General features: G+C 47.9%; 1 protein-coding gene across 7 annotated transcripts; it reads right to left on the reverse strand.

Annotated features, from left to right (window-relative positions):
* Positions 1-46,884: 46,884 nt before the first annotated feature.
* LOC115097457 (cold-inducible RNA-binding protein-like) lies at positions 46,885-118,728 on the reverse strand. Of its 7 annotated transcripts, none has more exons than XM_029613298.1 (8): positions 118,599-118,728; positions 117,868-117,973; positions 97,797-97,903; positions 78,940-79,060; positions 62,869-62,950; positions 62,703-62,764; positions 54,628-54,709; positions 46,885-47,043 (listed from the first exon to the last, which is right to left on the reverse strand). In XM_029613298.1, the coding sequence occupies exons 2-7, from the start codon at positions 117,971-117,973 to the stop codon at positions 54,705-54,707; spliced, it is 483 nt and encodes a 160-aa protein (XP_029469158.1). In that variant the 5' UTR covers positions 118,599-118,728; the 3' UTR covers positions 46,885-47,043; positions 54,628-54,704. The 7 variants fall into 7 exon arrangements, with proteins under 7 accessions (XP_029469158.1, XP_029469157.1, XP_029469156.1 ...); XM_029613297.1 differs by having other exon boundaries at positions 62,703-62,767; positions 118,599-118,727; XM_029613296.1 differs by lacking the exons at positions 46,885-47,043; positions 54,628-54,709 and adding an exon at positions 61,699-62,365 and having other exon boundaries at positions 78,946-79,060; positions 118,599-118,727.
* Between the last annotated feature and the right edge of the window lie 4,666 nt (positions 118,729-123,394).

Genomic DNA, 123,394 nt, shown 5'->3' on the forward strand with positions numbered 1-123,394 from the left:
CCTTTGGACTTTTTTATTAACACTTTTTTTAAATAACCAATTTTAAAGCAGGATCCATGCTATAGAGGTGGGTGAGATGAAGAAATGTTATTTTGGCTCCCCCCCCCCCATTCTTCTGTCTGGAGACACCACTGATTTTCTGTGACCTTAAGCATTAGTACAAGAAGGATTAAGGGGGGATGCTGGAGAGGTACACAAATGCATTGGCCCCCGGGCACCGGAGACCCTTGGTGCGCCACTGGGTGCGAGCCATATGGGGCCGCAAGCGGCAAAGAGGAGTGGAGATTTGGCAGGCCGCAAGCAGTGCCCAACCTGCTCGCGGCCCGGAAAACCCCAGTCAGCGGGCGTGATCGAGAATGAGGTAGGAGTCGGGGCCGAGACAGGGGGGGGGGGGGGGGGGGGCGCAAGGGAGAAGGCTCGCCTAGGGCGCCAAATCCCCTTGCACCGGCCCTGCTTCCATGTACACTACTTCTAACCTTGCTGCTCTGCCATCTGAGTCTGCTACATCACCCCGAGAGAGGCCCAAGCCTGCTGTTTCACCCCATGAGGGGTCCAAGCCTGTTGTTTTACCCCGAGAGGGGTCCGAGCCTGCTACAACGCCCGGAGAGGTGTCCGAGCCTGCTTCATCGCCCCGAGAGGGGTCCGAGCCTGCTACAATGCCCCGAGAGGGGCCCGAGCCTGCTTCATCGCCCCGAGAGGGGTCCGAGCCTGCTACAATGCCCCGAGTGGGGTCCGAGCCTGCTACAACGCCCCGAGAGGGGCCCGAGCCTGCTACAATGCCCCGAGAGGGGTTCGAGCCTGCTTCATCGCCCCGAGAGGGGTCCGAGCCTGCTACAATGCCCCGAGTGGGGTCCGAGCCTGCTTCATCGCCCCGAGAGGGGTCCGAGCCTGCTTCATCACCCCGAGAGGGGTCCGAGCCTGCTACAACGCTCCGAGAGGTGTTCGAGCCTGCTACAACGTCCCAGGAGGGGTCCGAGCCTGACGCCTTACCCCAGGAGGGGTTCTGGACTGCTTTACTGCCTCAGGAACGAGTTGAACCTGCCGCATCGCCCTCGGAGGGGTCTGATTTTGTTTTTGAGTACCCCCTGCTAAGATGGGACCCAGGAGGAAGGGGAGGCCTTGAGGAGGGGGTACTGTTACAACCTTGGCTGCAGTGCAACCGCCTCACCACCAGGGGTCCCTCTAGTGCTGGCTCTCCTGACAGGCCCAGTCCATCTCCCCTGTCCACTCTATGTTCTGGGTGTGCCCTTATAACCCTGCCTGACAGTTGCCTCGCTGCTTCGGCATCGAGCTCACCTGGGCTCCCTGCTCTAGCCTTCGGGCCTTTCCTTGCCTTGCCCTGCGCGGCCTTCGGGCCTTTCCTTGCCTTGCCCTGCGCGGCCTTTGGGCCTTCTTCCTTGCTTTTCATACCTGGCCTAAGGGCCTTCTGTGTGTGTGTGGCCTACGGGCCTTCTGACCTGCCTTGCTCTGCTTACGGTGTGTGGCCTACGGGCCTTCTGACCTGCCTTGCTCTGCTTACGGTGTGTGGCCTACGGGCCTTCTGACCTGCCTTGTCCTGCTTACTGTGCCCTGACCCAGTCTGAACCTAGACACTGCTATCTGCCGCCTGCCCTGACCCAGCCTGGACCCAGACCCTGCTACTTGCCGCCTGCCCTGACCCAGCCTGAACCTAGACACTGCTATCTGCCGCCTGCCCTGACCCAGCCTGGACCCAGACACTGCTCTTGCCGCCTGCCCTGACCCAGCCTGGACCCAGACTCTGTTCTAGCCATTCTTGCCTCTCTCAACCTGGAGCCACCCTTCTGGGTGGCGTTCACGACTCCTGACAGGAGCCCAGTCGTAACACCCTGTTTTGTCTAAGTAATTGCATAGTGGCAGCATATAGACTTTGAAGAGGGTGGGGGATAGAGATGATCCTTAAGGGACTCCCTGTGAGAGGGGTATTCTTTCTGATGTTGTATTTCCTAGGGTTACTTTAAAGGTTCTGTTGGTGAGGAACGATTGAAATCATTGGAGAATGGTGCCGGTGATGCCTATTTCTTTTAGTCTGTGAATTAGAATCTTATAGCTGATGGTGTCAAATGCAGCGGAGATGTCTAATAGGATTAGGAGGAAGGATGCTCCTTTGTCGAACCCTCGTAGTATAGTGTTTGTGAGGGTGAGTAGTAGCGATTCTGTGCTGTGAAATTTTTTGAAGCCGTGTTGAGCGGGAGCAAGTATGTTGTGGGTTTCCAGGAATTCTGAGAGTTGGTGGTTAACAGTCTTCTCGATGATCTTCGCCAAGAACGGTAAGTTCGAGATGGGCCGATAGTTGGATGGGATGGTTGGGTCGAGTTGCGTTTTTTTTAGGATGGGTTTGACTATAGCACATTTAAGGGAATCTGGGAGTATTCCTTGCTCAAGGGAAAGATTGGTGAGGTGCGCAATGGGTCTAGCTAGGCAGTTTGGAATTAGCTTGAGGGTTTTTGTTGGGATGGGGTCTAGCGGGTTTGCTGCTGGGTTAATCTTTCGCACAATGTTTTCCACGTCGATAGGGGCTACGGTCTCAAACTGTGACCATGTTGTTGCTATAGGGGATGTTTGTATATTGGGTTCTGGATTGATTGGAGGGTCTTTTGGATTAAGTTTGGCTGTTTTTTCTATGAGGTGTTGGGTGAAGCTGTGGCTGGAAATTGTTGCTGAAGCTTCTTTTTGTGCCGGGTTGGGTTGATGGGTCGTGTTAGCTGAGTTACATACTCAAACAGGACTCTCGGGTTGTATTGGTAGTTATGAATTCTTTGGGAGTAGAAGTTTTGTTTGGCTTCGTTGATGTCAGCTGTATATATGCGTAGGAGAGTTTTATATCTGTCACGTAGTTGGTTTGTGGGGTTGCTTCGCCAGGCTTTTTCTGCTTGTCTTAGTCGGTGTTTCATGTTTTTTAGATCCTGGTTGTTCCAGGGTAATTTGTGTTTTGTTGTGGTTCCGATTTCCTTTTCGATGGTTGGGCAGATCTTTTTCGCTGTCTCCATGTTGATTGTGGGCCATGAGTTGACTTCATTGATGGTATTTGAGGTATCGAGTTGTTTTAGGGCGTCTGGTAAGGTATTTTCTAGGGTTTCACTGGAGCAAGGTTTGGTGAAGATTATCCGTTTTTTGTCTATTGGGGTGTGGATGTGGGTGTAGGCCACTTGGAGTTTGGTTTTTATTGTCATGTGATCGGACCAGGGAACAGGAGAGATGGTAGGAGGGGAGTTGAGTGTTATTTTGTTGTTGATGAAAATCAGGTCCAGAATGTGGCCTGATTTTTGCGTGGGGGAGTTTATTATTTGAGTGAAGCCCATGGCGGATAGCGAGTTGAGGAGGAGCTCACCTGAAGGGGAGAGGGGAGACTTGTCAAAGTGGAGGTTAAAGTCTCCTAGGATGATGGTGGGGTGGTTAGTGTTGATGTTAGATGTGATGGTTTCAATGAGTGGGCAAGGATCTTTGTTGAGAATGCTTGGGGGGGCATAGATCAGCAGGATTTGGAGGGTTTTGGACTTGAAGAAACTGATTTTGATGGGTGGTAGGGAGTTGATGGGCAGCGTGCTGAATTTAAGTTTTTTGGCTGCTAGGAACAATAGGCTGCCTCCTTTTTTTTTGCATCTTGGTATGGAGAAGATGTTGTAATTGTTTGTTGGAAGTTGATTGATGAGAGGAGAGCCTGTGTCTTTGAGCCATGATTCTGTGATACATAGTAGGTCCGGTTTTAGGTCAAACAGGAGGTCGTTAAGAATGGGAATTTTCCTTGTAATGGATTGTGCATTTAGTAATATGAGGGTGAGGATTGATAGGGCGGCCATGTGAGGGACATGGAAGTTGGGAATATGGCGTAGTCTTCTATGTATGTTTTCTGTTGATGTGTTGTAGGGGTGGTGTTTGAGGACAGGGTAGAGTCCTTGAGTGGAGTGTGGGTATCTTGTATCCATTTTTGTGGGGGAGGGGGGAAGAGGGTGGGGAGTGGTGTCTTTTAGTGGCGTTATGAGGGGGGACTCGCATAGGGGGAAGCCCCTTTGTTGCGCTCCTTAGGCGCTAGAGGCACTATGCTTTTCTTTTGTGAGACCTTTGAATGACCAATCCAGTACCGGTTTGTCGCCTGGGGTATGCCAATGGGCGGGGTCAGGGGAGGAGCCAATGGTATTTTCCTGGGAGTATGGGGTGGCTTGTAGCATAAGTTAGTGTGCTGTAGAGAGTGGTAGGGGTCCACGTAGAAGCAGAAGGCAGTCCTGGTGCCGGTCTGTGCGAGAGATTGATCGATTAGGTCCTGGGGTGGATGTTCCGGCCTGGGTCTGTTGAGTGGGTAGGTCTGAGCGGTGGGCCTGCGGTGGGAGAAGGGCAGGCATGTGGCCTGTGTTTTGAGTCTCTCTGTCCCAGACGGCGACGCGTTAGTGGACTACCTTGGTCGGTCCGGGGTGGTCTTCCCCTTGGCCTTGCAGGGCCTGGAGGGGAGTTTGGAGGGACCCTTGAGGTTCTGAGGTTTGCAGTAAAACGGAGGGTGGTCAATTCGTGGGGACAACTTAGGCTGGCTGGTTTCTCTTGCGGGGCCAATAGCTGATAGGGATTGAGGTTCTGTCCAGTCTGGGTTGGGGCAGGGGGGCACACTAAGGGGCAGGCCCTTTAGGTCGCACTCCTTCGGGTGCGTGACCCCACTGACAGGAGCCCGGATTTAAAGGCCTCCCCTTTTTTTTTTTTTGTTTCCTTGTTCTGCCCTCCCTCCCAGGCGCTGATGTCAGCGCAGCTACCTTATTGGAGGAATCAGGGAGGGAGGATTGGGGAGAGGTTCTCGCGTGGTCTCTGGCGGTGGTGGGGGAGGGGGTCCGGCGGCAGCCTGGTCTCCAGTGGCAGCAGTGGAGGACGGTGGGCTCTTGCCTCGACAGGGCCGCGCCCTGTCGAGGCAAGAGCCCACCATCTTCTATACTATCTGATTTTATTTGTTCTATCTTCCTATTGCTCAAATAAACTTACTTTCTTACCTGGAACTGTGGTGTAATGAAAGGAAAATAGGTTGTTACCTGATAATTTTAATTCCTGTAGTACCACGGATCAGTCCAGACTCCTAGGTTTTGCCTCCCCTCCAGCAGATGGAGACATAAATTTTGATGGACTCTGCCATAAATAAATGCCACCATCAGTATTACTCAGTCACAAAGCAGAATGGTACATAACTAAACTAACTATATACAGTAACCTAACCCGGATCACTAACTCCGAAGTGGGAACAGAACCCCAAAGATCTGCAGCTCCAGTCAAAGAAAAACTGAAACGAGCGGACTCTCCATGACTTGCAAATGCCAAATGGGCAGGACTCTGGACTGATCCGTGGTACTACAGGAACGAAAATTATCAGGTAAGAACCAATTTTCCTTTCCCTGTACGTACCCGGATCAGTCGACTTCTGGGATGTACCAGAGCTACCTTACCTGGTATGTGATCCGGAGAAGCCCGCTCTCAGAACACCATCTCCAAATCCCCCTGCACCGGGGTCCTGGACATCCAACCGGTAGTGTCTGGCAAATGTATGTAACGATTTCCAGGTAGCTGCTCTGCAAATCTCCTGTGGAGAAATTTGCTGACATTCCGCCCATGATGCTGCTTGAGCACGAGTAGAATGGGCCCGCAGCGCATCAGGTAAATATTTGCCCGTCAACAGGTATGCGGAATGGATAGCCTCCTTTAACCATCGGACGATAGTGGTCTTTGAAGCTACGTTACCTCTCTTAGGGCCACTCCAGAGAACAAAGATGATCTGAGACTCGAAAACCATTGGTAACTTCCAGATAACGCAGCAACGACCTTCGAACATCCTATCTCTTTAAGTCTCTGTAGAAAGGATCTGCCCGATCCAGGTCTGAAAAAGACAAGGAGATCGCACCGGTGGACGCAAATGCTTTGTGCCACGAAGAAAATCGAGAAACATCCAGATGCATAGCTAATGGAACTCCCTGAATGCTGCCGTGTAAACAACCTAGCGCTGCAACCTGTACCCGCAAGAACTACACAATAATCTCTTAGCCAAGCCAGTTCTCACTCCCCGGGATCGAGATGATGTCGACTTAGAAAATTCAAATGAAAAAGAGGAGACCACCTTCGGAAGGAAGGAAGGGACCATCCGCAAGGATACACCAGAATCCGAAATCCTCAGAAAGGGTTCCTGACATGGCAACGCCTGAAGCTCAGACACCCGCCGAGCAGATGAAATGGCCACCAAAAACACCTTCAGTGTGAGATCCTTCAATGTTGCCCTTTTTAAAAAGTTCAAACGGCACAGTACACAAGGCCGAAAGTACCAAATTCATATTCCAAGACGGACAAGGAGATCTCACTGGTGGATGCAAATGCTTTGCGCCACAAAGAAAATCAAGAAACATCCGGATGCGTAGCTAATGGAACTCCCTGAATGCTGCTGTGTAAACAACCTAGCACTGCAACCTGTACCCGCAAGAACTACATGATAATCCCTTAGCCAAGCCAGCTTGAAGGAAACACAAAATGTCCGGCACGGACGCCCCTGTAGGCAGAAAGCAAATGTTGCTTACCTGTAACAGGTGTTCTCACAGGACAGCAGGATGTTAGTCCTCACATATGGGTGACATCATCAGGATGGAGCCCAATCATGGAAAACGTCTGTCAAAGTTTCCAGAACTTTGACTGGCCCCTACTGGGCATGCCCAGCGTGGCACTAACCCTGCAGCCAGCAGGGGTCCCCCTTCAGTCTTATTTGATAGCTACAGGCAGTGCCTAAAAAATAAAACAACAAAACGTTACGAACCCAACACCGCGGGGCGGTGGGCAGGTTTCGTGAGGACTAACATCCTACTGTCCTGTGAGAACACCTGTTACAGGTAAGCAACATTTGCTTTCTCACAGGACAAGCAGGATGGTAGTCCTCACATATGGGTGAGTACCGAGCTGAGGATGTCCGAACATGCACCAAATGTACCCAACGGCGTGCAACAGGCACAACAACTGGGGTGGAATTTGGTAGAGGGCATCCTGAACCCCACCGGGCAGGCGGAAGGGTGTTGGTACGTCACGTTGGAAATAGGTTACACATGACAGATTGGCCGAAGATGGAATCCTGTCTTCTGGCTTTGTCCAAGCAATAGTGGGCTGCAAAAGTGTGGCGAGAGCTCCAGGTGGCAGCCCTGCAAATGTCAGGAAGCGGCACCGATCGTAGGTGTGCTACTGACGTCGCCATGGCCCTCACAGAGTGTGCTTTAACACGGTCTTGGAAAGGAATGCCTGCTTGCTGATAGCAAAAAGATATGCAGTCCGCCAACCAGGAGGAGAGAGTCTGCTTGCCCACAGGTTGCCCTACTTTGTTGGGATGGAAAGAGATGAATAACTGAGTGCTCTTCCTGTGGGCAACTGTATGGTCTAGGTAGAAGGCTAGAGCCTGTTTACAGTCAAGGGTATGCAGAGCCTGTTCCCCTGGGTTGGAGTGGGGCCTGGGAAAGAAGATAGGTAGTATGATGGATTGATTAATGTGAAACTCCGAAACTACCTTAGGCAAAAACTTAGGGTGAGTGCAGAGTACCGCCCGGACCTGCAGGAGTTTAGTGTAAGGCGGATAGGTAACTAGGGCCTGTAACTCACTAACCCTGCGAGCTGAAGTGATAGCCAAAAGGAAAATCACTTTCCATGTGAGATATTTTAGGTCACAGGAGTGAAGAGGTTCGAAGGGTGGTTTCATTAGCCGCCTGAGAACCAGATTAAGGTCCCAAGAAGGGGCCGGAGGACGTAAAGGTGGCTTGATATGGAGCAAGCCTTTAAGAAAATGTGTTACGAGGGGTTGTACCGATATAGGGACATCCCCAACACCTTTATGGAAGGCGGCTACCGCACTGACATGCATTCTGATGGAAGAGGTCTTTAGACCTGATTCCGATAAATGCCAGAGATAGTCCAAAAACCTTGGGATTGGACAGGAAAAGGGATTGCGAAGAACACCATGATGTGTACCTTTTCCATTTATAGGAATAAGATTTTCTTGTGGAAGGCTTTCGTGAAGCAATCAGGACACGAGAAACCGAATCTGAAAGGTTAAGTGGTTGAAGAATTAACCTTTCAACATCCATGCCGTCAGGGACAAGGCCTGAAGATTGGGATGACGTAGACATCCATCGTTCTGAGTGATCAGAAGCGGGTGCGTTCCCAAGGGAATGTGCCTGCGGATGGAGAGATCCTGGAGTATGGGAAACCACACTTGGCGTGGCCCGTGAGGTGCTATCAGGATCATGGTTCCCTTCTCCTGCCGGAGCTTCACGAGAGTCTTCGAGAGAAGAGGAAGTGGATGGAATGTATAAAGCAGACCGGCTGCCCACGAGAGGGAGAATGCATCTCTGGGCTGAGAGCGCTCGCTCCGAATGAGGGAGCAGTAAGTGTCCACCTTGTGGTTCTGAGGGGACGCAAAGAGGTCTATTTGGGGATGACCCCATTGCTGGAAGAGAGAGGTCGCTACAGAGGGATTGAGAGACCACTCGTGCAGTTAGAAGACACGACTCAGTTTGTCTGCCAAGACATTGTGCACTCCTGGCAAATAAGTGGCCCTGAGGTACATCGAGTGGGAGAGCGCTTCCGCCCAAATCTGGGCAGCTTCCTGACACAGAAGGAAGGAGCCTATGCCTCCCTGCTTGTTAATGTACCACATGGCCACCTGGTTGTCTGTCTGAATCAGGATGACATGATTTGATAGGCAATCCTGAAAAGCTCTGAGAGCATATCGCATCGCTCGAAGCTCCAGGAAATTTATCTGGTGTTTGGCTTCCTCTGGAGAACAAAATCTTTGTGACTGCAGATCGTTTACATGAGCTCCCCAGCCGAGGGTGGAAGCATCGGTGGTGAGAATGAATTGAGGATCTGGCAGGTGAAAAGGCAGTCCCTGGAGGAGATTGTTCTGATCTTTCCACCAGGCGAGAGACAGACGGAGTGCGGCGGTGATGTGGACAATGGTTGACAGAGGCTGAGTCGCTTGAATCCATTGTGACCTCAGAGTCCAATGCATGACTCTCATGGCCAGGCGGGCCATTGGTGTGAGATGGACTGAGGACGCCATGTGTCCGAGAAGGACAAGGTATTGTCGAGCTGTTGCTGTATACTGAGACTGCAACTGGTGAGCGAGGGACACGAGGGTTTGCACTCGTTGTTAAGGTAGAAAGGCTTTTGCCTGTAAGGTGTCCAAGTCTGCCCCAATGAACGATAAGGTTTGAGATGGGACTAAATAGGATTTCTCGTAATTGACGAGAAATCCGAGTGTGTAGGGTCAAATCCAGGGACTATTGAGCGGCTTGCTGGGTTGGGGCCCTGATTAACCAGTCGTCTAGATAGGGGTAGACGTGAACACCTTCTTTCCTGAGAGAGGCTGCGACAACCACGAGACATTTGGTAAAGACTCGTGGTGCCGATGCTAGGCCGAATGGAAGCACTCGGTATTGATAGTGCTTTGGGCCTACTAAAAACCTGAGGTACTTGCGATGAGCTGGAGCTATCGCAATGTGGGTGTGTGGGAAATATGCGCTTGCCAGCAAGCCATTTCATCAGGGTTAAACACTAACTTCCCTTCTCCCTGACATTTGCCTGAATAAAAGCATCACTTGTGCTTAAGCCTCTCTGCCTAGGAGAGGATACCTGACTTCATGTATTTCTCTGGCCTATAATTAATCCTGTTAGCCTGAAAGAAGGGCTGGGTTTTCCCTAGTCAGAGGCAGGACAAAGTCAGGAGGTGTAGATTTCAGCAGCCAATGATATGATCCGTGCACACCCCCTGAGCCAAAGCCAATGGTGTAATGACTCTTCTGTTGCTATGGGAAAGTAGCCAATCATGTAATGACACATCATCTGCCTTTGTATGAATGTACAATAAAAGGAAGAGGCTCGGGAGGACAAACCCTCTTTGCCCTCTTTGCCTTCCCTCCTCCTGCCTGCGATGAAAGCTCTTCATTACTGCTATATCTGGTGACCCGCGACAGTGATGATAAACTCCATGCTTATTTCGGCTGGTCATAGCCTAGATACGTATCGTTCAACAGATTTGCAATCGTAAGTATATTAAAGTACTTTTTAGTATATTTAAGTATTTCTCAGCAAGTTTGTTCCCCACACTCGTAAGAATGGGTAATGATTTGACTGTACAGCAGCGGCTACATGCCAGAAAGCTGCAGCAAATCATCAATAATCATTATTTCATCACCAGAAGAAAAATAGCGCAAGTCAGCCTGGGGGACTTAGAAAAATTAATAAGTGAAATAGCTTGCCGTTGCCCTTGGTATTCCATGGAGTCTGGAACTCTAAATACCCAGAATTGGATTTCAATCGGCAATTATCTTCATACAGCTCCCAGAGCTCCCATAAAGCTAAGATTAATCTGGCAAAAATGTACAGAAGCCATCGAATGCAAAGAAAAAAAAGGTTTAAAAACAGCAGTTTCAAACCATGTGCTTTTAGAAGCAGGCAGACATACCCTTCCCCCATCTTCTCAGTCTTCCTCAGAGACAGCAAATTCTTTGTATCCTCAGCTCCTCATACCTACACCCAAAGCACAAGCAATTCACACCTTCCCCATTTCTTCAGAAAAGCAACCCTTGAGAACAATAGAGCCACCACCTGGCCTGGGTGGGGCGATTAGCATTGAATTTCAGCAGAAACTGCAGAAAGAAAACCTTACAGAAACAGAATTATTAGAAGGACTTCAAGCCTTCCCCATCCCAGAAAAGAACCATGAACAAAGGGGGACAGAAAATGAAATAGAACATCTGGGGACACACACTCACATGGCTCCTGTGGCTTCCTCTGCATCCACCTCAGAGAAAATGCCCCAGGAAATAGAAAACACTGAGGTCAGAAAAATTAGCCTTCCTCCATCTTGCCTGCAAGCCCTTCCCCCACCAACCACCATGGGATTTCACCTAGAACATGGAAATCTCACAAGAGTGGAATTATTGAAAGGGATTCAAGCCCTTCCCATTACAGAAAGAAACAAAGAACTAGGTGTGGCAGCAATAGAGTTGAGTGCCATGTGCAGTGACTATGCCCCCAGGTCTTCAAAGAAATCAGCGTGTAAGAGCTTGGGCCTGTGTTACAAGCAAAGAAAATATCATTATGAAAAAAAGGATTTAATTAGACTCCTGCGTTACAAGCAAAGAAAATATCACTATGAAAAAATTGATTTAATTATACACTTCAATGACCTCTTGCAGACCAGATTAGGCAAAGTAACTGTGCAGACAGTACAAATTTGGAAAAAATGGTTTCTATTAGTATTTTAATTCAGTTACAAAAAATCTGCATACTTTGAGAATATTTTCCCCCACAAAGTGTATGCAGAGCTTATGTTACAAACTGTACTGAAATTTGAATAATATTCTGTGTAAATTACATGTGAAAGTTTCCCTTTTGCAAAGTTTATTTGGCTCGCATTTAAAAATGACTCCATTTCTCTGAGATTTAAGTTTATAAGCAATTGCTTGAATTGCCAGCGCTCAGATTCTTATTGCAATTTTCTCTACAGGAGAAAAATAGTATCTGTCTGCAAAGAATCAGCAAATCCTGGGCCAGCCATTGTCTGTGGTCAATTGTTAAACAATGCTATCTTTAAGTTTCTATTGACTGAAGGATTAACTCCTTGGGTGCAGTTCTTTTCTTTTGAGAAACACTGCTCCTCCCCCCCCTTTTCTGTAACTCTTGCTAGCCACTCATGGGGGAGGGAGGGAGAACTTTTGAAAAGAGAAAAACTGGACTTAGTCCTGCAATTTCTCTCTCTACTTTCTATACCTTTTTAATCTTTTAATACTTTCAAACTTTAGCGTGCAGCAGACAGAGCTGAGCAAACAGCGTGTTTAATTTCCTATTCTAATAATTATAAGAAGAAATTCTATTCTGATACTCCACATTGAATTTAAGCTCAGAGTATTATTGATTGCAACCTGGAACAATAGTTGCAATCTATAAAGTAATGATGGGGTCTCCACTAGGAGGCGCTATGTTATTCTACAGGTTATATTATATTATTGTTTTAATAATTCTGTTGTATAATAGTTTTTATTTTTCAGGCCTACAGACCTTCTGTATTAAGGACACTTCAGTTTTATTTTCTTTTTCACAAATTTATACAGAATTCTGAACCTTATAATTTTTACTGACAGAGGTTGCTACATCTAAAGCAATCCCTCCCAAGCCTTTTCTTGCAAATCCAAATTGATTTTATTAAATTGAATCATAGAATTGATTTCTTCAAGGTTAAAAAAGTAAGAATTTCACTTTTATCCTTACCTTAGTAATTTTTTGCTGTATGCCAGTTTTTAATATTTTCCAGATTTACAGCCTTCCTGCCATGAAGAGATGTGAAGATGGACACTTTGCAGTTTATTTTAACATTTTCAAACATTTTTCTAACGCCTTTTGACTTTTGATTTTTGATCCTTGATCTAATTTTGTTTTTGATAACTTTTTGATAAGATTTTTAGCTCATATTATGTGTTATCTGTTGTCTGTCTTGATGCAAGAAATATTTGCAGGATGGATGAATATGTGTCAGTTTTGTGTAAATTAATATTTGCAAGATGAATGAATATATGTCAGTCTTGTGTAACATATGTTTAATGTAATGTCTAATATACTTGTCATTTGATTCTGCTTACTGCAAATGACTTTTCCTTTAAATGATTAATTTACATTTATTGCTATTTTACTGAATGAAAATTGATCACTGCATAAAAAATTCTTGATAATGGGCCTACCCTATGTTCTGAAAACTAAAAATGGCTCTGCTTACTGCAGCCATTCCTTTGCATGAATTTTGTTAATTGAATATTAAATACTTATTTGGCATCCCCTACAACACCACAGGGCAAGCCATTGTGGAGAGAGCAAATCATACCCTTAAGAGCTCTGGACCAAACAAAAAGAAAAAAAGGGGGATTGCCCCTGGATTTTCCCCTAAACAGGATTGGCTGAACAAAGTATTGTTTTAAATCACTTAAAATAAATTTAAGACCACAGCCATGAGTAATCATTATGGGACTAGGGTTAGTCACCCACAGCCATCAGTTTTGTATAGAATATTTAATGTCTGGTACGATCCCGTTCCCTTAAAATGGGGAACGAGGATATGTTTCTCTGCTTGCTTCCACAGGTGTATCAAGCCGTGGAAAGATGGAAAGGTGTCCAGGTCTACAGGACCCGATCCTAAACTTCTCCCTGAGCCTCCACAGCCCTCAGAAGGATAGAGTCCGGACTCCTTGCAAAAAGCAGCACCACATGACCTGGGGACAGATCAAGGCCCTATCCAACCAATCTGCACAACTCTTAGAACAGCAAGGCCTTGAGAAAACTCCAGAGAACTTATTAGCCGCTTTTTCTTGCCTGAATGCCAACTCATTAACAATTGTGTTCTGCATCCTCCTCCTTTGCCTTATTTCTCCAGCTATGGCGATTTCAGAACAAGGACTCTGACAGAACAACATGTACATCCTCTGCACAGAACTTTTCACACCTGTTGAATCGAACAGACTGTTGGATCTGCACACACATATGCCAACCCAAGCCTGCGGAGAACGACTGATGCATGCTGTACCATTTAACCTTACAGTATGGACTAATTATCCTTTACAGAGAGGTTTTCATTAACTCTCCAGTTAATAATACCATACTACACATTGGTAGCGGTATTCAAGAGACTGCCGCTCTTTGTTGGGACTATGATACAGGGGATGGAAAGGGAATTCAGGTGGGAAATATCCATATTGTAACTGAACTTTTGTATTAATCACTGAACACTTGCATAGTTATACCACATATATGTATGCAATTGGCAGATTTCAGGATGTGCAGTGGGAGACTCAAGCAAGTACAGAAAGTATAGAGGGGATGAAGGATTTACCTTTTGTAGTTATATAGCCCAAATGATAACCAATGACATGTCCACTAATCTGTTAGGAAACATATGGATGTTATGTGGGCGTAGAGCATATATGTACATTTCCCCAAGATGGAGAGACAGATGCACTTTAGGCTACATCCTCCCCTCATACTATGCAGTCAAAAATTTACCCAAAGCAAGGCTCCGTAACAAAAGGGAGGCGATAAATAATCCCATAGAAAAGTATACAGAAACTCAGATAGCTAGAAGCCTGTTTCCCCCAATGGGAACAGCTATGAATTACAGGGACTTACACATCCTAGCTAACTGGACGACTGCCATATTTAATCAGACAGTCCATGCATTAAAACTACTCACAACAAAAGTCTCTCAGATTACAGAAGTAGCATTACAGAACAGCTATACCTTAGACACTATTTTAGCTTTAACCTTAGACAACATTTTAGCCTTAAAGGGTGGTGTTTGTGCATTAATTGGATCTCATTGCTGTGTGTACATATCAGTTTATAAAGCAAACCTCACACATACCACAGAGCAGATAGAAACCATGGTTGCTGATGCACCATTTTCAGACAGAATACCAACTTCTCCATGGGACTGGCTATGGTCCTGACTCCCTGATATTTCTGGTCTCAAAAGGGGTGATTTCTATTATAATTACTGTAATTATCTTAATTGTTTGCCTGTGATGCTGTATTCAGTGCATACCCAACCCTCATATCCATATTGAAACCTTGCTCTCAGCCCGGATACAAAGATGTCTTGTAAGATGCCTAATAGGGAATCCGGAGCCCTGCAGAGTTGGCACACCACCTGCACCAGCTCTGGGTGATATGGAGATTCAGAAGCTCATCGACAGCTGGCACACCACGTCGAATTATAGCTTTCTTCTCTCCATAATCCCTCTTCCCCTATTTCCAGCCCATACCAAGACATAACAGATTTCAGTTAGGGTCTAAAGCTTTACTGTGCTGCCCTAAACAAAAACAAAAAGGGTGAGATGTGGGAAATATGCGCTTGCCAGCAAGCCATTTCATCAGGGTTAAACACTAACTTCCCTTCTCCCTGACATTTGCCTGAATAAAAGCATCACTTGTGCTTAAGCCTCTCTGCCTAGGAGAGGATACCTGACTTCATGTATTTCTCTGGCCTATAATTAATCCTGTTAGCCTGAAAGAAGGGCTGGGTTTTCCCTAGTCAGAGGCAGGACAAAGTCAGGAGGTGTAGATTTCAGCAGCCAATGATATGATCCGTGCACACCCCCTGAGCCAAAGCCAATGGTGTAATGACTCTTCTGTTGCTATGGGAAAGTAGCCAATCATGTAATGACACATCATCTGCCTTTGTATGAATGTACAATAAAAGGAAGAGGCTCGGGAGGACAAACCCTCTTTGCCCTCTTTGCCTTCCCTCCTCCTGCCTGCGATGAAAGCTCTTCATTACTGCTACAGGGTGTATGCGCCCTGGAGGTCCAGACAGCAGAGCCAGTCTCCTCTTTGTAGAAGAGGTAGAAGCGAGCCCAAGGTTACCATCTTTAACTTTTCCCGCTGGAGGTACTTGTTGAGGGCACGTAGGTCCAGAATTGGACGAAGCCCCCCGCATTTTTTGGGGATCAAAAAGTATCGGGAATAGAATCCTAGGCCTTGTTGCGAAAGTGGGACAGTTTCTAATGCTCTTAACTGGAGAAGAAGGGAAACCTCCTGCTCCAGAAGGACAGAGTGGTCGGTTACTCTCCACACTTGTAGAGGTGGAGATTCCGGTGGAAGAGCAAGAAAGTTCAGGTGGTAACCCTGAGCAATGATTGCTAGCACCCATTGGTCGGTTGTGATTGATTGTGCTACTTTCATGGCATGTGGCAATCGACCTCCCACTGGTATGCCTGGCAGAGGAATCAGGCTGCTGCTCTTGAAGGGAAAGTAAAAAAAACCTGAGGCAGGCCCCGGCTGGGGAGCTGCTTGTGGCTTTTGCTTCCAGGGCTGGCGAGGCTGAGATTTTTGATAAGGCCTCGTAACTCGGGACCTTGTTGGTGGAGGATAGTACTTCCTTGGGCAGAAGAATGACTTCTTAGAGTCCTTCTTGAAGGGCTGTCTAGAAGGGAAGTCAGAAGGTATCGATGAGAGCTGTTTGAGGGTCTCATGATGGTCCTTTAATTCAGCCACTATTTGCTGAATCTGTTCACCGAACAGATTATCTCCTATACAGAGCAGGTCAGAGAGCCTGTCTTGTACTTCTGGGTGAAGGTCAGAAGACTTGAGCCAGGCCCAGCCTCTGTGAGATCTAAGGAAGCCAAATACTCTCCTTTGTGGACCGCAGCGATGACTGAGCGCAGGGTTTCCATCCGAAATCGCGGAATGCGCAATGCCTTGTTGACCCGCTTGAGATCCAGAATAGGGCGGAGTGTGCCCTCCTTTTTGGGAACGATGAAATAGATGGAATAACGGCCTGTGCGTTGTTCGGCGGGCGGTACTAGCACTATGGCTCCCATCGCCTGCAACCGCTGCAGGGTTTGAGCAATCCGCTGTTGTTTTACCAGAGAACCGCTGGGAGAGATAAGGAACAAATCGCGCAGGGCCGTGCAAAATCTAAGTCGAGGACCCATTGGTCGGTGGTAATTGCGGCCCATTCCTCCCAAAAGTAAGAGAGTCGACCTCCGGGACGGAGGAATGGACCTGCGTCCCTTCATTGAGCCGCCTTAGAGGTGGCGAAGGTATGAGACGCCCCTGCGCGGGCTGGCCTTCTACCACGAAAGGAAGGAGTCCATGCTTGGGAACGCGTAGACGGCTGTCTTGAAGCGTAAGAGGAACCCCTCCCCGATCGAAAATGGCGCAGCCCGCGAAATCGCCCGCGAAAGTTACCCGAAGTACGAAAAAATCTCGGCTTGTCCTCTGGCAACTTGAACACCTTATTCTCCCCCAAAGATCGAATAAGGTCTTCTAACTCGGTGCCAAATAATAGTTTGCCCCGAAAAGGAAAGGAACCGAGTTGGGCCTTGGAGGAAGAGTCTGCTGCCCAGTGACGCAGCCAGAGTAACCGCCGTGCGGACACTGCTGAAGACATAGACCGTGCCGAAGTGCGGAGGAGATCATAGAAGGCATCCGCGGCGTAGGCCACCGCGGATTCTATGCGGTTTGCTTGCTCAGCTTTCCCCGGAGGCAGATCCTGAGATGTCAACATCTGTTGTACCCAGCGAAGGGTAGCCCTTTGTACCATACAACTGCAAACGGCCGCCCGTACTCCCAATGCTGAAACCTCAAAGATTCGCTTAAGCAACATCTCCAACTTCCGATCTTGAAGATCCTTAAGGGCCGTACCCCCAGTTACGGGGATGGTGGTATGTATTGCCATGGCAGTGACCGCCGAATCCACCTTTGGCACCCTAAGGAGCTCCAAAGAATCAGCAGGGAGTGGGTAAAGCTTATCCATAGCGCGGCTGACTCAGAGTAGCCTCCGGATTATCCCATTCCTTGGATACAAGCTGAAACAGTTTATTGTGAAAAGGAAAAGCATGTGAGGGTGTGCAAGCCCGTCTAACTCAAAATCCCCTGGCTGGGAATTCGTTTCAATCTGGGGTACCGGAATTCTTAGTTCTTGAAGAACATGAATGATCAAGGGATCTAATTCTTCTTTATGAAATAACCGAAGAATGAGAGGATCGTCCCCTTCAACTGGGTCAGCTGGGTCCGTACCCCCCACCTCCGTACCAGAATCCAGAACGGGTGGGTCCGGTGAAATAGGGTCCGGAGCTATATGCCGTAAAGGTTTAGGAGGAGGAGGAGGGTCTGGATTTGGATCCCCTCCCAAGTTAGTAGAAATTTTGCCACATTTATCTGGGGCAGGAGCACCCTGCTCCCATTCAGCTTCGGCCTCCATATAGGCCTTATGGAGCAAAAGAACAAATTGTGAGGTAAATGGATGAGGTCTTTTTAAAGAACCTCCCTTGGCTCCCATAGGTGGCAAATCTAGAAGCCCCGATAAACCGCGGGGTCTGTGAGGGCTAAGGTCCGGTGGGGACAGCGGTGGGAGGTCCTCTCCCTCCTCCGACGAAACGGCATCGCAATCAGGCACTTCTAAAATGGCCGCCGAATTTTCCCTCATACCGGCAGCGAGGACTGCCGCGTTTTGCCCGACGCTGCCCGAGCCCCAAGTCGCGGTGAGGGAGAGCTCCCGGCCATGGCTGGCCCCCGCGAGGAGCCCTCACCCCCGGGAAGGCACCGGGAGCAAAGGCCCTCGCGGGAGAGCCGGCAGCCCGGCTCCCCACATGCAGTACAAACTGACCCTCTGGGCATTTTTTTTTTTTTTTTTTTAAGAAGAAAAAACGGCGCGAAAAGGGGCCGGGTGACAAGCCACCCCTTCCGGAGACCACAGTGAGTAAGGCAGGCAGAGTAAAAATAAATTACCTCGTTTTTTTTTAAACGTGTATAGCGCTGCTACCGGCAGCTATGAAAAACCTCACAATTCAATTATACAATGGAGCCTGCAGAGGGTGTAGCATACCCATCTGACTAACTTCTCCGAGGAATTAAACTTCTCAGGAGGCGGAGAGGGAGAGTGACCGGCCCACCGATTAATTCTCCCCTCCTCTCACTGGGCAGGGCAGAGAGAAACTCCGGGAAAAGGCTGTAGGGCAGTGCCCTGCCTTGCCTGCTACTGCTCCTATTAACAGTGTTAAACTAGGCCTGTAATTAAATTGATCCAGTCACAGGATTCCTCAGAAAATAACAGTGTTAAACTAGGCCTGTAATTAAATTGATCGTCACAGGATTCCTCAGAAAATCGTAAGTCAAACCTGATAGGGAAAACCCCCTCCCAATTTACAGGAGATCAGGACCGCAGGTTATGCTCTCTCATCTGCTGGAGTCAGAGATATACTGAAGGATCGCAGGGGGCGCACCAGGGTATATGAGTGGTGCCTTTTCAGTTTCTCTCTGACTCCATCTGCTGGACGGGAGGCATAACCCAGCAGTCTGGACTGATCCTGGTACGTACAGGGAAATGGCAGTTGCAGACACTCTAGTGGAGGTGTCGAAGATATTGTAAGCTGTTCTTATCTCATGCTTTCCTGCCTCAAACCCCTTGTTGACAAGAGTTTGAAGATGTTCTTGAAATTGGTCAGGCAGGGTTTCAGAGAAGTCCTGTATTTGCTTAAAAATGACCCTGTTGTATTGGGTCATGTACAGCGGGTAAGAAGCAAGCCTGGAGATGAGTATGGCCCCTTGGAACACTCAACGACCAATATTGTCGAGGAACTTGTGATCCTTGACAGGAGGGGTAGAGGAGTGTGGTTTCGTCCTTTTTGCTTTCTTTTGAGCCGATTCCACCACAACTGAGTGGTGGTCGAGCTGAGATTTTTGAAAGCCAGGGGCTGACTGTACCAGATAAGTAGTGTCAGCCTTTCTGTGTACTGGGGCAATGGATCCAGGGTTTTCCCAGTTCTTTTTGAGGAGGTCAAGAAGAACTTGATGAATGGGAATAGAAGTGATCACTTTAGGGGCATCCAGGAATTGAAGAAGCTCCAATCTTTGGTGCCTATCATCTTGCTCCATCTGAAGCTGGAAAGGGACCAATTCTGACATTTCCTTCATAAAATTAATGAAAGAGAGGTCCTCTGGAGGAGAACGCTTTCTACTTTCAGTAGGAGAAGGAGGTGAAGGCAAATCATCGGTGTCTGTGGAAGTATCATCACCCCAGGTGTCATAAGGATCAGCAGGCTGACCTGTAGGACGAGAAGAGGGTTGGATACCCGAAGGGCCCGGCTGAGGCTCCGAGAAAATCGAAGGAATCACCAGGGGCACCGTGGATGCCCTGGGGGGCATCGGTTCCGGCATCGAAGGCGCCGATGTGCTTATCGCTCCCGGTGAATGAATCGGTGGCGAGGGACGGCATGGCATCGATGGCTGAGGCAATACCCCGAAGGAGGAATGCGAAACGGTGTTTCTCCTCCCGATGAAGCTGTCATCGGGGAGTGCTCCAGGGCCATCGGAGACCCGGGAATTACCGGTGGAAGGGCAGTCATGAGCGCCTCCATCCGGGATAGCAGTGGTGCCAGCGCTGCTGGAATCGGGTCGGTGACCGGTTCCACTCTCGGTGCCGGAGGGACCTAGAGTCGTTGCATCGCCTTGTCGATGGCCTCCTGGACCAGCCGGTCCAGTTCTTCCCGGAGACCTGGGGCAATAAGCTCCGGCTCTGTGCTGGAAGAGGGAGGCTGAGGCACAGTTGGAGGGACCACCTTTACAGGCGGAATCGCGACTCCCAAACCCCGATCGGGTGAGGGTGGCCTCGATGTCTCGGTCGCAGGAGCGGTCGGTGCCGTTCCTGGACGGGGCTTCTTCGATGGTGGCCCGGACGGTGGCGAGGTCGATGATTTTGCTCCCTCGACGGTCCGAGACTTACGATGCGGATGTTTCTCCCTTCAATCCCCTCGATTGGGGAGAAACGGGAGTCGATGGCCATGAAGACGTCTATGGCGGGTGGTCACCGGACAATGTCGATGGTGCGACTTTGACGGTGCCGGTTCCGATGATGTCGATGCGATGGACGGCGTCAGGGTGTGAGCACGGAAAAGGAGTCCCATCTTCTCCATTCTGGCCTTGCAACCTTTTGGTGTCATGAGGGCACATTTGGTGCAAGTCAGGACATCATGCTCACGGCCTAAACACATTACACAGACTCCATGAGGGTCTGTGATAGACATGGTGCGAGTACAGTCCGGGCACCGAAGAAAACCCGACGCCATGGCCATAGAAAAAATGGAGCCGCGGTACGGTCGACGGCCAGTAGGCCGTGAGGGCCAAACTCGACGGTAATCGACGAAAAACGGTGAAAAACTTACCGGAGTACTGCGGCCTGAGAAAAGTTAGAGGAGGGACCCCTGTGGGGCAAAATAAATTTAAATAAGTCCGTGAGGAAAATTCCTGTCAGGAATCTCTTCAGAGCTCCTAAACCGCGAGGCTACTGCTGCGCGGAAAAAAGAAGACTGAAGGGGGACCCCTGCTGGCTGCAGGGTTAGTGCCATGCTGGGCATGCCCAGTAGGGGCCAGTCAAAGTTCTGGAAACTTTGACAGAAGTTTTCCGTGATTGGGCTCCATCCTGATGATGTCACCCATATGTGAGGACTACCATCCTGCTTGTCCTGTGAGAATCTCCCTGTCCACGCACCAAGTCTCGAACACCTTCCATACGCGTATATACGAGAGAGACGTAGAAGCCTTACGAGAGCGCAAGAGTATAGATACCACCGTGTCAGAAAAGCCCTTGCTCTTTAGACGCCGCCTCTCAAAAGCCATGCCGCTAGACAAAAGCGATTGACCTGGTCGAAACAGACAGGTCCTTGATGAAGTAGGTCCGGGAGATTTGGGAACCGCAAAGGACCCTGCACCGCGAGATTGACCAGATCCGCAAACCATGGACAACGCGGCCACTCGGGAGCCACCAGGATCACTTCGGACTAGTGTAGCTCTATCTTTCGAAGTACCTTCTCGATTAGAGGCCAAAGTGGGAAGACATACAGCAACACCTCTGTCGGCCAGGGAAGTACTAGAGCATCTACTCCCTCTGCACCTGTGTCCCTGCGGCAAGCAAACAAGCGTGGAGCTTTGGTATTCCGGAATGTCGCCATCAGTTCCATGCAGGGCGTTCCCCACGTGTCACAGATGAGTTGAAAGGCTCCCTCGGCCAGTTCCCACTCCCCGGGATCGAGAAGATGTAGACTTAGAAAATCCGCGTGAACTTTGTCGACCCCCGCTATGTGGGATGCCGCAATACTGACCACATACGGTTCTGTCCAGCTGATCAGCAGACGAGCCTCTAACGCCACAGGCTGACTTTTGGTCCCGCCCTGGCGTTTGATGTAGGTCGCATTGTCGGATAGAACTCTGACCGACTTTCCCCTAATGAGCGGGAGAAAGGCCTGCAATGCCAGATGCACCGCCCTGGTCTCCAGGTGATAGATGGACCATTGTGACTCCTCTTGGGACCATTGCCCTTGCACTGATTGACGTAGACAAACCGCTCCCCAACCAAAGAGGCTGGCATCCATAGTCACCACAATCCATTCTGGGACAACCAAGGGGACGCCACGGTTCAAGTTGTCCGAAAGAAGCCACCAATCCAAACTGGCCCTGGCTGCATCCGGCAACGGTAATGACAGATAAAATTGTTTGGAAACCGGATTCCAGCGAGAGAGCAAGGCCGATTGCAACAGCCGCACGTGAGCGAAGGCCCATGGAGCCAGCTCCAGGGTCAAAGTCATGGACCCCAGAACTGGCAAATAATCCCAAACTGTCGGGGGATATCTGGACAAGAAGGTTCTTACCTGTCCTTGTAATATTTAAGAACATAAGAAAATGCCATACTGGGTCAGACCAAGGGTCCATCAAGCCCAGCATCCTGTTTCCAACAGTGGCCAATCCAGGCCATAAGAACCTGGCAAGTACCCAAAAACTAAGTCTATTCCATGTTACCATTGCTAATGGCAGTGGCTATTCTCTAAGTGAACTTAATAGCAGGTAATGGACTTCTCCTCCAAGAACTTATCCAATCCTTTTTTAAACACAGCTATATTAACTGCACTAACAACATCCTCTGGCAAAAAATTCCAGAGTTTAATTGTGCGTTGAGTAAAAAAGAACTTTCTCCAGGTCACATCTACCCGTTCTAGACCTCTCATGATTTTAAACACCTCTATCATATCCCCCCTCAGTCGTCTCTTCTCCAAGCTGAAAAGTCCTAACCTCTTTAGTCTTTCCTCATAGGGGAGTTGTTCCATTCCCCTTATCATTTTGATAGCCCTTCTCTGTACCTTCTCCATCGCAATTATATCTTTTTGAGATGCGGCGACCAGAATTGTACACAGTATTCAAGGTGCGGTCTCACCATGGAGCGATACAGAGGCATGATGACATTTTCCGTTTTATTCACCATTCCCTTTCTAATAATTCCCAACATTCTGTTTGCTTTTTTGACTGCCGCAGCACACTGTACCGACGATTTCAATGTGTTATCCACTATGATACCTAGATCTCTTTCTTGGGTTGTAGCACCTAATATGGAACCCAACATTGTGTAATTATAGCATGGGTTATTTTTCCCTATATGCATCACCTTGCACTTATCCACATTAAATTTCATCTGCCATTTGGATGCCCAATTTTCCAGTCTCACAAGGTCTTCCTGCAATTTATCACAATCTGCTTGTGATTTAACTAGTCTGAACAATTTTGTGTCATCTGCAAATTTGATTATCGCACTCGTCGTATTTCTTTCCAGATCATTTATAAATATATTGAAAAGTAAGGGTCCCAATACAGATCCCTGAGGCACTCCACTGTCCACTCCCTTCCACTGAGAAAATTGCCCATTTAATCCTACTCTCTGTTTCCTGTCTTTTAGCCAGTTTGCAATCCACGAAAGGACATCGCCACCTATCCCATGACTTTTTACTTTTCCTAGAAGCCTCTCATGAGGAACTTTGTCAAACGCCTTCTGAAAATCCAAGTATACTATATCTACCGGTTCACCTTTATCCACATGTTTATTAACTCCTTCAAAAAAAGTGAAGCAGATTTGTGAGGCAAGACTTGCCCTGGGTAAAGCCATGCTGACTTTGTTCCATTAAACCATGTCTTTCTATATGTTCTGTGATTTTGATGTTTAGAACGGTCCGCCGTGATGAAGCTTCTGCCCCTCTGGGTGTCAAACAAAGCTCCCAAAACCTCCAGGGATTGGGAGGGAATGAGATGACTCTTGGAGCGGTTGACCACCCAACCGAGTGCACCCAGCAGTTGAAGTACGCTGTCTTTTGCCACCTGGCAAAGCGCCTCAGATTTACATGAATCAGCCAATCATCCAAAGAGTAGAATCCAGGGAATTGTATGATGCAGTCCGAAGAACTCCCACCCACCCACACCCACACACACACACACACACACATCAGCTTACTCGAATGGTGTGTGTGTTTATATTTTATTTTACTTTACCTCTAGTAGATTGCAACAACAGAGGACCAGACTTAAGTGTTAATTTATCTTATAGCTGATATACTTAAAGTAGACATGACTTATCACAACCACTAAATAATATTTAATATGAAACTAAGTTACAGTATTTGATGGCACCTGTTTAGTTAATTTCAAACTTAAATGTGTTGAGTTATATTATGTGCCTTATTGTGAACCGATGTGACGGCAACTAGCTTAACGACGGTATAGAAAAGATTTCAAATAAATAAATAAATGCACCAAATATCCTTCCCTGCGTAGCTGGGCAGCCACTATCACCATGATCTTGGTAAACATTCTGGGCGTGATGGCAAGACCGAAAGGCAGAGCCTGAAACTGGTAATGCTGCCCTAGCACGGAAAAACGCAGAAACTTCTGGTGATCGGCTCTGATCCTGACGTGTAAATACGCCTCCGTCAGATCCAGGGATGCTAGAAACTCCCCCTGCCGCATTGAAGCAATCGCCGACCATAATGTCTCTATGTGGCAGCGTGGAATCCGAAGACATCTGTTGACCCGCTTGAGATCGAGAATGGGCCTGAAGGTTCCCTCCTTTTTTGGAACCACAAAGTAAATGGAGTAGCAACCTCTGCGATGTTCTGCCGGAGGAACAGGGACAATGGCTCCGAGCTCGAGAAGACGCTGAAAAGTCTCCCTTACCACCCGGCGCTTGGTTGCATAGCCGCAGGGAGAGACCAGAAACTCAGAGCGGGCCGTCATGCAAAATCTAACGCGTAGCCCTGTCTTATCACAGATAGGACCCTCTGGTCTGTCGTGAGTTTGGCCCACTCCTCGTAAAAGAGAGACAGCCTGCCCCCTATCACCGGCACGGACGAGTGGACCAGCTGCCCATCTTTGTGAAGGCTTTCCAGATGGCGCGGACTGGGTATTACCGGGTCTACCGAATCATCGGCCACGAACGGATTGAGGCCATGATTGTTGCCTGTTGGAGTTTTGACGGAAGGAGGAGGTGGGCTGTCGAGATGTCAGAGATCTTCGACCCCACCCCCGAAACTGAGATCTGGCCCCAAAAGACCCTCTAGACATCGGCCTGTCCTCAGGCAGGCGATGTACCTTATTCTCCCCGAGTGATTGTATCAAATCCTCCAACTCCTTGCCAAAGAGTAATTTGCCCTTGAAAGGCAGAGAACCCAACTGCCGCCCAGTTGCGCAAGAACAGACGACGTGCCGAAACGGCGGAAACCATGGTTCTGGCTGAAGTGCGGAGTAAATCATGGAAAGCATCAGCACTATAAGCAATGACAGACTCCAGGCACCCCACCTGGAGAGCTTCCTCCTCCGCCAATGCTTCGTTGGCCAGCAGCTGCTGAACCCAGTGAAGGCCTGCTCACAAAGCAAAATTGCTACACATAGCCGGCGAACCCCAAGCGCGGAGACTTTGAAAATTTTCTTGAGCTGAATTTCCAGCTTGCGATCCTGCAAGTCTTTGAGGGCATAAATAAATGCACCAAATATCCTTCCCTTGAGGGCAGTTGCGTCGGTAACCGGGATGGTGGTCTTTTTCATAAAAGCCGAAACTGCTGAATCCACCTTGGGGAGCCTAAGAAGCTCCAAAGCCTCCTCTGGTAAAGGATACAGCTTGTCCATAGCTTTGGCCACCTTCAGCCCCAAGTCCGGGGTATCCCACTCCCGGAAGAGTAAATCGGTGGCTGGAAAGTGGAAAGAGGAAGGCGGACCCCGTAAGCCCAACACGACCGGGACCATAGGCCCCAGCCGAGATTCCTCCTGGGGAGTCTCAATACCCAGTTCCCGAAGAATGGTAGGGATGAGAGGACCCAATTCGGCCCTGCGAAAAAGTCTGAACACCTTGGGATCATTGCCATCCGCACCATGAGATCACCGCAGACCTCCTTGCGCTGGATCTGTTTCCCCCTCCACCCCCCCTCGGGGGCTGGGAAGGCAACTGCGGATCCTCCTGTTCATCAGAGTCTGAAGAAAAATCCTAAACAGCCTGAGGTGCTCCATACCTCAAAGGCTTTTGCACCTGTGGGCAACCCGCCTCCTCAAGAAGCTTAGACTTTTTCCTGGGCCTGGTCTCAGGGTCTGACAAGCCAGAGCTATGTAACCCACTTTTTACCTGATTTTCTGGCTTTGAAGGCTCTATGCATCAACAGCACAAAGTCTGAATTAAACGACGAATCTGAGGAATAATTATCAGTATCTCCTGCCGGGATATCCCTGAAGCCATATGGACCAGACCCCCTAGAGTCGCCCCCCCCCCCCCCATCAGGGGTTGTCTTTTGCAGGGATAACTGTGGCAGGAGATTTCCTCCCCCCCCCCCCCCCCGCTGCCGCACCAACTGCTGCGAGCGAATCCAAAATGGCGTCCGTTCCAGTGCTCAGCGGGAACGGGCCGAGAGTCAGGGGTGGTAGCATCCCAAAAGCTCCGGAGACAGTCTGGACCCACATCAGTACCCCTCAGACGGGTCGTGGAGGCTCCCTCTCCTCCTGAGAGGCAAGAGGAACAAATGCTCTCCCTTGACAGCCTCGCACACTCGGCTCTCCTCAGTATCTCAAACTTTCCCCCAGTACAACCCGACAAAAAAGCGGCGAAAAGGGAGCGAGGGAAGCCCAACGCGAATGGAGGGAAAGGAGAGCCCCAACAGAGAAACAAACAAGTTAAAATTAAAACTTTTTTTTCACTTACCGTCAAGCCTCCGGGTCGAATCATACTGGGGGGAATGAACCGGGCTCCCTGGTATCACCCCCAGTACTTTAGTACGCTGGAAATAGGGTTCTCAACCCCACACATCATCAGCCTCTGCAACCAGGGGGGATGGTCTCCTCAGGGCCTAGCAATCAACAGTTTAAATCTAGTGCGGCCATTTTTGAAAACAATTTCAGTCTGAACCCGACCATAGTAGAAGGAGTTTTTCTCTACAAATCGTAAGTGACTTTAAATTTGCTTTCATGCAATATTTGCTTTCTAAACAAAAGGTAAATAATTTTTATTCATTTGTTGCTTAACTCTAGAGTCCGCCCTGAAGCAGCGTTTTTTGCGAAACGCCGGCCGCGTTGGCGGCAGTTGTTAGACCCTTCGGGTCCCAGTTACGGCAGAACAGAGTGAATGAACAATCTGTAACGTCTGTGATCACTTATCTTGAATTTGGTGAGTTTGATGTTCTGCCGTTTATTAACATTGTCGGGATACAAGACTCCATGAGAGACGGAGTGAATCATACCGCCCGTCCCGTAATTAATTGCAAGACTGAAATTTCATTGCTCTAGTTGCATTATATATTCGGCTGCAGAGAATTTTGCACCAAATTTTGTGGCACAAAGCCATTGGACTAGTTTTAAATAGTTCCATCAGTCAACATTGTGGTTTATTTACACAGAATCATTGAGTGGTTAACCCACTGTTACTAAGTTGTTTGAACATCAACATTGTTACCTTTTTGAGATTTATTTATTTATTTATTTATTTTTAATTTTTTTTTTTTTTTTTTTTTTATATACCGAAGTTCTAGTAGGGACTACAAATCACTCCGGTTTACATAAAACGAAGAACTGCTCAACAGATAGCGGAGCTTTACATGGAACCGTATAACATATGGAACAGTATAACTGGTTGACAATTTAACATAGTGCTAAATAAAGTGATAATATTTTAACTGGTAATAAATAAAGAAATATAATATTTTATATAAGAAGTATAACTATTTAACGTAGCAATAAATATAATATAGGCAATGCCTAATATATATATGAAATAAAGTGAATTTTTTTTTTTTTTTAAAGTGAATTTTTGAGCTCACAGATAATTGTCCAGTTGCAGATTCTTAAAAGTAGTACTTTATACAGAGATAATTGAATCCATCAGCATAACACAGCCAATTGTTCAGCTGAGTGAAAGTTTTGTCACTTTATTTCATCAATGTTATCAAGTTGCTGAATAGCAACACTATGTTACCTCTTTGAGATGTGCCTGTCTATTTAAATAGCTTCCCAGATAAGAGGTAACACAGCACATAAGATTTCAATAATGAATGACAAATACTAATTTCACCAACATTTAGGAAACAGAGTTTAACAAGTTTCTTTAAAACTAAAGTGAACCAAGTCAAACTTTAAAGTAAATTTAGAATATCCAATTCATGTAAAATCACAATGTTGCTTCACTAGTGCTAACAGACACTAATTTTACAGAAAAATTTAATAATAAAATAAAATGTAAGTGTGCACTACAGTAAGAAGTTATAATAAAAGGAATTTTTAAATAAAATACATAAAATTAAAATTAGAGATTATAAGACCGATGATTGGACCAATTGGCCATCAGAAGTTTCTGTTAATTCAGATCTCTTGCCAACACAGAGGTCTTATCTCTATAGTTACATTTATGTTTAAATTACACTATACAGTACACAGTAGTCATTATCAGAGAATATAATACCATTATCTTGCAGCACATATTACATAGCCAGTTATTGTTTTGCCTTGATTGTATACTAGCTATATCCCTTTATATTGTTGTTTATTTCATAGTGCAGGGATGTCCCATTCTTGGTGCAGCGCTTTCAGCTATACCCATGAGCATGTAACTAACTTACTCAACACTCCGTCATTATTTTCCAACTCCACATTGAATACCACTTCCAGTACTTGGTCAGAATTATTGGCACTTTCCAAACGCTTTACTAGAAGTGAATTACACGGCATCACTCTAATAGAGTATTGTAAGCAAGAACGAATACCTAGAGGTCTTAGGATCCAAAAAGAACCCAAGCTTTTCGTTGAAGATCAAGATTTTTTAGAAAAATGGAACTCAATATTGAACAAATGTTCATTAGATTTGATGGTCCTGATAATAGAATCTTCACACTCTTTATGCAATCAGTTAAGAACACAACTAGATGAGAAATTGGTAACTTTAAAAGCAGAAACTGAAACAGAGAGTTTCGAACGCAGTTTTGCAGACTTGCAAAAATCTGTAGATAACTTCAAAAAAGAAGTACAAGAATATAAACTTTCCAAGCTGGTTAGAGATGAAAACGATTACAAACAAGGCAGCATCTATAATTGGATGCAACCTAAAGATAGAAAACGCAAAGTTGCCTTCAATACTTCATCAGGAAGTTCTTCAGACGAAGAAGATCAAGACAAACAAACTACAGATAGTGATTTTTTAGAACAAGTTACTCATCCAACAAGAAGAGGAAGAACAGGATGGAAAAACAACAGGAATCAACCAGGACATCCTATTACCACGCGGTCGAGAGGAACGACGAGAGGCAAGAAAAAGCAGTAATCAATTTATCTAAATTTTCATTCACTAAAGAGGAAGAACAAATTTTGGAATTAGGACTATCATTTGTCCCCACAGAAAAGCATAACCCCTTTTTATTCAGAATTGACTTGCAACGCTTCATTCGAAAAATAACATTAAAAAATTTCTTTCACCACAACGAAACAACAAATAGTGATGCCAGTGTCATTAAAAATCCATCATCCTGGTTACCACCCGGACCTGTACATCCTTTAATTGACACATTTCATAAACTGGTTTTGAGAGATGTACAATCATTGGAGCATGACAACAACAAATTTTGTAACAACTTAAATCAAAAAGCACGCTCTGCTCTCCATTTGATGGCTAAAAATCAAGATTACATCATTAAACAGGCTGACAAGGGTGGCTCAGTGGTTATATTAAATAGAGAGGATTACATTGATGAAATCAAAAGACAAATACAGGATGAAACTACATACATCAAATTGACAGCCAATCCAACAATCCAGTTACAGAGACAGATCAAAAAATTAATTGATTCAGGCAAGCAAACAGGTTTCTTGACAGATAAAGAGTATAATTTTTTGAATGTAAAACATCCAAGAACACCCACAATATATGTACTGCCAAAAGTACATAAAACATTAATCAATCCGCCAGGAAGGCCAATAATTTCATCTAACGAATCATTACTAGAACCACTTTCACAATTTATTGATTGCTTTTTGAGAGATTTTGTATCCAACAGTGTATCTTACATCAGAGACACACCACATTTTTTGAATTTGATTCAAAATTTGACTGTTAACATCACAGATTTATGGTTTGTCACCTTAGACATTAAATCATTATATACTTCAATTCCGCAAGAAGAGGCTCTAAGAGTAATCAAAATATATCTTGATAAACGTTTCAAACCCCACCGGGTACCCAGTGATTTTTTATTACAATTGGCTTCCATAGCTCTCAAAAAGAATTTTTTCATATTTCAGGGCAAATATTATCAGCAAATCTCCGGAACGGCCATGGGCGCAACAATGGCCCCCACCATTGCCAATCTTTTCATGACAGAATTTGAACAAGAGTGGATTCACCATTCACCGTTTGTTTCTAAGATTTTTTTTTATAAACGTTACATAGACGACATTTTCATTTTGTGGAGTGGTACTGAACAAGAACTACATTCATTTGAGAAATGGATTAATACTTGTGACGAAAATATACAATTTGTATTAAATTACAATTTTGTCGAAATCTCTTTTTTGGATGTTCTATTGAAAAAAATGGAAGATGGTGGAATCATTACTAGTGTATTTAAAAAACCTACTGATCGTAACACTATGTTGCACTTTGATAGTGCACATCCCATGCCATTGAAGAATAGCCTTCCTTTTTTGCAATTTTTGAGATACAAACAGAACTGTTCGAACATTGCATTATACAGACAACAATCAGAAAAGCTCAAATTGGATTTGAAGAATAGAGGCTATCCCAACAAATGCATTAAAACAGGATTCAAACGTGCACTGTATTATGATCGGGATGCGTTACTCACACCACAATCAAGATCTCAAGATGAGAACATGATCACGTGCGTAACCCAATACTCACCTTGGTCACGCAAAATCATACAAGCTATGCGTCATCATTGGTTTTTGATTAAAATGATACCTGGCATGCAAAATATGGAATTCCGAGCAGCTTATTCAAGATCACAAAATTTGAGGGAAATCTTAAGTCCGTCCACGTTGAAAGACATTGAACATCCTCAAACAATAGATGGTACAATACCATTGGGTCACTTCAAATGTGGACACTGTAAAATCTGTGACCAAACATTAGAAATGAAGGAGTACATATGTACACGTACACAATACAGATACAAAATGTACAATTTCACCACATGTCAGACAGATAGCAAATGTTGCTTACCTGATGTAACAGGTGTTCTCACAGGACAGCAGGATGTTAGTCCTCACAAATGGGTGACATCGAGGATGGAGCCCACCACGGAAAACTTCTGTCAAAGTTTAAACAGAACTTTGACTGGCCCCTACTGGGCATGCCCAGCAAGGCACTGACCCTGCAGCCAGCAGGGGTCTCCCTTCAGTCTGATTTTCAAAGCTACAGGCAGTGCCTAGAAAGTAAGAATAAAACGAACCCAACACCGCGGGGAGGCGGGCGGGTTTCGTGAGGACTAACATCCTGCTGTCCTGTGAGAACACCTGTTACATCAGGTAAGCAACATTTGCTTTCTCACAGGACAAGCAGGATGGTTGTCCTCACAAATGGGTGAGTACCGAGCTGAGGATGTCCCGACTTGCACCAAATGTACCCAACGGTGTGCAGCAGGCACAATAAGTGAGGAGAAATTTGGGAAAGGGCATCCGCACCCAACCGGGTAGGTGGAAGGGTGTTGGTACATCAGGTTGGAAAAAGGTTACGCAAGACAGACTGGCCGAAGATGGAGTCCTGTCTTCCAGCCTTGTCCAAACAATAATGGGCTGCAAAGGTATGGAGAGAACTCCAGGTTGCAGCTTTGCAGATGTCAGGAAGCGGCACCGATCGAAGGTGTGCCACTGACGTCGCCATGGCCCTCACAGAGTGTGCTTTAACACGGTCTTGAAAAGGAATGCCAGCTTGCTCATAGCAAAAAGAAATGCAGTCCGCCAACCAGGAAGAAAGAGCCTGCTTACCCACAGGTTGTCCCAACTTATTAGGATGGAAAGAGACGAATAATTGAGTGCTCTTCCTATGGGAAACTGTACGGTCTAGGTAAAAAGCTAGAGCTCGTTTACAGTCTAGGGTATGCAGGGTCTGCTCTCCAGAGTTGGAGTGGGGCCTGGGAAAAAAGATAGGTAGTATGATGGATTGATTGATATGAAACTCAGAAACTACCTTAGGTAAAAATTTAGGGTGAGTGCGGAGTACCGCGCGGTCCTGCAGGAGCTTAGTGTAAGGTGGATAGGTAACTAGGGCCTGTAATTCACTAACCCTGCGAGCTGAAGTAATAGCCAAAAGGAATAACACTTTCCAAGTGAGATATTTAAAGTCACAGGAGTGCAGAGGTTCGAAAGGAGGTTTCATAAGACGACCAAGAACCAGGTTAAGGTCCCAGGATGGGGCCGGAGGACGCAAGGGCGGCTTTAGATGGAGCAAGCCCTTAAGAAAGCGTGATACTAGGGGTTGTATTGAAATAGGATTACCCCCAATACCGTTATGGAAGGCGGCTACCGCACTGACATGCATTCTGATAGAAGAGGTTTTAAGACCTGATTCAGAGAGATGCCATAAATAGTCCAAGAATTTGGAGATTGGACAGGAAAGGGGATCAAGGGACTGAGAAGTGCACCATGATGTGTACCTTTTCCATTTGTATGAGTAAGACTTTCTTGTGGAAGGCTTTCGTGAAGCTATCAGGACCCGAGAAACGGAATCTGAAAGGTTGAAAGGCTGAAGGACTAACCTTTCAACATCCATGCCGTCAGGGACAAGACTTGGAGGTTGGGATGGAGGAGGCATCCGTCGTTTTGAGTGAGCAGATGCGGGTCCTTTCCCAGAGGAATGTGCCTGCGGATGGAGAGATCCTGGAGTATTGGAAACCATACTTGGCGTGGCCAGTAAGGTGCTATCAGGATCATGGTTCCTCCGTCCTGGCGTAGCTTCACGAGAGTCTTTGACACAAGAGGGAGTGGAGGGAATGCATAGAGCAGACCGGTTGTCCACTTGAGGGAGAATGCATCCCTCGGCCGAGAGTGCTGGCTCCGAATGAGAGAGCAGTAATCGTCCACTTTGTGGTTCTGAGGGGACACAAAGAGGTCTATGCGGGGAGAACCCCACTTGTGAAACAGAGAGGTCGCTACCAGAGGATCGAGTGACCACTCGTGTGGTTGGAAGACACGGCTCAGCTGGTCTGCCAATACATTGTCTACTCCCGGCAGGTAAGTGGCCCTGAGGTACATGGAGTGGGAGAGGGCTTCCGCCCAGATCTGCGCAGCTTCCTGACACAGAAGGAAGGAGCCTGTGCCTCCCTGCTTGTTTATGTACCACATGGCCACTTGGTTGTCCGTCTGGATTAAGATTATCTGATGAAAGAGATGATGTTTGAAAGTGCGGAGCGCATAGCGGATTGCTCGAAGTTCCAGGAAATTGATCTGGTGTTCAGCTTCCTCTTTGGACCATAACCCTTGGGTTTGAAAGTCGTCCACATGGGCTCCCCAACCGATGTGAGAAGCGTCGGTGGTTAGGATTACTTGCGGATCCGGTGGAAGAAAGGGTAAGCCCTGAAGGAGGTTGACCTGAGTCGTCCACCAGGTTAAGGATAGGCGCAGCGCTTGTGTGACTGTGACTATGGAGGACAGAGGCTGAAAAGCTTGAATCCATTGGTGTCGTAGAGTCCATTGTGTTACTCTCATGGCTAGTCGGGTCATGGAAGTGACTTGAACCGAGGATGCCATGTGCCCTAGGAGAATGAGGAACTGGCGAGCCGTGGCAGTGTTCTGAGACTGGAGCTGGCGAGCCAGGGACATTAGGGTGTGGACCCTCTGAAGAGGAAGGTAAGCCTTTGCCTGTAAGGTGTCCAAGTCTGCCCCAATGAAGGATAAGGTTTGAGACGGGACTAAGCAAGATTTCTCGTAATTGACAAGAAACCCTAAGGAAAGGAGTGTTTGAATTGTCAATTTTAGGGAGGATTGAGCTATCTGTTGGGTGGAGGCCCTGATTAGCCAATCGTCCAGGTAGGGGTAGACGTGGACACCTTCCTTCCTTAGGAATGCTGCTACCACTACGAGACATTTGGTAAAGACTCGTGGGGCAGAAGCCAGACCGAAAGGTAGGACACGGTATTGATAATGGTCGTGGCCTACTAGAAACCGCAGATATTTGCGATGGGATTGTGTGATCGCAATGTGGGTATAAGCGTCCTTGAGGTCGAGAGAGCACAGCCAATCCCCTCTTTGTAGCAGAGGGAGCAGCGTGCCTAGGGTTACCATTTTGAACTTCTCTTTTTGAAGGTATTTGTTGAGGGCTCGAAGGTCCAAAATGGGACGTAGTCCCCCTGATTTCTTTGGTATTAGGAAGTATCTGGAATAGAATCCCGTGCCTCGTTGAGAGGGAGGAACGGGTTCTATAGCATTTGATTGCAGAAGAAGGGATACTTCCTGTTGTAATTGAGCCAAATGGGTGGATAGACTCCACGCTTGAAGAGGCGGGGAGTCTGCCGGAAGAGTTATGAAGTTGAGGTGGTAACCCTGTGCGATAATTGTTAGCACCCACTGATCTGAGGTGATCTGCAACCAAGGTTGTAGAAAATGGTACAGTCGACCTCCTACAGGGATGTCCGGAAGAGGGGTTTGGCATGTGTTCCCTACAGGGGAGTCAAAGGCCAGCCGCAGGCCCAGGAGGAGGGGCTACAGTAGGCCTTTGTTTCCTAGGCTGACGCGGCTGAGGCCTAGTAGAGGATCGAGCTGGACGAGGCCTGGCCGATGGAGGGTAATAACGGCGTGGTCGAAAGAATGACTTCTTAGAGTCTTTCTTTTGCGGTTGCTTGGAGGTCAGCTCAGGTGGGACAGATGAGAGTTGTTTCAACGTCTCATGGTGGTCTTTTAACTCCGCCACAATCTGCTGAATTTGCTCTCCAAACAAATTATCGCCTAAGCAGGGTAAATCAGCAAGACGATCCTGAACCTCTGGGCGAAGGTTGGATGATTTTAACCAAGCCCAACGTCTGGCTGAGATGGCTGTGGCTGAAACTTTTGTGGAAGCATCGAATATGTCGTAGGCAGTCCTAATCTCGTGCTTCCCTGCCTCAAATCCCTTGTGAAGAAGGGCTTGAAGCTGCGGTTGGTATTGGTCTGGCAACGTGTCAGCATAGTCTTGCATCTGCTTAAGGATGGCTCTGTTGTACTGAGTCATGTAAAGTTGATATGAAGCTATGCGTGAAATCAACATAGCTCCATGATAGACTTTCCGTCCAACACTATCTAGGAACTTGTTGTCCCTGGTAGGTGGGGTAGAAGAGTGTGGCTTAAGACGCTTGGCCTTCTTCTGCGCGGACTCAACCACAACAGAGCGATGATCCAGTTGAGGTTTTTGGAAACCTGGTGCTGACTGGACAAGGTAGGTGGAGTCAGCTTTTTTGTTAACTGGGGACACTGATGAAGGAGATTCCCAGTTTTTCTTGAGCAGATCCAAAAACACCTGGTGTATAGGGATGGAAGCGATGATTTTTGGAGCATCCAGAAATTGAAGGAGTTCCATCATCTGGTGTCTGTCATCAGCTTCAGATTGTAGTTGAAAAGGTACAACTTCTGACATCTCTTTCACAAAATTAATGAAAGATAGATCCTCAGGAGGAGATCTTTTTCTACTCTCTGTAGGAGATGGTGGCGAAGGCAAATCTGTGTCAGAAGATGTATCATCATCATCACCCCAGGTATCGTAGGGATCAAGTGGGGCTTGTAGCCCTGATGGACCTGGCTGAGGCTCTGAAGGCATCGATGGAAACCGAGGTGGAATCGGTGCCGTAGGTGGAACCAGAAATGGCATCAATGGCTTCGGTGCTGCCGATGGAATCGGTGCCTGGCGTGGAATGGATGGAACCGAAGGATATATCGGTGGAGATATACCAGAAGGCACCGATGGAACCACCCCGGAAGGGGGAATCCGGAACGGTGTTTCTCCTGCCGATGAAAATCCAGTCGGAGACGGTGGTGTTGTCGATGGTACTGGAATCACCGATGGAAGGGCCGTCATGAGCGCCTCCATGCGGCTCAGTAGCGGTGCTAGCGCTTGTATCAACGGCTCGGTGGTCGGTTCCCTCCTCGGTGGCGAAGCCGGTGCCGGTGTCGGTGTCGGGGGCGGCACTGGAACCAGTGCCGGAGACGGTGCCGATGGAGGTTGCAATTTCTTCATCGCTTTCTCGATGGCCTCCTGGACCAGCCGGTCCAGTTCTGCCCGGAGACCAGGGGTAACCATACCCGGCTCGACGGGAGAGGGAGGCTGAGGCAGGGCCGGAGGGACCACCGTAACCGGTGGGATCACGGCCCCCGCACCCCGGGAGGGTGAGGGTTTCCTCGATGCCGGCGAACGAGACGTGGAGGGTGTCCAGTCTGTTCGCGGCTTCTTTGTCGGTGGCTCGGCTTGAGCAGAGGTCGATGGCTGTGGATCCTCGACAGGCCGAGACTTGTGCCGTCGATGGCGGTGCTTTTCCTTCCGATCCCCTCGCCCATCCGGGGAAGGGACGGGAGTCGACGGCCGAGAAGCGATCGATGGCGGACGGTCACCGGAGGGTTGACGATGATGGTACAACTTCGACGGTGCCGGTTCCGATGACGTCGATGCTATCGATGGCGTTGGGGTGGGTGCATGGAAGAGGAGCCCCATCTTCTCCATCCTGGCTTTGCGACCCTTGGGTGTCATTAAGGCACATTTGGTGCAAGTCAGGACATCATGCTCACTACCCAAACACATTACACAAACCCTGTGGGGGTCTGTGATGGACATAGTCCGGGTACAATCCGGACAACGGCGGAACCCCGTTGCCATGGCCTGAAGCCAAAATTTTGGCTGGGGATCGGTAAGTGCCAACAGGCCTCAAGGGCCAAAATCGACAGTAGTCGATGGAAAAAGGCAAAAAACTTACCGGGTTCCGTAAGATGACTAAAAATTTGTCGAAGGGAGACCCCTGAGGGGCAAATTTTCTTAGGAAATTAACTTCCAAATTCCTGTCAGGAACGTGGTTAGAGAGCTCCTTTCACCGCGTGGCAACTGCTGCGCAGAAAAAAGAAGACTGAAGGGAGACCCCTGCTGGCTGCAGGGTCAGTGCCTTGCTGGGCATGCCCAGTAGGGGCCAGTCAAAGTTCTGTTTAAACTTTGACAGAAGTTTTCCGTGGTGGGCTCCATCCTCGATGTCACCCATTTGTGAGGACAACCATCCTGCTTGTCCTGTGAGAACATGTGATATATATTATAAGATGTCCATGTAACAATTTACGTGGGACAGACAATGAGATCATTTAAATTAAGGATAGGTGAACACAAAAGCTGTCTGAAGAATAAAAAACCATCTGCTCCATTAGTGATGCATTGCATGCAGGAAAACCATGATATCAAAGAGCTGAGATGGTTTGTATTAGAACATATCAAACGTGACATAAGGGGAGGTGACAGAGAGAGATTATTGTATAAAAAAGAGCAAGAATGGATCTTCAAATTAAAATCTGAAGAACCTGATGGTTTGAATTCCAAAATAGAATGGAATAGTCTCATTCATTGAATCATCTTCATTCGTCAAGTTATCACCAAGCATTTTATTCCATTCACATTAAAGAAGTAGGTGCATGACGGTCTGTACTGAGTTTAACATCAAAGATCTTTATTGACAAGTAGTAAGTGTTACATTGCAACAATACGTATGGCATTGATAGCATAGCACAACGTCAGCACATTGGCAGCTTGCATTTGAGAACACCTATTGGTGACTTTTTAAGCCAATCAACAGTTTAAATCTAGCGCGGCCATTTTTGAAAACAATTTCAGTCTGAACCCGACCATAGTAGAAGGAGTTTTTCTCTACAAATCGTAAGTGACTTTAAATTTGCTTTCATGCAATATTTGCTTTCTAAACAAAAGGTAAATAATTTTTATTCATTTGTTGCTTAACTCTAGAGTCCGCCCTGAAGCAGCGTTTTTTGCGAAACGCCGGCCGCGTTGGCGGCAGTTGTTAGACCCTTCGGGTCCCAGTTACGGCAGAACAGAGTGAATGAACAATCTGTAACGTCTGTGATCATCAAACTCACCAAATTCAAGATAAGTGTTCTGCCGTTTATAAACATTGTCGGGATTCAAGACTCCATGAGAGACGGAGTGAATCATACCGCCCGTCCCGTAATTAATTGCAAGACTGAAATTTCATTGCTCAAGTTGCATTATATATTCGGCTGCAGAGAATTTTGCACCAAATTTTGTGGCACAAAGCCATTAGACTAGTTTTAAATAGTTCCATCAGTCAACATTGTGGTTTATTTACACAGAATCATTGAGTGGTTAACCCACTGTTACTAAGTTGTTTGAACATCAACATTGTTACCTTTTTGAGATAATTGAATCCATCAGCATAACACAGCCAATTGTTCGGCTGAGTGAAAGTTTTGTCACTTTATTTCATCAATGTTATCAAGTTGCTGAATAGCAACACTATGTTACCTCTTTGAGACGTGCCTGTCTATTTAAATAGCTTCCCAGATAAGAGGTAACACAGCACATAAGATTTCAATAATGAATGACAAATACTAATTTCACCAACATTTAGGAAACAGAGTTTAACAAGTTTCTTAAAAACTAAAGTGAACCAAGTCAAACTTTAAAGTAAATTTAGAATATCCAATTCATGTAAAATCACAATGTTGCTTCACTAGTGCTAACAGACACTAATTTTACAGAAAAAATTAATAATAAAATAAAATGTAAGTGTGCACTACAGTAAGAAGTTATAATAAAAGGAATTTTTAAATAAAATACATAAAATTAAAATTAGAGATTATAAGACCGATGATTGGACCAATTGGCCATCAGAAGTTTCTGTTAATTCAGATCTCTTGCCAACACTGAGGTCTTATCTCTATAGTTACATTTATGTTTAAATTACACTATACAGTACACAGTAGTCATTCTCAGAGAATATAATACCACTATCTTGCAGCACATATTACATAGCCAGTTATTGTTTTATCCTGGTATTTATGGCAGAGTCCATCAAAATTTCTCTGTCTCCATCTGCTAGAGGGGAGGCAAAACCCAGGAGTCTGGACTGATCCGGGTACGTACAGGGAATCAAAGTTTGTGCTTGGCTCTGTGTGTTGGGAATTAGCTCCTGGGTTCAAGCCCCCATGTATAATTCTAGTAATTGCATGTGTTTATATAAGATTAGCTCCCCAGGTCAGAGCCCCTGAGCAAGTTACCAGTATGCATGGTCTGAACCCATAACAGAGGGTTAGTATAGAATAGATTTTAGGGATAAGATTGAATTGGAAGGCTGGATGGAAAAGGGTTTTGGATAGAGGATATTTATTGATAATTGGGTTTATTATACATAGAAATGACAGCAGAAGATGACCAAACGACCCATCCAGTCTGCCCAGCAAGCTTTTGCACTTGTTTTTTTCTCGTATTTATGTTTCTCTTGGCCCTTACTAACCTTTTGGTTCTATTTCCCTTCCACCCCAACCATTAACGTAGAGAGCAGTGTTGGAACTTCATCTAAGTGAAATATCTAGCTTAATTAGTTAGTGGTAGTAACCACCGCAATAAGCAAGCTACTCCCATGCTTATTTGTTTACCCAGCCTGTGCAAGTCAGTCATTGTTGGTTGTCTGAATATAAATCCACTTTTCTTCATTCCCCCTTGCTTTGAAGCAGTGAACTGCATATGTATTTCAAGTGAAGTATCAGGCTTAATTGATTCAGGGTAGTAACCGCCGCAATAAGCAAGCTACTCCCACGCTTATTTGTTTACCCAGACTATGTAATTCAGTTCCTGTTGTCTGTACATAGATCCACTTTTCTTCATTCCCCCCTGTTGACGCAGAGAGCTACGGTAGATATGCATTGAAAGTGAAGTATCAGGTTTATTTGGTTTGGGGTTGTAACTGCCGTAACAAGCAAGCTACTCTCCATTTTTTTTGTGAATACAAATCTTTTTCCACATTTCCTCTTGCCATTAAAGCTTAGAGCAATGTTGGAGTCACATTAACAATGTGTATGTTTATTGAAGAAGAGTATTATCTCCAGGTAGTAGCCGTCGTTCCCACGAGCCACCCACTCTTCATTCACATCCTCTAGAGTTTATGGATCCACAGTGTTTACCCCACATCCCTTTGAAGTCCTTCACAGTATGGTCTTCACCAGCTATAAGGTTTGTCCAATTATAGGATTTTTTTTTTCTATAAAGGGATTAAATAGCAGTTAAAGGCAGTTAAGTGTACTCTCCATAGCTTTCCTCCAGGAAACTTGGCTAAAGAAAAGGTTATGAACAGCTTATGGTTTCAGCTGAATTTCCATTCAGATATTTTGTTCTGGTTTTAAAGGGAAATATGTAGGTGTTCGAATAAAAAATTCTTGGAAATCAGTATGCCAATTCCAAGTTACATGGATACAGTGGATAGATAGGAAAATTTATTTCTGACCTGATAATTTTCATTCCTGTATACCACAGCTCAGTCCAGACTCCTGGGTTTTGACCCCCCTTTAGCAGATGGAGACAGAAGTTTAGCAAAAAACTCCACCTTATCTAGGATGGTGTCCCAACATCCAAGCGGTAATGTCTGGTGAAAGGGTGAAGCGACTTTGAGGTAGCCGCTCTACAAATCTCTGGGGACACCTGACTCTCCGCCCAGGAAGCAGCTTGACGTCAAATAGAGTGAGCCTTAAGTCCCCCAGGTAACAGTCGACCACTCAACAAATATATATATGGTCTCCTTTACCCAACGAGCTAGCATGGTCTTAAGAGCCCTATTACCCCGACAAGGTCCACTCCAGAGTACAAAGATGGTCTGACACCTTAAACTCATTGGTAAATTCCAGGTAGCACAGCAAAATTCGAACATCCAACTTCCTCAAATCCTTATAATTGGGGTCCGACTTTTCTCAATTAGAGAAAGCCAGAAGCTCCACTGACTGATTCAAATGGAAAGAAGATACCACCTTGGGAAGAAAAGGATGGAACTGTCCGCAGAGAAACGCCCACATCAGAAATCCTCAAAAAGGGTGCCCTATACAACAACACTTGAACCTCCAACAGTCTGTGCGCCGAAGCAATTGCCACCAAAAATACCACGTTCAACGTAAGATCTTTCAAGGTCACGCTATGCAAAGGTTCAAAGGGCGCCATCCACAAGGCCTTAAGAACCAAATTCAAATCCCAAGATGGACACGGTACTCGCACCGGAGGTCTCCAATGCTTCACTCCCCGCAAAAATTGAGACACATCAGGATGATCCGCTAGGCTCACCCCTTGTATGTTACCACGTAAAGAACTGATCGCCGCTACCTGCACCCGCAAGGAACTCCAGGACAAGCCCTTCGACAAACCATCCTGAAGAAAGCTAAATGTCAGAGACTCCCGCCCGCATAGATATAACACCCCTGCTGAGACATCATGCATCAGAAACCTTCCAGACCATGACATAAGGAAGTGGAGACGTTATGGGACTGTAACAGAGTAGTTACCACAGCATCCGAATACCCCTGGGATTTCAAACACTTCTCAGAAGCCATGCCGCTAGACAAAAGCGTTCGACCGCGGCCACTCGGGAGCTACTAGAATCACCTCCGCTGGATGCAATTCTATTCTGCGAAGAGTTCAACCGATGAGCTGCCAAGAAGGAAACACAAAGCAGGACATCTACCGGCCAGGGGAGAACCAGGGCATCCACGCCCTCCGCGCACAGTTCCCTGCGGTGGGCAAAGAAGCATGGCGCCTTGGTGTTTCTGAACATCACCATCAGATCTATACAGGGTGTTCCCCAATGGGCATAAATGCGATGAAAGGATTCATCTGTGCGCTCCCATTCCCCAGGATCTAGACAATGACAACTGAGGAAGTCCGCGTGAACGTTTGACCCTGGCAATGTGGGAGGCTGCTATGCTGAACAAGTTCCTTTCTGCCCAAGCGATCAGCAAACGAGCTTCCAATGCTACCGGTTGACTCCTTGTTCCTCCCTGACGGTTGATATAAGCCACCATGGTCATATTGTCGGATAGAACCCGCACCAACTTGCCTCGGAGAATCGGGAGAAACGCTTGCAGAGTCAACCTCACTGTTCTGGTCTCCAGGCGATTGATGGACCACCAAGCTTCCTCGGAGGAGCACCTGCCCTGCAACAACTTCCACTGACACACCACCCTCCAGCCATAAAGGCTGGCATCTGTCGTGACCACCGTCCAATCTGGAATCACCAAAGGCACCCCCCCCCGCCTTAAGTTGGCTGGGTTGAGCCACCAGCCTAGGCTGGAACAAGTGCATTCCGTCAGAGGCAAAAGAATATGAAACTGTTCCGAGACAGGGTTCCAGCGGGAGAGTAATGCTGATTGCAGAGGCTGCATATGAGCGAAAATCCAAGGAACCAATTCCAGAGTCGATGTCATGGAACCCAGCACCTGTAAATAATCCCAAACTATTGGAGAAGACTTGGCTAGCAAATCCCGAATCTGACCTTGAAGCTTGGTTACACACTCTTCCGTTAGGGATACCGGACCCTGACGAGTGTCAAACAAAGCCCCCAAAAACGCCAAGGACTGGGAGGGAGTCAGTCGACTCTTGGTGAGGTTTACCACCCAACCAAGGTTCTGTAGCAACTGCAGCACCCGATAGACTGCTTCCTGACAACGCAATTCCAACTTTGCTCGGATCAGCCAATCGTCCAAGTATGGATGTACCAGATATCCCTCCTTGCGGAGCTGTGCTGCCGCCGCCACCACCATATTCTTGGTGAATGTTCTAGGTGCCGTGGCTAGTCAGAGTGGTAGCACCTGGAACTAATAGTGGTGTCCCAAAACGGAAAACCGTAGAAAACTATGATCTTCTCGGATGCAGATAGGCTTCGGTGAGATCCAGAGATGCCAGAAACTCCCCCCGTCTCACCGATGCAATGACTGATCTTAGTGTTTCCATACGGAATTGAGGAATCCGCAAGCATCTGTTGACACGTTTGAGGTCTAGAATGGGGCAAAAGTTTCCTTTTTTTGGCACCACGAAATAAATGGAGTACCGGTCCTTTCGAAACTCCTCTGCCGGCATGATGGCGCCGAGGTCGAGTAGTCGCTGGCCACAGGGAGAGACCAGGAATCGCTGGTGGGGCATACGTGCAAAATCTAACACGTAACAGTGTCTTATCACAGAAAGGATCCACTGATCCAACATTATTTTGGCCCACTCGTAGAATAGAGCCAGTCTGCCGCCCACCACTGGAACCGAGGAACGAGCCGGCTGACCATCATTGCGAGGTCTTTCCACCCGGCGCGTTCTGGACAGAGGCAGGCCTACCGAAACGCCGGAGTGTAGGACTGCTGCCTACTTGTGTTGTGACGAAAGGTAGAAACTGATCCTTGAGAAGTCCCGGTCCTCTGATCTCTGCGAAAATGAGACCTTATTCTCACCTAAGGACTGGACTAAATCCTCCAGTTCCTTGCCAAACAGCAGTTTACTTTTGAACGCAGGGAGCCTAGTTGAGCCTTCAAAGACATGTCCGCAGTCCAGTTACATCGCCACAAAAGACGTCGCGCAGACACTGCCGATACCATGGTCCTGGCTGATGTGCGAAGCAAGTCGTAAAAGGCATCCGCACTGTATTTATTTATTTAAAATCTTTTCTATACCGTCGCTAAGTTATATACCATCGCAACAGTTTACATGTAGGCACATATTTAATGTAGGTAAAAGTGTACTATAGTACATTCTAACAGGTGCCGTCAAAGGTTCAGTTACAATATGTCATTAGACAAAATAATTTTTAGAGAAGTGGGTCATGACAGAGTGTACTGAAAGTACTTTTACGGGTAAATTTATCATACATAGTGTTATCAATATGCTAGTTGTGATGTGGGGTTCATAGACTACTCTACTGTATTGTCCTAATTACTGTGTGTCGGTGCTTATCTGCTTATTCCTGAGTAATTTATATTCTCCCGTCTCCTTGTAAAATGCCTGTTTAAAAAGCCATGTTTTTAAACTTTTCTTAAATGCCTTGAGATCACTTTGTAATCTGATCTCTGGAGGCATTGTGTTCCAAATTGTGGGTCCTGCTAATGATAAGGCCCTTTCCCTCACTTGGGTTAGTCTTGCTGTTTTAACTGAAGGGATGGTTAGGAGTGCTTTATTTGCTGATCGAAGATTTCTATGTGGGACGTGTACCCGTAATGCTGTGTTTAGCCAGTCTGATTTCTCATCATGAATTAGTTTATGGATGGTACATAGGGTTTTGTATTTAATTCTGTGTTCAATCGGTAACCAATGTAGTTCCGCTAGGGTTTCGGTTATGTGGTCCCTCCTCCTTTTTCCCGTTAGTATTCTAGCTGCTGTGTTCTGAAGTATTTGAAGTGTTCTGCCATGTCAGGCCTGCAGCTCGTGTGCGCCTGTCACTGGACAGCCTGTGCACCGTGTGTGTTTCCTGGGGAAACACACACGGTGCACAGGCTGTCCAGTGGTCTTAACCACTGTAAGCAATGACAGCCTCCAGATGTCCCGCCTGTAGAGCTTCTTCCTGGGATAATGACTCGTTGGCAAGGAGCTGCTGTACCCAACATAGACCTGCTCGCAACGAAAAATTACTACACATCGCTGCTCGAATACCCAGGGCGGAGACTTCAAATATTTTTAAGCTGAATTTCCAGCTTACGATCCAGCAGGTCCTTAAGGGCTGTTCCCACCTGTGACTGGAATAGTGTTCTTTGAGACTGCAGCCACCGCTGCATCCACCTTAGGGACCCGCAATAGTTCCAAGGCCTCCTCGGCTAAGGGATAGAGTTTAACCATGGCCTTCGCCACCTTCAGGCCCAAGTCCGGAGTGTCCCACTCCTTAAAAAGCAAATCCATGGCTGAAAAATGGAAGGGGAAGGATGAAGGAGACCCAACATCACAGGGTCTGTAGCTCCAAGCCGAGACTCCTCCTGAGGAAGCTGAATTCCTAGCTCCCCTAGGAGCTAGAAATTCAGACCACCTTTGGATCATCCCCATCTGTCCCATGGCCTCCCCTCAGCCCTCTTGTTGTTGCTCAGCATCTCCCTCCACGGGGGCTGAGAAGGTAACATCTCAACATTCAAGAAAAGACTCAAAACGTGGCTGTTCACGCAGGCCTTTCCTAACTCCAACCCCATCTAACTCCCTTCATGCAACAAGCTCCGCTAGTATTAGCGTTAATAGCCACCTCTCACAATGTTATTTATACATATATATAACTTTCTAATCTTCATTTCCCTTCTCATTCCAAGTTATTGTTTTCCTTGTTATATGTAACTGCTTTTCTGCACTATTGTTTAAATGGTAAAGTTTATTATAATTTCACCCCTGTTTCTTGTGAACCAGCATGATGGGACCGCCGTCTTGAATGTTGGTATATAAAAAACTTAAATAAATAAAAAATAAAAAATAACTCCCGGTCCTCAGAATCTGTGTCAGCCACCAGGGCTCTTAAGGGCTTCGGTCGCTGGTCAGACAAGGAACCCGCGTCCTGAGGAGCCCGAGCCCGCTTCAGAGGCCGGGGCTGAGAGTTCAGGAGAAGAGGCCTCTTCTTACCCGCTTTGCGGGCCTTAAAGGCATTATGCATGAGTAGAACAAAATCGGAGGAAAAGGAAGACTCCAAAGTAGTATCATCTGTATCCCCTGCTGCAGTATCAACATTAGGCCTGCCCCCATCCGCAGGCCTGTCTCTCAGGGACCCTGCGCTGCAGGGACAAACTGGGAGGAAGTTTCTCCTCCCCTGGCACTGTCTGTGCTGCCGTACCCACTGGCCCGAAAGGAGGCAAAATGGCGCCCATAGACAGAGCTGCTGACTGAGGGACCTAAAATGGCACCTCTTCCTACGCTGCCCAGGAACGAAGCAGGGATCGCCACCGGCAGCTCCCCAAACGTGCCCATCATGGTCTGGACCCAGAGACCGCAGAGGCACCCTTTCCCCAGGAAACACACACGGTGCACAGGCTGTCCAGTGACAGGCGCACACGAGCTGCAGGCCTGACATGGCATGGTAGCAGACTACATCTACCCCCCGCGTCCTGAAAACGTGGCAAAACGGCATCCAAACACACACACCTCCCACCGTGATTGGAGCGGCCCCGGGAGATGAACATCATGAAAAAGTCTTTTTTTTTTTTTTTTTAAAGTACCACCTGTCCGGCATCTCTGGGTCCTGAACCTATTGGGGGGGAGTGAGTCGGGCTCCCCGGTATCACCCCCCGTAGTTGAATGTGTTGATCGATAGGTCCTCAATCCAGAACACTCACAGCCTCTGTAACCAGTGGGGGGAGAATGATCCCCTCAGGATCTCACAAGCTCCTGGGAGGCAGGAGCCCCCAACCTGCAGGAACACACTGTGGTCTGTCTCCTGAAAACTGTCCCTATTTTATTTTTTTAAACTTTTGCCTAACTGAGCTAGGCCCTAACTCAGACTGTAGGTTTTGCACCTCCTCTACCTGCTGGAGACAGAAGAATACTGCCAGACTGTAGGTGGCACCATCCTAGACAGGACGAAGTTTTGTTGCTAAACTTGTCTCCATCTGCGCGGGGGGGGCCCAAAACCCAGGAGTCTTGACTGATCCAGGTACATACAGGGAATTCTTGTTATTCAAATTGAGGTGGGGATTCCTTATACTATGGTAAAATATACACACTTCACAAGATTCAGGGAGAACTTTATTCTTTGGCCAAGACCTTGAATCGTTGGGTAGAGGGGCATTTAATCTTGGGCAGAGATTTCAATATTACTCTTTCCAACGCTTGATAATTCTTCTGGGCTGCATCAGGTTCCCCAGCTATGTGGGGCAAAAAACAAACTGCAGGATTGGAATCTTGTGGATGTCTAGAGATAGTGTTTTCCCAAAGCACAGCATTATACTCTTTTCCACACCACATAATTCTTAGCCTTTTTAACACAATAGATTCTAGAATATCAATCAGGTTGTGGGAACTGACTGAAAAAATATGGTCAGATCTGGCCTGATCTTTTTTTCTCTAATTTAGAGACAGAGAATGTATTGGAGGTTGAATGATACTTTATTGCCTGATAAATTATGTTCTACAACAGAAACTTTCAGAATATATATTCAGAACCATGTTGTCTATAATGTAGCACTGACTGTTCTTTGGGATTGCTTGAAGGCAGTGTATACTGGAAGGCTGATCTCCAGGGAATCCTATAAGACAAAGCAAAAAGAAAAAAAGATTAGCGTGGTATTTAATAAAATTTCCCCATTGGAAATTCAAACAATCCTTGTCAAGACATTTTGATACAATTGAAAAAGGCTAGGGAGGACCGTAACTCTTTATAGTATATAACTTGGAATTAGTAAAACATAAGGCAGAGAAATTGGCAAGAAAGTTGAAAATTTGATTTTGTGCCATTAAGTTGTGAAAATTTAGAGGAAGGGGGATGGCTACATAGTGACAGGTAGCCCAGAAATTAATAAATGTTTTCTGCAATTCTATCAAGATCCATATGGAACTGATACTTTGATTCAAGATTCCAACAGACTATTTGTCCAATATAAACCTCCCTTCACCAACTGATGACCAATGTCAGTTCTTAGAGCAGGAAAAGGAAAATTGGTTCTTACCTGAATTTTCGTTCCTGTAGTACCATGGATCAGTCCAGACTCCTGGGTTTTGCCTCCCTTCCAGCAGATGGAGACAGAGAAAGTTCTGGCAGACTCTGCCATATATACCAAGATGCCACCCACAGTCTGCCAGTATTACTCAATGTCAAAGCAGAATGGATCAAACTAAACTATATATAGGAAAGGGAAACCCAAACTTGAACAACCGGATCACGAAGGCTGACCGTGACCCAAACCTGAGAAATTAAATCTGCAATATCAGCTTAGACAATTATCGACCGAGCGGATTCTCCCTTGACTTAAGGCTGAGAAAAAAAGGGTGGGACTCTGGACTGATCCGTGGTTCTACAGGAACGAAAATTCAGGTAAGAACCAATTTTCCTTTCCCTGTACGTACCCAGATTAGTCCAGACTCCTAGGATGTACCAGAGCGCAATTATTTAGGGTGGGACCCGGAGAGGCCCGCTCGAAACACACCTTCCCCAAACCTCCTCAGACTTTGCTCAAATCAGCCAGTCGTCCAGACAGGGATGCACCAACCAGCCTTTCCTGCGAAGCTGAGCCGCCATTACCACCATGATCTTGGTGAACGTTCTGGGAGCAGTGGCCAGCCCGAAAGGCAGGTCTTGAAATTGATAATGGTGACCTAGGATGAAAAACCGTAGAAACTGCTGGTGATCTCTTCATATGCCGATGTGCAGATAAGCTTCCATTAAGTCCAGTGTGATATATGGGCAGCCTAATATGGAGACTATTGCTCACTCCCAGAATCCTTCATTGTCTGTGGCCAGCTTGCAATTTTGGCCATAGGAAAAAAAACCTTTAACTGACCTCAGATTCAAGACTTTGGAAGACATCTGGAATACATTTAAGCTCTGCAAAGCCTATGTTAAAAGGTCATGAGGTAACAGATGGCAAATGGCTCAGGACAGCGTAAGTGATCCTCGTCACAGGCATTCTCTGTATGGTTTAAACCTATAAAATACAGCTCTTACAAGATACTGGGAGAGACAGACTGTAGTGCTTTCCCTGTGTTGAAGGTCTGGCTGTCTGTGTCTCCCAAGGATATTCAATAATAAATTTATATTTGCTTTTACTAAATTCTTTGTGATATCCTTGTGTCCAATATCTGCAGAGAAGCGCCTTTTACAGAGAGAGGTAATTTATACAAGTGACGCCAGAAACTCACCTGGACGTACAGAGGCAGTCACCGACTGCAGGGTCTCCATGCGGAAGCTTGGCACCTGATTGACACCTTTTAGATCGAGGATGGGTCAGAAGGTTCCCTCTTTCTTTGGTACCACAAAGTGTATGGAATACCGGCCCTTCCTTTGTTCTCCTAACGGGACCGGGGCAATTGCCCCCAGACCCCGAAGTCACCGTAACGTGTCGAACACTGCCCGACGCTTTTCTTGGTATGCATACGGGGGACCTCAGAAATAGGTCGCGGGTACGGTGTACAAAATCTAAAGCGTAACTGTTTTATCACTGTGAGGACCCACTGATCAGACGTCACCCTGGCCCATTCCTCGTAAAACAAGGACAGTCTGCCCCCCATGACAACCTCCGAGGAGTGGGCCCCCCTCCTCTCATTGCGAAGACTTAACTCCAGTGGACGCTGGGGAAGCTCCAGGTCTCCCAAACCGGCAGCCATGAAAGAACTGAGACTACAACTGTTGTCTGAAAGCAGGTCCCTGAGCCCTGGCAAGACGAAACTTCTGATTTCCTCGAAAGCGAGATCTCGCAGAAAAAGAACCTCTGGACTTTGGCTGATCCGCCGGTAAATGATGGACCTTATTTTCTCCCAGGGATTGGATCAAATCCTCTAACTGCTTACCAAAAAGCAGCTTTCCCTTAAAGGGCATGGAGCCAAGTTGTGCCTTAGACGAAACATCCGCCGCCCAGTTTCTCAACCACAGGAGTTTGCATGCTGACACTGCAGATACCATGGACCTGGCCAAGGCCCTCAACAGATCATGAAGGAAGTCAGCACTATATGCGACCACTGACTCCAGTCGGCCCGCTTGGAGAGCCTCACCCTCCAACAGGCCCTCATTTGCCTGCAGCTGCTGGACCCAGTGGAGGCCCGCACACAGGGCAAAATTGCTACACATGGCGGCCTGCTCCGCCAGCGCCTACACTTCAAAAATCTTGAGTTGAATCTCCAACTTTCTATCCTGCAGATCCTTGAGGGCAGTCGCTCCAGTGACCTGTATAGTGGTCCGCTTGGTAACTGCCAAGTCCACCTTAGGAACTCGTAACATCTCCAGAGCGTCCTCCGGCAAAGAATATAGTTTGTCCATAGCTTTACTCACCTTGAGCCCGAGGTCAGGGGTATCCCACTCATGGAACAAATCCGTGGCGGAAAAATGGAATGGGAATGAAGTAGTGGGACCCCTCAGGCCTAACAAGACAGGATCCATATTCCCCTGTTTGACCTCTGCCGGGGGCCCCTCGATCCAACTCTCTCAAAGGGGATGAGCGGGCCGAGCTCATCTCTACGGAACAGCCAGACTACCTTTGGGTCGTCCCCCTCGGCGACCTGTGCCCCACAGACCTCGTCCGCTGGCAAATCCGGATTCTCATCCACCCTCCTGAGGGCTTTTCTTGCGAATCCATATCCGTCTGACAGCCCCCTGTTCTCAAGGAGCATAGTACCTTAGGGGAACTGGAGCCCCCGGTATCCACGTCCCGGCTCCCCTTAGACCTATGCCACTTCCGAGTCGTCTTGTGGGAGCCACTAGGAGAGGGATCCTCCTCAACCTGCTTCCTACCTGCCTTCTTGGCCCTAAAGGCCTTATGCATAAGCAATACAAACTCCGAGGAAGAGGAGTCGTCCCCTGTACCGTCGGGGTCTGCATCCCCTGTCCCTCCGGAGACAGGCCTCTGTGGAGATAATGCAGGAGGAGAATTCCCTCCCCCCCGCACGCTCCTCGTGGCTCTCCTGCTAGTGCTGCCTGAAGTTAAAATGGCTGCCGTTCCCGCAGTTCACCCGGAGGAGCAGGGGACTTCGCCACATTCGGGTGCGCATGTTGCCGACCCTCCTGGGGCAAAACAGAGGCCCTTCCCTCCCGGAAGACAATCAGAACAAACACAGTCAAGGCACAATCACACAGGCGGCAAGCTGACGATAGGGGCACGACAGCCCTGCCTTGCAGGTACACACCCCCCCCCCCCCCGGACCAGTGAATCTCCCCACAAAGAAGCTGCCGACGCAGAAAGTCAAGGGAGAGACCTGCACAGCAAAAAGACAAGACGTGTATGATTTATTTATTTTTTTATTTTTTTATTTACCCTCGGGCCGGCACAGCAGCACGTATGAGCCTCTGTTCCGTCTGGGAGGAGTGAGCCGGACTATCCGGTATCACCCCCAGAGCTGCTCTGTCCGTGGTACCAGGGCCCTCGACCCCTTCAAGCAGTTGCCTGCAACACGAGAGGGGATGGTCCCCTCAGGACCTGACAACTCTATGGGTGGCTTGAGACTCCAAACTAAGCTTTTTTTTTTTTTTTAGGAACTTTACCTCTAAGAACACCTCTGTCTACACTAAGAACTTCCAAAACAAAGCTCTACCTAAATATCACGGACCAAAACAGACTGTGGGTTTTGCACCTGAACCATCTGCTGGAGACAGAGGAATACTGGTAGACTGTGGGTGGCACCTTGGTATATATGGCAGAGTCTGTCAGAACTTTCTCTGTCTCCATCTGCTGGAAGGGAGGCAAAACCCAGGAGTCTGGGCTGATCTGGGAACGTACAGGGAATCAGAATTGTTGAAGTACTACAGGTTAAAGTGTGAAAAGCTCCAGTTCTGGATGGTTTTACAGTTAAATTTTACAAGGTTGTGTGCATCACATTTGGTTGTTCTGTTAACTAAGATGTTCAATCCTTTGAGGGGAGAAAGCTCTTTGGCAGTGCTAATATGGCAGGCCTTACTGTTTTAGCTAAACCAGGTTGAGACCCATCTTTATAGACAAATATCTTATACATATAGATCTTAAGATACTGGCAAAGATCTTATCTGACTCTTTCAACAAGTTAGTACCTACTTAATTTATAGATAGCAGGCAGGTTTTGCGCCAAAATGCATGGCAGTAGATAACACTCGTAAAATCATTGACCTATGGTGGGTACAAAAGGAAAAGCTTCCATGTGTGCTTTTCTCTATCAATGCCGAGAAAGCTTTTGACATGGTCTATTAGTCATTCTTGACAAACTCTGAATAAGATGAAATGTAGCCATTCCTTTGTCAATTAGTTAACCAAATTATATGCAGGCATGCATTAAGGTGAATGGAGGGGCATACTCCAAGCCATTTACAGTTGCAAGGGGAACTTGCCAGGGGTGCCCATTGTCTCCACTATTATTCACTTTTTTTTTTAATCCTTTGCCACAAGGCTTGAAGCTGCCATATAAATCACTATTTGCAGATATTTTATTTACTTCGACTAAACCAGAAAGTTTAGTTTGGAAGGTGTAAGTTTCCAAATTTCATAAATTTAGTGGGGTTTCTGGATTTAAAATAAACAAAGTCTAAGCTCTTAAATATCTAGATGCAGGAGAGTTGCATTAGAGTTGCATTTCTTCTTCAAAACAAAAGTTCCCATTGAAAATGGGCAAAAAAAAAAAAATGTACAAAGTACATGGGAATCTTGTGGGGGCATAGAATGAACAATTTTTCAACTTAGATTATGTTCCACTATTTAAAAACATTAGAAATTTGGGCTAATTGGCAGGTAGAATTAGTGAGTAACAGAGGCTATTTATTTCCATAGTTCTCCCTGGCCTGCAAATACAATATTATAAGAAATGGCTAGATAAATGGCATATATTTGAGGGAACAGTATGTGGGAAGAAGAGAGGTAAATGAGTTTTAATAAGCCAGTCCACACCAGTGGGTTGTGCACTCCAAGCAGCAGGTGGAGACTGAGAACAACTCGCTGATTTCCCTCATATATAGCTCATCACAGACAACATCTAGTCAGTATTTCTCCATCTCCAGCAGGTGGTGGGCATGCATCCTTGCTTGTGGACTTGGGCCTGGCAGAACTGAATAGGCTGTTCTGACCTCCTATACTGATAGTATTTGCTCCCTCCCTCGAGTGTGATATCAGGTCAGGCGTGAAGGGTGGTGCCCTAGCCCGCCTCCTGACAGACAAAGAGTTCCTGTAGGGAGAGTGCAGTAGGGCAAGGGAGCCTTGGGCTCAGCCCTGTTAGTTCGTCTCTCTTCCTGTTTTGTCCTCCTCTGTCCCTGCCCCGGGTTCTCTGGTGTTTGCCTGCGGGTTCTTTAACCAGTTTCAGTGCCTTAAAGTTTATTTAAAAAAAAAAAAAGAAAACCAGCAGCAGCAATCAAACACCAGGGGGGGGCAGGAGTAAGTCCACATTGGGATCAGGGGCCAAAGTACTAGTTGTGGAGTCAGCCGGAGTCCCACAGCAGCGTGAAGCCATGCAGCAGATACCATTTTGAGCTTGCCACATTGCTGATGAGGCACGCACAAGGAAGAGATGGCAATGGGAAAACAGTACGGGAAAAGTTTCACATCTGCTCGGCCTGTCATTTGCGGGTAATTAGGCCCAGGCAACTGCCATAAATGCAGGAAGGTTCAAGGAGATTCTCTGCAGGGACTTCAGAACCTCCTACTGCACAGGAGAGAAGGGTTACAACAGCGCCTGCTGGAGGATGAGGAGTGTTCCTGACCACCACTCCTGCCAATTCCCATGACAATGAGCTCAGCAGGGGCTCTCCCTATTCAGGCAAAGGAAAATTGGTTCCTACCTGATAAAGGGCCTCCCCCACAGAAGATAGGCGGAACTTAGCTTCCTTCAGCCAGTGGGCTATTGTTATCCTAGAGGCCATATTACCTCGTTTTGGACCACTGCAGAATTCAAATAGATGATCCGAGACTCGGAAATTGTTAGTCACTTCCAGATAATGTAGTAATAACCCTGTGAACATCTACAAGTCCCTAGAAAGAGGATCTGACTGGTCCAACTCTACGAGCAGAGGAAATAGCTACCAAGAACACCACTTTTAGCTTAAGATCTCAATGTTGCCCTTTTCAAAGGCTCAAAGGGCACCGCACACAAAGCTGTGAGCGGCAAGTTCAGGCTCCAAGAAGGACAAGACTGCCTTACTGGCAGGCATAAGTGCTTTCCTCCCCGAAGGAACCGGGCCACATCCGGATGCGCCGACAATGCTATCCCCTGTATGGTACCACGGCTCTGATGTGGCATGCTGGGCAGAGGCCTTGAGCTTTTATCCCGGGTTCTGTGGGTGCCATGTCTGTCGGCACGTAACCTCGTGTGCTCCGGTGCGCTTGAGTTGTGCGCCTAGCCGTAGATATGCGCCCGGCTTTGTGCGTGCAACTTATGCGCTTAAGACTATGCGCACAAGTGTTTTGTGCGCCTAGGCGAACAGGGCCAAGATGGCGACGGCGAGCACGCGGGCAATATGGCGACCTCCTCTGAGGGTCTCCACGTGGGTAGACCCTTGGAAAATAGCCGGGGCCTGGCCCTGCTAGGGCGGATCAACCTGGTGGCACTGGTCTCGATCGGCGACCTGTGCTCTTCCTCGATCCTCGGAGACCGGATTCAAATAGAAGATTTCTACCTTACCTTCGGCGCTTCCCGGTTTTGTCCCGGGCGGTCTCCAGCTGCGGGGGGGAGAGAGCAAATACCTTTACCGCTGCACTCGAGGGGTGCACCCGCTGCCTCTCAGCTGCGCCCGAGGATCAGGGGCTAGGTCCTTGCCGCAATTCGGCCACCGGACCGAGGCTCACCTCCAAGGGACCACGGAAATCACATCGGGAATCTCAACTGGGGGAGGGACCCGAGGGTATCACCGCAGGAGAGCGGGGCTTGTCTTCAGGTAGGTTTCTCCTTTAATTTTGGGTTTTCTTCTATGAATTTGGTTCAAACGCTACGAGAGCATGCAGATAGTCCCTAACTGCTATGGAGACGGAAAATACTGAAGACCTGCACTTCCTGCAGGGGTATATGTATTAGGGGCTGATGTCAGATTGAAATCTGATCAGTCTCCCAACTGCTAACAGGAGTACACTATACCCATTGGTCCTGAGTCCATCTGCTACACGCTAGGAAATTCAGTTTAAAAAAAAAATACAAACTTGTAAGACAACAGGATACCAGCAAGAATTTATTTTTACCTGTATGAAAAGTCTGGTCTTTAGATTTGTGTCACAATGCACAGCAAAACATTTAAGCTGAAGACCCTGGTTTATCTTCAGTCTGAAAACAGAAATACATGTTACTAAGCAGAACATTATATACTTTGCACAGTATTTCCTACATCCCCTGCTTAGAAATCTTCATCTGCACCTCCCTCCCATCTGTGAGAGATGTGTCCATGGGCAGTTTATCTGACAAACTGAACAAGTCTATGTAACACATCCTAATCAGGATCAGAATATATTTGGCTAGTGCATTTATTATATAAAGCCATTAAACTAAAATGCACTTGGGGGAATGGTTTGTTTACAGAATTGCTAAATAAGAACTAGAATATTGAAGTAGCAGCAGCAAATAATGAAAATCAGAAAATGAGCACTAGATAAACCTATTGGGGATGTAGGGGGGGGTTTAACATGACATAGCCACGTATCACCCATAACTAAGCATTACTAACATTCCTAACAAATCACATAGCAAGAGCCAGTCGGTACTCTTTATGCCATGAGAAAAGTTGTATGCTGCCGTGGTCAAAGAGCATTTCACTGGCACATTAGACTCAAATGAGCTCAAGAGAAGGATGTGGACATGAGCAAAAGAGTTACCTCGAATTATAGGACTATTCCCACATATGAACTAGCCAAGAGCAGCTTTCGTCTCAGAAGTTTCACTGGAGGCACAACACTTCTTTCGCCAAGGACACTGTTGTTTCCATATGCTAGCAGAGGATTCTTAGAAGTTTAAGGCATCAACAAACCCAACTACCCAAGACCATTCTGCCTGCCCTAAGTGTTCCTGCACCATCTGCTATAAAAAGGCTGAGCTAAGCTAAATGTGTTCATCCGTAACACAGAATTTAAAGGTGATCAGGGAACATATCCTCCTTTTCTAAGTACTTCCTTGAAAGGAGCCATAATTTTATTATATCAAGCTACCTTAAAAGCCTATTACCTGTACGTACCAGGATCAGTCCAGACTGCTGGGTTATGCCTCCCCTCCAGCAGATGGAGTCAGACAAACTGAAAAGGGCACCCCCCCTTGATTACCAGTGTGCCACCTGTGTCCTCTTCAGTATCTCTCTGACTCCAGCAGATGCAGAGGCATGACCTGCGGTCCTGATCCTTTTCAAAGACAATTCTAATTAGAATTGTCTAATTCTAAGACAATTCTTTGTATATGACCAGGTTTGGTTTCATTAATCTTTTGTCTATTGCCCTTGACTAGATCAATTAAAAAAAAAAAAAAAAAAAGCAGACTTACAAATTTTCTCTCAGGCAGGCTAGGCAGGGAATTGCCCTAAAGCCTTCTACCCAGAGATTTTGGCTGCTAGCCCGGTGTGGGAGGAGACTATTTACCGGTGGGCCGGTCACTTTTCTCCTCGTTTCATTCCTACCTTGCCCCTGGACAGTTTTTTTCCTCTGGTTGTGTCACAGATATTAATTTTCACCAGAGAGGTTTCTGCCTCTGGTGCCTGTGACATTTAAAAAAAAAAATAATAATAATATCGAACGCCAAATAGCAAGGTAGTGAATAAATTTATATATTTTCAATTTTCTTACTTGTGCCTGCCGTATTCCCCGGGCCTCCAGAGGGGGTGGAATTGTTCACCCGGTCCAAACAGTTTTAAATTCGCGCCTTTTTATGCTGTGGGGGCATATTTGTATAGCTTGTAGAGATGCGGGGAGCCGGCTCTCCTGCGAGGGTCTCTGCTCCCGTTGCCTTCCTGGGGGTGAGGGATCCTCGCGGAAGACGATGCCAGGCAGGACCTCCCGACCTCGTAGCGCCTCTGAAGTGCCAGCAGCCAAACGATTTCAGCCAAGCTCGCTTGAGGGATCAGCGGCAGCCATAGTGAATGCATCGGAAACCGATGCAGAGCAGTGCTGGGAGGAGGAGGTGGATCCTTCTCTCCCCCCACCGGCATTAAGTCCCGAAAAGCAGCACGATTCGACTACTAATGCTGCCCCTCCCTCAAATTTAATTCCGGAAGGATCCTTAAAGACAAACCCCCCTTTTTCACCTCAATTTATTTTATCAATGCATAAAGCCTACTTGGAGGCTGAAGCAGCCCTATCTAATACAGGGGCAGTTCTTACCAATCCTTTGCCTTCAGTTCCGGTCATGGGAAATTCAAGGTCAGGAATCCCTATTACTGCTACGGTTTCCGGAATTCCCCAGCCCTCACCGCCTGCGGATCCTTCCCTTACGGACCTGGCCAACATGGATGTCAATAGAGATGCAGATTCTGCTACCCCAATGGAGGGAGATGATCCGCAGGTGCTGCAGTTATTCAGTAAGGAGAAGTTGGATCCTCTGATTCCGCATGTTCTCTATGAGTTGGAGGTTCCTTTACCCTCGAAGGTCCCAGACCCTTCCCAGGGGGATGCAGTTTTATCCTGTCTACGTCCCCCCCACAAACTTTTCCTTTTCATCCAAAACTTTTTCAAATTGTTTAAGAAATGGGATTCTCCAGAAGAATCCTTAAGGGTCAGTAGAGCCATGGACAAACTCTATCCATTACCCTTTGAATCTTTGGATCTGCTTAAGATTCCTCATGTGGACTCAGCGGTTACCGCTGTTGTCAAACACACTACGATCCCAGTCACCGGAGGAACGGCCCTGAAGGATCTTCAAGATAGAAAATTGGAAATTTTAAACGCATTTTTGAAGTTTCAGCCTTGGGGGTAAGGGCGGCTGTTTGCAGCAGCTTTATGCAGAGGGCTACCCTCCGATGGGTTCAACAATTACTCACATCACAGGAACTTTCTCCTGAGGAGGCTGAACAGGCGAACCGCATGGAGTCAGCAGTCGCCTACACGGCTGACGCGTTATACGATCTTCTTAAGACTTCTGCTCGCACAATGTCCTTGGCAGTTTCGGCCAGAAGGCTATTATGGCTCCGCCATTGGGCGGCAGATTCTACCTCTAAATCTCAGCTGGGTTCCTTCCCTTTTAAGGGTAAACTTCTGTTTGGCGAACAACTAGAGCAACTTATTAAGGACCTGGGTGAAAATAAAGTCTATAAACTCCCGGAAGACAAGCCAAGACTTCGGTTTGTGGGTACCTTCCTGGGACACTTTCGAGGTCGACATTTTCGTGCCGGAAGGGTGACCCCCTTCACTTCACGACAGACACCTTCCAGGTCTCAAACATGGACACATTCCTTTCGTGGCAGGCGATCTCAGCGTGGTGGGACCTCACACACCTTCGCCCCTCCTAAGTCTTCCCAATGAAGGGACGCCGGCTCATTGCTCCATACCAATGATCGGGGGACGTCTCTCCCAATTTTACAAGGAATGGGTCAAGATATGTCTAGGACCCACTGGTCCGAGGTTAAGTCATGGTTACACTTTGGATTTTGTTCGCCTGCTTCGGGACTGTTTTCTGATATCTTCTGGCGGTCCTCGGGAAAAGCAACAGGTTATTTACCAGACGTTATCTTGACTGTGGGCGCTGGGAGCTATTGTCCCAGTTCCAGCAGCCGAACGTCAGACCGGTCGTTACTCCATTTACTTCATGGTTCCGAAGAAAGAAGGTTCGTTTCGTCCGATATTGGATTTGAAGAAGGTCAATCTACACTTACGAATCCAAAAGTTCCGTATGGAGACCTTGAGGTCAGTAGTTGCAGCTGTCCACAAGGGAGAGTTTTTGGCTTCTTTGGACTTAGCAGAAGCTTATCTTCACATAGGAATTCAGGAGCACCAAAGGTTTCTACGGTTCATGGTGTTGGGCGAACATTACCAGTTCTGCGCACTTCCTTTTGGCCTAGCAACGGCACAGCGTGTATTCACTAAAGTAATGGTCGTGGCGGCTACGAGTGTGACGGGAAGGAATATTGGTCTATCCCTACCTAGACTGGTAATTCGCGCAAAGTCTGAGGAACTTTGCAAGGCAGCGGTACTGTCTTGATTTGCCTTCACTCTCTAGGATGGGTGGCCAACTTTGCCAAAAGTCACCTGATTCCCTCGCAAGTACTGGAATTTCTGGGATCTCGCTTCGACACAGCGGTGGGAAAGGTTTTCCTACCACTAGGACGCATGGAAAAGTTGATGCCCCAAGTGAGAACCCTTTTTTATCTACCTTCACCAACGGCATGGGATTACTTACAGGTTCTTGGTTCTATGGCGTCTACCCTGGAATTGGTACCGTGGGATTTTGCTCATTTACGACCCTTACAGAGGGCGCTTCTATCGCGATGGGACCACAAGTCTGAGGAGTTTCACATGCCCTTACCATTGCTGGAACCAGCGAGATCCAGCCTCCAATGGTGGTTGGTTCCACATCATTTACTTCAAGGGGTAGACCTGGAAGCTTCTCAATGGATTATAGGCACAACAGATGCCAGCTTGACTGGTTGGGGAGCGGTTTGTCAGTCCCAATCAATTCAGGGCCAATGGTCCCCGCTCCAAACGACGTGGTCCATCAATCGTCTAGAAACCAGAGCTGTCAGGTTGGCATTATACCAATTTCTACCGATTGTTCGTCACTAAGTGGTCAGGATACTTTCCGACAACGCAACCACCGTCGCTTACATCAACCATCAAGGGGGAACCAGGAGCCACCCGGTAGCCTCCGAAGCAGCCAAGTTGATGACTTGGGCGGAACGTCACCTGTCTCGCATAGCAGCGTCGCATATAGCCAGGGTGTTCAGGCGATTTCCTCAGCAGACAATGGCTAGACCCTGGAGAATGGGAACTTTCCGACACAGCGATGCGGCTTGTAACACGCCGGTGGGGAGTTCCTCGTCTGGACCTCATGGCAGCTTGCTTGAACTCCAAAGCGGCTCGGTTTTTCAGCCGCAGAAGAGAGCAAGGATCAGAAGGAGTGGATGCTCTGGTTCTACCATAGCCACAGGACATTCTTCTATACGTGTTTCCGCCATGGCCTTTGGTGGGCAAAATTCTTTGGCGCATAGAATATCACCGAGGGCCCGGTCATTCTGGTGGCCCTGGAGTGGCCGAGACTACGGTGGTTTGTGGACCTCAATCTACAGGTGGACGGTCCTCTACGTCTCCATTATCTTCCGAAGCTGCTACGGCAAGGTCCAGTATTTTTTGATCAGGCGGATCGCTTTTGTCTAGCGGCCTGGCTTATGAGAGGAGACAGTTAAGAAAGAAAGGATATCCTGAAGCGGTTATTTCTACTCTTTTGAGGGCTCGTAAGGCGTCTACATCTCTTACCTATGTCAGAGTGTGGAAGGTGTTCCCACGCAAGACGACCATAGTTCACATTCTCGCTTTTCTTCAGGATGGTTTGAAGAAAGGTTTAGCCTAATTCGCTTAGAGTACAGGTATCGGCCCTGGGTTGTTTACGTGGTAAGATTGACGGTTCTTCCATTGCTTATCGTCCCAATGTGGTTCATTTCTTGCGAGGAGCTAAATATTTAAATCCACCAGTACGGGCTGTTTGCCCTTCATGGAGTTTGAACTTGGTTCTCCGAGGTCTTTGTAATGCTCCCTTCGAGCCTCTTAAATGGGCCACGTTGAAGGATTTGACCCTTAAAACGATTTTTCTGGTGGCTATTTGTTCGGCCAGACGTATTTCAGAACTCCAAGCTTTGTCTTATAGGGAGCCGTTCCTGCGCATTTCGGATTCCGGCATCTCTCTTCGTACGGGGCCTTCTTTTCTTCCAAAGGTAGTCTCGACTTTCCATGTCAGTCAGTCTGTGGAGTTACCAGCCTTTTCAGACGTGGATAAAAACTCACTTCACGGTCGGGAAATGCAGAAGCTGGATGTCCGAAGGGTACTTCTTCGCTACTTGGAGGTTACTAATCCTTTTCGGCTGTCGGATCATCTTTTCATTTTATGGAGTGGTCCGAAATAAGGTAGTAAGGCTTCCAAAGCCACTATTGCCCGGTGGTTGAAGGATGCGATTGCTTCCACGTACATATGTCACGGACATCCAGTGCCAGATGGGCTTAAAGCTCATTCTATCCGATCCCAAGCGGCGTCATGGGCTGAAAGCCAATGTGTTTCTCCTCAAGAAATCTGTAGGGCAGAGACTTGGAAATCGCATACTTTTGCTAAACATTATCGTTTAGATGTCCAAGCTCTGGATGTCTATTGCTTTGGCAGCAGTGTGCTTCGAGCGGGACTCTTTGGGTCCCACCCCATTTAAGGCAGCTTGGGTACATCCCAGCAGTCTGGACTGATCCTGGTACGTACAGGGAAAGGAAAATTAGTTTCTTACCTGATAATTTTTGTTCCTGTAGTACCAAGGATCAGTCCAGACGCCCGCCCAATCAGATTTAGTTTCTTACAGTAGAGTCTGCTCGTCGGTATTTTTTCCTTTTCGCAGATTTATTCCTATGCACAACTTTTTCTACAGTTTCTTCAGGCTTGGTTGCCTTTTGTTCAAATGAATTTTGTATATGTTACTTTCAATCTATTTCCATAAGGCAGTTGTTTTTACTTGATCTAGTCATTAGTTATGGACTTATTCTGCTTTGATATTATACTGAAGAGGATGCAGGTGGCACACTGGTAATCAAGGGGGGTGGGCCCTTTTTAGTTTGTCTGACTCCATCTGCTGGAGGGGAGGCATAACCCAGCAGTCTGGAATGATCCTTGGTACTACAGGAATGAAAATTATCAGGTAAGAAACTAATTTTCCTTTCCATTTGTTCAATTTACAATACTGATTGGCCAGTCCTGTAACCATCTGTTTATGTCAAATATCCTCAACTCCTGCTTGTGTTGTCTTGAGTCACTAGATAACATTCTTTCAACAAGAACTGCATGCTGGAGCACCACTGGACAGAAAACTCTTTGCAACAATGTGCAATCTGAGTGGTGCATGATCACCCATAACATACCACCAGAACTACACCCCACAAACAAATGTTTGATGCAGCACTGTTGATAAATTGTATTTAAGTGTTATAACAGGAAGTCTATATCCCATCTTTAGGGTAAATGACATTTAATGTGAAACATGAAATGGTATACTAGTGTGTAATGACTTGCTTAGCCTCAGAACCTGACTGTCCTCTAAAACATCCCTGTCAGAACATTTGTGTTGTGTAGTGAAAATGTAATTTCCAGGAGCAAAGTTAGTTTCAGACGGTCTTTTAATAAGCTCCGTGAAGCCAAAGAAAATATGAATACAGGAATTCCTTAACCAGTGTGTACAATATCAATGAATTGTTGATTTCTTGTAGTAAAAAAGGACAATACAAAAAAATATTTTCAAGTCTTAATTCTGTGTTTACATTGTACAGTAAAAATAGCTTGTTATGCAACCTGAACAATTAAGTAACATTTCTTTAGATAGAAAGGGGGCTTGCTTTTATCATATACCAGGTCCACTTTACTATGCTAAAGGAATGTTAAGTCAAAAAGCTATAAACTTGTTCATAGCTGGTTCGGCTTCCAGTAAACACCCAATTAAAGATTTTTTCTATTTCAGACGGAATCAGCCCAAACATCAGGTTAAATTTAAAAAAAAGAAACCAAGTCTTGGCTCATAAGGGTACTGACAAAAATGAATACAGTGCTTTCCAAAAAGCAAACTGAACAGAAGCCTTAAAAAAACAAACTCTGAAAAATGTATGCCATATCAGAAGTTGTCAGGCTGTGTTTTACATTAGAACAGTTACTACAAAGAGTTACAAGTAGATGTACTACACAATAACGATTCAGCGCAGCTCCAAAAATCTTTACAAACACAGCCTTTGGAAGGACGATCTTGAGCCAGGAAGGATTTTTACTCGTGTGTAGCTGAGGACAAGAAGCAGGCAGAATTGTAAAGGCACTGAAGCAAAGTGACAAGTTCCAGCATTCAACTCCCCTAAGTTTTTTTTTTGTCTGAGAGGCAATTTCACTTCGTGCCTTAAATTTCCCCCTCCCAATCCATGACACACTGTCACAGTATCTGCAGGTTCTCAAACAGCTTAGATGCAAGGTGGTGATCCTACACATGCATTATAGCTAGTCTCCCAGGTAAGTGGGAAACTGTAACAAACCTAATATACAAATACTCCCAGCCTTCAGTATAAGATCACATGGATACAAATATCCCCACCCATTTCTTATTCCCACTGAAATTTAAACTTACCGTAACTGTCATAGCTGTCTCTGTAGGAACCTCCTGAGCGATCACCATAGCTTCCCTGACTCCTGCTAAGAAAATGAAAGTATTGAAAACCTAGTTGGTGAGCAAAGGAACTGCAATAGTGGTGCTCTAGGGAGCAATTAGAAACAGTATGTTAATATGTAATTACCTTCCATAATACTCTCTAGACCCACCATATCCACTGCTTCTTGATTCAAACCTATTGCTGCCACCATACCCTCTGTCTCCACCTAAAGAAAAAAAAGATTAAGTCAGTTACAGAACTCGTAACCTGCCATATTACCAACATGTTCATGGCAGACAATTATTTATAAAACATTCAACAAAATAATTACTAAAAGAAAAACTAATAAGCCATTAAAGAATCTTTAGAGCTCTCCTAACACTTTTCTATCATAATCCAACTGGGAGGAAATTCCAGAGAATAAGTGCAGCCTCAAAGAAAGCTCATTCACTGGCTACCACAAGTCTCAGATTTCAGCAATGGCAGTGCCAACTGCTGCCCTTCAGAGAATAATGCCCTGGCAAGTGTATGCAGACTTTCCAACTTTAAGTACATAGGACATTTACTATGTTATACCATAACAAGAAAGGAAAATTGCTTACCTGCCAATTTTCATTCCTGTAGTACCATGGATCAGTCCAGACTGCTGGGTTTTGCCTCCCTTCCAGCAGATGGAGACAGAAAACTTGTAGAGCACCCCCTATTATCCTGGTGTGCTACCTGCATCTTCTCAGTATAAACAGTCTTAAAGCAGAAAAACCAAACATTGCAGATCAAGCAAAAGACAAGGCAGGTAATTGTGGAAGTAAGCACAAAAGTGGCTAACGAGAAAGCCAAATGTAGAAGAAACCCGTAGTCTGATTTCTTCAGCAAAAAAAAAAAAAACAAAACAAAACCCCAAACAGGGCATACTCAAGCAAAAACTGAGTGATAAGCCTCCATAAAGGGAGGGAATCTGGACTAATCCGTGGTACTACAGGAACTAAAGTTAGTAGGTAAGAACCAATTTTCCTTTCCCTATACGTACCCGGATCAGTCCAGACTGCTGGGATGTACCAAAGCTTCATAAGAACATAAGAAAATGCCATACTGGGTCAGACCAAGGGTCCATCAAGCCCAGCATCCTGTTTCCAACAGTGGCCAATCCAGGCCATAAGAACCTGGCAAGTACCCAAAAACTAAGTCTATTCCATGTAACCATTGCTAATGGCAGTGGCTATTCTCTAAGTGAACTTAATAGCAGGTAATGGACTTCTCCTCCAAGAACTTATTCAATCCTTTTTTAAACACAGCTATACTAACTGCACTAACCACATCCTCTGGCAACAAATTCCAGAGTTTAATTGTGCGTTGAGTAAAAAAGAACTTTCTCCGATTAGTTTTAAATGTGCCCCATGCTAACTTCATGGAGTGCCCCCTAGTCTTTCTACTATCCGAAAAAGTAAATAACCGATTCACATCTACCCGTTCTAGACCTCTCATGATTTTAAACACCTCTATCATATCCCCCCTCAGTCGTCTCTTCTCCAAGCTGAAAAGTCCTAACCTCTTTAGTCTTTCCTCATAGGGGAGTTGTTCCATTCCCCTTATTTTGGTAACCCTTCTCTGTACCTTCTCCATCGCAATTATATCTTTTTGGAGATGTGGCGACGAGAATAAGAAAATTATTCCTTACCTGCTAATTTTCGTTCCTGTAATACCATGGATCATTCCAGACGATGGGTTATGTTCCCTGTCCAGCAGATGGAGTCAGAACAGATTTCTGCAGGGAGGTGCTATTACCTCATCACCCTCGTCATCATCCCCAGTATCTAGCCTAGCAAAGCCAAGCCCAATAGAAAGAGAGGGATCAAGTAACTTTATTGAAACTAAATTTAAACTGTTAACGAACCATAATGAGAACCTCAACAGAAAAACTTGCTAACACAAACACTGAACAAATAACTGAGTGCTAGAGCGAGCAGAAATAGCCCACCTTAATTAAATCCTTCAAAAACTAACAGGAGGGTGTCTGGAATGATCCATGGTATTACAGGAACAAAATTAGCAGGTAAGGAATAATTTTCTTTTCCCTGTACATACCAGGATCATTCCAGACGATGGGATGTACCCAAGCTTCCCTCCTATGGGCGGGCCGTGGATAGCCCTGCTCGGATGACTCGATCCCCAAAAGAACAGTCTGGTGGAGCGGAAACATCCAGACGATAATGTCTCGCAAATGTATGGAGAGACTTCCACGTTGCCGCTCTGCAAATCTCCTGAACTGAAACAGAGCTAGATTCTGCCCAAGACGCCGCTTGAGCGCGAATGGAATGGGCCTTGACCTCCAAAGGAGGTTGCTTACCGGCCCCAATATAAGCCGACGCAATAGACCCCTTCAGCCAGCGAGCGATAGAAGCTTTGGATGCCATGTGACCCTTTCTAGGACCCGACCAGAGAACGAAGAGATGGTCAGATAAACGAAACTCATTGGTAACTTCCAAGTAACGCAACAGGCATCTCTTCACATCCAAGAGACGTAAATCCCTAGGATCACTGGAATTGAAGGAAGGTAACTCCACTGACTGATTAAGATGGAAGGCCGAAACCACTTTGGGAAGAAAAGATGGAACCGTGCGGAGAGACACTCCGTCTGAGAAACGAAGATAGGGTTCCCGACAGGATAGCGCCTGTAGTTCCGATATGCGTCGCGCAGAACAGATTGCTACCAAGAAGATAGTTTTAAAAGTTAGATCCTTAAGAGAGGAGGCTCGCAATGGTTCAAAAGGTGAACTGCTAAGTGCTCGTAGAACTAAGTTCAGATTCCAGGACGGACAAGGAGGACGTAACGGAGGCTTCAAGTGACGTACCCCTTTGAGGAAACTACCCACATCAGGATGAGAGGAGAGACGCGACCCCCTTGCCACTATGTAAGAGGGCGCCTAGGGCCGCGACCTGTACTCGAACCGAGTCATAAGCGAGTCCCATATCCAGACCTTCCTGTAGAAAGGAGAGAATTTGCAAAACGGACGCATTGGTGGGCTGAATGTCGTGAGACCCGCACCAATTTTCGAAGACCTTCCAAACTCGAACATAGGTGACTGAAGTAGATCTTTTACGAGAAAGCAATAAAGTCGAAATGACCTCTTCCTGGTAGCCTCTGTGCCTCAGTTTGCGCCTCTCAAAAGCCGGGCCGCTAGACAAAAGCGATCGGCCTGCTCCAAAAATATGGGCCCCTGCCGGAGTAGTCGTGGAATGTGGCTGAGACGTAGAGGGCCTTCCGTGGCCAGGAGAAGAAGATCCGCAAACCACGGTCGGCGAGGCCACTCCGGCACCACGAGGACCACCGGGCCGTGGTGATTCTCAATCCTTCGAACCACCTTTCCCACGAGAGGCCACGGTGGAAAGACAAAGTAGGACGTGCCGCGGCCAAGGCAGGACTAGAGCATCGATTCCTTCCGCGCCGTGTTCTCTTCTGCGGCTGAAGAACCGCGGAGTCTTTGCATTGCTTGCTGTGGCCATGAGATCCAGGTGGGGAGGACCCCATCGCCTCCCCCGAGAGTTCCCACTCTCCTGGATCCAGGCATTGACGACTTAGGAAGTCCGCCTGAAAATTGTCTACTCCTGCAATGTGTGAGGCTGCCAGACGTAACAGATGTCTTTCCGCCCAATGCATTAATTTGTCCGCTTCCAAGGATACTTGAAGACTTAGTGTGTCCCCCTGTCTGTTGATATAGGACACCGTGGTCGCATTGTCGGAAAAGACCCTGACCGCTCTGTGACGCAACTGAGGAAGGAACCCTTTTAAAGCCAGACGTACAGCTCTGGTCTCCAGTCGGTTGATGGGCCACCGGGCCTGTTCCTTCGTCCATCGACCTTGCAGAGAGCTCTCCTGACAGACCGCTCCCCAACCTGAGAGACTGGCATCCAAACACTTTTACTTGATCCCCCAAAAGAAAAATGAGAGAAAGTAAGGTAAAGTTGTGGGGAACACAGGTTCCCCCACCCACATCTGCTGGAGTCAGAAAGGTACTGGGGATGATGACGAGGGTGATGAGGTAATAGCACCTCCCCTCAGAAATCTGTTCTGACTCCATCTGCTGGACAGGGAACATAACCCATCGTCTGGAATGATCCTGGTATGTACAGGGAATGTACGCATTATTCAAGGTGCAGTCTCACCATGGAGCGATAGAGGCATTATGACATTTTCCGTTTTATTCACCATTCCCTAATAATTCCCAACATTGTTTGCTTTTTTGACTGCCGCAGCACACTGTACCGACGATTTCAATGTGTTATCCACTATGACACCTAGATCTCTTTCTTGGGTTGTAGCACCTAATATGGAACCCAACATTGTGTAATTATAGCATGGGTTATTTTTCCCTATATGCATCACCTTGCACTTATCCACATTAAATTTCATCTGCCATTTGGATGCCCAATTTTCCAGTCTCACAAGGTCTTCCTGCAATTTATCACAATCTGCTTGTGATTTAACTACTCTGAACAATTTTGTGTCATCTGCAAATTTGATTACCTCACTCGTATTTCTTTCCAGAACATTTATAAATATATTGAAAAGTAAGGGTCCCAATACAGATCCCTGAGGCACTCCACTGTCCACTCCCTTCCATTGAGAAAATTGCCCATTCAGTCCTACTCTCTGTTTCCTGTCTTTTAGCCAGTTTGCAATCCACGAAAGGACATCGCCACCTATCCCATGACTTTTTACTTTTCCTAGAAGCGTCTCATGAGGAACTTTGTCAAACGCCTTCTGAAAATCCAAGCATACTATATCTACCGGTTCACCTTTATCCACATGTTTATTAACTCCTTCAAAAAAGTGAAGCAGATTTGTGAGGCAAGACTTGCCCTGGGTAAAGCTATGCTGACTTTGTTCCATTAAACCATGTCTTTCTATATGTTCTGTGATTTTGATGTTTAGAACACTTTCCACTATTTTTCCTGGCACTGAAGTCAGGCTAACCGGTCTGTAGTTTCCCGGATCGCCCCTGGAGCCCTTTTTAAATATTGGGGTTACATTTGCTATCCTCCAGTCTTCAGGTACAATGGATGATTTTAATGATGAGTTACAAATTTTTACTAATAGGTCTGAAATTTCATTTTTTAGTTCCTTCAGAACTCTGGGGTGTATACCATCGGGTCCAGGTGATTTACTACTCTTCAGTTTGTCAATCAGGCCTACCACATCTTCTAGGTTCACCGTGATTTGATTCAGTCCATCTGAATAATTACCCATGAAAACCTTCTCCATTACGGGTACCTCCCCAACAACCTCTTCAGTAAACACCGAAGCAAAGAAATAATTTAATCTTTCCGCGATGGCCTTATCTTCTCTGAGTGCCCCTTTAACCCCTCGATCATCTAACGGTCCAACTGACTCCCTCACCTTTCTGCTTCGGATATATTTAAAAAAGTTTTTACTGTGAGTTTTTGCCTCTACAGCCAACTTCTTTTCAAATTCTCTTAGCCTGTCTTATCAATGTCTTACATTTAACTTGCCAACGTTTATGCTTTATCCTATTTTCTTCTGTTGGATCCTTTTTCCAATTTTTGAATGAAGATCTTTTGGCTAAAATAGCTTCTTTCACCTCCCCTTTTAACCATGCCGGTAATAGTTTTGCCTTCTTTCCACCTTTTTTAATGTGGAATACATCTGGACTGTGCTTCTAGAATGGTATTTAACAATGACCACGCCTCTTGGACATTTTTTACTTTGTAGCTGCTCCTTTCAGTTTTTTTCTAACAATTTCTCATTTTTTTTTTTTGGTAAACAATTTTTATTGGGTGAGCAGCACACATAAAAACAGCAAAGTAGTAATACAAGCATGATCAACATTTCCACCCAATGAGATTTTTAACCACCATTTATGAAAAAAAAAAAAAAAGGAAAGAAAAAGAAGAAAACACTCACATCCCTCCATCCCTCCCTCCCCCCCTCCCTACCCCTAGAGAGTCTCCAGACATGTCGTATTGGGAAGCATCAGGATGGCAATCTATAACATTTATGCAGTACAATCCTTATCAGTATAAGCAAACAATTTATACAAGTGAGCATAACCCTATGGATTCCCTAAGGGCGCCAAATTCCGAACAGTGGAGGACAGAGATCTGTAGTAACATCCCCAAATCTCTTCAAATACCCGTTTTTTTCCGGGGAGAGAATCTTTTGTACATAGAGCCATATTCCAATTGGAACATTTCCGTCATCAAAGTACGCCACATCTCAAGCTTCGGAGATTCGGCCTCTAACCACTTGACCAAAACACATTTTTTAGCCATAAGGCAAGCCTTTGCCATGAATCCCACATTATCAACATTAATGCTACTGTCCCCCACATTATTAAGAATGCAGAACGAGCTTGACCATTGAATATCTATGGCCATTAACTTTGACAAAAATTGACGAATGGAAGACCAAAAAGTCTGAATGGAAGGACAGTCCCACAAACAATGAATAAGCGAGGCAAATGGACTGGGGCATTTGAGGCAGGATGCAGAGGCCACAACTCCCATGTGAAACGCTCTAGCTGGAGAGTAGACAATCCGGTGAAAAATCCTCTGTTGCATTTCCCGCAGACCCACATTGTTAGTTATAAGGTTGATGGACAAATAAGAATGTTTAAGCATATGCTCCTCCAGCTCTTCCTTGCAATCCCTCGCCCACTTAGGAAGCAGTTTTTGATAGATACCATAGTCCTGTATCACATGTGAATAGGAATATAAACATAAGGATCCTTTGCGTGATTGAAAACAAGAAATTAAGGCAGCATAGTGTACATTAGTCATCTTCCCCGAATACCCCCGTATCAATTCAGACGCAAGTGCACAAAGCGACCCATATAGAAGAAAATGCCGAGGTTGAAAGTCCAATACAGTTTTGCAATGCTCAAAGGAGTAGCACTGCCCAGTATTGGGGTCCAAAAATTCTCCCAGTCTCCATTGAGTACCCACTTTAAATGGGTGATTTGACGGAAGTATGGACTTAGATACTAACGAGTGTTCCCTAAGTGGGTACTGTGGTGATAAGGAGGGAGACAACCCCAGCATTTGTCTAAGAGTACGCCACACTGTCCTAACAGTTTTAACCAAAATAAAGCGGATCGGTAACTTTAAATAGGCCTCTGCTGTAACATGCAGTATAAGGCTTGGGTCCATTGGGGTGCAAATGGTACGTATCAGATCCGGGTCCGAGTATTTAGCTGTTCCAAAGAACCAGTCCCCCAGAAATCGCCAATTTGCAGCCAATGAGTATAAATAAAAATTTGGAAGACCATACCCCCCTTCAGCTTTCGGCCCCATCAGGGTAGCCACAGAGATACGTGGCCTTTTATCCCGCCATAAAAATCTGCCTAACTCTCTATTTAAGCTCCGTCTATCTTTAGCTAGTATTAGAAAAGGCAACATCAGCAATTTATATAATAATTGGGGTGCAAGAACCATTTTGAGAACAACGATACGACCCTGGAGCGATAAGGGGAGAAATTTCCAATCTTTCAACTTAGCGCACATTTTCTGAATCGTGGGAGGGATATTAAGACCGTACCACTGATGAGGATCTGAATGAATAGTTATACCCAAATATTTAATCGTGGAAGAAGCCCACTTCACCGGAAGATTCCCCCAAGTATCCTTTAAGGTTCCCAGCAAATCTAACGCCTCGGTTTTGTCCAGGTTCAATTTGAAGCCAGACAGCCCTTGATATATATGAAAAATCTCCAACGCAGCTGGGAGGGCTGATTTCGCCCTTGACAATAAAAGCAATATATCATCTGCAAATAATAGAGTGAAGTAAGATTGTTGGCCTACCGTGATGCCTGTCACTGTGGGTGTCGCTTTAAGTTTGCAGATGAGGGGTTCTACCGTTAAAATAAAGAGAAGAGGGGAGAGAGGGCACCCCTGACGAGTTCCTCTCTGCAAGCAGAACTCCCAGGATAGCTCCCCATTCACTAAAATCCTCGCAGTGGGGTTTGAATATAATAGATTGATATAATCATAAATCCTACCCACGAGTCCTACTTTAAGCAAAACGTGACGCAGAAAAGGCCAGGCCACTCTATCAAAGGCCTTCTCCGCATCACATGTAACCAGCAGAGGATCCACAACTCGGCCCTTAGCGCTGAGCTCCAGAGCAACCAGCACTTTATGAATATTTACCGTGGAGCGCCTTCCCATCACAAAACCCACTTGATCTGGAGAAATAAGAAAGGGCATTAGAGATTTTAATCAATTGGCCAATATTTTTGCATAGAGTTTGATATCTAAATTGAGTAGCGATATTGGCCGATACGATGAAGGTACCAATGGATCTCTACCTGCCTTTGGTAGGACAACAATAGTGGCAGCTCTCATAGTGGGGGGCATTTCCTGTTGATCTACCATTTTCTCATAGACTAATTGCAAAATCGGAGCTATCTCATCTTTCAACCCCTTATAGAATGTAGAGTTCATGCCATCCGGGCCAGGTGCTTTTTGATTAGGGAGCATTTGAATAGCCTCCAGAACCTCATCTAGCCCAATAGGGCGTTGCAACCGTTGAAGTTGGGCTGCATTCAACTGTGGCATATTTAAGGCCCCCAGAAAATCTGCTATCTCCCCTTCCTGAACCGGATCCGCTGAGTATAATTTCTTATAATAATCAGAAAAAATTTCCGCTATTTCTCTGGAATTGGTCTTGATCTCTCCTTGAGGGTTACGTAAGTTGGAAATATACTTGGAAGATTCCTGTGCTTTCAGCAACCTCGCTAATAGCTTACCCGCCTTATTGCCATATCGGTAAAAATTAAATTGCCTGTGTCGCAGCGCCTGTGTTGCTCTAGTATGGAGCAGATCATTAAGTGCAACCTGCGTCTCCCGAAATTGGGAAGACAGCTTGGGATTGGAAGTGGAGTATACTGTGCGTTTCAGAATTCGCAAACGTTTTTCCAAGGAGATGATATCCCTATCCAATTGTCTTTTTTTGAAACTAACATAACTAATGATATCTCCCCTTAAGACAGTTTTTGCCGTCTCCCACAAAAGGATCGGTTGATCCATGTGCTGTGCATTGAACTCCATAAAATTTTCCCATTTACCTTTTAAAAAGGCAGGAAAACCTGGATCGGTCGCTAACGAGGGTGGTAGGCGCCACTGAGTCTGAGCCTGAGGACCCCCGCTAGAAAAAACCCCAGAGACTGGGCAATGATCGGATATGACCAGCGCTTCAATCGAGGATTTTGTAAATTTGGAAAAAATAGACTCAGAAACAAGTAGATAGTCAATCCGGGACTTAGCGGGATGAGCTTTAGCAATATGAGTAAAGTCACTCTCCCCTGGGTGGAGCACCCTCCACAAATCTACAAGCGATAAATGTTGACAAAGGAATCTGGGTCCCTTTCGCTCACTCGCCTGCTGACCCCCCCTAGCTGGGAATCTGTCCAGTACAGGGTCCATAGTAAAATTAAAGTCCCCTCCCAAGACCATAGGACAGTCCCCCATTTTACTGAGTTGCGCAAGAAGATCAGTGTAGAAGGTATGGTCATAAGCATTTGGGGCATAGATAGATGCCAACAAAATTTTGGAGCCCATAAGATATCCTTTTACAAGCACATAGCGCCCCTGAGGGTCCACAACGGACTCTATCAGTTGGAACGGGGTGGCTTGATGAACCATTATAGCTACGCCTCTGCTCTTAGATGTTCCTGTAGCAAAATAAAGTTGTGAAACCCACTTTTTTTTTAACTTGAGAATTTCGGCAGGGAGCATATGGGTCTCCTGCAAGAAAACAATTTTAGCTTGAAGTTTAGTTAACCTAGCGAAAACCTTTTCCCGTTTCACAGGGGTGCCCATGCCCGCCACATTCCAAGTCACCATGTTTAAAGCCATTGTATTAAAAGCATGTGATTAGAGCCTACATAGGCTACCCTGGCCCCACAAACATGGTTACCAGCATCCATTGCCCAATACACAAGCGGGCCAGCATTGTACCAAAGAGATGTGCTGGCTGCCCAGTCCCAAGCTTCCCATGGAAAACACAAACAAGCACCCCAAAACGCCAGAGACTCTCTATAAACAGTTTCCCCTCCCCCCCCAACTCCCAAACAGCCCCACAAAAAACGAAAACAAAAATCCACCACAGGTGCTGGTAGAACCCGTGTGATTCCCCAATCCCCATATTCTGTATCAGACCCCTAATAAGGGGATGAGATCACAGAGATGGAGTAGATGTGCTTGGGTACCCCCCTCACCGCACATAAATATGCCTACTTGAAAGTTGAACCATACATTCCCACTAACTACAACCAAACGAGGTTTCTAAGTGCAAACGGAGAACTTCATATAGGCTATCAAGTGAAAAACAAACATACGAAGCAAAAAGCTGGGCAACGTCTGTGGCAAACACTAGCATAAAAGAACAGGGTTGAAATACCAATTTGAGCCACATCACAACGCAGTGAACAAAGAACTTTGGAGTCCAACGATTATCCTCCCGAATGCTCACGGTGGTGGTGGAGGAAGCTCCGAAGTCGGGAGATCTCTCACATACGCCCGAGCCTCCACCGCTGAATCAAAAAATTTAACTTGATCCTGGTGCATGATCCGCAGTCGCGCTGGAAATAGTAGAGCAAAGCGAATACGTTTGTTAACAAGTTCCGAACAGACTTCATGAAAAGCTTTGCGTAGAAGAGTCACTCGAGGTGAGAAATCTTGAAATAGTAGAATTCGGGTGGAGTCATAAAAAAATTCACGATTCTTCCGATAATGTTGCAGAACCAATGCACGGTGAGCAAAGTGTAGAAAACGGGCAATTATTACCCGGGGCCGTCGCACCAAATCTCCTGCATTCCGCCGACCCAGACGATGAGCACGCTCAAACAACCCTCCAGAAGGGGACGCCAGGGAGGGCACCATGCTCAGCAGCCAGGCCTCTAACACCCGTGGCAGGTCGTTATCAGGTAGGGACTCCGGAAACCCAACAAAGCGAAGGTTGTTTCTCCGCGATCTATTCTCGAGGTAGTCTATTTTTTCTTCATTAGACTGCGATTTTTTAATTAGCTCGTCGACACGCTTCTCAAGAGCGCCCACATCGTCTTCCACCAGGCTCACACGTCCTTCAAGTCGCTCCGTTCGAGAATCGAATTCAGTTAAGGTTGCACGAACATCCGCTATCTGCTCAGACAGCTGATGCAGCCATACATCTAGCGCTTGTACCACTGCCTGGGAAATCTTTTCTTCCAGCGATTCACCTGCAGGTTGGAAATCAGGCTCGGGAGCGGCTGCCATTTTCGCATCAGGGGCCTTCGGCTTCTCCTTCTCTTTCCTTACTGCATGAGTAGCCATGCGGTGCCCCAAGCAGGCTCGAGATAACTGTGCGCCGTTCCCAAGAGTTTAGGTCGGGAAAGTTCGCCGAATTGTGTGGGTAAAACGAGATTGTTCAGGATTAGGCGAGGGGGGTAGCCAGAGCTCGCAGGATAGCGTCCTATCGAGCCCACCACATCACGTGATCCTTCTCAATTTCTCATTTTATCAAAGTTTCCCTTTTGAAAGTTTAGCACGAGAGCCTTGGATTTGCATACTGTTCCTTTTCCAGTCATTAAATCAAATTTGATCATATTATGATCACTATTGCCAAGCGGCCCCACCACAGTTACCTCTCTCACCAAGTCCTGTGCTCCACTGAGAATTAGATCTAAAATTGCTCCCTCTCTTGTCTGTTCCTGAACCAATTGCTCCATAAAGCTATCATTTATTCCATCCAGGAACGCTAGCGTTATCTCTCTAGCGTGACCCGATGATACATTTACCCAGTCTATATTGGGGTAATTGAAGTCTCCCATTATTACTGCACTACCAATTTGGTTAGCTTCCCTAATTTCTCTTAGCATTTCACTGTCCATCTCACCATCTTGACCAGGTGGACGGTAGTATACCCCTATCACTATAGTCTTCCCTGACACACAAGGGATTTCTACCCATAAAGATTCAATTTTGTATTTAGTCTCATGCAGGATATTTATCCTGTTGGACTCTATGCCATCCCGGACATAAAGTGCCACACCTCCTCCCGAGTGCTCCTCTCTGTCATTGCGATATAATTTGTACCCTGGTATAGCACTGTCCCATTGGTTATCCTCTTTCCACCATGTCTCTGAGATGCCAATTAAGTCTATGTCATCATTTACTGCTATACATTCTAATTCTCCCATCTTCTGGCATTAGCATACAAACATTTCAAAGTTTGTTTTTTGATTGTATTTTCGTTCTGCTTTTTAATTGATAGGGATAAGTTAGAATTTTTTAGCTGAGGGGAGTTTTTAGTTACAGGCACTTGGACTACTTTTCTAATTATTGAAACCTCACGGGATGCCCTAATTCTAATGCATCATTAGTATCCTTTAAAGATACCTCTCTCCGAACCATGCGCTGCTGAGCGACTGTCGGCTTTCCCCTTTGTTCCAGTTTAAAAGCTGCTCTCTCTCCTTCTTAAAGGTTAGCGCCAGCAGTCTGGTTCCACCCTGGTTAAGGTGGAGCCCATCCCTTCGGAAGAGACTCCCCCTTCCCCAAAAGGTTCCCCAGTTCCTAACAAAACTGAATCCCTCTTCCTTGCACCATAGTCTCATCCACGCATTGAGACTCCGGAGCTCTGCCTGCCTCTGGTGACCTGCACGTGGAACAGAGCGCCCGAAGGACCAAGTTCAAACTCCACGAGGGACAAGTAGGGCGCAACTGTGGCTTCAAATGTTTGACCCCTTTGAGGAAACTGACAATATCCGGGTGAGACGGAACCGCGTAGCCGAAGCTTCCCAAAAGAGAACTGAGGGCAGACACCTGAACACGGAGTGAGCCAAAAGAGAGACCCTTAGAGAGGCCTCGCTGGAGGAACAAGAGGACGAGCGAGACTGAGGCCCGAACATGTCGTAACACCCGCTTCCACGCAGGCCAGCTCAAAAACCTTCCAGACCCGGACATAGGCCAGGGAAGTAGAAGTTTTGCGGGCCCGCAAAAAAGTGGAGAATACGTCCTCAGAGTATCCCCTCCACCTTTGCCGTTCAAAAGCTAAGCCGCAAGACAGAAGCAATCCGCCTGGTCGAAAAATACAGGCCCTTGATTGAGAAGGTGTGGAAGATGGCCCAGGCGAAGAGGACCGTCCGACGCCAGGTTGACTAGATCTGCGAACCATGGCCTGCGAGGCCATTCGGGAGCGACGAGAATGACCAGGCCGCTGTGAAGCTGTCTGAGCACTTTCCCTAGAGGGGCCACGGAGGGAACATGTACAGCAGAACGTCGCTCGGTCACGGAAGGGCTAGTGCATCCACCCCTTCCGCGCAGTGTTCCCACCAGCGGCTGAAGAACCGGGGAGCCTTGGCGTTGTTCAGAGTTGCCATCAAGTCCAGGTGCGGGGGACCCCACCTGTCGAGAGACATGGCATTGGAGAGCTCCCACTCGCCTGGGTCCAGACGCCGACTCCTCAAGAAGTCGGCTTGCACGTTCTCGTTGCCCGCTATGTGGGAGGCCAAGAGGCAGTCCAGGTGCTGCTCTGCCCATGCAAGAAGGCGACTTGCTTCGAGGGCCACCAGTCTACTCCTGGTGCATGCCATGGTGGTAGAATTGTCTGACAGCACCCAGACCGCCCGTCGCCAAAGTAGGGGGAGAAATTCCTTGAGTGCTAGACGAACCATCCGGGTCTCCAAGCAGTTGATGTGCCAGCGAGACTGGGCTGGGGACCAGTGCCCCTGCGTGGTCAGACTGGCAAACCGCTCCCCAACCAGATAAGCTGGCAAACGTCGTGACTACCATGCACTGCAGGGTCCAAAGGGACATTCCACGGTGCTTGAGAGAAAGCCACCATTGTAATTCGCTGATGGTAGAGTTGGAAAGCGGGAGCTGCATCTGAAATTGCTCAGATACCGGCTGCCAACGAGCCAGCAAGGCTCTCTGCAATGGTCGCATATGTGCAAATGCCCAGGGGACCAGATCGGTTGTGGAAGCCATGGTCCCCAAGACCTGCAGATAATCCCACACCGTAGGGAGAGGCATGGAGAAGCAGCCCTGGAGCTGATCCATCAACTTGAAAGCTCTCGAGTCTGGTAGAAAGACCTTGCAGATGCGGGTATCGAAGCGAGCCCCCAGGAACTCCAAGACCTGTGATGGATGGAGATTGCTCTTGGAGAAGCTGACTATCCAACCTAGGGACGAGAGGAAAGCGAGTACGCGGTCCACTGCCTGGCAGCATAAGGCCTCAGACTTGGCTCGGATTAACCAATCGTCCAAGTACGGATGGACCAGGACACCGTCCCTCCGAAGGGCTGCTGCCACCACCACCTTGGTAAATGTGCGTGGCGCCGTGGCGAGACCGAAGGGCAGGGCCCTGAACTGGGAGTGCTGGGCCAAGATGTGAAACCGGAGGAACCTCTGATGTTCGGGATGGATCAGAATATGCAGGTAGGTCTCTGTCAGATCGAGTGAGGCCAAGAATTCTCCAGGATGTACCACTGCTATCACCGCCTGACGGGTTTCCATCCGGAAATGGGGCACTTTGAGGGCCCAGTTGACCCTCTTGAGATCCAGGATGGGACGGAAGGAGTCGTCCTTCTTCGGGACCACGAAGTAGATTGAGTATTGGCCGGTGCCGCACTCCGCCACCGGAACCGGGTAGATGGCCCCAGCCTCTGGAGTCTGAGAAGAGTCTGGGTGACCGCGGGCTGCCTCCGATGGCCATACGGAGAAACCATGTACAAGTCCGGGATGTCACGAACAAACTCTAAAGCGTACCTTTGTCGATGGTTTCGAGGACCCATTGGTCCGACGTGATCTTGGCCCATTCCTCCACGAACAGGGACAAACGACCACCTAAGTTGGGAACGGAGGGATGGGCCGGCAGGACGGTGGGTAGCTGTATCTCGAAAGGGTCCGTGGCCTCGAAAGGACTGGGGCCAAGACTGGGCTGAGAAGAATTTCCCCTAGGGAAGGCACCCCTTGCTCTTGGCCCTGGAATTGGGTACGAGTAGGAAAGAAGGATCTAGCCTGCTTCGGGTGGCCCTCAGGTAACTTATGTACCTTGTTCTCCCCCAAGGATTTAATAAGCTGGTCCAGATAGTCGCCGAAAAGCAACTTATCCTTAAAGGTGAGAATTCCCAGCTGTGCCTTAGAAGACGAATCAGCCGCCCAGTTTCGGAGCCAGAGAAGCCGTCTGGCCAACACCGCCGAAGCAGTCACCTTCGCCTGCACCCGGAACAAGTCGAATAGGGCATCTGCCCCATACGCTATGGCGCCTTCCATCCTGTCAGCCTGCTCTGTCTCTGCAGACGGGAGGGCTTGGGTACTGAGTAATTGTTAGATCCTTCTAAGGCTTGCCCGCTGCATGAGACTGCTGCAGATGAACCGCCCGAACACCCAAGGCCAGGATCTCAAAAATGCGCTTGAGATAGAATTCCAGCTTACGATCTTGGACATCCCGCAAGGCCGTAGCCCCCACGACCAGTATGTTGGTATGCTTAGTGACTGCCATCACAGGAGTCCACCTTAGGCAGTCTCAATAATTCCAAACACTCCTCAGGGAGGGGATCAAGTTTTTCCATGGCCCTCCCGACCCAGAGGCCCGAGTCGGGGGCTTGCCATTCCCTGAGAAGCATTAATTTGTGCATGGGATGGAAGGGAAAGAGCACAGCAGGGCCCTGAGCCCGGCCAGGACCGGATCAGAGGAAGCTGGCATCGCTGCCGCAAACTCGTCCACTGAGGGACAGTCAATCCACAATTCCTTGGAGAAGAGCTGCAGGAGACAAATACTGAGGAGATGCAGGTAGCACACCAGGATAATAGGGAGTGTTTTACAAGTTTCTCTGTCTCCATCTGCTGGAAAGGAGGCAAATCCCAGTCTGGACTAATCTGGGTACATACAGGGAACTTAAAATTTCACATGCAGTTCAAGAGGTAGCCAATGCAAATCTCTTAAAATAGGAGTAATATGAGATTGCAGACAGACACCTTGCTACCAACAGGGTTGCTGCATATATTAACTGTAATGTACACAAGGGATTTAGGTAAACTCAGATTGCAACACATTGTAAGACCACCAACACAAAAGAGTGAATAGTTTTAAAATCCTCAGGTAAAGCCCACTGAACTTTTCAAACGTTACCACTTTAAACAAATGCATCTGAGACAATCTACTAGACAGGAACAAGATCACTCAAGGTGACCATAGTCCTTATCTAACTTAATAGCCAGGACCTCGACCTCTGCCTCCACGGAAGAATCCTCTGCCTCCGGAGGAGCCTCCTCTGTAGCCACGGTTCCGGTTATCTGAAGATTTGCCAGCTTGGTCAACTCTGATTTGGCGCCCATCAACCGTCTTTAGAAGGGGTGGGGGGAGGAAGGACAAAAAAAAAAAAAGAAAGAAAAAGAAAAAAGTTATTTTAAAAGCTGTTAGTCACAGGCTTATATCTAGAATAAGCCTAGTGTAATCTCACCTATAAAATTATATAATTTCTAGGGAAGTAACTAGATCTTGGCATTTATCACACAATGAGATGCACTTCAAATGCTAGCATAAAGGAAAATTTGTTACCTTCTCATTTTCATTCCTGTAATACCACAAGTGGTTTTATGCATCCCTACCAGCAGTTAGAGGCAAAGAACAAAGCTTTGAGGCACTGCTACATAGTGTGCAACCTGCAATCTCATTATTGACCTGTATCCAAGCCAAGATTAGAAACATTTCCCTCCCAGGGTGAACTAGAAAACCCAGAGTTGGTTTCCCCTGAACTGGAAACCTACAGAACTCCAGCCCCAACAACCTCCTCTTAACTGCTTAACTCAAACTTAACTGTCGCAATTGGCAAGGAAGACGCAATATCTAGCAGATAAGTACCAGGAAAATCAGTCTTGGCAGTAGCAATGGGGTGGGTCTCTGGACTGATTATGATATTACAGGAACAAAAATTAGCAGGTATGAAGCTATTTTCCTTTCCTGAACATACCCAGATCAGTGGGATGTACCAAAGCAACCCTACACTGGGTAGGAACCCAAAAGACTACTTTTGGTGAAAGTGTTGAGCAGGTATCGTCCTGTGCTTGAACATTAATTGGTAATGCTTGGTAAAAAGTATGAAATGAGGACCACACTGCAGCCCCCCCCCCCCCCCGAACTGACACTCCACCCAAAGGGTGCTTGCGCTCTAGCTGAATGAGCTTTAAGCGATGGTGCAACCGTTACAGATATAGGTAGAATAAATAGCCTCTTTGAACTAACGGGCCAAAGTAGCTTTCTCCCCCTTTCTTCGCTCCACTGACCAGCATAGATGGTCTGAGCCAAAGAAAGTTGGCCCTTGACAGCCACCATGAAAGACAGGTCCTTTATTCTCATAGAAGAGGTAACAGCAGATGATACCCCTCTGAGATTCCACCTGGCCAAAAGCACCTTTTTGCAAAGGACACATGTGAGCAAAGGCCCAGGGAACCAAGTTCAAATTTGAGATCATGGAGCCCAGCACTTACAAGTAATCCCAGACCTTTTGACACCAGACTCAAAGATGAGTCACCTGTGCCTACACCTTTGACAACTTGTCTGCTGTCAGAAACTGCCCTTCTGGGTAGAGAAAAGGGCTCCTAGGTACTCCAACATCTAAGACTGAATCAGGAGACTTAGCTATATTGATCACCCAACCCAGAGACCACAGTGTATCCACTCTTTGTATGGACTGACTACGCTTCCTCTGTCTTTGCCTGAATCAGCCCATTACCCACATGGGGATGGGCCAGAATTCCCCCTCATCTCAAGGCTGCTAGTACACCACCACCTTTGTGAAGGTGCAGGGAGCCACAGCCAACCCGAAAGGAAGGACTCAAACCTCTGATGATCCTTTCGAATGGGCATATGAGGATATGCCTCAGTCAGGTCCAAAGATGCCAGGAACTTCTCTGTGGACCTCTCACTAAACGCAAGGACTCCATGTGAAAAAGTGGAACCTGCAGGGCTACATTTACCTTTTGCAAGTCCAGAAAGGCCACTTTTTGACCTTCTTGGGAACCATGAGTACCTCCCCTGCTCATCCAGAGGGACAGGGACTATTGTACCCTAACTTAGCAACCTTTGCAGGTTCCCCTCCACTGCTTGTTTTACAATGAGCAGTGGGACTCTGGAAAAGCCTCCCCAAGAGGAGTGAAATGCAACACTTAACTTACCACTTCCAGGACCCACCGGCCCATGGTGATTTTAACACACTCCCTGTAAAAGCAGGACAACCTGCCTCCTACTGCTGCCATAGAGAAGTGGGCGAGCCTGGCATCATTGGGAAGATTCTCCTGCTCTGGACCCTTGACCAGTTCTGTCTCTAGAGGACCTGTGGGGGAACCCTGAAAGAATTGCTGGTGTCTTGACATCTGTTTGGTTCAGGGGCAAGAGGCCCCTTTGCTGGAGTGTAGTCTCCACGAATCTTGAAAGTGGGACCTGGAAGGAAAAACCTTATTGCTCTTATCCTCCGGTAAACAGTTCCCTTTGGACTCCTCCCAAAGACTTCATCAGCTGATCCAAATCCTCAAACAGAAGCCTTCCTTTAAAAGGTGGAGTACACAGCTGGGATTTGAACCACAGATCTTCCGACAAATTGTGCAACCACAAAGGCCAGTGTGCCATCACTGCCGTGACCATGTACCTAGCAGATGGATTCAAATCATACACACAGAGCATCTGCCACTCCTGCCTCCAAGCACATGGAATGCCCTGGACTGAGCATCCTGGTAGAAGCCTACTCCTGTGTTTTCTGAATCCAGCAAAAACAGGCCCACTGCATCAAGCTGCCACCATAAGCTCAAGGCAGACACCTCAAACATGTGCTTTAGCTGAGTTTCCTTCAGAGCGGCCGAACCCGTTACCGGGATTGTAGTCTTAGTCGCCAGAGTCCGCCACATCCACCTTAGGAATCTTTAGGCAATGCACATCGCTCGGCGCTGTTGTGCGCCCAGGTTCAGCCATCCGGGCCAGGAACGCGTTATGCTGACTCCTTTCTCGATTGCCGGCTGGTTCAATTGTTCGGGGGCCGATGCTGCAGCCGACGCGGCACGGCTCTTTCTCCTTCCCGCGCACTGCTCCGTGTATCACTTCCTGTTTCGGGTCACGGGAGGGGGGGGGGGCAGGCGCGGGAAGAAGAAAAGGCCCAGCCGCGGGTGCCACAGCTTCTTCCAACACCGCTGCCGTTCCCACTGGGCTTGAACGTGCTGATGACTGATGTGTATGTGAGAGTGTGAGGCATTAGTCAGGGAGGTGACTGATGTGTGTGTGTTTGTGAGAGAAAAAGCATGGAAGTGAGAAGTCTGGGTATGTGGGAAAGCATGAGCGTAAGAAGCCTGGAGTTGTGGGAGTGAGAAACCTGGGTGAGTGTGCATGCATGAGAGAGAGAGAGAGACTGCTTGGTAAGGTGACTGTGTGTGAGAGAAAAAGACTGGTGTGTGTGAATGTGAGAGAATGTGATTCAGGGAATGAGAAGCCTGTGCATGTGGAGAGTGAGCATGGAAATGAGAGAGACTGGTGTGTGTGTAACAGAGAAAGTGATTATGGGAATGAGAAGCCTGTGCATGTGAAGAGAGTGAGCATGAGAGTGAGAAACCTGGGTGTGTGTGAGACACAGCATGGGAGGGAGAAGCCTGTATATCTGAAAGAGAACTTGGGAGTGGGAAGCCTGTGTGTGTATGCATGAGTGAGATCAGGTGACTGGTGTGTGTGTGTGTGAGAGAGAGAGAGAGAGAGAGAAAAAGTGATTATGGGAATGAGAAGCCTGTGCATGTGAAGAGTGAGCATGGGAGTGAGAAACCCGGGTGTGTGAGACATCATGGGAGGGAGAAGCCGGTATATCTGAAAGAGAACATGGGAGTGAGAGACTGGTGTGTGTGTGTGAGAGAGAGAGAAAGAAAGTGATTTTGGGAATGAGAAGCCTGTGCATGTGGAGAGAACAAGCATGGGAGTGAGACTGGTGAGTGAGTGTGTGTGTGTGAGAGAGACAGAGAAAGTGATTATGAGAGTGAGAAGACCATATATGCAAGTAGAACACTGGAGAGTGGGAAGCCTGTGTGTGTGTGTATGGCATGAGAGAAACTGTTCAGGAAGGTGACTGGTGTGTGTGTGCCAAAGACTGTTTGGGAGATGATTGGTGTGTGAGAGACATAAACTGGTCATGGGGGCATGACTGGTATGGTGTGTGTGTGAGAGACATGGGCACTAAGGAAGAGGACCATAAGTATAGAGCTTAGCTTCTACTGCTGCTTCTGGTGTGTGCCATGGCCTGCAGGGAAGGGGAGTAGGAGAGCTGCTGGAGGGGGTAAGTATAGGTGGCTTTAAGTTTATTTTTCTTGACTGCCATTTTAATTGTGTGATGTCTGCTTTTTTGAAATATTTTATTGGTGTTTGGAGAATGTTTAATAGTTTTTATGAGTTTCTAATTGTTGGATGTTATTCTGTTCATAGCTGTTTAGAAACATTTATTCTGCTTATTAGTATAGTTTTACAATTATTTCTGTGTGGGGATCTATAGCTGCTTGCTAGTTCTGTTTTCCTAATAAGAGGTGTATTGGTGTTTAGGACCCTGATTTAATATTTGTAGTGTTGCCTTTTCATAGATAGGGTTGCTCCTGTTTGAGTGTATTCCATAATACAGGTGTAACTGTGTGCGGATTAGTTTATGTGCATTACTACAGATCCTGGGAGTATGTTAGGTCGGTTCTGTGTCTGTTACCGAGATGAGATATTTTGCTAGCATGTAAGCGTTTGTATCGGTCTTATTTGTTGTGTTTTCTCAGAGGACATACATTGGTGGTAAACTGCTGTCTTTTCATAAGTAGGGCTATTGAGAACCGAGTTAATTATATTAGTCCGGCCCTCTAAAACCATCCCAATTTCTCATGCGGCCCCATGGGAAAATTAATTGCCCACCCCTGGTCTGGACTGATCCTGGTACGTACAGGGAACCGCAGACTACGACTGATGCTCTTGAAGTCCAGGATGGGGCGATGGTATGATGAAAGATTGAATAAAGCCCCATATTCTCCTGGGGTTTAGCTGGAATTATAGCCCTCAAATTGAGAAGCCTTATCAAGGTAGATTCCACTGCCACTGGCAAGGTGACATGAACCTGTCCCAAGGGATGCTGCAAATTCCAGAGCATATCCTTCTCATATGACATCCAGTACCCAACTGTCAGATGTGATCTCGACCCACTGCTGATAGAAGAGGGATAAGTCGCCCACTTTCTTGTCCTGTGGATGGGTCAGTGAAACTTCATTGGGAAGTTCAGGCTAAACCTGAGCCCAAAACAATCCCTCTAGTTGGTGGTTGTCTCTGAAAGGACTGAAACCTTAGAGGGCAGAGATGTCTGAAATGACTAGTTTCTGTAGGGCTGAAAGTGCTGGGAGCCCCTGTTCAGACTCCTCATAGGCAAGGGGCGTTGTGACCTCCAGTAGCCGAGGCACTAGAGATTCACCCCACTTACTGGCTAACTTTTCCAATTTGCTTCCGAATAGGATGGATACCTTAAAGGGCATCTTTGTGAGGTTTGCCTTAGAGGTCGCATCCACTGACCAATATCGCAGCCATAGTCGTCATCTGGCCGCCACCACTGAGGCCACTCCTCTGGCAGAGGTACTAACTAGGTCAGAGCTTGCATCTGCTAGAAAGGCCACAGTGGGCTCCATCGTCTCTCTGTAATGCACCCGAGTTATCTGCCTCTCAAGAGAAGCAGACACAAGCAAGCCACCAGGGTAAAACCGGAAGCAATCTGTAGTGTCACAAAGGCTTGCTTAATGATGCACTCCATCTGCCTATCGTGCGCATCCTTCAAGGACACTCCTCCCTCCACCAAGATTGTTCACTTCGAAATGCCACAGACCAGGGCATCCACTTTCAGGAAATGCAAGTGTTCTCTGGTAGTCTGGTCCAGAGCCTCCAATGCCTGACCTTTAAAGCTGGCTTCCAGGTCAATCAACTCCTGGATGGCTTCCAGCATCAGGAAAAGCTAGAGGCTTTCCGTAGAGACACCAGGTTGGGTTTCTTCTTTGGTTCAGTCATGGGGTCTATGCCAGGAATTGCCAGAGTTCAGGATCTGAGAAACCAGGGCCAGCAATTCATCTGTGGAAAAACTAACATGGTCTGGTATTCCAAGCCTGGAGGGATTTCCCCATCCTCCATTGAGGATGAATCACCTTAGTCATCCATGGTGTCTGGGTCCTTATCTGGGATACCCTTGGTGAAGTGAGGCAAGTCCCAAGACATGCTAATAGGGCTGGAAGGGCAAGGCCTTCCCAGCTGGGGTAGTAGCTGACTGCACCTGAAGGAAGGCCTTGAATTAATTCTACCCAAGAAAAGGCTATGGGTCCAAACCTAGCCCAGGAGGAACCAGGGTATGTGTCGCTGAACTGCCCTCTCCAGAGGCGGAAGCAGTCCTAGCAATACTCAGATCTGGGGTGCTGTCAGAAAATGTTGTGGCTGACCCATCTTCTGAATGGAAGGGGTCAGGCTTGGAGAAGTTCTGAGAATCCAACCCTCCCTGGGCCTCCTCACAGTGCTGTCACAGGAAGAACTCTAGGTCCAACTGTGTAGTCCTACGTTTGTGCTTCTTTGCTGCCAGAGCCATAAATCAGCAGTAGCTTGTATATTCAGACAGCTAGTTCTTGATTCGAGCATTCACAGATCCACCCTGATGTGCATAAATAAGCGCCCTTAAGTGTGCAGGTACGTGTGCATTAGGCGCATCACAGGCCGAACTGCACCATGCATACCATAAGAACAAATTGCCATGCTGGGTCAGACCAAGGGTCCATCAAGCCCAGCACCCTGTTTCTAACAGAGGCCAAATGAACCTGGCAATTACCCAAACAGTAAGAAGATCCCAAGCTACTGATGCAATTAAGTAAACTTGACTGTCTATGGGGGAGAAAATGGCACCATTCCAAACTGTGTGCAAGTTGGTGCTGCCATGGCCTGCCACATGGAGTGCCCATTGAGCCTGAAGCGGGGCCTCAACCCACTCAGAAACCCCTTTCCCTTGCCCCAATGGGATCAGGAATGTCATCGGTACAGTGCGCCAAGCAAGGAGACCAGAGTAAAGGCTTACTGAAATCAAGGAGTCCTTTTACTTACCTGGGCTCAGCACTCACTGTAGAGTACAGAGTCTCCGACTGCAGGGGGGAGAGTGTTTTGGCAGTCACCACCACACTAGGCTTCCTGCACCTGCTGCCTTTCAGCTGCTTCAACAGCCGAGTCCACGCTGGGAACCAGCTACTAGACCAAGGCCTCTGAGGGATCTCAGAAATCACCTCAGGAATTCTCAACTGGGGAGGGACCTTTAGGTATCACTGCAGGAGAGTGGGGCTCAATCTTTTTCCAAATTAAGGTAAATTTTCCTTCTAAGTACTGTAATCCTACTAAGCCAATGCTGGTGTAAGGATAGCACATCCACATCTGCTAGGAGATGGAGATACTGAAGGGCTGAGGTCAATGCAGGGGTATATCTAAAGTGATGTCAGCTTTGAAACCTGACTCCATCTGCAAGCAGGGGAGCACATAACCCGCTGGTCCTGAGTCCATCTGGCTACACACTAGGAAAGAACAGGATATATGCTACCTGTTTTGGTGCCCCCCATAGCTTTAAGCATCTGAGCACAATTTCTACATGTGTTCAGTTAGACTAAGGTTGCCAGATCAAATCTCAGACTTGTTCATGGTAGTGTCATTAGTAATCCAAGTAGTTAGTTTGGGGGTGGGCATGCTAGATTGCTACACTATTTCATAGGGACGATCTACTCAAAATATACCTAGAAGCACTGTAAATTGTCACCGCAAAATATTTCAAATTCAGTACAAAAGCCTCAGGGCTAGTGGGTATGTCCTGCATACAAGAGAATTATGCACAAGAAAAACAAATTTGGCAACAAAACCCAGCAGTTAGCTTGTGAGATTTATGCTGGTTGAAAGTTAAGAGACTGAATTCAATCCCAGGATAATTTTAATGTAGAAATTACTTACCTGATTATTTCATTTTCCTTAGTGTAGACAGATGGCCTCAGGACCAATGGGTATAGTGTGCTCCTGATAGCAGTTGGAGACTGAGTCAGATTTCAATCTGACATCAGCACTACGTATACCCGTGCATGAGGCTTTGCTCTCCAGTTTTCTCCTCAAAAAGGAATTATGGATAATTATGTGCTTGGATAATTTTGATTAACTTGAATTGGTTGATGTGGTTTCTAGCTGGAGACCACCAGAACACTCAACTGAGAAGTGCCAACACCTGGTAATATGGGTGTTGGAACTAGAGATAAGGGTTGGCTTACCCATACTTGTGTTGCACTGGGAGGGGGGAGGGGAAGGAGGTTCCCAAGAGGCAGCCATGGGTGGGGTGCTGAGTCCATCTGTCTACAGTAAGGAAAATGAAATCAGGTAAGTAATTTATATATTTCCTAGCATGTAGCAGATGGACTCAGGACCAATGGGATGTACAAAGCTACTCCTGAACCAGGTGGGAGGCTGCCCGTGGCCCATTTAGTACTGCCCTTGCGAATGCTGTGACCTCCTTGGCCTGAACATCCAGGAGATAGAAGCTCAAGAAGGTGTGGATGGAGGACCACGTTGCCGCCTGACAGATCTCTACGGCTGACAGCATCTTTGTTTCTGCCCAGGACACTGCCTGGGCCCTTGTGGAATGAGCCTTGACTTGTAGGGGTGGAGGCTTGCCTGCCTCTATGTAGACCACCTTGATTACTTCTTTGATCCAGCGGGCTATGGTTGCCCGTGAGGCCGCTTCTCCCCGCTGTGAAGAATGAACAGATGGTCCGTCTTTCGTACAAGTTCCGATCTTTCCAGGTATTGGACTTGGAGTCTGCCGACATTCAGAGTCCTTATGCTAATCTTGAGATGGCAGCGAGATGGTTTGGTTTAGATGGAAGTGAGAAACCACCTTTGGCAGGAAGGAAGGTACAATGCGCAGCTGTATGGATCTCGGCGTGAATCTGAGGAACGGTTCCCGGCATGATAGTGCTTGAAGTTCGGAGATTCGACGGGCTGAGCAGATTGCCACGAGGAACGCCCTCTTCAAGGTCAGGAGCCATAGGGACAGACCGCAAGTTGGTCTGAACAAAGCTCCCACTAGGCAGTCTAACACTAGATTGAGATTCCATAGGGGTATCTGCCACTTTAGGGGTGCTGAATGTGCTTGACCCTTTTTAAGAAGTGGGAGATGTCTGGGTGGGCTGCTAGGCTGGTGCTGCCACCCTGGGTCTGAAGCTGGCCAGAGCTGCCAGATGCACCTTGATGGAGTTGAGGGACAACCCTTTGTTCATGCAATCCTGCAGAAATTCCAGGATCATGGGGATTTTGACTGTCCGTGTAAGGATGTTGCGGTCCTCACACCAGGCTTCGAATATTCTCCATACTCATATATATGTTGAGGTAAAGAACTTGCGCGCTCGGAGCAGCGTGTCAATCACTAGTCCTGAGTATCCACTCTTTCAGACGAGACTTCTCAATGGCCAGACCGTAAGCAAGAATCTCGCTGTGTCTTTGTGGAGGATCGGTCCTTGCTGGAGTAGATCCCTGTGTGGAGGTAGGCATAGAGGGTTTCCCACCAGAAGTCTTCGAATGTCCGCGTACCATGGTCTTCTTGGCCAGTCTGGGGCCACTAGAAGTACCAGCCCTCTGTGGTATTCTCTCTTGCGGATGATTCCGCCTAGTAGTGGCCATGGAGGGAAGGCGTACAGTAGGTCCTCCTGTGGCCAGGTCTGGACGAAGGTGTCGATTCCCTGGGACAGCGGTTCCCACCTTTGGCTGAAGAACTTGGGAACCTAGGTGTCAGAAGATCCATGGCTGGGGTTCCCCAGTGGTTTACTATCCGCTGGAAGGCTGTTGTAGACAGTGTCCATTCCTCTGGATCCAGACTCTCTGCTGAGGTAGTCTGCAATAACGTCTTTTCCCCGCTATGTGGGCGGCTGATATCCCCTGTAGGTTTGATTCTGCCCATGTCATTAGGGGGTCTATTTCCAGGGACTCCTGCTGGCTTCTAGTTTCCCCCTGGCGGTTGATGTAGGCCACTGCCGTTGCATTGTCAGACATGACTGACTGATTTGCCCCGGAGTCTGTGGCTGAACCATAGGCAGGCTAGTCTGACTGCTCGGGCTTCCAGTCTGTTTATGATCCATGCAGACTCTTTTGTCCAATTGTCCTTGAGCCGTTAGCTCCTGGCAGTGGGCTCCCCATGTCCGCATCTGTGGTGAGCAAGGTACATTCTGGTGGGGATAGGCTTGTTCCCTCACTCAGATGGTCTTCTTGTAGCCACCATTGTAGTAGGTTCCAAACCTTTGCCGGTAGCCGGAGGGGGGCGGAGTAGTTCTGAGACATCGGGTTCCACAGTGACAGTAGGGAATGTTGTAGGGGCCACATGTAGGCCCTTGCCCACGGGACGACTTCTATGGTCGATGCCATAAGTCTGAGGACTTAGAGATAGTCCCATGCCATGGGGGAGAGTGGAGTTCAACAATGCTTGTAGTTGTTCCATCAATCTCCTTCTTGTAGGGGGGAAAGGTGACTGTTCCATTTGGTGTCGAACCGTACTCCCAGGTACTCTAGGGATTGGGAGGGCTGCAGGTGGCTCTTGGGTGTGTTGACGACCCACCAGAGGTTCTGCAGTAGTTCCATGACTCTGGAGGTTGCTTGATGGCTTTCCTCTGGCGATTTCGCTCTGATCAGCCAATCATCCAGGTATGGGTACATGAGGATCCCTTCTTTCCTCAGTGTCACCGCTACTACCACCATGATCTTGGTGAACATTTGGGGAGCCGTAGCTAGCCCAAACGATAGGGCATGGAACTGGTAGTGATGGACCAATATTGTGAAGCGTAGGAAACGCGGATGGAGGCGATAGATCGGTATGTGGAGATAGGCTTTTGACAGATCCAGGGAGGTCAGGATTTCTCCCGGTTGTACCGCCTTTATCACTGAACGCAGGGTTTCCATGTGGAAGCAAGGTACCTTCAGGTAGCGATTGATTGTCTTGAGGTCCAGTATGGGCCGGAATGTTCTCTTGGGCACAATGAAGTAGATGGAACAGTGCCTGGGATGGCCAATGCCTTCAGACTCGTGGCTACGAGATCTGATAATTTGTATTTTGGGAAGAAGAGCATCATGGTGCGATACGGTTCCTTTCCTGGAGGGAGTTCCCCCTCTTCCAAGGGTTCTGATTTCTCCTCCAAATCATGTGTCCCCTAAGGGGAAGTATTTGTCCAGGGGAGGCTCATCTGGTGGAGGATGGGAGGCTCTGGACCACTGGTGGTGGGGGGGGGGGGGTGTTAGCTGTGCCACTGGTGGCCCTGTCTGTGCGTGGATGTAGGATTGCAGCTCAGCAAAGAATCCCACCCAAGTGAAGTTGCCTGAGACAGCACTGGGTCTGACAGCGCTCCCCGAGGGCCCCCACTGTGGAGGGGCCGAGTCAGGAATAAAGAGGTCCGGAGTAGTCTCGCTGGTGGATCCGGAGTCCACTACAGGCTGAGGGGGACCTTGTCTTGGCCTCCCCCCACCAGCTTCTTCGCATAGCAGGCACAGGGCGGAGGTCACCTCGGGCTGTACTGCTCTCAGGTGGCATGCCAGGCAAAGGACTGGACCTTTAGCTGTCTTGGACGGTGGTACCATTTGTGCATGTATCCTGTACAGGTGTGCGCGCCAGGAGGCCTGGATATGCGTTCCGGGTGCGCCTACATTGTGCGGGTAGGAACAGAAGGTGCACGCATGGCCGTGCGCGTGGGCCTAGTTGTGTGCTTGGCACCCCTGGGCGTGCTGCTGTGCGCCCGGCCCTAGTGTGCGCACCGCTGTGTGCACAAGTACTTTTTGTGCCCAGCTGGCCGGACAATGCAGCGACTGGGGGGGGGGGGGGGGGGGAAGGGGCTGGTGACCACACAGTAAGATGGCTGACCCCTCAGGGGGTCTCTACGTAGGAGGACCCTCTTGCTGGATCGGGGTCTAGCCCGGACTGGGCTGCTCAACCCAAACGTACAATTGCCGGAGGGACGATCGGTGCGGCTGTCCAAGCCTCTGAGACCGGAGACTTAGAGAAAGTTTTCTACCTTACCTTGTCTCTGTGCTTCCCAGTCCTCTACCGGGCAGTCTCTGGCTGCAGGGGGAGAGGGAATTACCTTCACCGCCGCGCTCTGTTCTGCACCTGCTCTTTTCAGGGGGCTAAGTCCAAGCCGGGTTGGCTACTGGACAGAGGTTAGCTCTCAGCCGCTCCCTTTCCTGGGGGCCAAGTCCACGCTGGGACATGAAAATTAGTTCTTATCTATTAATTTTTGTTCCTGTAGTACCATGGATCAGTCCAGACCGTGGGTTGAGCCTCCTGTCCAGCCGATGGATACAGACCAAAACTGAAAGGGTATCCTCTATCAGGACAGAGCCTACCCTGCAGCCCTTCAATATAACCATTGTCCAAGCAGAACAAACGTAAGTAGGATCAAGCAAGTAACGAAAAAGCTCAATTGAGCAACTCAATAACATTGTAAAGAACATGGTAGAACTAAGCGCTCTTCATATACTTTGTTCTCAACGACCAAGGCTTCCAGTGTAATAGTCCTGTGTTCAGTAGAAAATGAAGTATCAACTTCTGAGAATCTGCAATAAACAAGCTTCGAGTGGACAGTAAGAAAAAAGAAAACAGGGAAGGGTGTCTGGACTGATCCATGGTACTACAGGAACGAAAATTAATAGATAACTAATTTTCCTTTCCCTGTACGTACCTGGATCAGTCCAGACCGTGTGATGTACCAAAGCTTCCCTAAACCGGGTGGGACAGAGACAGTCCCGCTTAAAGCACTTGCTGCCCAAAGGAACCAAAAACCAGTGCTTGCACATCCAGACAGTAGTGTTAAGCAAATGTATGCAGGGAAATCCATGTGGCGGCCCTGCAAATCTCTTGCAGAGAAACCAATTGGCTCTCCGCCCAGGAAATAGCTTGAGAACGCAACGAATGAGCATTTATGCCCTCAGGAACCGCCTGACCTTGGCAAAGATAGGCCGAGGAAATCGCCTCTTTCAACCACCACGCAATAGTAGTCTTAGAAGCCGGTTTGCCCCGATTGGGACCACTCCAAAGGACAAAAAGATGATCCGCGACCCGAAAGTCATTGGTGACCTGGAGATACCAGAGTAGAATTTGTTTGACATCAAGTCTGCGAAGATCGCCCCCAGCGGAACCCGTAATCTCCTCTGGAGAGAATGCTGGGAGCTCCACCGACTGGTTGACATGGAAAGTGGAGACAACCTTCGGCAAGGAAGAAGGAACCCTCCTAAGAGAAAACTCCTAAATCAGAAAAATGCAAAAAGGGTTCCCGATCGGACAATGCTTGAATCTTGGAAACACACCTAGCGGAGGAAACAGAAACCAGAAAGACAGTCTTGAGCGCGAGGTCCTTGCCAGACGGAGAGGCTCTAATGGGGCAACACAGAGGGCCCGGAGGACAAGATTAAGACTTCACGATGGGCAAATAAAGCGAGCGGGCGGACGCAGGTGCTTGACTCCCTTCAAGAACCGAACCACGTCTGGGTGGCCCGCTAAGGGATGACCCTCGACCTGTCCAAGGAGAGAGCCAAGAGCGGAAACTTGCACGCGAAGGGGACTGAAAGAGAGACCCTTCTGTAGAAAAGAAAGAATCGAGACCGGAGCGTGCGGAGACACCCGACTCCGCACAGTTTCAAAGACCTTCCAAACGTACACGTAAGCTAGAGAAGTAGACTGCTTCAGAGCTCGCAGCAAAGTGGAGATAACCTCTTCCTTATAGCTCTTACACCTCAGGCGTCTCCGTTCAAAAGCCAGGCCGCTAGACAAAAGCGATTGGCCTGGTCGAAAAATATGGGTCCCTGCCGAAGCAGATAAGGAAGATGGCCTAGGCGGAGAGGGCTGTCCGTCGCCAGGTTGACGAGATCCGCGAACTACGGTCTGCGAGGCCATTTGGGAGCTACGAGAACCACTGGCCCTAGATGTAGTTCTATTCTTCGGAGAACTTTTCCCACCAGAGGCCATGGAGGGAACATGTACAGAAGAACGTCCGTAGGCCAAGATAGAGCCAGAGCATCCACTCCCTCCGAGCCGTGTTCTCTCCAACGGCTGAAGAATCGATTGGCCTTGGCATTGCGCAAGGTCGCCATGAGGTCCAGGTGAGGGGGACCCCACCTGCCGACGATCAGATCCATGGCTTCTTCCGAGAGTTCCCACTCTCCCGGATTGAGAGACTGACGGCTTGAGGAAATCGGCCTGAACATTCTCCTTGCCAGCTATGTGGGAGGCCGCCAAGCAATCCAGATGTTGTTCCACCCAGTTGGAGACGGCTGGCTTCTAGGGCCACCTGGTGACTGCGAGTGCCTCCCTGACGGTTGATGTAAGCCACAGTGGTGAAGTTGTCTGAAAGAACCCTCACTGCTTTGCTGCATATCAGGAGCAGAATCTCATGCAGAGCCAGACGCACCGCCCGGGCCTCCGAGTGTGGACCGGCGACCAGATCCCGAGTGGACTGGCAGACTGCGCCCCAGCCCGAGAGTCTGGCATCCGTGGTTACTATCATCCACTGTGGAGATCAGAGAGGCATTCCCGGATAAGATGAGGAAGCGAGCGCCACCACTGCAAGGCGGCGACAGTAGAGGCCGAAAACAGGAGAACTACTTGGAACTGTTCCGACACTGGTTGCCAACAGGATAGCAAAGCTCTCTGTAACGGTCGCATATAAGCAAATGCCCAGGGGACGAGGTCTATGGTGGAAGCCATCTAGCCCAAGACCTGAAGGTAGTCCCAGGCCGTTGGAAGAGGAAGCGAGAGCAGATGCTGAACCTGGTCAATCAACTTGAGAGCCCGTGCACGAGGAAGGAACACCTTGCCTATCCGAGTATCAAAGTGGGCTCCCAGGAACTCTAACACCTGGGAAGGCTGTAGCTTGTTTTTGGGAAAATTCACTATCCAGCCGAGAGATGCGAGGAGAGCTAGAACCCGATCCACCGCCTGTCTGCAGAGAGTCTCCGGACTTGGCCCTTATGAGCCAGTCGTCCAGATAGGGGTGGACTAAGACTCCTTCGCGGCGGAGGGCCACCACCACCATGACCTTGGTGAAGGTGCTGTAGCGAGGCCGAAAGGCAGTGCCCGAAACTGGAAATCCCGGTTAAGGATGTGAAGTGAAGATACTTCTGGTAATCACGGTGAATCGGAATATGGAAGTATGCCTCTGTCAAATCGAGAGAGGCGAGGAACTCTCCGGGGTGAACCACCGCAATGACAGCTCTCAAGGTTTCCATGTGAAAATGTGGGATCTTGAGGGCCCAGTTGACCCTCTTGAGGTCTAAGCTCGGCCGAAAAGCCCCATCTTTCTTGGGACTCACGAAGTAAATAGAATACTGGCCTGCACCGAGCTCCTCCTTCGGAACTGGGACAACTGCACCCAGACTCAGTAGCCTGGGAGGGTTTGCTCCACCACCTCCCGCTTGAGACGACCGCATGGGGAGAATACGAAGAGGTCCAGTAGATAGCAAACAAATTCTAAGGCATAACCGTCTTGGACAATGTCGAGGACCCACTGGTCAGACGTAATTTTGACCCATTCCTCAAAGAACAGGGAGACTGCCCAGAAAAGGTACAGAGGAATGGGTCAACCGAACTTCATTGTGTGGCGGGCTTTAGGGTGGCGCGCTGAGACTGTCCGTCACGGAAGGGGCAACGCCAACGAAAGGGCTGAGACCAAGATTGAGACTGGGAGGAATAACCCCTAGAGGAGACCCCTTGTCCCCAGGGCGTATATCTCCTCTGCCCCCAGAAGAGAGGACAGGAGGACGTAAAGGATCAAGATTGTTTCGGACGGTCCTCTGGTAGCTTGTGAACCTTGTTTTCCCCCCAAGGAATTAAGCTGCTCAAGGTACTCACCAAAAAGCAACTTACCTTTGAAAGGCAGCGTGTCAGCCGTGCCTTGGAGGACAGGTTGGCCGACCAATTGCGCAGCTCGAGGAGCTGTCTAGCGGAGACTGCCGAGACCATCACCTTCACCTGGACGTGGAGGAGGTCTTAGAGCACATCAGCCCCATATGCTATGACACCTTCCAAACATTCAGCCTGCTCCGCCTCTGCAGTCGGGAGGTCCTGGGTTCAGAGTAATTGTTGAACTCACTTAAGACCTGCCCGCTGCATGAGACTGCTGAAAATAGTTGCCCGGACCCCCAGGGCTAGGACTTCAAAGATATGCTTCAGATGGGCCTCGAGCTTAAGATCCTGTCCATCCTTCAGAGCTATCGATCCCACCACAGGGATAGTGGTGTGCTTGGTGACTGCTGAAACAGAAGAGTCCACGGTGGGGATCTTCAGCATGTCCAAGCATTCCTCCGGGAGGGGATAGAGCTTATTCATAGCCCGCCCCACCTGGAGTCCCGCTTCAGGAGCCTCCCATTCCCACAGGAGTAGTAACTTATGCATAGGATGAAAGGGAAAAGCGCTTGCCAGAGCCCTGAGTCCCGCCAGGATCGGGTCCATATCCTTGGGCAAGGAGGCCGTAAGGCTATCCGCAAGGGGCCTCTCCAGCCCCAGTTCCTGAAGGACAAAAGGGATAAGGGGCTCCAACGCCTCCCTCTGAAACATGCAGAGAACCTTAGGATCATCCCCTTCCAGGGGTGGAAGTGCCCTCGCTAAATCTGATGTGGGATCCGGATCTGGGGTAACTGGGGCCACCCCCGGGACCACCCACACAGACCCCTGGGGTTCCATGACTGGAAAAACAGGTAACAGTGTGGAATTTTCATCGGGGGGGGGGGGGGGGGGGGCAGCATGGGGAAGGGTCCTCCTCCTGCAAGCTAGCCAAATATGATTTATGCAGGAGGAGAACAAAGTCAGAGGAAAAACTAGCTTTGGATTTCCCGGGGGGGGTGGTGTCAGGGGCCTCATCCTGGTGGACCTCGGGACTCAAATCGGGGTGAAAATCCTGGAATTCTTGCTGCTGAAATCCCCAAAATGGCCGACCCGGGAACAGCCTGGCCATGCGTGGGGGATTCCATCCCCGGGCTAAATTTGCTTGTCCTGCCGAGGAGGGGCCTTCCTTGGCAGGCAGGCTGAGTAGAGCACCTCGCGCAATAGCCACAACAAGGAATCTCCACATGCAAGGCAGGCTGCTGGAAGTGGCATCCTCAGCGAAGAGGAGCCGCAAGCTAAAGAAAAAAAAAGTCTAAAAATAGATGATTGGCAGCTCTGCCAGCAGGAGCTGAGGCGGGGGGTGGGGGTGGTGAAGCCTGTTCACTCCTGTGTCTGGCTGCCGGTTTGATCCCCAGTCAAGAAAAAAAGATTAAAGTTTGAACTATAATTTTTTTTTTTTTTTTTTAACAAAGCCAAATTGAGCAAAAAGCAATGGAGCACTAAGCTCCCTAGGCAGCCCGGGGGGGGGGGGGGGGGGGGGGGGGGGGGGAGAGAGAGACGAACGACTGGACCAGCAGCCTTGGTCCCCACACCAGGAAGCAAACACGGACTTAGGCTATGCCCAGCACAAGGGGCAAAGCTCCCTAAGTCCGGCAAGAGCCAGGAGACGGGACCATCTCCTGCACAGCACTAAAACAATTAACTTTAAAACTTTTTTTTTATTTTATTAGAAAAAATCCTATTGGGATCCCTAAGAATTAAGTACTTGCTTGATCCAACAAGAGAAGGAAAAAAGAAGGCTGACTAGCCCAAATCAGGAGACCACAGGGTGAGCTGATCCATCTGCTGGAGACAGACAAATACTGAAAGGCTGCAGGGTAGGCTCTGTCCTGATATAGGATACCCTTTCAGTTTTGGTCTGTCTCCATCTGCTGGACAGGAGGCTCAACCCACGGTCTGGACTGATGCGGGTACATACAGGGAACGAGGCTTACTTCTCAGGGATCTCTGAAATCACCTCAGGAAGCCTTGACTGGGGAAGGGACCCTTAGGTATCACCACAGGAGAACGGGGCTCGTATTGGAGGTAAAGTTTTTCCTTGTTTCTTCTTTAAATTTGGAGTTTGGTTTTCTAATGCTGTGCAAGCATGTGTGAAGTTCTGAACTGCTATGGAGACAGAAAAAACTGGAGAGCAAAGCCTTGTGCACGGGTATATGTAGTGCTGACGTCAGATTGAAATCGGAATCAGTCTCCAACTGCTCTCAGGAGCACACTATACCCATTGGTCCTGAGTCCATCTGCTACACGCTAGGAAAACTAATTTTATTAATATTGTCTAGCTTTTTTCTACTCCGTGCATTCTTTTAAAATGCTTTTCCTCTTGTTCTCTTGTGCCTTAAGTTCTCTGCCTTATTTTTCCTTCAAGTGGATATTTTAATACCCTTCCCTTTTGCTCTCTTCACATTTTTCCTGCTCCTAATTCCTCTTCTCTCCTGGATCCCCCTACCCATCAAATCCAGAGTCCCCTCTCCTCCCCCATCATGGGTCCTTTTTCCATCTAACAAAGAGTCCTCACCCTCATCCAGGATACTATCTCCCTGGCCCATCCCAGCTTCAATCTTTGCTTCCCTTAACCCTCCAAACTCTCTCCATGCCACCCAAGAGAGCCTATCCTATTCTCCTCCCTACTCTGAAAGCTGAGCATACCATCCTCTCCCCCAAGTTCACACATACCCTCCCCAGTTCCCAATTTTCTATGGCTTACAATCCCAGAGCACCCTGGCCTTCAACTAATCTTGCCCACTCAGCAGGAGCAGCACTTAACATCCTGTCCTGTGTGGGTCCAGTCTTACTGACATAAGCTACATGAATTCCATACATCTTGACAGCCGGTGAAAAAGTGCAACAGGAGTGGAGAAGATAAGCCAAGTTCTGCACTGCTTAGACAGTGGGCAAGCTCAACTGTGTGCTGTCACCTACCTGGGAGCTGCTGCCCTGTACAAATGTATAGTGGGTCATGCTAGCCCTTGAAATAAGAGCACCAATATAAACCGTGGTAACTTCTGCATTGGGGAGAGGCAGGGGCCTGGCTAGTATTAACAGCCCTGAACAGCATGCTGGGCAGAGAAACCATTGGTTTATCACTCTTCCCTGCCCTCACAAAGGATTTACCAAACCCACCCAACTCACCTTTCCATTCATGGCCATTATAGCATCCTTGGCATCTGCTGGATTCTCGTAGGTGACAAAACCAAATCCTCGAGACCTCTGAGTCTCTCTGTCCTTGACCACAATAACTGAAAGGAAAATACGTTGGCTCAACATAAGAAAATTCTTTACCTGCTAATTTTTGTTCCTGTAGTACCATGGATCAGTCCAGACCATGGGTTATGTCCCCCTTCCAGCAGATGGAGTCAGAGCAAAAACTGACAGGACACCCAACTATAAGCAGGTGCACACTCTGCATCCCCTCAGTATAAAGAATATCAAAGCCAGAAAGAATGGAGTGGATGGAGCAAGATATGCAAATAGTTTTTTGTTCCAAGGTACAGTTATCCTAACATCCAGAACATCAACTTGCAAAAAGAACTATCAGCAAACAGCCGAAGAGTAATGAAAGGCTCGATTACTCAGCTCAAGTTTTTCTTCAACCCAACACTAACTTCTGGGTGGGTGTCTGGACTGATCCGTGGTACTACAGTAACGAAAATTAGCAGGTAAGGAATAATTCTTTCCCCTGTACATACCCAGATCAGTCCAGACCATGGGATTTACCTAAGCTTCCCTTAGACAGGGTGGGCCCCTGAAAGGCCGGCTCTAATTACTTGAGCACCAAAAGAGCCAGACACTGGTGCCTGGAGGTTTAGCCGGTAGTGACGCACAAAAGTGTGCAAAGACTTACAAGTCGCCGCACGACATATTTCCTGTGGAGACACCGAACGACTTTCCGCCCAAGACGCTGCGCCTGAGCCTGCAGTGAATGAGCTCTAATACCGTCTGGGGTAACTTGCCTGCACCGATGTAGGCTGAAGAGAGCTTCTTTCAACCACCAGGCGATGGTGGTTTTTGTCACCTTGTGACCCCTAAGAGCCGTGCCATACGACAAACAGATGGTCCGAGAGGCGGAAATCATTTGTCTCCAAGTACTGAATGAGGACCCGTTTGACATCGAGGCTTCGGAGCTCCCTGGAATCCTCATCTGAGAAGGATGGCAGCTCCACTGACTGATTCAAATGAAAAGGCGACACCACCTTAGGTAGAAAAGCCGGCAGTGGTCAGCAAAACTCCTGAGTCAGTGAAACGAAGATAAGGCTCCCGGCAGGACAAGGCTTGGAGTTCCGAAGTTCTCCTGGCAGAGGAAATGGCCACTAAAAATACTGTTTTGAGCGCGAGATCCTCAGAGAAGCCCTCAAGGGTTCGAAAGGTGGTCCCGAGAGGATCCGAAAGACCAGATTTAAGTCCCACGAAAGTGCTACTGCATGTGCAGGTGGCTTGACGTGGGCAGCCACTTGAACTCTCAGGGAATTGTAAGCCAATCCTTTCTGCAGTCCCTACTAGGGGCTGATGTCAGATTGAAATCTGATCCATTTCCAACTACTATCAGGAGTACACTATACCCATTGGTTCTGAGTCCATCTGCTACACGCTAGAAAATGTAGAAATTGCATCTTCCGGGTAAGCCCCATCTTCTCAGGCGGCGCCTTTCAAAAGTCAGGCCGCAAGATAGAAGCGATCTGCCTGGTCGAAAAATACGGGACCCTGGTGGAGGAGATTCGACAGATGTCAGAGCTGAATGGGCCCCTCCACGGCGAGATTGACCAGGTCTGCAAACCATGGCTGTCAAGGCCACTCTGGAGCTATCAGAATCATGGCTCCCCGATGGGACTCTATTCTTCGCAGTACCTTCCCGATCATGGGCCACAGTGGAAACACAGAGTAGGAGCTTGGGAGGCCAAGACAGAGCCAGAGCGTCCACGCCTTCCGTGCCAAGCTCCCATCTGTGGCTGAAGAAGCATGGAGCCTTCACGTTCTGGTGAGTGGCCATGAGGTCCAGGTGAGAGACTCCCCACCTGCCGAAAACTAGCTCTACCGCCTCATCGGAGAGTTCCCACTCCCCTGGATCTATGAGTTGATGGCTCAGGAAATCCATCTGGACGTTGTCCACCCCGGCTATGTGTGAAGCTGCCAGACGGGAGAGGTGGCGTTCCGCCCAGGCCATCAGACTGTCCGCCTCCAGCTTGAAGACTCCTTGTGCCTCCCTGACGATTTATGTAAGCCACTGTGGTCGCATTGTCGGACAGCACTCTTACGGCCTTGCCCTGAATGAGAGGGAGGAAACGCCTCAGGGCCAGTCGAACCACCCTGGTCTACAGGCGATTGATGGGCCACACCACCTGTGCTGTTGTCCATTGTCCCTGTATGGAGGACCTGCCGCAAACTGCCCCCCAACCGGAGGGGTTGGCATCCGAGGTTACTATGATCCATTGAGGCACTTCCAACTCCATCCCTGTAACAGATGGTCCAGCTGGAGCCACCAGGAGAGGCTGTGATTGGCCACCTCCGGTAGCAGCAGGGGTGCCTGAAAGTCCTGGGACACAGGCTTCCAGCGGGAAAGCAACGTCCTCTGCAAAGGACATATATATGCGCAAATGCCCACGGGACCAGATCGATAGTGGAAGCCATAGTACCTAGGAGCTGCAGATAGTCCCAAGCTGTCGGGGGCGAGAAGCAACGAAACCGCTGTAGCTGGTCCCAGAGAGTATGCGCTCGGTCCTGTCTGAGAAAAACCTTGCCCACCTTGGTGTTGAAGTGCACTCCCAGGAAGTCTAGCTCCTGCGAAGGCACGAGACAGCTCTTGGCAAAATTGACGACCCATCCTAGAGAGTGGATGTGCAGGTCCTTGGCGACCGACTGTTGACACTGGGACTCTGATTTTGCTCGGATGAGCCAGTCGTCCAGGTACGGATGGACTAGAACACCATTCCTCCTGAGCGCCGCTGTCACAACCACCATTACACCTTGGTAAATTTGCGGGGTGCAGTCACCAGCCCGAATGGTAGTGCCTGGAATTGAAAGTGCTGGCCGAGGATCTTGAAGCAAAGAAATCATTGATGATCCCATAGAATTGGGATGTGAAGGCAGGCCTCAGTCAGGTATAGGGAGGCTAGAAACTCCCCCCGATGCACGACCCCAATGACAGAGCGTAGCATTTCCATCCGGAAATGAGGGATCTTGAGGTCCAGTATGGGACAGAAAGCCTTCCTTCTTGGGAACCACGGAGTAGACGGAATGGCTCCTAAACAGAAGAGTCGATCCAATGTCTGGCGGACGATCGCCTGCTTCTTCTGAGGCCCGCAGGGAGAGAAAAGAAATCTGTCTCTTAAGGGTCTCGCAAATTCTAAGGCTTAGCCTTCTTTTAGAATATCCAGGACCCATTGGTCTGACGTGATTTGGTCCACTCCTCGTAGAAGAGAGATAGGCGCCCTCCTATCTTGGGGATAGGGGAGTGGCCCGGCAAGACTTCATTGGTTAGGCTTGGACGCTCCTCCTTGGGAGAGTGCTTCCTGGGCTGGACATCTGCCCCGAAAGGAATGAGACTAGGCTTGGGACCGAGAGGAGGGCGGTCTCTGGTTGACTGGTCTGGACTGCCGGAAGCAACGCTGACTCCAGAAGTGGCTTCACGTAGCGCCAAATGATCTGGGCTGTCTAGGCCTATCCTCTGTCAGCTTGTGTACCTTATTCTCCGAGAGACTTAATCTGATCCAGTTCATCACCAAAGAGTAATTTAACTTTGAAGGGTAAAGAACCAAGCTGTGCTTTCGAGAAAGCATTCGCTGACCAGTTGCGGAGCCAGAGGAGGCGCCTTGCCGAGACCATGGAGCGAGCTAGCACTCGCAGGAGATCATACAGAGCATCCGCCCCGTATGCAATGACAGCCTCCAGCCGTTCCACCTGCTGCGCTTCCTCTGGAGGTAGATCTTGGGCTCCCAGGAGTTGTTGAACCCATCGGAGCCCTGCCCTTTGCATGAAGGAGCTGCAGACCGTCGCCTGAACACCCAAGTCAGAGACTTCGAAAATCATCTTCAGATAGACTTCCAGCTTTCTATCCTGAACATCTCTTAAGGCCACCCCTCCAGTGACCGGAATGGTGGTCCTCTTCGTGACCGCAGTCACGGAGGCATCACCCTTCGGTAGCTTGAGGAGCTCAAGAAAATCTTCCGGGAGCGGATAAAGCTTGTTCATGGCCCTGCAGACACTGAGCAATGCCTCCGGAGTATCCCATTCCCGGGAAAGCAATTCCAGTATCGTTGGATGAGAAGGAAAGGTCTTGGCTAGAGGCCGAAGACCTGCGAGAACGGGGTTTCCCTGCTTACTCCCGTTCGGTGGACCCATGGGCTCCGCAGCAGGATCAATGTCCAATTCGTCCACCACATGTGGGATGATGGGATCGGGCTCGTCTCGCTGAAAGAGGCATAAGATGCAGGGGTCATCTCCCTCCATTTGTGCCTGGGCCCCCGGATCATCCAGATCTGGGTCCCTTCACGGATCTGGAGCCGGATGACCGGAGACACCACCCGAACTCGGGAGGGCCCTAGAGCGGCAACTGGTCCCTGGGAGCCTCCTGGCCTCTGGACAGTGACAGCCTGTGACAACCCCTGTAGGAATCTGAGGTACAGCTGGGGGTGGCACAGGTAAAGGATCCACCAATTTAGGCACCTTAGCAGGAGGAGGAACGGACGTTGGATCCTGGGGCTGGCTCTGCCAAGCCAAATATGCATTATGCATAAGGAGAATGAATTCTGCTGAAAATGGCTCTGGGCCAATCTCGGGGGGGGGGGGGGGGGGGGGGCACACAGAGGAAGTTCCTCATCCGGTAGGTGGGCCGGTAGGCGAAGGCCCAAGGTTTGCACTGTCCTCCCGATGTAATGGCGCCGGCTCCCCTGCAGACAAAATGGCCGCCGTTCCTGTGCTGTCCGGGAATGGGGCCGGCCTCCGAGACAGCGATCGCGCATGGCCGCGCGAAGGAGGACACATTCCTGGGCTCGAGGGACCCTCCTCACGAGGGAGACACCTCGTGCAGAGCCCAGCCCGGGAGAGCCTCAAAGCGAGCTCTCCACAGGCACTCCATCGCGTGGATCACGGCATGGGGGGACGAAAGGAATCGTGATCAAAAATTCACCCCCGAATGCTGCCTGACAGAGGCAGAAGGAGAACGCGATTGAAACGGCCCCGACTGCAAGCGCTTCACAGGTGCTTTCAAAAGTAAAACTATCTTTTTTTTGACAGAGGAATGCCGCTTCTCTGTTCTTTGCTGCCCCGAGGCAAACTGCTTCTCAGGGCAGCAAGTCAGGCCGACGGGGTGAGGTTGGACCACCAACTTACACCCCTAATGAGGAAGGAAGACAATCCCTTTAAAATAAAAAAAAAAAAAAAAAAAAAAGAGAGAACTCACCCCAACAGTAAAAAATATAAACCCCCAACCTGGGGAAATGAGCTAAAAAGCCAGAGATTAGTCTGCAAGCTGAAGAACTGCTGAGGAGTTAGTAGGTAAGAAGAACCTCACACTAAACTGTCTAACTTTTTTTTTTTTTTTTTTTAAACTTGCTCCATCCACATCAGAGAAAGAATCAAGAAAAAAATACTATTCTCTCTTGACACCGAGGGGGGAACCGAAGGTACGACCCTCATCTGCTGAGTCAGAGGAAATAGAGGGGATGTAGAGTGCACCTGCTTATAGGTGGGTGTCCTGTCAGTTTTTGCTCTGACTCCATCTGCTGGAAGGGGGACATAACCCATGGTCTGGACTGATCCGGGTACGTACAGGGAACATATAGGAAAATTAGTTTCTAACCTGATAATTTTCGTTCCTGTAGTACCTAGGATCAGTCCAGACTGCTGGGTTATGCCTCCCGTACAGCAGATGGAGTCAGAGAAAAGCACCCCCTAGATATACTGGTGTGTCACCTGCGATCCCTCAGTATAAAGAATATCAAAGCAGAATGAATCATAGAAACATCCACTCCTGCTGAATAGTAAACTCCTTTAACTCAACCAATGACTAGATCAAGTAGGCCTAGTGCTCTGAAAACACAAACTTGTCTCCCTATATGAAAATAGAAAACCCTGTATAACTTGCCTGAAAATACACAGTTCAGTATATTTAATTTTATTGTTCTTTGATAGTATAGTAGTTAAGTTTAAGTTTTATTATTTTAAGGCTTTTAAGATTTTAAGTTGTCATTGAATTTAGGAAACTAACTAAAATGACGTTTTTAATTATATAGTTAACTGTATGTATTGAATTATGTCAATGTACACCGTTGTGATGGTCAAACGACTGATGTAACGGTATATAAAACCAAATAAACTATAAACATCAACATGTATTCCGATACTCTGCAGCTGCAGGAACTGTAAGGAGACAAAGGAACAGAAAGAAATACGAGCGGACTCTCCAGTAGCAAACAGACTTGGGCGGGCGTCTGGACTGATCCTAGGTACTACAGGAACGAAAATTATCAGATAACTAATTTTCCTTTCCCTGTACGTACCAGGATCAGTCCAGACTGCTGGGATGTACCCAAGCTGCCTTAAATGGGGTGGGACCCAGAGAGTGCCGCTCGAATCACAGTGCTACCAAAAGAATCCGCCGACGGATCACGAATATCCAACAGATAATGTCAAGCGAATGTGTGCAAGGACTTACAAGTGGCCGCCCTGCAAATCTTTGGGGGAGACACAAACTGACTTTCAGCCCATGATGCCGCCTGAGAACAAAGAGTGAGCCTTAAGCCCATCCGGTACAGGCCGTCCGCACCCAATGTATGCGGAAGCAATCGTGGGTTTTCAACCAGCGGGGACAGTAGTCTTGGAAGCCTGAAGACCCTTCTTGGGGCCATTCCACAAAACAGATGATCCGACCGTCGAAAATCATTAGTCACCTCCAAGTACCGCAGAAGTGCCCGAAAGACATCCAAACGCCTCAGATCCCGACCTTGAGAAGAGTGGATATCCTCCTCAGAAAAGGCAGGTAATTCCACTGCCTGATTGACGTGGAAGGCCGAAACCACCTTAGGCAAGAAAGAAGTACCGTGCGCAGGGACACCCGACTCAGATATACGCAAAAACGGCTCCCTGCACAACAATGCCTGCAGTTCCGAAACGCGACGCACTGAAGAAATAGCCACTAGAAATACTGTCTTGAGAGTTAAATCCTTCAAAGTGGCTCTCTTGATAGGTTCAAATGGAGAAGCGCAGAGACCGCGGAGAACCAAATTCAAGCTCCAGGATGGACAAGGAGCCCTAACAGGGGGGACGCAAATTCCTAACCCCACGTAAAAAACGAGCAATGTCTGGGTGGCAAGCAAGAGAAGAACCATCAATCCTGCCCCTCAGACAGCCCAGGGCCACTACCTGCACGCGAAGCGAACTGTAAGTTAAGCCCTTTTTCAAACCGTCCTGCAAAAACGGAGAATATGCCCCAAGGAGGCCCTCCGTGGCGACAGCTTTAACCTACTGCACCAGGAGTCAAAGACCTTCTAAACTCTAGCATAGGCGAGAAACGTCGAGGACTTGCGTGCCCTGAGAAGAGTAGAAATCACTTTCGGGTAACCCTTCTTTCTCTGTTCTCCGCTCATAAGCCAAGCCGCTAGACAAAAGCGATCCGATAGATGGAAAGATACTGGGCCTTGACTCAGAAGATTCGGGAGATGACAGACACAATGGACCGTCCACCGCCAAATTTACCAGATCCGCAAACCATGGCCTTCTTGACCACTCCGGGGCCACTAGAATTACCAGAATCCGGTGAGATTCGATGCGTCTTAACACCTTTCCCACTATGGGCCACGGGGGAAACACATAAAGGAGGATGTGTGGAGGCCACGGAAGTACCAGCGCATCCACCCCTTCCAATCAGTGTTCCCTCCTTAGACTGAACATAAGAACATGCCATACTGGGTCAGACCAAGGGTCCATCAAGCCCAGCATCCTGTCTCCAACAGTGGCCAATCCAGGCCATAAGAACCTGGCAAGTACCCAAAAACTAAGTAGATTCCATGTTACCGTTGCTAATGGCAGTGGCTATTCTCTAAGTGAACTTAATAGCAGGTAATGGACTTCTCCTCCAAGAACTTATCCAATCCTTTTTTAAACACAGCTATACTAACTGCACTAACCACATCCTCTGGCAACAAATTCCAGAGTTTGTGCGTTGAGTAAAAAAGAACTTCCTCTGATTAGTTTTAAATGTGCCCCATGCTAACTTCATGGAGTGCCCCCTAGTCTTGCTATTATCCGAAAGAGTAAATAGCCGATTCACATCTACCTGTTCTAGACCTCATGATTTTAAACACTTCTATCATATCCACCCTTCAGCCATCTCTTCTCCAAGCTGAAAAGTCCTAACCTCTTTAGTCTTTCCTCATAGGGAAGTTGTTCCATTCCCCTTATTTTGTTAGCCCTTCTCTGTACCTTCTCCATCGCAATTATATCTTTAAGATGTGGCGACCAGAACTGTACACAGTATTCAAGGTGCAGTCTCACCACGGAGCGATAAAGAAGCATTATGATATTTTCTGTTTTATTCACCATTACTGTTCTAATAACTCCCAACATTCTGTTTGCTTTTTTGTCTGCCGCAGCACACTGAACCGATTTCAATGCGTTATCCACTATGACGCCTAGATCTCTTTCTTGGATTGTAGCACCTAATATGGAACCCAACATTGTATAACTACAGCATGGGTTATTTTTCCCTATATGCATCACCTTGCACTTATCCACTTATGCCAAATTTTCCAGTCTCACAAGGTCTTCCTGCAATTTATCACAATCTGCTTGTGATTTAACTACTCTGAACAATTTTGTGTCATCTGCAAATTTGATTATCTCACTCGTCGTATTTCTTTCCAGATCATTTATAAATATATTGAAAAGTAAGAGTCCCAATACAGATCCCTGAGGCACTCCACTGCCCACTCCCTTCCACTGAGAAAATTGTCCATTTAATCCTACTCTGTTTCCTGTCTTTTAGCCAGTTTGCAATCCATGAAAGGACATAGCCACCTATCCCATGACTTTTTACTTTTCCTAGAAGCCTCTCATGAGGAACTTTGTCAAACGCCTTCTGAAAATCCAAGTATACTACATCTACCGGTTCACCTTTATCCATGTTTATTAACTCCTTCAAAAAAGTGAAGCAGATTTGTGAGGCAAGACTTGCCTTAGGTAAAGCCATGTTGACTTTGTTCCATTAAACCATGTCTTTCTATATGTTCTGTGATTTTGATGTTTAGAATACTTTCCACTATTTTTCCTGGCACTGAAGTCAGGCTAACCGGTCTGTAGTTTCCTGGATCGCCCCTAGAGCCCTTTTTAAATATTTGGGTTACATTTCCTATCCTCCAGTCTTCAGGTACAATGGATGATTTTAATGATAAGTTACAAATTTTTACTAATAGGTCTGAAATTTCATTTTTAAGTTCCTTCAGAACTCTGGAGTGTATACCATCCGCTCCAGGTGATTTACTACTCTTCAGTTTATCAATCAGGCCTACCACATCTTCTAGGTTCACCGTGATTTGGTTCAGTCCATCTGAATCATTACCCATGAAAACCTTCTCCAGTACGGGTACCTCCCCAACATCTTCTTCTGTAAATACCGAAGCAAAGAAATCATTTAATCTTTCCGCAATGGCCTTATCTTCTCTAAATGCCCCTTTAACCCCTCGATCATCTAATGGTCCAACTGACTCCCTCACAGGCTTTCTGCTTCGGATATATTTAAAAAGGTTTTTACTGTGAGTTTTTGCCTCTACAGCCAACTTCTTTTCAAATTCTCTCTTAGCTTGTCTTATCAATCGCCCTACCACCGTGAGCCCCTGCGCCGACCACGCGGGGAAACTAGATCGCTTCCTGCTGGTTCGTCTCGCCGCCGCCCTCGCAAGCGCATCGAAAGGCCCCCCACCGCCAGCCTTCCCACCGCGAGAGGCACGCCAGAGGCCTAACCCACGTCAGCAGGGCGCGCCGCCTACCTACCTCACTTCGACGCGACAAAACTAGATTTAAAAGGCCCTGAGCGCTCCCAGGCGTCGCACGCCGAAGGAGCACGCCAAAGGGGCCTGCCCCTTTGTGTGAACCGGAGCACAAGCAGAATCCACCCACACCAAAAGACTCTGTCACGCATCTCTGCCTACAACCGGAGCAAGGTACATAAGCGTCACCCAAGCATGCGACAAGTGATCCCATTCTCCAGATCTCATACACATAACTGCTTCCTCAACACTCACTCAACCACTCCAGCATGCAACTAGCCTCACCAGCAATCAACCTGCCTCGACAGCATTCCTCCAGCCTCACCAGCTTTCAACTAGCCTCACCAGCTTTCAACTAGCCTCGACAGCATTCATCCAGCTTGTCTAAAACTTAGAGCACCATTTTCAATATTGCATCATTATTCCCAACCAATTGAGCCACAATAATGCACCTCTACACCATACCTAAAATCTGGCACAATATCAGAAAGCACACAAAACCTGCAATTCAGCACATCGCACGACAACAAAGACTTTTACCAATGATTATCTCACCGATAACACAATTCCTAGGACTCTCTCTGTTTACCTTAACACTATTCAATGCTCAGTCTCTCTCCAAAAAAATGGACATCCTCAGTGACTACCTCATAGAAGTCAATCCAGATATCTGTGCAATTACAGAGACATGGCTAAAACACAGATACTGTACTCACAAATCAGCTGCCCATACAATCTTACGACTTCTCTGTCCCCAGACCCAAAAAAAGAGGTGGGGGACTCCTCCTTGCAGCAAAAAAAGGACTTAATATAACCCTACAACTTACCAACTCCTCCAATAAAATAGAATTCTCCCTCTTTAAATCCGAACAAATCCAAATAGCTTTAGTCTACGCACCACCAGGAACCTTAGAATTAGATCCCTCTCTACTGATTGAACTTATAGCCAAACACATAAACGCCGACAAACCTGCTATAATCCTCGGAGACTTTAATTTACACGTAGATGCTGCTCCACAATCCATCAACTGCCAAACACTCCTTTCCTCACTCAACCATTTGGGCTTTACTCAAATTATCAACAGTCCTACCCACAAGGCTGGCCACACTCTGGACCTCATCTTTATTAACGAACCCTTTAACATTCATACCAACCCCACTTGCTCACCAGTTCCATGGTCAGACCACAGAGTCATCCACACAACCCTCAGGATCAACATCCCACCTCCTCAAACCACTACCAAATCCACCATCCACTTCAGGAAACCATGCTCCCCAGACACACTCAGCGAAAAGATGTCCGAAGCATTAAATCAACTAGATCTCACAGACGCAACAACTGCAACTACCTCATGGATCAATATTAACAACAATATTGCAGATCAAATCTGCCCAACCACAACCAAAACTATACAACCTACATTAGACAATAGAAAACCTTGGTTTACACCCGAACTTAAATCCCTAACACAATCTCTTAGAAAAAAAGAACAATGCTGGAGAAAAAACCCAACCGCTTCAACACATGCCATCTACAAATCCCTCCTCAACACCTACAGGACTACCATCCTTAGAACAAAGAAAGAATTCTATGCAAAAAAAAACACACCACTTCATTTTCGACTCAAAGGCTCTCTTCTTGTACGTCTCCTCTTTAACTAAACCATCTCCTCCTACTATCCCAGACCACCAAGCTCTCAACAAAGCAAACGAACTAGCCAACTACTTCAAGACAAAAATCACCAACCTTACACAATCAATCACATCCAACAGCCTTACCCTAACACACCATCTCACAGCCTTGCCACAACTAAACACAAGCCTGGATTCATTCGAGCTCACTTCTTCACTGGAGATTGAAAACACACTCAAAAAACTCAAACCTTCCTCCCACCCATCAGACCCATTACCAACAAATCTCCTCATCGCCATACCAAACACCATCTCAAAACCAATTGCAGAAATTATCAACACATCCCTTTCTCAAGGTTTAGTTCCTAACCAGTTAAAATTAGCAATCCTGAAACCACTACTAAAGAAACCAAACGCCTCCCCATCAGACCCAGCTAATTTCAGACCCATCGCAAACTTACCACTCATCGCCAAACTGATGGAAAAAATTGTCAACAAGCAACTGTCAGATTATTTGGAAGATCATAATATTCTATCCCCGGCTCAATATGGCTTCCGAAAACGCCTAAACACCGAATCGCTCCTACTATCTCACGGACACAATACTAGTTAATCTGGAGAAAAAACAATCCTACCTGCTGGTTCTTCTAGATCTTTCTGCTGCGTTTGATACGGTAAAACACTCTACTCTAATAGACCAACTAGCCAACATAGGGATCAAAGGCACAGCGCTCAGATTGTTTCATTCCTTCTTAAGCAACAGATTCTACAAAGTAAGGATAAACAAAGAATCGCATCCAATCCTTACTGAGCAAGGAGTCCCGCAAGGATCCTCACTTTCACCCACCCTCTTCAATATCTACCTCCTCCCTCTCTGCCATCTACTCTCAAACCTCAAGCTTACTCATTACCTTTATGCAGACGACATACAAATCCTTCTTCCGATTACAGAATCCCTTCAAAAAACGATCACTTACTGGAACGAATGCCTTCAGCCTATTAAAAATTTACTCTCAAGCCTCAACTTAGTATTGAATGCTAATAAAACCGAAATGCTCATTGTCTCCCAGGATCCACTCACAATCTCTTCCAGCCTCTCTCTACCAAACGCAAATAACACATTCTCACCTGACGTCAGAGACCTTGGAGCATGGCTAGACAACCGTCTAAACCTAAAAAAGTTCGTAAATAATACCACAAAGGACTGCTTTTACAAACTGCAAGTCCTCAAAAAACTTAAACCCCTCCTTTACTTCTCCGACTTCAGGCTAGTACTACAATCCATCATTCTTTCTAAGCTCGACTATTGCAACTCCCTGCTTCTAGGAATACCCACCAACACTATCAAACCATTACAGATGGTTCAGAATTCAGCAGCTAGAATACTAACAAGCACTAACAAAAAAGATCATATCACCCCAATCCTTCGTAATCTACATTGGCTTCCCATTAAACAAAGGATACTCTATAAGGTACTCACTATTATCCACAAAGCGACAAACAAACTAGCTCCCATCACATTAACCTCTCAACTCCAACCGCACACATCTTCCAGACCAATCAGAAGCGCATACAGAGGAACACTGCATGCTCCGCAAATAAAATCTTCATTGAGCAAACGAGCGATTTCTTCAGCAGGCCTCCACCAGTGGAACACACTTCCCCCAGATCTAAGATTAGAAACTAGTCACCAAGAATTCAAAAAAAGACTTAAGACCTTTCTTTTCAAACAAGCCTTCCCAGACGCTTAATTCTACTCTGACGGACAGACATCCTATATATTAGGTATCTCCTAATCATGGACACCACACCAAGTCCTATTTTAAAACTCTGCAACTGAAAAACTATCTTTGAGTTCAAAAAATTCATTTCTATATATATATTTGGCACTGTTAATACGCCTTTATTCTACATTAAATAGTTATACTGCTTATATTAAATATAATTTTATGTATTACCAGTTAAACTATAATATTTATTTATCACTATGTTAAATTGTCATCTAGTTATATTGTTCCATATGTTCTACTGTTCTATGTAAAGCTCCGCTCTCTGTTGGGCAGTTCATTGTTTTATGTAAACCGGAGTGATTTGTAGTCCCTACAAGAACTTCGGTATATAAAAATTAAAAATAAATAAATAAATAAATACATTTAAGATGCCATAGTTTATGCTTTATCCTATTTTCTTCTGTTGGATCCTTCTTCCAATTTTTGAATGAAGATCTTTAGGCTAAAATAGCTTCTTTCACCTCATTTATTCCATCCAGGAACGTTATCTCTCTAGCGTGTCCCGATGATACATTTACCCAGTCAATATTGGGGTAACTGAAGTCTCCCATTATTACCGCACTACCAATTTGGTTAGCTTCCCTAATTTCTCTTAGCATTTCACTGTCCGTCTCATCATCTTGACCAGGTACATGGTAGTATACTCCTATCACTATAGTCTTCCCCGACACAGAAGGGATTTCTACCCATAAAGATTCAATTTTGTATTTAGTCTCATGCAGGATGTTTATCCTGTTGGACTCTATGCCACCCCGGACATAAAGCACCACACCTCCTCCCGAGTGCTCCTCTCTGTCATTGCGATATAATTTGTACCCCTGTATAGCACTGTCCCATTGGTTATCCTCTTTCCACCATGTCTCTGAGATGCCAATTAAGTCTATGTCATCATTCACTGCTATACATTCTAATTCTCCCATCTTACTTCTTAGACTTCTGGCATTAGCATACAAACATTTCAAAGTTTGTTTTTTTGTTTGTATTTTCATTCTGCTTTTTAGTTGATAGGGATAAGTTAGAATTTTTTAGCTCAGGTGAGTTTTTAGTTACAGGCACTTGGACTACTTTTCTTATAATTGGAACCTCACTGTCGGGATGCCCTAATTCTAATGCATCATTAGTATCTTTGAAGATACCTCTCTCCAAACCATGCACTGCTGAGCGACTGTCGGCTTTCCCCTTTGTTCTAGTTTAAACATAGAAACATAGAAATGACGGCAGAAGAAGACCAAACTTTATCTCCTTTTTAAAATGTTAGCGCCAGCAGTCTGGTTCCACCCTGGTTAAGGTGGAGCCCATCCCTTCGGAAGAGACTCCCCCTTCCCCAAAAGGTTCCCCAGTTCCTAACAAAACTGAATCCCTCTTCCTTGCACCATAGTCTCATCCATGCATTGAGACTCCGGAGCTCTGCCTGCCTCTGGTGACCTGCGCGTGGAACAGGGAGCATTTTAGAGAATGCTACCCTAGAGGTTCTGGATTTAAGCTTTCTACCTAAGAGCCTAAATTTGGCTTCCAGAACCTCCCTCCCACATTTTCCTATGTCGTTGATGCCTACATGTACCACGACAGCTGGCTCCTCCCCAGCACTGTCTAAAATCCTATCTAGGTGTCGCGTGAGGTCCACCACCTTCGCACCAGGTAGGCATGTTACCAGGCGATCCTCACGTCCACCAGCCACCCAGCTATCTACATTCCTAATAATCGAATCACCAACTATGATGGCCGACCTAGCCCTTCCCTCCTGGGCAGTAGGCCTTGGGGAGATATCCTCAGTGCGAAAGGACAATGCATCACCTGGAGAGCAGGTCTTTGCTACAGGATCCTTTCCTGCTGCACCCAGTTGATGCTCTCCCATCATGAGACCACCTTCCTCCAAGGCAGCACCAGGGCTGCCAGTCTGAAGTTGGGACTTGGCTACTATGTCCCTGAAGGTCTCATCTATATACCTCTCTGTCTGCCTCAGCTCCTCCAGGTCTGCCACTCTAGCCTCCAGAAATCAGACTCATTCTCTGAGAGCCAGGAGCTCTTTGCATCGCATGCACAACTTCTCACCGGTGGGTAAAAAGTCATACATGTGACACTCAATGCAAAAGACTGGGAAGCCCCCCTCTTGCTGCTGGACTGCTGCCTTCATTTCAATTTTGATCAGTTCCTAGTCAAGTTTTAGGTTGCTATGGGAGTAGGAATGTGTCTTACGTCCTTTAAATGTATTAGTGAATTCACTATGTGTCTGGTAGTGGCCTACCGGGGTCTGATCCAATTCTCAATAAAGGTTTTGTTGATTTTTTTGGGTTGTTTTTTTTGTGAAAGTGGCACCTGCCTATAAATTAAAGGTTGAGCTAGGGGTGGGTGCAATGGGAAATACAGTCTAACTTCAGTTAGTCAGCCAGAGTGACTCACTGCTCTCTTAACAAATGTTGGTACCTATTCAAACCCAATCATACTACCTCAACACCTTTCCAAGGTGAGTAAATGAGCTGAACTTTTCAACCTTTTTACTTAGGTTGATACTGCTCCTAGCTTATTTCTAGCTACTGGCTACTTTTGTGTGTTTTTGGGGTTTTTTTGTGTTTTTGTGGCCTGCCGGGGGGGGACGGGGACGGGGGGGGGGGGACGGACCATCGTCCCTGCACTGCTCGGGTCTGACAGACCGCCCCCCACCCAGATAGGCTGGCATCAGTCATAACAATGATCCAAGGTGGAGGTTCCAAGTCCACCCCCTGAAGGAGATGGTCCGGTATTAACCACCAACTTGAGACTGGACCATGCCGGCTCCAGCAAGGGCAATATTTATTTATTTATTTAATTTATTTAATATACCGACATTCATCTCAATTGAGATATCACACTGGTTTACATTCAGGTACTGTAGGTATTTCTCTATCCCCAGAGGGCTTACAATCTAAGTTTTTGTACCTGAGGCAATGTAGGGTAAAGTGACTTGCCCAAGGTCACAAGGAGTGACAGTGGGACTTGAACCTTGGTCTCCTGGTTCATAGTCCACTGCTCTAACCACTAGGCTATTCCTCCTCCCATGAGATCCCAGCGGGAAAGCAGTGCCCCCTGCAAAGGACGCATATGAGCAAAGGCCCAAGGGACCATTTCCAGAGTGGAAGCCATATGCCCAAGTACCTGTAAATAATCCCAGGCCGTAGACAATGGCAGTTCCAACAGGTTCCACACCTGAGCCGTTAAATTGACCATTCGTTGTCGTGGAAGAAACACTTTGCCCACCGAGGTATCGAATTGGGCTCCCAGAAACTCCAGGTGTTGAGCTGGGGTTAGATGGCTCTTCGGGAAGTTGATCACCCAACCTAGCACCTATAGCTGCTCCAGCACTCACTGAACCGCTAGCTAGCACAGAGCTTCTGACTTGGCCCTTATGAACCAATCATCCAGATATGGATGCACTAGTATCCCTTGGCGGCGAAGAAAAGCCGCAACCACCCCCAATACTTTGTGAAAATTCTGGGGGCTGTCGCCAAACAGAACGGCAGGGCGCAAAACTGATAATGGTCCCCCAGAACCATGAACCTCAGAAATCTGATGGTGCTCCTGGATTCCAATGTGGAGATACGCCTCGGTTAGATCCAAAGAAGCCAAAAATTCTCCCTTGTGGACGGCCACAATGACAGACCTCAGCGTCTCCATGCGAAAACGCGGAACGCGCAAAGCACTGTTGACCTGTTTCAAGTCCAAGATTGGTCAGAACATTCCTTCCTTCTTTGGAACCACAAAGTAAATGGAATACTAACTGGTCCGACGCTTGGCAGGTGGGACTGGGACCACCGCTCCCAGCGCCAGGAAACGGTCCAACGTCTACGCAATAACTTGCTGCTTTGCCGGAGGGCCGCAAGGAGACACAAGAAACAGATCTCAGAGTGGGCGAGCAAAACGTAACTGTGACTTATAACGTCGAGGACCCACTGGTCCGATGTTATCTTGACCCATTCCTCCCAAAACAGGGACAGGCGACCCCCGATTAAAGGAACAGAGGAATGGGCCGGCACTGCTTCATTGCGCAGTCTTATTGGGGGTAAAGGCATGCGATGCCCCCGAACGTTGAGGCAGTCTGCCACGAAAGGAGTGCGTCCAAGCCTGTGACACCTTTTACCCCTCCCCACACGGAACAGTCATTGACCATGAAAACAGCCTCAAATTCCCAAAAGTGCGAAACTGCTTGGGCTTGTCCTCAGGCAACTTGTAGACCTTATTGTCCCCCAAGTCCTTAATGAACTGCTCCAGCTCGTCTCCGAACCACCATTTCCCCTTAAAGGGGAAGGAACCTAATCGAGACTTGGAGGAAACATCCGCAGACCAGTGTCGAAGCCATAGCAAGCGCCTTGCGGATACAGCCGAGGACATAGTGCGGGCAGAAGTCCGAAGGAGATCATATAAGGCATCTGCAGTATATGCGACCGCAGATTCCATGCGGTTCACCTGCTCCGCCTCTTCAGGCGGTAGATCCTGGGCCGTAAACAATTGCTGTACCCAGCGAAGTGTAGCCCTCTGCAGGAGGCTGCTACAGACCGCAGCCCGAACACCTAATGCAGAAACCTCAAAAATGCGCTTCAACAAAACCTCCAGCTTCCTATCCTGAAGATCCTTAAGCGCTGCTCCCCCCCCGTCACGGGAACAGTAGTATGTTTAATGTCAGCCGTGACCGCCGAGTCCACTTTGGGTAGCTTGAGAATATCTAATGACTCAGCTGGGAGGGGGTACAGCTTCTCCATAGCCCTGCTAACCCTTAATGAGGCCTCTGGAAAATCCCATTCCCTAGATACTATCTGAAATAATTTTGGATGAAATGGGAAGATCTGAAGGGGTCCCTTAATTCCAGCCAAAACAAAATCCCCCGGGGAAACATCTGTTTCCAGCAGGGGGGGGGGGGCCCGGAATCTCAAGCTCTTTCAAGACCTGCGGGATTAAAGGATCTAGCTCATCCTTACCAAACAAATGGAGGATCTGGGGGTCATCCCCTTCAACCAGGACATTTCCCTCTAAATCACCCCCTACATCCTGAATCAAGGGGTCTGGGAACGGGACAATTGGCTATGCATCCCCCGGATTTACTGGCAGCCAGGGACAACAAACCCCTGCATGCCCAGCGCCTGCAGCGGACTTGGAGACCTTAGGGGGGAGAGGGACCCGCATCCTCCCAGCCAGCCTCTGCCTCTAGGAAGGCTCGATGCCTCAGCAGAACAAACCGCGAAGAAATGGAACTTGCCTTTTTAGAGTGTCTCCGCAGATCCGGGGGGGGGGGGTTATGCGCTGCGAAATCACGATCTCTTTGTGGGTTGAGGGCCGGAGGAGAATCAGGAGGGAAATCCCCTCCGTCCGATGCTGCATCCTCGCTGCTCGGCATGTGAGCCGACGGCACTCTCCGCGTGGCCGCAAAAGGGGGGACCCACTGGCAGCGCTCGGCCTCCGAGAGGGTCCCTCGCCCCCGGCAGCAGAGATCCTTGAGAGAGAGCCGTGCCCCTGACTCCCTGCAGGCCAGCGCACGCGGCATAGCAGCCCGAAGCTGCTAGAGCAGGGAAAAAAGCGCGCGAACACAGCAGAGCTGTGACTGAGGTAAAATAAAGACGCGTTGGGTGACCAGGCCACCCCCTCAAGAGTCCCAGGACCCTAGCGTGGCAGGACTGATGAAGCAAGAGGGTAGGTGATCTAAGAACGCCGTGTGGGCAAATAGTGGATTAGGCACCAAATATTGTCCAAAAATTCTTTAGCCCCTGAGGCAGCCCCGCTGGGGCGAAACTTGGCCTGAGTCGGGCAAAGTATGAATTTTGTGTCTCCATCCAAATAAAGAATTTTTGGACAATATTTGGTGCCTAATCCACTATTTGCCCTAGCGTGGCAGGCCAGGGCCAACAAAGCGATCAAACAGCCTGCCACCCACAGGACTTACTATATGCTTTATTTATTTATTTTTTTATAAAAGTAAAATCTGATCCCCGCTTCTTTCCTGTGATAGTTAAGCCCCCCTTCAGAGGTGAAACACCCCTGGAATATACTTACAAGGGGGGGGGGGGGGGGGAGGAGAGTGACCGGCCCACCAGTGAATACTCCCCCTGGTCCCAAGTGATCACTTCCTCCGGGAAATAGGCCTTAGGGCACTGCCCTGCCAAGCATCAGAACTTAGACTAGTACATGTGAAAAGAAAGGACAGAAACCAAACCTATCCACTGATCTAACTACCTTAAACAAAAGAAATTGATCTAGTCAAAGGTCAGCAAAAAGTCAAACCTGAATAACCAAACTCAAATTTAGAAAAGATCTGGACCGCAGGTTATGCTCTCTCAATCTGCTGGAGTCAGAGATATACAGAGGGATCACAGGTGGCACACCAGTATATCTAGGGGGTGCTTTTCAGCTTTTCTCTGACTCCATCTGCTGGACAGGAGGCATAACCCAGCAGTCTGAACTGAACCTGGTACGTACAGGGAACTTCTATTTTTGGGCACCTTCCCAAATCTTCCCACATGTATAATTAAGTTCCACCAAGCCTGGAAAATCCCAAGTACTGGTCAAGGATCAATAGAAGCTACAAACATAGCCGAGGAGCTATAGCCTTCTACTGCCAGGCCACATGAAAGAGGGCGGGGAACGGCAGCAACACATCTATTGCCAATCTGCATCTCAAAGACTAGCAAATGACGAAACTAGGAAAAAAGTCCAAGAGGCAGTGAAAGAATTAGAGAAAAAAAAAAAAGCTGCAAATAAACATGAACCAAATTAAATTGGAACACAGTAGTTGGAAGAAGTTTCCAAGATAGTCTCCCAACCTTATATGGTAATCCTCACCATTCGAGATTTCGCCATATTTACTGAATAACTGCTCCAGGCATGCCTCATCAGTACTGAAGCTCAGGCCGCCTACAAACAGCTTCGCATCATCATCACACGACATCTGGGAACAAAGCATAGGAGACTGGGCGCAAAACACACACTCTGTGACGCGCCCCAGGGCAAGAACACCCCCTTCTCACAGCAATCCTTCGTCCCCATGCAAGATTTCTCTCTCAGTACCCTTTTTCACGCTCCTCTTAATTCATCCCCGAATGGGCCTAGTCTACGACTACAGGTCCTTGCAAATTACTCCCACCCAAACAGCAATAGCCCATCCCCGTGCAACAACCCCGTCAAATACTATCGCCTCCTCCCACCACCCCATTCCCTCCGAAGTTAAAATTCCTTTCCCACCCTAGCTACCCCCAGCCCGTTCCCGCTTCCCCAACGCAGGGGCCACCACCCGAACTCAGGCTCGGCGCGATAATCGGATTAAGAAGGAACGGTCTATAATCGTAACACGGCTCGCGCCCATTACCCGCTGCGTCACCATCCGGGTCCTCACATTTTAGGCCTCATCTCTTTAATCCAGATGCAGAGGCGCCATTTTCTTAACAGCGCCTGGAGCTGCAGTGTTTCCAGCTCGTCTATCGCCGGGCGCTAATTTATACTCCCACCTTCTAGGGCACGAAATAAAGGGCCTATAATAGGAACGATAAAGTCCGCGCTTAGCCCCAAGGTCTTACCGTGACTAAAGCCCAGAACAAAAGAACCAATCCTTCCAACTTCAGAAACGGCGGGAAATAGAGAGAAACAGAGGGAAGAGGCTTCTTATATAGCCTTACTCAGCCCGCCCATCTTATTAATATTAATAGAGCGACACCTCCCCTTCCTCAGCCGTTCAGCCAATCAAGCATCCAAATTGCTTGGGCAATGGGCACGCCTCAGGTCCTCTTCGTCGCCGGTCGCGACCCATTCGCTAATAGATTGAGCAGCAGCAAATAGTTTTTAAAATTCCCAAATGAAATGCTGCAGACCTCAACTGTAGTGTGCACCTAATACAGGTATCTCACAATGTGTAAGGTTTAATAATACCCCAGCAGCTTGGGGAGCATTTTGAGTTGTTGCAAAAGGTGTTTTGTTTTGGTTTTTATGACTTAGTAGTACTCGCGTGATCAATCTCATTCGCATTTGGCGGAATATACGTCTGTACTATATACATGATTAAATAAAATTATTGTATGTCATCCTTGGGATGGGTTCTTGCATATTTACTCATATACTTTGGTCGATAGACGTTTTTTGACCACAATCCGCAGCAACACAAATGCACCTTTCTCACTTTTACTTTGGCTTTATTGTCAACAGCATTCCCACTTTCTTTTCTTCAAACACTCTTTCGAAAAGTGTAGCCATCCCCTAGGCTCTCTTATCACTGACCATGGATTTGGTGACGGCAGAACGACAATGTCGTCCTCCGAGGGCGGCTTCCAGAGCAATAATTTACGGGCCGATACAGTAAAAATTGCTGGAGAGTGGGCCGGCGGTAAAAAGAGGCGCTAGGGACACTAGCGCGTCCCTAGCGCCTCTTTTCAGACAGGAGCGGCGGCTGTCAGCGGGTTTGACAGCCGACACTCAATTTTGCCGGTGTCTGTTCTCGAGCCCACTTACAGCCACAGGTTCGGAAACCGGACGCCGGCAAAATTGAGCATCCGGTTTTCAACCGGCGAGCTGCGGGCCTATTTCAAAAAATTTTTTTTTTACTTTTTTTAAATTTTCGGGACCTCCGACTTAATATTGCCATGCTTTTTACTGCTTTTCTGTGCACTTTCCCGGTGCCCGAAGAAATTAACGCCTACCTTGGGGTAGGCGCTAATTTCTGAAAGTAAAATGTGCGGCTTGGCTGCACATTTTGCTTTCTGAATCGCGCAGGAATACCTAATAGAGCCATCAACATGCATTTGCATGTTGCGGGCGCTATTAGGTTCGGGGGGGGGGGGTTGGACCGCGTTTACGACGCGCTATTAGGGGTAATAGTTGGATGAGAAGGAAAGGTCTTGGCTGGAGGCCCTGCCGAGCCGGAGCGATGCCTCCGGCGTATCCCATTCCCTGGAAAGCAATTCCAGTATCGTTGGATGAGACGAAAAGGTCTTGGCTGGAGGCTGAAGACCTGCGAGAACGGGGTCTCCCTGCTTACTCCCGCTCGGTGGACCCATGGGCTCCGCAGCGGGATCAATGTCCAATTCGTCCACCACATGTGGGATGATGGGATCGAGCTAGTCTCGCTGAAAGAGGCGTAAGATGCGGGGGGGTCATCTCACTCCATTTGTGCCTGGGCCCCCGGATCATCCAGAGCTGGGTCCCCTGACGGATCTGGAGCCGGATCTGTGGTCTGGATGACCGGCGGAGACACACCACCCGAACTCGGTAGGGCCCTTGAGCGGCAACTGGTCCCTGGGAGCCTCCTGGCCTCTGGATAGTGACAGCCCGTGACAACCCCTGTAGGAATCTGAGGTACAGCTGGGGGTGGCACAGGTAAAGGATCCACCAATCTGGGCACCTTAGCGGGAGGAGGAACTGACGTTGGATCCTGGGACTGGCTCTGCCACGCCAAATATGCGAAAGACCGAATGTTCAAATTGCAAGCGCACGTTCGCAGATTGTTATCCAAGCAGGTGCCCATCGTCTGGGACTATTTGCAGGTGTTGGGGTCCATGACGTCAACACTGGAATTGGTACCTTGGGCGTTCGCTCATATGCGGCCTGTTACGCTCCCCCTTGTTGCTGCGCTACAGGAGGTATCTCACCTTTCCACCGGAGGCCGCTCCGAAGCCAGGGCCTCGCCTGTGTTCCATCCGGGACTTGCTCCAGGGCCTGGAGGCCTAGCTGTTCCTGAGGCCTGCCTGTGGCTTGCATGGCTATGTTTGGACTTCCTGGTTTCCGGCCACGCCCTTTTCCTAGGGGCTGGCCCGCAGCTCTCTACCCCAGTTATAGGGCCAGCAAGGGGTGGTCCTGGCAAGCTCCTCCTAGGGAGTTACCCACTTCAGCAGTATATAAGGACTCTCTTGTCACTTGCAACTGGCCTTCGGATTGAGTGCTACAGTTGCCTGTACCTACTTCTTGATCCAGGTCCTCCGTGGTCTGCCTTGTATTGATGGCTCCTTGTCCTGTCTCTGTCCTGATGTCGGCCTTTGGATTGAGTGCTACAGTTGCCTGTACCTCCTTCTCGATCCAGGTCCTCTGTGGTCTGCCTTGTATTGATGGCTCCTTGTCCTGTCTCTGTCCTGATGTCGGCCTTTGGATTGAGTACTACAGTTGTCTGTACCTTCTCCTCGATCCAGGTCATCCGTGGTCTTGCTTGTGTTGATGGTGCCTTGTCCTGTCTTGATGCCTGTTCCAGTCCGTGCCTTGATGTGTTTCCTGATGTCTGTTCCGGATGTGCCATGATGTCTGTTCCTGATCCCATGCCTGATCCAGTTCCCACCGTTCCTACCTGCTTGAGGCTGCCAGGAGTGCAGCAACCTTTCCTGCTTGAGGCTGCCAGGAGTGCAGCAACCTTTCCTGCTTGAGGCTGCCAGGAGTGCAGCAACCTTCCCTGCTTTAGCTGCCAGGAGTGCAGCAACCCACCGTTTCCTCTTCCCTGCGCGTGTCACGCTCCCGCGTTTGTGGGACAGGGTGGTCCGTGACCAGTCCAGCCGTGCTGGCTGTGTAGGGCGCCTTGAGAGACAGTGCCCATGTCTTGCTTCAGCCCCTGCCCTGATGTCTTCAATGTCTCGCTTCAGCCTGTCTTGGATGTCTTGCTTCAGCCCTCGTCTGACGTCTTCTGTGTAAGGACTCTGCCCTCGCCTCTGTCCGGCCTGCCGCCCATTGCCGTACCCAGCGGCAGGTCCGAAAGGGCCGGGAACAGTCGGAGGACCGTTCATCAATCAACTTCCCAGTGTTGGTTGCCATGGGCGTGCAGGTCCGGCTGAGGGTCAGACTCCACTCCTTACTCCCTGCTTTTGTACCCGCCTGGCTCACCATGCCTGCTCAGCTCACCTCCCACGGTGTGGCTTGGGGCTCCCTAAGTCTTGCCGTTGCCCAAGGGCTCACCACCCGCTTGAGACGACCGCGCTCCCTGCGCGCTCGTAACATGGCCCTTACAGTCAGCGTTGCTCTCCCGATGGAACCCGGTCTTGGAAGAATTTCATCTGCCCCTGCCCCTGACTCTGGCAGCCAGGGATAGCTTGGATTGGTGGTTGTGTCCGGCCAACTTGAGTCGCGGGGTTCCTTTAGAGATCCCATCTTGGACGGTCATTACCACGGATGCCAGTCTGCTCGGCTGGGGAGCAGTGTGCTTACGGCGTTCAATATAGGGGCAGTGGTTGCCTCAGGAAGCATCGTGGTCCATAAATCGTCTGGAGACCAGAGCGGTTCGGCTGGCTCTTCTGGAGTTCCTACCACTCATTTGCGGCAGGGCAGTCAGAGTGTTGTCCGACAACGCGACCGCGGTGGCGTACATCAACTGACAAGGGGGAACCAAGAGTCAGGCTGTAGCGTCCGAAGCTTGTCTGATGTTCGCCTGGGCGGAGCGTCATCTCAGTTGTCTCGCAGCCTCCCACATAGCCGGGGTAGACAATGTTCAGGCCGATTTCTTGAGCCGAAATTGGCTGAATCCAGGAGAGTGGGAGCTAGCGGAGGATGCCTTCCGGCTCATTCGTGCTCGGTGGGGCATACCTGCGATCGATTTGATGGCAACCTTCCGCGATGCGAAAGCACCTCGGTTTTTTGCTGGAAGGCGGGAGATGGCAGCAGAGGGAGTAGATGCTCTGGCTCTTCCATGGCCGATGGACATACTACTAGAGATGTGAATCGTGTCCTCGATCGTCTTAACGATCGATTTCGGCTGGGAGGGGGAGGGAATCGTATTGTTGCCGTTTGGGGGGGTAAAATATCGTGAAAAATCGTGAAAAATCGAAAAATCGTAAAATCGCAAAACCAGCACATTAAAACCCCCTAAAACCCACCCCCGACCCTTTAAATTAAATCCCCCACCCCCAATGACTTAAATAACCTGGGGGTCCAGCGGCGGTCCGGAACGGCAGCGGTCCGGAACGGGCTCCTGCTACTGAATCTTGTTGTCTTCAGCCGGCGCCATTTTCCAAAATGGCGGCGGCCATAGACGAACACGATTGGACGGCAGGAGGTCCTTCCGGACCCCCGCTGGACTTTTGGCAAGTCTTGTGGGGGTCAGGAGGCCCCCCCCCAAGCTGGCCAAAAGTTCCTGGAGGTCCAGCGGGGGTCAGGGAGCGATTTCTCGCCGCGAATCGTTTTCCGTACGGAAAATGGCGCCGGCAGGAGATCGACTGCAGGAGGTCGTTCAGCGAGGCGCCGGAACCCTCGCTGAACGACCTCCTGCAGTCGATCTCCTGCCGGCGCCATTTTCCGTACGGAAAACGATTCGCGGTGGGAAATCGCTCCCTGACCCCCGCTGGACCTCCAGGAACTTTTGGCCAGCTTGGGGGGGGCCTCCTGACCCCCACAAGACTTGCCAAAAGTCCAG

Source organism: Rhinatrema bivittatum, chromosome 8, assembly GCF_901001135.1.
Source record: "Rhinatrema bivittatum chromosome 8, aRhiBiv1.1, whole genome shotgun sequence".
In the NCBI taxonomy this organism is placed as follows: Eukaryota; Metazoa; Chordata; class Amphibia; order Gymnophiona; family Rhinatrematidae; genus Rhinatrema; species Rhinatrema bivittatum.

What these genes read in the sequence shown, in the direction of transcription:
- LOC115097457 (XM_029613292.1), bottom strand. Translation starts at nt 117,973, where the DNA reads ATGTCGTGTGATGATGATGCGAAGCTGTTTGTAGGCGGCCTGAGCTTC. An exon ending in ATATGGCGAAATCTCGAATG is followed by an intron (nt 97,904 to 117,867) that starts GTGAGGATTACC and finishes TTTTCCTTTCAG; the next exon opens with TTATTGTGGTCAAGGACAGA. An exon ending in TAATGGCCATGAATGGAAAG is followed by an intron (nt 79,061 to 97,796) that starts GTGAGTTGGGTG and finishes CCCCTTCTAAAG; the next exon opens with ACGGTTGATGGGCGCCAAAT.